At 42.1% G+C, this 144179-nt stretch overlaps 4 protein-coding genes across 8 annotated transcripts; 1 reads left to right on the forward strand and 3 right to left on the reverse strand.

Moving 5' to 3' along the window:
- Positions 1 to 14943: 14943 nt before the first annotated feature.
- CLBA1 (clathrin binding box of aftiphilin containing 1) lies at positions 14944 to 26048 on the forward strand. Its single transcript, XM_067295072.1, has 6 exons — positions 14944 to 15034; positions 16288 to 16969; positions 20420 to 20568; positions 22082 to 22211; positions 23486 to 23599; positions 25248 to 26048. Exons 2-6 carry the CDS (start codon positions 16511 to 16513, stop codon positions 25389 to 25391), a joined length of 996 nt encoding a protein of 331 aa, XP_067151173.1. The 5' UTR covers positions 14944 to 15034; positions 16288 to 16510; the 3' UTR covers positions 25392 to 26048.
- An 8363-nt stretch (positions 26049 to 34411) lies between these two features.
- Positions 34412 to 46453, reverse strand: LOC106483001 (SERTA domain-containing protein 2-like). 5 transcript variants are annotated; one of them, XM_067295074.1, is made up of 4 exons: positions 46336 to 46453; positions 43251 to 43369; positions 41704 to 41799; positions 34412 to 35577 (listed from the first exon to the last, which is right to left on the reverse strand). In XM_067295074.1, exon 4 carries the CDS (start codon positions 35571 to 35573, stop codon positions 34725 to 34727), a length of 849 nt encoding a protein of 282 aa, XP_067151175.1. In that variant the 5' UTR covers positions 35574 to 35577; positions 41704 to 41799; positions 43251 to 43369; positions 46336 to 46453; the 3' UTR covers positions 34412 to 34724. The 5 variants fall into 5 exon arrangements, with proteins under 5 accessions (XP_067151175.1, XP_067151176.1, XP_067151178.1 ...); XM_067295075.1 differs by lacking the exon at positions 41704 to 41799; XM_067295077.1 differs by lacking the exons at positions 41704 to 41799; positions 43251 to 43369; positions 46336 to 46453 and adding exons at positions 37537 to 37972; positions 39700 to 39968.
- A 7891-nt stretch (positions 46454 to 54344) lies between these two features.
- Positions 54345 to 62601, reverse strand: CDCA4 (cell division cycle associated 4). Its single transcript, XM_067295073.1, is given in 5 exon segments — positions 54345 to 56341; positions 56502 to 56628; positions 56630 to 56790; positions 58690 to 58770; positions 62450 to 62601. Coding segments are annotated over 4 exon segments (1083 nt in total). The 5' UTR covers positions 58729 to 58770; positions 62450 to 62601; the 3' UTR covers positions 54345 to 55585.
- Positions 62602 to 79718: 17117 nt separating this feature from the next.
- Positions 79719 to 85060, reverse strand: GPR132 (G protein-coupled receptor 132). The gene is made up of 4 exons (XM_013941021.2): positions 84955 to 85060; positions 82045 to 82070; positions 81192 to 81244; positions 79719 to 80895 (listed from the first exon to the last, which is right to left on the reverse strand). Exons 1-4 carry the CDS (start codon positions 85058 to 85060, stop codon positions 79758 to 79760), a joined length of 1323 nt encoding a protein of 440 aa, XP_013796475.2. The 3' UTR covers positions 79719 to 79757.
- Positions 85061 to 144179: the final 59119 nt, after the last annotated feature.

Below are 144179 nucleotides of genomic sequence, written 5' to 3' on the forward strand. Positions count from 1 at the left end.
GACCTCTCTCTTTCAGCGTCTTTTCATGAAGTCAGACCCATAGCTCCTGCTGCGCTTCCAGAAAAGCCTTTCTCTCTCTCTCTCCTGTGACTGTAGAAAGAGTCTAGGGAGACTACTCTTCCTTATGTTAGCATTACTGAATATCCCTCATAGTGTCTACACTGAGATTTACAACAGCTTAACTAAACAGATCACAGAACTGATTAAAGTAAACCCGTGGAATTCAGGACAAATGAATTTCCACAGTCACACCACATCTGTTAGTTTTAACTTCTCATATTTCTTGTCCACTTCTGCAACATTTCTAAAGCAGAATTGTAAGGTCCTGCAGATTACTGGTTCTTTAAGCTCTTTCTGCTATTTGAAGACAACTTGGAATGGGAATGTTTCAGTGGAGAGCAGTGGAACAGCTTTGAAAGAATATTAACATCCTTCAAAGTGGTATTATGTAGCTATGACAGCTATAACAGCTTGGACATTTCACCTCATTCCTCTCACAAGTCAAAGATAAGAACACAATCCCCCTGAGGCAAAATATTGTCATATTTCTTACTTAACACTCTGTATCCATGAAAAATGCCTTTGAAAATTACTCAAATGATGGGAAAATAAGCATTAAGTGTTCTTCATACACTCATTTCCTTAGAATGATTATTTTGCAACTTTATATATACACTGTGAATCATTTAATCTGAGTATTTAAACTGCTGCACATACACTGACTCTTTTAGCACTATGGATCAACCTCAGAAGTGTAAAATTCAGTTCAAATTAATTCAAAAGCTCAGGTTGCAAGTCTGTAAAAAGACCTGATTCATTTTTATATTAGCATATCAATATCTATTACAGAAAATAGTTGTCATTAATTCAAGAAAGCTGTTGGATCAATTGGAACAACTAAAGCTTGGCACAAATTTATCAAATCATACAGTTATTTCATATATGATGTTAGGGTAAATTATTATTTGACAAGAGAGGAATCTTCCTGTATGGACTTTGTAAATCTGTTCTTTCTTTAGCTTATTTATTACAATATTGTGATGAGGTTGGTAGAAAAGCTGGGCAAATGAAGGAACAGTTGTTAGTGAAATATGCAGACAGGTTTATTCCTCTCTACCAGCAGCTGAGGTCTGAGGAAGAGCTCGGTAGGTGCAAAAGTTATCCGGTATAAACACAGCCCTTGTGACTGGGATGGGCAGACCAACCTTGTTAACTCACAGTTATGGGAAAGGTGTGGACAAACAATCAAAAGCTATTAAGGTGTCACAGCCCTGGTAACAGTCTCTCATGTGTTTTCCATCTGCTTCACCTGAGGAACAAAATACATTTGCTTAAGTCAGTACAAAATTTGGCCAGCTACCATGGTTCAGCTGATGGGAGGCATCTCCGTAAGCTGTGAAGGTCCCCTTGCTCATGGAAGAGCTCTAGTAAAACTGATACTTTGCAGCATGATCCATTGATGGTTGAAACTGCTTTAAATTACAACAGCAGTGGCCAGTTACAGTTTGTGTGGTTTTATCCATAGTGGTTCCTAGAGTATGCAAAAGCTAGGGAGGTATCCGGTTACGGTGATTGCTTCCCAGAAAGGACAACTGTAGCTGTTAGGAAGAAAAGTTAGGAAATATATGTCCAGGTGCCCCCTTGTACAGAAGTGGCAGTTCCAGTTGGACTCATTGTTCTAAAGTTTCTTGCTGAGCCTTGTCTCTTAGAGTGTTGGGGATTTTAGGTGATCTCTAGAAAGCATTGTTGTAAAATCAAAGACTCAGCATTTTATTGAAAAAGTTTCTTCAGTTCCTGGGAAAAGTGTAGAGATGGAAAGAGGTACAGCGCTGGAACTAATCTGCACTTCTACACACATGTCAGTTCAGCTAGTTGTAATTGATTCAAGACTCTATCCATGCTATAGATCAGGCATTTGAAATCAGTAATTTTGTCTGGCTGATTGAATGTTGAAATCCTTGAAATAAACTAAGCCAAATTAGCTAAGGCTCTGCAGATTTTTGGGAGATGTAGCAAAAAAAAAAAGGGTAAAAGTAACAGCAAAACCAAGATCGAACAGGCACCTTTCTCACAAGAAGAGTGCTCTAAATTGCAGGCTGCTTGCATGGCTGTCTGGGGAATGAAGTGTAAATCTTCCCTTTAGTCCCTTGGCTGAACTGCCATCTCACAGCTGGCTAAGCTTGAGAAGGGGAGCAGGTGAAGGGTAATCTTTTTTTTTTTTTTTTTTCCCCTCAAGAACATGGGTGAAAAAGGGAAGAACTTTAACACTGCCACTCTCCATGCACCAACATGCGAGAGATACCAGGTATAGCCCAGGCACATGGTATCCTCACACAGAGCTAAATGAAACAGGCAGCAGATTGAAGCTGTCTAAACAAGGGGTGATCAACCAGCAGTTCCTGAGCCACATGTTGCCTCCAAGTAGATGAAGCATGACTCGGCATCAGGCTTATGGCTCATGCCTGGCCAAGGGTCTGTGCTGCCAGAGTACTGCTGGGTTAGCCAAATCCCCAGCTCAGGGGGGGAAATCCAGTATGTATCCTCAAACTGAACCAGCTAACCTGCTCTGGCACCAACCCAAGCCATGGCCTGAGTACCAGTAGGCTGGAGGGATGGCTGAGAAGTCACTGTCAGCTGCTGCCTGTGACATGAAATGCCCCCAGCGCTCTCCCTTCCCCCAGCTTTTTGGGTGCCTGTGACACAAGATTTGTGGCAGATTTTGGCACGTGGTTCACTGGGCAAGAGGGGAAGCCTCTCTCACCTGAACTGCCAGCTGAGCACGGATCTGAGCCTGCACTTAAGATCACACCTGACCACTGTCAACAACAGGCAAAGCAAATGTCACGTTCACCACCAGGTGTCCTGCAACTGGCTCTCCCCATGGACGTCCCTAGAGTAGATGGCTGGAGCCTGACCTCCAGCCAGCCGTTTGGGTGGAAAGTGTGGTGTCATGAGGGCCTGCTCCTCACCCCCACTGCAAGAACAGCACCTTGCAGCCTTGCCATCCACTTCCACAGCCATGAGACAAAGCACTCACAGCAAAGTCATAACGCAGCCCAAGGGCTGCTGGAGCAGAGCAATGTCTCAGCCAGTCAGATAGTTCCCACCACAGTTGTTCTCTGGCTAAGGTGACATTTCCCTTGCCAGCACTGTGTCTTAAGATCATTTTCAACCTGTGGAACCACTGCAGCTGCTTTTTCCTATATTATAGGCTCTACTTCGCTGCTTTTCTTTTTTCACTTAACTGACAGCCTTTCAAATACTCAACAGTCCTGAAATGAGATTTTCTGGGCATAATTTGCCTGACTGAGGGAGTATGGAAAACAAGGTAGTGTAACATGCACCCCAGTACACCAGCAGGCTCTACTGGGAGCCTAGGAAAATTACACTGCTCTCCTCCACAAGGGAAGATTTCTGTCTGGAAAACGGCAGCTTGGACCTGCCTGTGGCTTGGAAGGAGCCCTTGCAGCTAACACTGATGGGATGTGCTGATCCAGACGTCCTGACTGTGTGCATTTGCCATCTGATATCATTGACTTCTGACTCTCCATTTGGGACGCTCTGTAACAAGATGCTTTGTGTTGTTACAATTCTTCATAAAAATGTTGTCAAACACATTCATAGTCCTTACTGACCTAGTCGAGCTTGCATTAACCAGAATTAAATTTACACCAACAGTCCTGTTGGCCTGTGTTCAAAGATGCTGCATAGAAATTAAAAATAAATACTTTGAAAATTAAACAAGACAAAGATCTGGATAACTAAAGTTACCCCATTATATTCAATTCAGTCCTCCCTGTATCCGTTTTTTTGCTGGTCACCCTTTCCGTAAAAATCAATTTAAATATAGACGCCTCAATGTCGTTACTTCAAATGAGGGGACCCAATCTTTTTTCCAGCTATAGTTAATGGCCAAGTCCCACCAACTATAGGGAGAATAACATCCAGCTGTTAGCTATAAATGCAAGAATGTGTGGCTTCCAGAAGTTTTCAGGTCACATTATTCTGTAAAGTTCAACTTATAAGCAGCATATAAAGCATTAGTATTAGTAGAGTATTAGTAAAGGCACCTGATGAATAATTAGATGGGCTAATACATGCTGAAGTATATTATAAAATGTATAGTTCAGTAAATTTGCTTTTAAAGGCAGTTTTACTTAACAAAATGTCTTTCCCTGACATGCTCATACACATATAACTCATGTCTGTATTTAAGCTAATAATAAATCAATGCCTTTTATACAATACTCAGAAATGGAAACTTAATATAAAGTGTGACCAGACTTCTCAACAAGAGTTCTCTTTACAATAAGCTACTAAAGTGTCTGGCATCTAATTTTGCTACTTTGCTGTATTATTAATTCACATGAACTGCATGCTTTGAAGTTGCCTGCATTGAACATTTGCCTTTTACTGCAACTCTTTTATTTAATGTAAAATGTGTGTGGCATAATTCTCATTGCTAACTGCAACCTTATGATAATATTCTGTAGAGTACTACTAGCTTCATTTACAATAGTGTAAAAAGCCTAATCCAGCTGTCAACAGATGTGTGCTAAGCCTTTTCTGTTTTTTTTTTTTTTTTAACCATAAATAGAGATGAACACTATCTAAATCTCAAAATCCAAGTACTCAGGCATTTTGGGAAAGTTTGGATCTAGATCCAAACTTCAGACTTCCAGGCCAGACCCAATCGCAGCAGAGGTTCCCCGACGTTATGGCTGATTTGTTTTGCTCTCACAAATGTGACATCAGCAATGGAGCAAGCAAACCATTAAAGAAAACACATGCTGCCCTCTTCCAGGTCTAGCTGTGATAGCATTGTTAGCACTAGAAGAATTGGTTGTGTACTCTCTCCTGCCCTCTTTTGATCTTCTCTGTAAATTGTCTAATCTTGCATTTATAGTGTTACATACATCAGGCTGGAGAACGATTTCCTTTCCCTTCCGGTTTCTGACCATTAGCTTTAAGCTTGTAGGTTTAAACAGTTTTCTTTTTTCAAAAACTGTTATGTTGTTATATATTTACCTGTTTTCAGTTTATTGCTTGCAATATAGAAAAAAAAATGAGATTAACGACTGCTTTTTTATTAACAGCTATGCTGCAAAGAATATGTGGAAATATGACCCAAGGAGAGAGTTGAATTAGGCTTAAATGCAGTCCATATGCCATATGCACACTTCTAAAAAAAGCACTGTATTTGACTGAATGTGGTACACACTGTATTTTTAGCTGAGCTGGGAAGGGAGAGACAAGCTTACAGCACATGTGCAATGTTCACAGTGAACGTGGGAGTGATGGGCCTATTCCTGCAGAGCCTGCAGCTTGCGGTCTGCCCTGCCTCTTAGGGCTCACTCGCAGTCAAAGGCAAATCGAGTTACCGCAGCTTAACAAGCCGCCATCTGTCTCCTGAGCTGCCATAACTCTTTGGGTAATTAATCTCAGCTCACCCCCACTATGAGACGCATATCACTTACCTTAAAACTCAGTGAGAGGTTCTAGATAACATGTTCTTGCCTCCCAGGGGCAAAAGCAGGCACAACAAGAGTTTGACAGTTCAGTTGACAGTTTACTTCAGCTTAAAAAAATTGTCACTTATTTTATCCGATAGTTAAACCCTTGCTTGTTGTCTACACCATGGCCATACTGCCTTAGCAGACTGGTGGCACCATCTGGAATAAAGAGCAGATGACTGCCTTACGCACATACGCAAAACTCACACAAATTTTGCCTTTTTGCCATTGAATTCATGTTATTGTTTTCTTGCAATGACAGAATGCATTTTTCATTCATATTTCAGTGCTACTCTTTAGACAGTAAATTAGCATCTTTACTGCTAATTAATTTCACTTTGCAGAGTTTTGGGCATCCAGACATCCACCAGGGACTTAGTATCTTCTTTTTGGGGCAAATAACTTAAACTTTCTGTAATTCGGTTTCCCCCTGTGCAAAGTGGGATTAGCCATTAGCCATTATTCAGGTACCCCGGAGCCCTTGTGAAGCTCACTTGGGGAATGAAAAAGTGAGATCCCTGTAATTCGGGAGCTACGAAGATGCTAATTATTATGGTTCGGTGTTCTCTCAAATGCTGCTTGAAGTGGGGATTCAAGTTTTACAAATATTTTTGTGCTAATACTTTATTTGAATTTTTTCTTGGGGTTTGTTAAGTGTCAAGTGCTAAAGCTTAAAGTTGAAGCACAACACTTCTAATCGAGTGTTTGACCTTTCAACAATCTCTTTGAACAACACTGCTGAAATTTCCAGGCAAGCTAATTAATACACTGGTACAGCACCAGTTGGGTGTAACTCTAGCAGCTTAACTCTCAGCCAGGAGGATGAAATCCTCCTCCCCTCCCCACACTCACATCTCACTAACAATAATGGATTTGGGACCTAATCAGGTATTAAAACAGAGGATTAGTGAGCTGCAAACTGCGGAGATCTCAACTCAATTTACAGTGTATGCAGGAGACTGGCAAAAATTACAAGGCACACTTTCAGTAAACTAATACCTACATACCTGAAAAACCCATGTGAGCAGCAGAGACTGTTGGACTTGTGGGGCCACCAAATGCAATATATGACCATTTTGAAAGAGAGACACAGAACAGTGATTCAATGAGAAATTTAAATAGAGCAAGGAGCAGGTATAAGTGACTGTAAAGCATCTAGTACAACCTGACAGTGGTACCACACTCTACTGCCATACATTTAAAAAAAACCCTTTTGAAGATGTGGGATATGTAGTATCTTTGTATGAGCTCTAGCTGGTCCAGGGCACTTTCCACTTTTGCCTATGTTGAGAAGGGGAAGGTATGCTCCTGGAGAGCATAAGGAGAAGGTATGCTCCTGGTTTTTCTGCTTTAACCACACTGGGGACTAGCAAGAGGACACAGCCATAACAGCAGCAGGAGTTAAATGTTTTAGAGCTCAAAGGATATGTAATTATCTGCCTTAGGGATCCTTTTCTTTGCAGAAAAGATCTTGAGCAAGATGTACTTTGAACTTTAGAGACCCTTTGGCTGTGTTTACAGTAGCAAATAATTTGGTGCAATAGGACTGTTTCTTTGAGGACAGTACTCACAAATCAGTTGTCGGAAGATGCTGAAGTCCCTCCTCAGTGTTGGGCTGAACTCCCTCCTCGTCTGGCTCCTGCAGCGGGCTTGCCTGCGGGTGTGTGTTTGTAGAGTGGTTTGGTGGCTCTGGAGGGAGACACAGCTGTGGGCCATGCCACCCCTCCAGAGCCTTTTGCTTTTGAGTAGCCAGTTCAGCATTGAGAATTGCTGCAAGCCCTGCTAAATGTCTGGACAAGCCATTCAACCTTTGCCTTCATGGTCCAGCTCTCTCTTCTCTCCTCCCTCCAAAGTGCCACCCTGGCTCTGAGGTGGTGCAGCATCCTCTCCAGGGTGGCCTCCAGTGTTGTATCTGCCTTTTGCCTGCCACATGGGGAAAGCTGGGGTGATGTGGTCCTTTCTTCATCAGAGGCATCTGTGGAGGGGAGAAAAGCAAGTCCCTGAGCGTCTCTGAGGACGTGGTGTGTTATTCTGTTCCCTGCGGCTGTCTTCTGCAAACCCCTGGTTCTTGTGGACATAGTGGTTGTACAGGACTACTTTTTGGCCGTAACTCCTCTGAGGACGGTTGAAGTTGAGCCTTGAACAGGATGGCTCACTGGTAAATTGCCCGTATGCCATGGCCAACACTGTGATGTGGGAGACTGTTGATCTCTGCTGCAAGGGAAAGCAGAGCAGCCAGAGGTGCCAGGTGAATGGGGTGCAGAACCAGGGACTGGTGTTAGAGCAGTAAGAGCAGAACAGGGCCCTCTGGCGACAACAGTTCCTTATTTTTGTTTCATAGTCAGCACTGATCAGAGTGGATGGAGAAAATCCCGTCGCTTCAAGTGTTTCCAGGTACTGGATTATCTTCAGTGCAACAGAGGCAGCCTGTCACTGTTAGCCATGATTCTGCTGTGCATCTGGCAGAGGCCGATGTGGACTGAGAAGCAGCCTGGTTTACACGCTGTAGGATCTGCACAGGCATGCGGGCAGCTGACTACCTGGAATCCCTGCAGCTACGCAGGTTTGCCTACATCCCCACCTTGCACAGAGTAAAGGTATGATGTGCCATGGACTTGCTGATCCATTTAAGCAATGGCATGTCAATAAATACGATAGATACCCCTTTCTTTCCTCTCCCCTTGGGGGGTCATGCAGTGCATCACTGTTTATCCCTGCAGGCTTTCCATGGGAACCTGGAGTAACAGTGGGTCTGTGCCCTGGAGCCTGGGCTCTCCAGACTCCCAGGCCCCTCCCCAAAACAAGAGAGTATTCAATACCATATAAGGTCTCAGCAGAGAGACATGCATAGCCAGAAGTCATCTCGGGAGAAGGACTGCAAGTCAGTGGTCTCCCTTACTGTCTGACTAAGCACGGGTGATTGTGTGAGGTCCCATGCCTGCCAGAATACAGGGGATGGGGGAGAAAGCACTGCTGTGATTGACATCAGACGCTTACGACCTTGTCTTCCGACAGCCAGACACCCTTCAAGCTGTACTTGTTATACAAGCGGGACTTTGTAGGGGTACTAGTGTACTTGTTATACACATACAAAGCTTGTTGCACGGTTGTGAAGCAAAGCCAGGATGCACAGGGTTACTTACATGGTGCCATATCATGAGCTTGTAACCTGCCGTGCTGGGGGAAGAGAGGGGAATGGAGGTCTAAGGGGGCTGTGCTACCCTTGCGCGCTACATGCACAGCTCCCTTGGACTGAGCTAGTCACCCATACTGGGTCGGGACTGGGCAGGCAGTTTCTGATAGTTGCTGATAGTTTTACATAGTTGTTGCATGAGAGATTTCTCCTGCAGCTCATGGCCCCAGGGGAATTGTTTTGAAGGTGTGCCAGCCGTCCTGGGAGTCTGCTAATATTCACCACTTCTCTGAAGATCTGAGCCCAAAGCTCTAATTCCATCAGAAGTATCGTGTTCCCCCTGCCAAGTGACATGCATAGAAAAGCAATACACTTAACCTTGTGTTGGAAACTGGAGCATGTGTACAAGGGCTGCTGATGCCAATCATGGCAGGGAATGGGCAAAAGAGGTATCTTGCAATATGCCCTCAAAGGGATCTTCTGCAGGACCCAGGAATAGGAAACCCGGAGCAATGTCAAAGCACTCACATTTCTGCAGGTTCTCCAACGTGGTAACAAAGTCCATCTGAGCAGCTGGCTTCATGGTGTGCTTGCGTAGTGGGTGCATGTCTGCCATGCTCTCAGTGAAGTGTAATGGGACTTTAAGAGGATCACCTTTATTTTCCTGAAATACATGGGGGCTATGGCTTGCTAGTGCTCTCATACCAACATAGTCATGAGGTCAGCAACCCCCTGATTCTGCCACCAAACTATTCTCCTACCCAGGAAACTTTTGTCTCACTCTCAGCCCAGATTAACAAGCACTACTGCTTCCTTAGGGCCTCAAGTCACAATTCTCTGAGTTTAGGAAGCTAAAGGCAGAAGAGAGAACAGTTGGAAAACGGATAGTAAGAAAAAGGTCTGATAAAAGAAATGAGGGGTTCAGCAAGTGGGAATGACAAAAGAAGGGAAAGTAGCTGAAGAAAGTAAAGGATTTTAAACCAGAAGTGTCAGTGGATGATGGACGCATAGTGAAGAGTTGCAAGAATGAGTTGAAGGCTGGAAGATGCCAGCAAATAGGAAGGTCCCTGTGGCACTTGGCCCTTTATATATAGCACAAGAACCATTTCAGGGTGTTTCAGGAGCTCTGTATAGTTTGAGAGTCTTCTTTCAGCACATGTATTAGGTTACATGCTGGAGGATCTTAAGGTAGTGCAGCCCACATACTGGTTTGGAAGATGGTGTTTCCATGAAATGCTGGAGTGCTTCTGGAGCACTTCTGGAGGGGCACTTCGTTTCCTCCAAAAGGCATTTAGTTTATGCTCTTTGAAAACACTCTGAGAATGAGACCAGCAATAGAAACAAATGGGAGCAAACCACACTACTGGACTGGACAGAATTGCTAGTGTAGATGCAGCCATTGAACCCAGGGCACATACGTCTCTTCAACATCTAGCTTTTGTGAGAGATGGATTGTGGCTCCTTTATCTTTAACGTATGAGAGAAGAGAGGGACCTAAAGCATATCATATGTCTCCTGGCAGAGGATTTTGCCTTTTTTATAGGTACAGACAGGGTCTTTCTATACTGATCTTTTCTCTAGAGCCAATCAATGAAGGGGCCCTGTGAAATGGTTTTTCTGTGATCAGCACAAAAAACAGGTGGTGCCAGACTGTTACAAAAGACTGTAACAGAACTATGTCATTAAATCTCAGATCCATGGTCCATCCTGATGAAATCTCCACTGGTCTTGTCTGGGTCAAATCCGACAGCCTTTATTTGGTCCCACCTTTTTCATGTGGTGCATAAAGGGGATGGATTACTCCCCTGCTCACAAGAGGAGTTTGACAGGATCGTTGCGTGCATGCATGAGAGACAAGGGAGAGCTGCCATCTGCTGTTGAAAAGATTCTGGTTGATCTTTTAGCCTCGGGGATTGCTAACTGCTCTAAGTGTCTTATTAATGCCAGGTATTCCGTCCCACTGTTTTAGCACAAGGAGCGATATGTCACAGTGGGTCCAGGAAATCTGGACCCATCTTGCACTGGAGAGAAATGACGTTTGTCCTGAAGCACTTTTGTTCTCATTTCTCTCTCAGGAAAAAAAGCCAGAGGATTTTACTGATGTTTTGAAACATCCATGCTGGGACACCAACAGCAGTGCAAAGCTGGGAGGTATAGCAAAAAATGCTGCATCTCCAGGAGATAGTTTAATGGAATTATGGCCCATATATTCAAATTTAAAACATAATTGGTTGCTTAGATCATTGTTTAGAGCTGATCTCTGCAATGTTTTGCAAAAAAACCCTGAGCATTTCCTATTACTATTGAAATAAAAGAACTGCTAAAATCCTACACTTCTCAAAGTCAGGATATTTACGGTGAGAGAGAAAATTACTACTCATCTACTGAAAAGACAGCTCATCTACTGAAAAGTCAGTTTTGAGTCAATCAAAATTATTTATTGACTTCTGAAAACATGTTTACACTTACTTTCTAAACGACATTTTGAGCCAGACATAACATTCTTTTTACAAGAAGTCATCCAAATATTTCATCTGAATTAAAGAAAAATATTTCAGTCATTTAAATAGCAAGCTAATCTTGTTTAATGTTTCAATTAAAAAAAAAAAACACTGAAAATTTTGTTTACAAAGCTACAAAGCTTGTTTATACTTCTTTTGCAAGCAATAAAAAGAATGAAGAAAACAGTCATCCATATTATGCTAGTCATTTACTGGGGAACCACACAATTCAAAAATTTAGGACCAGATCATTCCACAAATGAGTGAAAATTCATATTACAGCAGTGTGGTGGTGTTTTGCTGTGAAAGTAAATACTTTCCAGCTATTCTATTGAGTTTCTTTGTTGCAAATTAGTATTTCCAAAGGACAAAATGAAAAAAAAAGAAAAAGATTATAGAGTATATGTACAAAACACAAACATTTTTCCAGTAAGAATGGAGGCAGGAGCAGCAATAGCAGCTTCAGATTAGTGTTCAGTTAATTCAGTTGTTTGTGTTGGTGAGTTTCAGATTAGTGAGGTTCTACTCTACTAGTTGTATAAATTTAAGCAACTAAATATAGGCTTTATAGTCCATGTTTGAAACTTTTGGCTTATTGAATCTTTAAATAAAGACTGGATTTTTTTTTTTTTAAAGAGAAGTGATAGTTCAGAAAGAAATTATGGATTTGATGAAGGAATAATGGGGTAAATCCCAAGGCCTGTTATATGTCAGACAAAATCATAAGACTTATCCACCAAACAGATAATGAGAGTTTTGTCCACGATTCAGCTCTCCTTCAGAGAGAAAAACTCTTAATCCAATCGTGGTATTGCTTTTGACTTAAATTGGTCAGTCCATGAGATGGTGTAATTTAAAACCCAAATGAGCAATCTTATGGTCGGCTATTGCACTAACTCTTACAGCATTGTGTCTTAGCTGGACTAAGTAAAGAGAAGTGAATTCAGATGACGGCAGGTGGAATTCACTTTGCAGGGCACCTACATCCCACATTGCTTCCCTCTGATTTTAAAGTCTACACAAAACACATCTGTGCAGATTTTGCTTGGGGTGATTCTCTGGGTTCTTAGCTGCGTTTAGTGGTGAGAGGAGGCAGCATTAGGTACGTCCAGCAGGTGGTGCAGCCGGCTCTGCAGCCAGGCTCCTGAACACCATTGCTTCCTCCGCAGGGACTCAGGGTGGGCAACTCATTTTTCGACAGTGGGTTACATGATGTCCTGGAGATAAATACAGAGCACCATCACCTGGCATGTCCTTAAGGAAGTTCCTGATGTTACTCTGGGAAGAAGGCACTACAGTTTTTATGCTCCTACCATAGGGGGCATAAGATCTGGGGTAACTTCTCATGCTTGCTGGCTTGCCCACTGCTCCACTCACACAAGTGCAAAAGCAGCTTGAACTCTGCAAGGCAGAGTCAGATTTGTAAAACCCACACCTCCCTTCACGTCTGGATGCAAAGCGTGGAATGCAGAAGAACCTTCACACAGCCTGCATGTAGCTTTTTGCTTTGAGACAATAAACATGAACATGTTAAGTGCTGCAAAACTATTGAAAAAGCTGAAAAAGCTGAGCTCCCTTCAAAACTCAAAAGGTCCCTTCAGAACAAATTTACTGTAGTGTAGGAAGACAATGCTGTCCTAACATGAGACACTTCGGGTCTTACTGAGCTGGTCAGATATCCTCAGAGCTGCAAGCTTCCATGGGATGGCCACAAAGAGTAGGAAATGGCTCCAAAGTAGGAAGAAAACAAAAAGATTCTTTCAGAGACCTGCCAATGAAGTTTCTTCGGCTCTGCATCTAGGCATTTCTCCCAAATTCAGCCTCTCAGCCTCAGATAAAGCAGTACAGCCTAAAATGAGAGTCAGATGTGTGGGATGGGAGTGTGTGTATCTGTGCCTCGGCTGGAAAACATATGTACTGTAATGCCTAGATAATGCTTTTTACTTTGGGCCTTGCTCCAGAAAACCTTTCTCCTTGCTTTTACAACTGTTCCCTGTTGCTTGGGCCTGCACAGATTTTAAACCCAGCCCTGAGGACAGGGAGCTGCTGCCAACATCCTGAGGAGAGGCTGAGAGAAATTTTCTTTGTGCACTTCTTTCTGTTGCACAGATGTGGGAGCAGCCAGCCAGCGAACAGCCTTGGGCACAGCACTTCCAGCCTGTGCTCCGGCTCCGTGTTTTGGTCACTCAGACACAAGAGAGAGGCAAGAAGGGACAGTTATGCCCAGCTGTGGGCCGACCTGTTCACACCTTCCACCTTTATCTCAATGAGTGAATCAAGCTTCCAGCCTCAGCAAAGAGAGGGACAAAGAGAGGAAAAGTGGGACAACCAAATATAGAAACCTCAAAGGGCAAAATGAGGGAGAGAGGGAACAAGGAGATCTTGCAAGATTGTAGTTGGCTTACTCCTAGCATTTAATCCTGAGATTATGTTACTGGGTGGGTTGATTGTTATTTTTTCAACTCTGTGTCATGGAATTTTGTAATTATGTGAGAATTTCAGATATTCTCAAATTAAAAACAAACATGAACCACCACCATCATGTATGTCCTTAGCCTGTCAGATTGCAGAGAGTCGGAATATGTGAATGCATTATTTTTAGTGTCATGATTTTGAAATCAGTTTCCTGATCCTCTCTGGAGGGTGGGAGTTGACTTCTGGTTGTAAAATATAAAATGGTTGGTGGTTCTAACCCAGCCAGACAAAGGTGAAGAAAATCAGAATGACAGAGGCCTAGGGGCACAGTCAGTGAATCAAAGAAGTAGGTGTTAATAACCAGAAAAATGGGAGAGAATGGGGACTCAGTCAGGGAAACAACCAGATCTGTCTGGTTGGAAAGGCCACAGGGAAGCTGAGGAAACAACTGACCACTCCTCTGCCCCTCAGGGCTCCTCTGGAAGATGTGGACAAGAAGCAAGTCAGACAGGAGAAGGAGCAGGTCAGACAGGAAAAGGAGAAGGTTAGGCAGGAGGAAGAGGAGGTCAGGCAGGAAAAAGAGAAGGCTAGGTAGGAGGAGAAGGAGGAGGACAGGCAGGAGGAGAAAGAGGAGGTCAGGCAAGAGAAGGAGGAGCAGGTCAGCCAGGAGGAAGAGGAGGTCAGACAGGAGGAGGAGGACGAGGAGGAGATCAGGCAGGAGAGGGAAGAGGTCTGACAGGAGGAGAGGGAGGAGGTCAGGCAGGAGGGGGAGGAGGAGGTCAGGCAGGAGAAGGAGGAGAAGGTCTGATAGGAGGAGGTCTGACAGGAGGAGGACCAGATCTGACAAGAGCAGGAGGACATAAGGCAGGAGAACAAGGATATCAGGCAGAAGAAGGAGGAGGTCAGGCAGCAGAAGAAGGAGGTCAGGCAGCAGGAGAGGGAGGAGGTCAGGCAGCAGAAGAAGGAGGTCAGGCAGCAGGAGGAGGAGGAGCAGGTCGGGCAGGGGATGGAGCAGGTCTGACAGGGGAAGGAGCAGGTCGGACAGGCCCGCCCTGCTTGCAGGGTGGGTGGTCAGGCCTGCAGTTATGCCTGAGCACTGAGAGCCTCTCCCCACGGGCACTGGGGAGAAGCCCAGGGGCCAGGAAGGCTCGGTGGGGCCGTCAGGGCCCCTCTGGCCCCCCCCGCGGCTCCCCAGTCCCTCAGAGCCGCTGGCGGCCGTCGGCCATGGCGGCCCCGCCCCGCGTGCCGGCCCCGCCCCCGAGCGCCATTGCCACGCCCCCAGGGGCGCGAGGCCCCGCCCCCGAGCCGTTAAAGCCCCCCCCCCCCGGCCGCCCGCGGCGAGGCCCCGCCCCTGCACACACACCTAGGCCCTGCCCCTGGCGACCTGCCGGCCGCGGCCCCGGGGCTGGGCCCGGCGTTCTGGCCTGCGCGGCAGCGGCGGCCGGGCGGGAGCGCGGCGCGGCGCGAGGCGGGTAAGGCTGTTTCCTCCCTCCCCCGCCGCTGCGGCCGGGAGCGGGGAGAAGGCGGCGGGGGGGGCGGGACCGAGGTGTCGGGGCTCGGAGTTGCCCCGCGGGGCGCGAGCGCCGGGCCCGCCCCAACGGCCGTAACGGTCAGCGCCGGCCTCGAGGCCCCCCCGAGGCAGAGCCGCGCCGGGCGCGGGGGAAGTCTCGCTCAGGCCCCGCGCCCGGCCCGTGCAGCGGGGGAAACTGAGGCAGAGCCGCGGCCCTCACCTCCCGGGGGGGTTTGGGGCAAAACGGCCGGACGTGCCTCCTCCCCAGGGCAGATACTCGAGCGCGGCGGGGACGCCGCCTCCCTCAGGTGCAGCCCCGGCGGCGGCGGCGACCGGCTCTCGCGGCGCTTCGCGCTGCCCTCCGGGGCTTCCCTCTGCCCCGCTCCCGTCCGGGGGAGCCGGGGGTCCCCTGAGAGGCTCCGGCTGGAGGCAGCTCCGCCTCGTGCCAAGTCCTCCCTGATCCCTTCAAGCCCCGCGCTAGCAGTGCTGCCATCAAAAATCCCCTTTTGCCTGCGCAGCAGAGAAGGCGTGAGCCACCTTTGGCTGTGGCTTAAGCCTTTCATGCTTTATGCCTGGCTACTCTTGCTTATCCGCTAGGTAAACTTGAAGATCAAGATTTGTTGCAGGTACTAAGTACAGAAAGTCTCTAACAGTGACCAGTCTCTTAGTCATTTTACTGTAGCTTCTACCCCCCCCTTCCCCAAAAGGCAACTCCACAAGCATTCTTCTGATTGAAGAGATGTGATTAGTCTCAAATTATAAATTCAGTCTTGCATATATAATTTAAATGAACTTACTAAATCTGCCTTAGTTACTTAAATAGTTGGAAGCACTACATCTTTCACAGAATTAAACAGCCACTTCCTGCGCTGCTGCAGACATATTCTCCTTTTCAGTGATCTTTCAGCTAGGGAAAGCCCATGCAAACAAAAAGAGTACTGACTGAGTATATAGGAGACAAGATGAATTAATGATAGAGAATACCTAGAACATTTGTTAAATATTTTCTGAGTACTGATACACCGAGTACTGTGATGTGGGCAGGTAGGCGAAATTATTTAAAATTTAGTCCTAACTCTTGCAATTTTCAGTTGTGTAATACTGGAATGTGTTTATTTTAACCAAGCATTCTTTCTCCTACCTTATCAGCTATCCTTTCTTATTCCTATATAGCTGTTATCACAGAAGTATTTATTTATAGTTCTTTCTTTGCAGGCTAATATTCTACACAGAAAGTCAGACTGAATAACATGCACATACTGATTACTGGAGGAGAGACTGAAGGACATCATGTTTTGGATTAGCATTGGGGTGAAATGAAGAATTGGATTATGTTTTGGAAATATTCAGATTTCTACCTCATCTAAACTTCACTGGCTCTTTCTGCAGGGCAGATTTTAACAAATGATTTCTGTTTTTTTTTTTTTTTTAAACAAAAATGCAGAACCTGTCACTAGTAGAAAGTCTTAGTAATACAGACATGTTACACTGGATGTCTCTGAAAGATCTAGTAGCTGATGTAAGTGATATGTCTCTCCATGAAAGCGCCTGTTACTCAAATGAAAGGAGAAATAATGAAGAAATGATTAATCTTGAAGTAATGCAGGAAAGCCTCCCTGTAGTGAATAGCAAAGGAAGAAGTTGTGAGGGAGTTTCTGAGAGCAGTCATAGTACATTAGAACCCAATGGTTCCTGGGGTGATTTTGAAGGCTTCAGGGAGTCCTTAGATAAATCAGAGATTTTCAGTCATAATCCTGAAGTTTTGGTGAAGTCAGCAAAAACTTCTAAAGGTGATACGGACTCATGCAGAGGACACTGTGGTGCTTCTTTTGGTCACTTTTGCTCTGAGCCATCTCTACACACTGGGAGACAGGAGGCTTCTAGCCCTGTAAATGAGGTATGTGCTAACAGTAAACCAAAGACTGAAAATGTTTGTACTACTGCTTCCTACATCCAAAGATTTGTATCTGAATGTCTCCTCTTTGGAGGATAATGCTATAGAGGGAGAGAAATTGCCAAGCTACGTTGCAGTTAAGTGGAACAAAAGCAACTTCTTTACAGTGTTTGACAAATACTTAAGTTTTCCTGCCGGAGAGTTTTAAAGAATGTAACGCGTTGTTTTGTTTCTAGACACTAGCGATATATAAGCCTTTAGAACCAATGAACCTTGCCCTGAAGCACGTGCAGTTTACAAGTTGTATAGAATGGGCATAGGAAGCAAATTTTGGGAAGGTGGGTAACAAAAACAAGGTGGACAAAAATCTTATGAGTTGTTTGCAAGCTTATTTAAATAAACCATTATTAAAATTAAGTCAGAAATTGGCAACTTTTGTATTTTATATACTGCCTGAATAATCTTAACGCTGGCATTTTAGATTAACTTCTACCTTCAATAAACCTGACACAAATAATAAAGAGCAATAACTTAATAAATATATTTCGTTTTTTAGCATAGGAAGTTACATTCTGTCATACAATGTTAGAACTAAAAATTTGATTAAATGCTAAGTTATATAATACATTCATATTGAACCCCCCAAAAATCAGTTTAGTGGCTATACCATGTTCCAATTAATATGTTTTAATGCTTATCAAAGTGAAGCAAACTAGCAAAAAGAAAATAAGAATGTCTGAATACAAAACAAAAATTCATACTACTCATTCATACTACTTTTATCCTAAAGTAAAACATTTCTTTAACAAAAAGAGCAATTGTCCAAAACTTTCGCAGAGTTAATCAGTAGCAATAATAATTTGCCACTTGTAGCCTGTTAGAGGTGAGTTTTTGATGTCTGTGGAAACTGAGGGCTTTCTGGAGACAGGTTCTCTTGTCCTCGATGGGGAGCTTTACCTATTGAGGAGGTCCTACTGGGGAAGGCATGAAGACACGTGTGGAGTAAGCTGTAGCAGTGATAGAACAGAGGTCAGAGCATACCTTGTGATGAGTTATTAGTATGCATAAACAGGAGCTAAACTGTTTGTACTGCTTAAGATTAGGACAAGAAGTCTCATGTTGAAAAAGGAGAGTATGTAATGACTGGAGCTGAAATAGAATACATCAGATTCCTTTTTGGAAGGAAATCCAGCAATACATCTTCATGTTACTGAAGCCTTTGTTTTATTTTTGCATTTTTTTTAAGGCAAAGGAAAACGTTCAGTATGAACTAAATAACTTAGCTCTGCCCTGAGTTTTGAGTTTTCTTTTTTCAGGATAGTGAAGCAGCAATAGGGCTGTCAGGTTTCTTCAGACGTATAATATACATGCATCCTTCATTTCTATGTTTTTTATTTTGTTTGTTTGAGATCATAAACTCTTCAGGTCAGGACTCTGTCTTCTGCATGGTCAATATAGAGAAGTTTAGTTTGGAAGGGTCCTGCAAAAATCATCTCATCCGACTTTCAATGTCAAGTGCTTCAATTAAATGATGATAGCTTGAGGCAGAGTCCTGTATTTTAAGACGAAAGCAATCACTGTTTTGCTTGCAGTAGCAGGATACTTCACATACATGACTGAAAAACTTTAAGGGTTTTCCATATCTTTAAATACAGACCATTTTGAGAGAAACTCATGGACTTGCTTAAACACTGGAATATTCTGATATAATTGGATATAGACAATTTACTTTAAAAGCACAGATCTGAAATTCATGCATTCATGTATTTATAATCACTACAAAGCTATAAGGTAAAGCAAAGTATACGTCGATTTTGTTTTAGAAATACCTACCTAAGTAGAAAATAATAAAGGTAAAATTAATACAAATATAATCTGTCACTTTTTCTGTATGCTGAACTCTTCATCTGGCTTGGCTAAACTGTAAGTCAGTGAATAATCATTTCAGTGGCCTGTATGCATGTCAGTGACATCAGACTCCAAGAAGATACTACAAACAAGACAGGCATGTGCTTCCCTCAATTCAAGCTTCTTAAAGACTCTATTTTTTTCCTCAAATGCCAAGAACAGCTGCCTGACTCTAGCTCTCTTCCCATTTGGAGTTTGGTAACTAGTTAGAGGTTTTTTCCTTGACCCTGACTCTCCCCATATGATTTAGTCAGTGTTCTTTCGTAGAATTCTGCTTTCCAAACTTTCATCCAGGACTCTGAATGTGCCAGCAGTCGCCTTTCAGGAAAGGTAATTTAGTTGGGCCTATGCTTTAGAAAGGAGCAATGTGAGGCACAAATTCCATTTCTTGGAGCATGCTCAGAAGTACAGAAGCCCAGCTCCATTGATTGTGCCTACTTTCCCATTAGATTAAGTCTGTACTCTCTCAAACTCCACTTCGTTTGTCTGAGTTTAGTATAATAAAACTATGGAAGTATCTCAATTTATTTCAGCTGTTTGAATTGCAATTAAATGAATACTATCAAAATATCAAGTATACCTTTATATTTGTTATGTTTTTCTAGTTTAAATTTGTGTGCTAGGCAATGAAAAAAACCTGACTAGTTGAATTTTCTAGTTTTCATGCAACATGGCTGCTCCTCAGTTGCAGTCCATCTACAGGATAGGATAATGAAGACAATTCATTGTTTTGATTTAAAAAAATGCAGTAATTCCTTTTTTGAATAAATGAAAGGACCAAAGCTTAAATCTGGACCAGATGGCATGAGGGCATCCCTGTAAGAAAAGATGTAATTCTGCACATTTTACTTGTATATGTATGTATTCATTACTCTTCAGGTAACTTTGTTGCTTCCATTTGGTTTGTTTGGCCTGTTTGTATGATTTAGGATCGCTCATGTGGCTATGTTCAGTCCTCCAAACCTTGTTCTTATCACTGCTGGAGGAGGAGGAGCAAGTATGTAAATGTGACAACATAGGTCAGACTAACATAGGTTGGAAAAAGTTTGGTGTAAGGAAGTAAGATTAACTCCAGCTTTTATGCAGACTTGCACAGTGATGATACTTACTGGTAAGTGTAACCTTTAGTAGTTACGTAACACTTGGTTAAATTGTGTGTGTTAGAAAATACCAAGTTAGCAAAACAAACTTTTGAATTGATGCATGTATCTGTTTTGACCTGGACTGGATTTCTTGAGCACTGGAAAGAATCTTGGCTGTTGGTAGGCAAACCAGTCTACAGCTTAGTAGTTAAGAGACTCGGTTCGGAAGTTAGACTCAAGTTTATCAGAAACTCTTGGACTTTTGTTTCTCCTTCCCTAATTCTAGGTAAATACTCGAAACACTGAACTACAGGGTCAGTCCCTCTGTTCCGTTAATATTCATACAAATATTAAATACAGATGATAATAAAATCAGTGGAAGCATTGTAATTCTTGGACCAGCTCTTTGTGAACTGCTGGGTTGGCCCGTATAATGTCTGTAATAAAACTCTGCTTTTTCTAGGCAAACCACAGCTATGAGGATATATTTAAGTTGAGCTTTCCAGAAGTCTCTGTACCACAGTCCAGAGAGAGCATAAGAAGCTTAGATCATGTATTTGATACAAATAATGAAGATACTGGGATTCCTGAACTTATGAAGAATCAACTTTGGTAATGAGTTTAAAGAAATAATTAAAAAAAAAAAAACTCAGCAATTACACTGCTTATTTAATAATTTAAAAATGGTAGTACTTGCAGAGTAACTTCAAACTGAAATTCTTTTCAATCACTATTCTCTTTAAGCATATGGATCTTACCAATTTTGTGTTGTGTTATTAAAGGAAATAGATTGTTTTTTAGCTGTTGGAAAACAAGGTAGGAAATATATCAAAAGTATAAATTCCTGCTTAGGGTTCTTTCTGCTGTTGGTATGCTTTCTTATGACTAAGTTTCTGGAATGCCAGAACACCAACAGGCAGCCTGTTCTTCCTGTTTGCTTGTTCTTTCTTTACAGTGCATCTGACTTGCTCTCTGTCATCTAAAGCAAGAGTGTTGCTGCTGCTTCTACTGACAACCTGCTCTTTCTTTTTCCCCTTCCCAATTTTCCCAGGTGGTAACTTCTTTTCATGTTAAACAAGATTTGCTTCTGAATCTGTGGTGCATCTGGCTTCTTTCCTGGGGTTATGTTAACAGCAATTAGTATCATTGACTTAGCTCTCTCAAGACAGCTGGAATGCTTTTAGACTTGTTACATGTTTTTGAAGGATCAACAGCTTCTGAAGAGTATTGTAGTTATTTTTGCATACATCTGAGGCTTTGTATCTAGAAAGTTGGGTCACTTATTCAGACCATACTTTGGAAATATCACAAGAATTGTAATAAAATACATTTAATGTGGGCATCCTTTCAGCAAGCTCCTCACATGTGCATTAAGCTTTAATTAGGTAACAGGTTTGAACTTGTGGAGGAAAAAAGAAAAATGGATATATGTCTTAAAAGGACTTCAATATTAGAAGAGTACCTACTAAAGACAGAAAAGCCCTGATATACTGCGCTGAATTAACTAAAGATAAATGACACTTGCATCATATACTAAACTAAAAGCGCTTGGATTTATCTAGCATGAATGCAGTATAAGATCCCAAAGTAGTATGCAGAAGGAGCTCTTTAATTCTCACTGCTTCAGTAGTATTGTGCCTCTGGCTTTGATTCCCTGTTTTGTAGTACGCGTATGTCTAGACCAGATATCAGAAGGTAACCTGTCTGAGTGTCAGGTTGCTATGTTGGAGAGACATGGCTGAAATAAAGGAGAAAGGTCTGAGAGACAGGATGTGAGGTTCAGAATTAGTAGGGCTGAACTGTTTACCTGCATTTCACAGAACTAATTGGATAATCCAAGTTGTGGGCATATAATGATCTCTGAAATATGCTTCTAATGCACTTCTTATCTGAGAACCTCAAACATACAATGATGTTGAGTTGCTGTTCCTGTTAATTTTTGTGCAACCTTATTAGTACAATGGGTTGATAGTTTGAACAAATGTAGGAATAGTTTTAAGGTAAGTTGCTTTTTAGCTCAAGGTAGGCTAGTGTGCAATTGTTTGTGATGAAAATAACTTTTAGTTATATATGCCTACTGGAAACCTTCTACATCTTACAGCCTTAAATTGTGTTCCTTTCCTAGCATTGATTGTGGAAACATATGGAGAATTCTTAAAGACTTTGATAATACCCCCAGCTTAAGACATCCCTGGAGTAAATCTCATTGCCAAGAAAACCTCTTGAGTGTTCTTGGAATAAATGCAAACCAAAAGGTAATTGAACAAAGGTTGGCTAGTATGCCAGCACAAACACTTGGTTATAAATCCTGATTTATGTGAGCTATACATGCAGATGCATGAGGAATGAACTATATGTGGATGAATCATAGGTTTCTTTAAAGAGGGCTTTTTAAAATGATAGTGTAGTGTTTACTCAGCATTGTGTCAGTTACTATGAAAGTTGTGCAGGGATCAAGTTTTGATTATCTTTACACTGAAGCCTCCATTATATAGTGCTTGTTGCATTAAATGGTACGTTCAGCTTTGAGTATGTTTATAGAGGTAGCTTTCAGATGTGTTCAGTAAGATGGCTTTATTTTTTTCTGCTCAATGTATGAGAAAATTGTTAGCCTCTATTATCTTTTCATTAAGTGAAAATTGGATTTGAATCTGTGAGGCTGTTAAGGCAATTACTGGATGTTTTAATGGTATACAAGTTGAAAGTGTGTTCCATTTCCCTTTTTCTCAGATTACTTTATCTGTTTTGGCAAGACTTGAGGGAGAGGAGTATGTTTTAAATAAACTCAAGAGAACAAACCAATAGTATTGAAAGATCCCCCAAAGAAATGTCACTGTTTAATCTCTTATTTTGAGAAGACAAAGGTATCAAAAATAGTTTAGTATTCAACCTGGCTCAAATTAATTAGTCATTTGTGCTTTTCAGAAGTAACTATTTTAATTAATAATTTGATTGCTGAAGTGTGTGTTTGGGAGGGAGGGGGTTGTGTGTAATTTTCCTATTATGGACATATTTCACTTCTCATGCAAGTTAGATGTAAACAGAATTACCAAGCTGAAGGTATAGGACCTATTCTGCACCCAAAAGCAACTCTTACAGAACTGTCATTTGACTTCTCCAACATAGTTAATCTCTTCTGTTCCTGTCCCTCCCGTAGATACAGATGCCTTAAACCAATGTACAGGCAACGTCAAATGGTATCATTACTTCTTTTCCCTTATTGGAAAATCATATTGCTTTTAACAGTGCTGCTGCTGATGTATTTCTCAGCTATTTTCTAGTGTAGAATAGCGATAATTTATTTGGAAATAGCATTTTTTTTTAAGTCACAATTTGATTTGTGTGTGTTGAGCTTGCTTTGTCATAGAACTATATTAATACAGGGGGAGCTGCTTGACAAATCAAAATACAGCTTCAGGAAATAAAATTTGGTGGTTATTGTTAATTGAGGGAAAACTTCTCTATAGGTTGCATATGTTGAGATCAGATAGATACTAGTTTAAAAAAAATGTAAATTATGCTTTATTAGGACTTTCCAGAGAGCCAGGATGACATTTTTGAAGAATCAAATGTTAAAGATGATGAGGACTTCAGATCTGATGGATTCAGTATTAATAACTGCAAAGCACTGATCCAGACCAAGGTAAGAATTTTTCTGAAGGTAAGTACTTAAGAGAACTATGCAGTGTATTTTACATGTTCCTCTGTGCTACAGTCTGGAATTTGTCTGCTAATTGTTCTGGTGCATCTGCTAATGTTCCTGTTTGTTTCTGATAAGGCTGTGTGGGTGTAGGGTTTTTTTCTGCTCCCTCTCTCTTTGAAACCTACCTGGCAACTTCAGAAAAGGTAAAATATAACATACTAAATGCAAAGTGACATGATATGGGGAATGTTGAAATGTGTGGTTATTTATGTAACTTGGACTGTAGCTCAAATTATAATAGGGAGAGGAAGGGGAGAGAGAGGCAAATATGTAAAGAGAGAGAAGCAAATATGTAAGATGTAGTCAAGATGCTCTGATGACAAAGGGAAATTAGTGTGTCTGTAGAAACATCAATGTGTTGATCACTGTGAGAATAGTGATTATGACTGCTGAAATATACAGTAAGGGAGAAATTAGAAGGCAAGTTGGTATAGAGAAGAAATTGCATTCAAACTTCCATTTCACATATTCAGAATGATTCAGATTTGGTTTGTTCACTCTAGAAGAAAATAGGAACTACTTAAAAAGGCTCAGTAGCTAACCAAATTAGAGGGAGGCAGAACTAATGTTATAATTACTGGGATTTGAGAACATTACTATTTTTAAGCTGTTTTATAGAATGTATAGAGAAATGAAATTGGAAATGCTTTGCCCTTAGTGCATGAATATCTTTGGCTAAGCAAAAGATACATGCCTAAATATGTATCCGTTTTCTGAGGTCAGTCTGTTTTACCTTACATCTGTTTCAAGTTAGCACTTTCTTAGTCAAGGCAGCCTTGATAAGCCCTGTTTCTTTCTTGCAATGTAAGTTGGAACAAAAATTCTGTCATTTCTCATTGCTTTAAATAAATCAATCACATTGTTAAAAACACAAAGTATTTTGGATAAATATTCCAACACAAGTTCTGAGCGGAGAATAATCTTGAGCATAAACCTGGGATGCGTAGTTTGAGGCATGCTTTCATTGCTATGCTTTGTTCTGTTTACGGAGTCGGATACTGAAATTGTACTGTTCTGGGAACTTTGTACATAAGAGATATTAGACTGGGAAATTCAGAAAGAAAACCAAAAGAGACCATCTACAGCCTGTTCATTCAGAATTCAGTTTTGCTTTCTTGCAGTAAGTACATAAGGGTGAGAGTTGGGATCACACTATCATCTGACACATACTTTGAATATTTGTAAAATACAGAGGCAGAGTTTAAGTGAAGGAGAAATGGCTCAAGGTGAATGAAGAAGTAATAAATTTAAGACAAATTCTGATACAGAATTATGGTAAATGGACAAAGGTATTCTGGTGTAGCCTCTGAAGGGAAAGAACAGGCCCTACAGCTTGGTATCTCAAACTAAAGCTAACTAGAAAATGTCTGAATGTCAGCCCTAATTTGGGAATAAAATAAGTTAAATCAACTAGTGGGATTTTTTGTATTTATCTTCCTGGTCCTATGTCCTTTTTTTATACCTTATTTTTTGCCTTAAGCTAGTTTTGATTTTATAAAGTCTGTATAAAATTTAGACTGAAATATGCTAAGTGATTAATTTACTATGGGATGGAAAAAAATTAACTTGGGTTTTCTTTTTCACTCAGCTTTCTGTATCACCAGATTCCAGACATGGTCATCTTTTTACTTGTAACCTTTTCTTGAAAAGAACATCATCAAGTGGAAATATGCAATATATAACAATCCCAAGAAAGAAGCAAATTTTCACTACACACAACCTAAAAATGTAATTTTTCAGTAGTGATGTTTGTTAAACCAAATGCACTTTTTATTTCTTTTTCCTTTTGAACTGAGTGTGGTTTACCTTTATTTTGTTACTGGCTTGATACTAGAGACTTGATATGTTCTTCAGGGAAGTGACATACTGCTATATATGAGGTTCCTAAAGCCACCTTATTAAAAGGTACTTACCCTATTTAGTTTTGAAGTCAAAGATACAATTTTGTCCTGGTAAGTTTGTTTTGGAGTCATGTCTCTTACAGTAAATGCAGCTGCAATCAAATCTTAAAGATACTCTGGTAAACTACTCTTTTTAACTACTGACCTTTCAGGCCTTAATATCTCTTTGATGAAAAACCTTGTTTTTCTGCCAAAATCTAAACACATCTTAGGTGTGTTGTGAAGTGTGCCTTGTCACTCTATCTTCTCATATTTAGTCCAGCTTGGATCAGCTGAGGTCTGGTACTTTACTACTGCTTAGCATAATGAAAAGAACCTTCTGCATCCTGTGGCTTTTACTGGGGTTTTAAAAAAATAAAGCTATTTAACTTCCGTGTCTGATAGAGCCTGCTCTGGTAATAGGGGTAGAGTCAGTGGTGTGATCAGATTCAAAACACTTTGTTCTGGCATTGATTTCTAATTGAAATAAATCGCATCTTTGAAGCTGACTGTAACGTGACTTCTTGGATTCATTCAGCTACCAAACATTTAAACCATGCATAATCATGCTAGTTAAAGCTTAACAACAGTGTAGTTCAGGACTTTCACTGGACAGTGCTATAAATTGCTACCCTAAGCCTTTTAAAATTTTACAGCAATTATCAACTCTATTGCCCACCTTTCCTGCATGCTTAGGTACCAGATGAGATGCACTTCAGTAACATTCATAAAATCCATGGTTCATCCTTGCCAGCTGCAGCAGCTTTATTTGTTGGTAATAATTATGCAAGGTACTAATCATTTACTGTTTTGACTGTTCTGAATATGAAAACTTTGTATGAGTGTTTTTTAAAGACATTGCCAAGTCTTTTGGCTTTTTGAAGAGAATGTCACAGCACAGGACAGACTTTTTTGTGTTAAAAGCATGGAACAAACTTGGATATTCCAAAATTAAATCAGTTACTTAATGATGTGCATAGTCTGTTCTTAAGAACTGTATAAAGCACTGGTGGAATCAAGCTCTTAATCTAGCAAACTGTTTAGCAGTGAAATTAAAATTGCGATTATTTACTAACTTTAGTAATGTTTATGATGCCTCAGTGCTATTAGTGCAAGATAAACTGTATACTGGTTACTCAGTAAATAGAAACAGACTATTTGAATAAGTGCTATTTGGAAGTGGCTCAGCAGTTTCCCTGTCTTAGGAGTTCTGCATGGCTAGACTGAAAACTCTATGTGGGTGTAAGAGCAGGGTTAACTTCACTTAACACTGGATTTCCTGTTTTCAGAAACTTTCCCCTAATAGTAATCTAAGAAGAGGTGTGATTTCTTGTTTTTCTTTTTGTTTTTTTTGTTTGTTTTTGGTGTTTTGGTTGGGTTTTTTTGAAAAATTGTTGCATAAAAACACCAACCCAGTGAGACAGTTAAGCTCTATGAGAAACTACCTCCTGTTTTCACATATTCAGTACTTCCTGAACTGGGGCTTAACTTTGTTTTCACTTTAAGCTAATGTTGATTAGAGTAGCAAAACTTTGCATTAGGCTGAGGCAGTTGCTGTGGATTTCCTGCTGTGAGGGAGGTGGAAATACTAATTGTTTTTAGGCAGGTAGCTGGATTTTTTTTTAATTGAATTTGCATATTCATTTTGAACTTCCAAGTTTTTCAGAGCATTTAAACATGTATTAAAGAGAGCATTAAACTCACAAAACAGTAAATTGCCAATGAATGATGAGTGGAAATTTGAAGTTGGAAATAAACATTACTGAAAATCAGCTACCAGAATAAAATCTCATTCTTAGGCTTTTCCATAAACAGGGCCCTGTAGAGGGGCTGGGAGGGAAGAGGTTTGTAGCATGTATAGCACTGAGGCACTGGACTCCAAGACCCTCCTTCTGGGCATTAAAGTTTGTCTTTCCTTTTGTTAACATTTGATAAATGGAGCAGATAATGTTTTGCACTATTACCCCAGGGGAGCAGTAAATATGTAGTGTCTCAGTCATAGTAGCAGGTCTTACAGCCATGTCCAGGATTCAGGAGAACTGGAAGAAAAAGTCTCAGCCCTTTATGATTCAGTGGGGAAAAACTACTTCTCGCTTCAACTAACAGGCAGCTTCCCTGCTGCCCCCCAATGCTTTGGGCTACCTGACCTCTTAATGACTTTAAACACTGGCTCCACAAGACAGTGCTGGTTGGGAGAACTTTGACAAGTTCATCTCTTTCAGATTGACTCTAACAGAACTGAAATTACAAAGTAATTCCACTCAGTTTAGAGTTTCTGGAGTCTTGGCAGCCCTCATCTGAATTTGGACACAGTCGGCATATTCGGGGGAAGCAATATTCACAAAGCTAAAATTAGGCTCTGCTTCCCTTAAGTGAACAAGAGAGCATGCTCAGGGAGACAAGCCTCTCCAAACTGAATTGCACTAGACCATTTTTAGGGCTAGTGTATAGTATAGAAGTAGCCTTGGCTTCCGTTGTTAAGGGGTGAGGGAGAGCCCTCGGATGTGTTTTCCACTAATACTGTGTTCATTTCCTTTTGTCATTTCCTTGTTGTGCTTCTTCCCTGGCATGAAGCCAGCTGTGCTATCAGCTACTTACTTACCAACTCCTGAAATACAACTTTGTTTTAATCTTAAAAAGTGGCAGGTGTTTATTCTGTGAAAATGGTGCATGGAAGAAAATTATACTGTGTATCTTAGTATGATTTAAGCTATGAATTTCACCATTTCTAATCTTAGTCATGAGCTCTTAGCTGCAAAATACTTAGTTTTGATGAACTGAACATGTTACTGTACTGTGTTGTATTTGTGGAAAAAAAGTAAATACCATAGATTTTTGACATTTACTTAGGATTTTGAAAAGGTGAAAACCAAAACAAGGCAAGAGTTTTAGCCAGCAGAGCTAGACAGAAATGCTTTTTTCCTTCAAAGTAAATTATAACATTAAGATTTTAGTTTCAGACTAGAGGGGAAAAATATACATAGACCAAAGTTCTAAAAAGTTCAAATCAGAAATGTAACTACTGAAATGTTCTCTTTATAGAAGGAACATTGTAAATAGAGTTGTGCAAGAAAAACCCCACCTACGTTACAGAAGACTGAAACATTGCTCCTATGAAAAGTGTGGTCAAAGCTAAAACACACGTAAAACTTTAGGGAAAAGCACATATTTCAACAAACAATCATTTAGAATTTAATAGAATAGACAGGCACAGTTTTAAGAAAGTTTTGTCTTAAAAACACTGTATTCCCAGTATTTGTGGACTTTATTTTTAAAAGTCCAAATAAAAATACTTAGAATTTGATTTTAAAAAAAAGCAAAACATTTTGGACCCCATTATGACTTCTAAGTATACCATAGGCCCAGCATTTGTTAGACATATGCAAAATACTTTAAATAAAAAAAAATCTTTTAAAAGTTTAAACTTTTAGAACACTGAACTTGATCATAATGGGTTTCATAGATCAAAAAAGAAAAGATTTGAAGTAAAAACAGTTTCAAAAGACTGTTTAAAAGGGAGTACATTAGTATCAGTTGGTTTTTGGCTTTTAAAAACATGTTTTTTGAAAACTGACAGGATTTGCTTGTTGGAAATATTTTCTGAGAGCAGTTCTTCATGAGCAACAGTTGCAGGGCCTCAACCACATTTGAACAACAGGTTCTTTGACCTGTCCTTTTTAGGAGATGAGACTGGAGAAATGTATTATTCACTTATAGTCTTAAGATCTGAGTGAAAAACTAGAATTTCACTCCTTTCACTACTCAATTATTCAGTGCTTATATACTTAAGTCATTTTTTCCCTCACAAAATTTTTTTTTCCTCATTTTTTGAATGACAGCTTACACCGGGGAGAATTAAACCTTAGTTTTGCTAAGCATTCAGCATGGATCAGTATCTTATTTTCTTAAAAAACAATGTATTTTAGCTCTTAATACAGGAATGACTAGAATGAGAAAAATTATCCCCTAAATAAATATAGAGATTTTCATGTTAGTAAAAATTCACTTAACAGTTGCAATGCTTTTAACTTGTTGGAATATAATGGATACTTGTACTAGCCTTACCATTTCATCTTTATGGCATGCAGACACCAATTCCTTATAAAAACAAAAAAAGTTTCCTTCAGTGCTTCAAATGAATTGTTTTCATCTACCTCAACTAAATGTACTTTGTCCATTTAGCTTAAATTCACCTGTGGACTTTTTACAATATTATGGGCAATATTCGTTCCAAGAGACAACATAAACTGCCCCACAATCAAATCTCCATATTGATTCAGCAACAAAGGGCAGTTTATCCAATACTCAGAGCTCAAGAGCTTTGCGCCCTGAGCTGTACCGTATTGAATTTGAACAGTGCATATGTTGCTGCAGTCTGTTTGGCACCATTTACTCATTTTTTCAGGCTTTCATGCATCATTGAGACGTGGCTCTTTTCTTTAATCTGACTTCTGAAACACTACATCTATTTTCAAAGTTTAGGGTAATTACAGAATTTATAAGCACCCCTGATCTTTTCAATAGTGAACATCTGAGAACTTCCTGGAGTACTCATATGTCAGGTAGGACTGCAGATGCAATTTGGCTAAAAATGAGCTGCATTCAAATTAATTGTTAAAATGCAAACTTCACTGTGGATCTGAGTTTAGCTTGCCAAATTCATTGTTGATTCAAAGAAAAAAAAATCAGCAAGCAGTTGTGACAGGCTTGCTTCAGTTGAGCCTAATAGAAGTTCTCAGTTCCTTCTACTGAAATATGAAACAGACCCTCAGAATTTGTCAGCCCAAAGCACAACTTGGGTACCAAAGCATAGCCAGTTTAGCATAGTGCTTTGCTTGCATAAATGGATCCTAATGAGGAAAAAATGTCTGGAATGAAGTTTGCAACTCCAAGGTTTTTTTTTTCTTTCTTCTTCTAATAAAGGCACGATGCCTGTAAATGTCGGTAAATACTTAAAAAGAATCTAGCTTCCCTGAATCTCTGCTTTAATAATGCATGCTTTTATAGCCACACCTCTACATCTTAATAGATTAATTTTTGAATTCTGCTAATACTATTTTAAGAGCTCAAAATTAAAGTTGGTTTTGCAACTAATTATAGCTCATTTTCCCCACAGGACTACTGCATATGTTGTTTTGTCATGGTATGTATTTTACTCTCACTTGAGCTGGAAAATTAGTCTTTTTAAGACTCGCTCCCACTACAGAGAGTATTGAGCCAGACAGAGCATTCTGAGTATTACAGTCAACACCTCAGCTAGCCACATCTTTCAAACTGCACTGGGCTGCTTAGCATGCTTCTGAAGTTCAAATCCTTCAGTGGGGCATTGGCTAAAATTGAGGCAAATGCAAGAAACCTTATAGCACTGTTAAAAAGTCTCAGTGTGATCTGAAAGCAATACTTGAGAAATATTTTCTTAAAAAGTTAAACTGCAGTATACCTCAATAAAGGCAGCTTTTTCTATTACCAGATTTCAGGACTGAGCAGAACAGGAGCAGCTCTCTTCTCTCCTGTACTGCAATGTCAGAAGTGTCCTGCTCCAGTAGAACAGACAGCAATAGGGCCAGTGCCATGACAGCAACCACCTCACACCCAAAAAGGAATTGCTTTTAGACCCATGATTTTCAAACTGTGGTCAGCAGGCTCCAGGGCAAAAGGTGGGAACCCCCGCTCTGTAAGAAGTAGCCAATAAAAACAATCTTAGCAATAACATTGCAGAAGGGTCAGCAGCTCAGTAGAAACATTTTAGAGGTCCACAACAGAAAAGCCGCTAAACCTGAAGTCGCTGGTGTAATCTGCATCAGCACAGTCAATTCACTGACTAGCAACCAACCTTCCACTAGCACGGGAGTTCAGCAGTATGCTCCTCCCAGACCAACAAGCAAAGAGTCTGTTGCCTCAACTGTATGTGTATACATGCATAAATAGATATATATCAAGACTTGTATTTGACACGATTTCAAGCACGGCAGCCTTAGAAGTAACACTAAGAACTGCATGGACAAAGAAGACTTAGCTACCTAGCGCAGACAAAAAACCAAGCATGGCTAAAGCATAATGAATGTATTTCACTGGTTCACAGTAAGGATTCTCCCACCCACCCCACCCCACCAGCTACAAAAAAATGCTGTGTGTGACAACCCTTGTTCTACAGAGATGGGAATCTTCATGCAAAAAGAAGATGCAAAACCTTGGATGTGGTATTTAATATTTCTAAGAAAAATAGCAAATTTATGAAAGCAACCATCTAGGGAAAAGTGTTACATCTTCATGAGTAGAAGGAATAAAGAAGGTTGTCAAGGTACTTTTTTTTTGTTGTTGTTAGAACATTCAAATACTGAAGGCTTCAAAATTTAAGTGGTTAAACTGCAAAACTGTGGCTTTTATTTCCAAACATACAATAAATAGGTCCACCACGACTAGCCTCTAGCTTCATTTTACATGGAAGGAGTTCAAAATTAGTTTGTGCATATTTAAAAATTTCCCTTTACACATAATTCCATAAATAAGCAAACTGCATTACATACCAGTTTATGGTCTTGGCACTGTGATGCAAGCAACCAATTAGAAATAGAGATTTGCGGCAAGCATGTTAACAAAAACTGCATTTTTAATTATTTGTTGATAAAATGTCTACCAACAATTTTGATCCATTTCTGAAGTGTACAAAAACACCTTTTGCATGTAAATGCTGAAATGTACATTTTCTTCTATCTTATGTTTCTGTAGGGCTGCAAGGTAAGTGGATTTGTTACATGTTCACTATTTGCTACATGATACAAGTTTCATACCAAAATATGATCTTTGCTGCATAGTAACATTCCATATTTTCAAATGTAAAAAAGAAATTAGATGCAGTCTTTTCATTTTACTCCCCATCACTGAATTTAAAGATGTTTTTAGCCACAACTCTGCTTCATCACAGTGCAGAAGGCCCTTAATATTTCAAGGATTTATTCAGGCATATCTTTAATACAAAAGTAGAGGCTGAGGAAAAGCCAGAGTAGTCTATACACAATGCACAATCTGTGTACATTCTGAAGCTGTACCTCTTCAAGAACTATTTATACACTCTTCAAACAAATCCCTTTATCCAGCAATTCAAAATACTTTAGATCAGAAGTTTTATATTAGAATCAATACATTATATGCATATAAATACATTTATACCCTTGGTTGCTAAACAACCCAAATGGCTGTGAGGATGTAACCTGAACTGGTTCTCCACTGGTTTGGACACCAAATTGTATTGGCAGCTGTTAACCAAAACAGTCACAGTAAAAAATAAAATAATTAAAAAAAGATCTTTGCACAAGGTAAGTGTGCTACAGCATCCGGTAAGACTAGAAATAGTAGGTGACATCCTGGCCCCTTCAACAGGCCCAGGATTCCAACTCTTATGAGATGCAACACACGGGGAACATTTTCTTCCTCTGCAGATGCCCATTCATGAAAAGTCTCAGCAGAACAAAAGCAAAAAAACCCAAAAAACAAAAACAAACCCACAAAGCAAAGCTTTTACAACTATAAGTTTTTCCATGAGACAGGTGCTGCAGCTTTCAAGAACAAAATAAAAGTTTTATAGTTTAAAATAAAAGTGTGCAAGTGTGTAGTTTAGAAGACAAAAGCAAGGGTCAATATAGACCTCAGTTCAAGCTGAAACACAGTATCCCAACTGTCATATGGAAAAATAGTTCTCACTGCAAATGTCATCTTCAGTTAATGAGTGTGCTTATAATATATTTATATACACACCCGCACATACACACAACCCCCCTCCTCCCCCAGTTCTTCAGTACTATCTGCAGCATAATCATCAGCAACCATCGCGATGCTTCCAAAATACACGTAGGCCCCAGTCCTAACGCCACGTCCGAGCGGTCAGACCCCTGAGCTCTCACAGATACAGCTGCACGATGGTACTTAGTCATCAGTACTGACTCACCACATATAAATGAGTATTTCAGGAGTATTCAAAACAGTAAGCACTGGTGCAGTAAGAGTGTTCTCAACTTTGTTTCTTAAAGGATACAGAAATGCTGACTCTTCAGATATCCTCCAAAGGTGCTAGAAGTTTTAAGTTCAAAGCGTTTCTTTCTATAATGCCAGGTATACAAGTGTGTATCTTTTTAAATAATATTGCACATAAAAATCATCTTAAATTTTGTAGTGAAAGCAGGGTTGAAAGACAGTGTTTTCCAAAATGGATTAAAAAGCTACCTGTACACAGTAAGTTTTAATTTAAAGAATGCCAAGATTACTCAAAATCTAAGCACATAATACTGACAGAAAAATGTTAAATTGCACAACCTACATATAAATTACATTTGTAAATACTTAGTTTTTAAACATTGAATACCTTTGATTTCACAAATCAGCTAGGTCACTGTCAAAGAATCAACTTAATGAGTTAGAAGTATTTTTCCCCAGAAAAAAAAAAATATAGAAACAAAAAGATTTGCAGTCTTAGACGAAGCACTGGAAAGAGTTAAAGCATTTCAGCTCAGAGGTAGTGCTAAACACATCCAACTAGAAGTCCATTATATTTGAACTATGATGAAATAACATAGTAAAATGTAGAAAGACTATAAAATTTACAAAAATAAATAGTTCTGAATGCTTTAGAAAATGCAAGAGACTTTGTTGACAAGTGTCTTGATCTGCTTTTCTGACCAAAAGAAAGCAAAATGTGTCTCATTTTTAAAATATACCCATCTCTAGTAATGTGGCTGGATCCATGCAATCCAACTATGCAACTTGACATATGCCAACTTGGCATAGACTCTGATATTAAAAATAAAGTGGAGGCTTTGTAAAAGACCATCTCATATGAATTTTGTTTTGCATGTAAATTCTTCTGACAAATTAAAAATTGCACATAAAAAAGTTTATTGAAAGAGGCATGAGGGGTGATACGGGTATGTGCCTATTGTTCCACATACACCCTGGAAGGAAAAAGATGATTGCACAGTTCTGATAAATAAATATTTCTTAAAAAAAAAAAAAAAGAAAAAAACCCTGCCACTTTTTGGTTTATAAGTTTTGGAAATATTTAGAAGATTCCCCTATAGACAAATTATTTTTAGGTTGTGTTTTAAGGAATTCTTTACAACTTTTCCAGTGGCTTTTATCCTTAAACCAACTGAAAGTGGCAGTCAGGAAAGTATCTTTGGGTAAAACAAGCATCAGGATCCAACAAGAATTTCCATGATGTGGTCCAATTCACTCAGATCTGTTCTACATATCTGAATGTTGCTTGCTGAAGAAGAATTACAAGATGGAAAGGTTTTCAATGGTTCTTCTGTAGCAACAGGTGGTGGTCTGGGTGGCATTAGTGGAGGGCAACAAAAGTCTGAATCATACATTGAAGTGTCAATATCTTCGAAAATGTCATCTATTGCCAAATCCTTCAAGTAACTCGTTGAATTTGAAATCTCAAAGGAACCAAACACACATTCAGCTCCCTTCAAATCCTGTCTATCATCTTCTAGTTTTAGACCGGTATTTTCTGGAAACTTTGGCTGGTCATCTCCAGTAGGAACCAGACAAGTAGGTGGGCTTATGTCTTCTACAAAGTCTAAATCCTTCAGAATAGATGAAATAGCAGATGACATATCATCATCTGAAACTATCAGCAGGCTATTTTCAATGGGGTCTTCTACAGACCGCAAGTCACAACAGTAAGACTCTTGCTGACTAATACCTGAAGGCAACTGAAGAGAAATTCCAGATGACTCCATCCCTGTGTAGCTGTGAGAACTAGGAGTAATGCCAGTGCAGACGTTAATTGGCTGACTACTCTCTTGTCTCATTTCCTCTTGAATTTGCCGTACTGTGTTGGCTATGAGGACAGAACGATGCAAGTTCGGTTCCACCAGCATTTTGTAAGTCTGTAACTTGGTGAGGCACATATTAAGCACCAACTGCCTCTTAAGTGGATACGGCAGATTTCGACTGGAATCAAAGGCACTAGAGAGACCAGCCACGTTCTCCTCATAGTCACTCAGCTTGCGTTTTAGACCTCTCCCCAACATGAACCTGAAAGAGAAAAATTCTAAATTAACTGTGGACAAGACTATCGCTTCTTTTGCGAATTCTCAATACACACTTTGGAAAGTAGGTAGCATACAATGCACTGGTTAATTTAAACAGGTTCTAATGCTATAAAACAGTAAAAAGGCAAAATGGCAAAATGAATCATACGCAAGATTTTGTTTTCATCAAGAAGATGCACTTTCTTGCCATATTATTTCACAGCAGAATTTTAGTGAGAAAACAAAATACAGTAACTAATTTTTAAAAGAAGCTTTATACTTCTAAGTTGATCTGTTTAAGGTCTACTTTTAACTCTACTAATAGAACATGAATTTAATTATTTAAAAACTATTAGGCTAGGTGTATTCTTTAGGCTCATTCTTTAAAATTAAATGGCTTGCAAGAAGTTTATTAAAGAGAAACATTTGTAAGTCCTATGTCCACATGAAATGAAAGTGTATATTATGATTAAAACAACTGCACAGAATATTTCATCATTTTTGTTTTAAAATTAATTTACCAGGTACAGTAATTAAAATTTTAAAACTAGTTTCAACACCTGTTTTCACCTCATTGAAGTTTTACTGTCTTGCTCAATTTCTCTTGTGCAGAGATTATCTCTCTCCTTCTCTGATGACTTAAAGAATTGTTTAGCTGCAGTTGAACTGTCCAGCTACAGTAAGACTTGTCTTGTTCACCACATGCCCTCTGTATCCCACATAATTAGAAGATGGACTTTGAGACTAAGTCAAGACAGCAGTAGCTTTTACTGAGTACACTATTTACACTAATAAAAAATAGATAAACTTGCAAGCAATAAAAAATGGCTATTTGTTCATACAAAAGAAGGTTGCCTTCAGTTAAAGCACTTACAAGCAGAGGTGCACTATTTACATGCTCATGAAGTACACATTACTAATGGTATATCAGTAAATGCAAGTCAGCCTTTGGACTGCATAAAATATACGTTCTTCACTATTAGCATTTACACTGTCATTTCAGAGATATAAATTCCTGAATGTTTACATTGACATAAGCAGACTAAAGAGTCAAAAAGCACACGCTGGGGTGGGGGGGGGAGGGTAGTCAAGTTAGTTGCTTACATTACAATCAATTTTAATTGCTGCCCAAATTTCATGCCTACAACAGGCATTGAACCCAACAGTGAAATATTGCAATTTACAGGTTTAAGAAAAACAAAAATAACACCTGTTTTTTCAGGAACATGAGCAGAATTACTCCCAACTTTCCCAACTCCCAGAAAACAAAAGACGAGAGTTATCTGATATAAAGACTTTCTATTAGTTCAGCCTAACCATTGTCCCTGAGAAGATTACAGAGCATATCCTCCAGAGAGCCATTTCCAAGCTCATGAAAAAAGGGGTGACTGGGAACAGTTAGCACAGATTTACCAAGGGCAAATCACGCCCGACCAACCTGACAACTTTCTATGTAGTTCTGTGAATGAAGGGGAGCAGTGAATACTTGTCTTGACTTCAGCATGGCCATAAACAGAGACTCGCATAGTATCCTTATATTCGGTCCATAGCATACTAGTTTACTTAAGCATACTATAAGGTGGGAGAAAATTTGGCTAGGCCACACGGCTCAAAGGATTATGATCACTGCTCATGGGCAGAGGTTCACAATCTGCTACTGACTTAACACTGAGGACATCCAGCTGCAAACTAGCAAATGGAGTTTTTAAGGTGACCTATTCTGGTACATGGAAAAAAGAAAGAATTTAGTTGCTTTCAGTCAACTTTTTTACTTTAGCATAGAAACAGGGATAGGTCTATAATACATGCTAATACAAAAGATTGTATGCACACCTAAAATACATGAGATCCAACCAAATACATGCTTGGATACTGAGCAATCACCCATTCAAATTTAAACTGTTTTATTAGGGACAACTTCAGAGAACAGACCAGCTAACACTAAATAATCACTCGTACATACACAAAAAAGGAGTTATACTGTCAGCAGGAAGCACTGGTAAGATCTTGATTATATGCAGCATCTTGATGTGTCCATAGAATACAGAGATATCCCTCCCAAACAAACAAACAAACAAAAAAAAGAAAGCAATCATAAATTAGACACCCAGTGGCAGATTAAGGGCAGATCCTTCATACACAATGATCCAGACCCCGCACACTGCAGAGGGCCTCCCAACTTCCTTTTCATGTGAGCACTGGATACTGCCAGCAATAGCTCAGCTGATTGTTGCAGCTGCCAGCTGCTAGCCTGTTGCTAGACTTTTGGGGACAAGGAGATGGCAGAAGGATAAAGCCTCTTTTACTTTTGGGATTTCTCCAGATTTGCAGGAGGCACTGCAGGGCTCCATGGCTACATTCATCTTCCTGGACTAGATTCTTAGAGAACTCCGACTTCTCTGAAGGAAAAGAAAGCAAGCGGCGCATACTTTTCAGTAAGACACACCAGAAAGACAGGAGACAAATTTAAGTTTAAGACATACCCAGCACTCAGTTTAGAACAGATAGAACCAGATAGTGTTGAGGACTCAACTGCAAACAAAGTCAGCAGAAATTATAATCGGGACATGAAGTTCAAGTACCATAAAAAATTACACAAAGTACCTGGTGGGGGGTGTGTGTGTGGGGGGGGAATGAAGTATCCCCAATCAAACTATCAACAATATTACCAAAAACTGATAATTTTAGCTACAGTCTAAGGAAAACTTGAATTATGCTGGCCTTTAGAATAAACATACTACTAAATATACCAACTACTAACTACTAAATATACCAATGTCATCTAAATAGTGTCTGCAAATCATAGAATTCACAATAAAATTATTGATTATCCTTTCTAAGCAGTGTTTAAATGTTGTGTACTACCTAAGGCATGACCCCATATGCTTACTATAAAAAATATACATCAAAACAGGTTCCCTAAGCACCATTCTTTCCACGCACTGCACACTATGATTCAGCCCCCCACTAACATAATTAAAGCAAATAATAATTAAATCAAAATTCATACTTACAAGGGAGCTAAATTAAGACCATACAGAGAACAACAATTCTCACACTGCATAAATTCAGAATGTTTGATTTTGCCACTTCATTACTTTTCAATATAACTTTTAAAAATACACTTACGCTTTGTTATACACACAGGAAATACCAGGCTTTTATCCATTTGAATATGAACAATGTCAATTGCTAGTATCTCAAAAGACGTGCTGGTATTTAAATTCTGTAAGCAAGCTTAAAGGGGAAAAAGGATGTGAGGACACATACTTTGACCAAAAAACCCCCACCACATTTAAAATTAGATGTTTAACTTTTAAATTCACATTGTAGTCCAATTAGACTAAATATTTCATGTTCATATACAGACATCCTCCCTTTTTCCCCCCAAACTTGCTTAATAAAAAAATTGTCCCAGAGCATTCTAGAAATATGTAACAAGGTTTCAGTGTGACACCTTTCTGAACTACAAAGTTTAAGAAACCTTATTTGCTCCAACTTCAAATGTTTCTACTTAACAGATTCCCCACGGTCTAATTTTTTTAAAACAAAACATTTGTTGGTATTTGAAGGATCCTGAATTCTGCCTGTTTAGTGTGATTTTTGCCTAATTGCAAGGATCCTTAAGTCTCCCAGTAGGAAACAATGATTTCAGACATTATAGAAAAAAATTTTGGAAAGAGATTTGGTACCAGAGTATCACTGCTACAGTGGATTTAAAAATGACTAGTGTCATGGTTGCTACAGGAGACATTAAATTTCAGTTCTGTGTCAAACACTCTCAGCTGCTGACCTACAAAAGATACAAAGCCCCTTTGTTACCAGCTAATCTACATTTTATCAGGCCTTTTGCTTTATTTTCTAGTGTAAGAATTTTTGACAGGGTCATATCCTTAACAAGCTACTCCATATTTCCCAAGTAACTTGCCCTTTGTGTGTATAAAAAAACCCCACCAAACCCAAAATTCACAGCCAATCAAATGCTCTTTTTTTGATCATGTTAATTTAGAATACAAGATACTGATCATACTGTTTAATTATGCAGTGTTTCCCACGCTTCAGTTTTTGGTACTAATGAAAACAAAAATCAAAACATACACACACACACAAATCCATATTTCCATACCGAAATAATTCTGTATTGCCACTGCTGTACAGTTGTCGGTCCATTCAGTCAGCTGACAGAACTGCACAACCAGCTCAGAGAAGCACAGTTGGACTTACTAAAATACAAGGAGTGTCTAGAAAGTGTACTCTTTTTGCTCCAGGCTAATTCCAGGAATTTGCCCAGATCTCAAAAAATTGGATCAGTAACAGGATTTTGGAATATGCCATTCTGATAACTCTGTAATTTGTAAATAAGTAAAATGAATAAAAATTAAAGTTTATGCCAACTTCAGATGCGTGGTATACATGTATCTCTTTAATAATAAAAAAAGGCAAGGTGCAAGCTACACTTCTCTTGAATTTAAACAAAAAGTTCAGTGACCAAATTAAAAAAAAAAAAAGCTCCTCTATTTAGAATCTTTTGTCATGAAAAAAAACAAGAACAATGAGGAACACCACATCTCAGTATTTTTTTCTGGCATTCTCTCATCTCCTCTTGTTGTATTAACACAAACCTAGTTACAGGCCATTTATGGTAGAAGTTTTTTTAATGCTTTATTATTTTTTGTATGTGGAAAAAGGGAAGCAAAGTGAACTCCTAACGTTTAGGAGTGTCAAACTCTCCATCCATGTCTCTGAAATATAAAGGAGCCTAAACTTAGAAATTCTGCCCTGACAGCATGCTTCGCAGTTCCTTTCAGTTCCATGGAGGACATTTCATAGCAACTTCTCCCTGCTAAGCTGGGAAGAAGCATCCATGCTCTGTAATCCTAGACTGTATCCAAGTTTGAAAAAACTTGGAGGGAAGAGGCATGTCACTGGTTGGAAAATCAGCACAGAATACCAAACAAACAGGCCTCGTCAGAGCTTGCAGCTACTCAGAAGCAACATTCCAGGCTACCAAGAAACATTCACATTGCGAAGTGTTGCGGACAATACAGGACTCGTGCCACCATTTCAGAGGAAAAACACAGCTCCATCTGTCACAGGGTCTGATACTGCAGCACAGCTGCCACTGACACATGGTTAGGAAGTGCAGCTGGAAATGGTCACAAAGAAGAAAGCAGCAAGTGAAAACCCGTAATTACTTCTATTTGGGCAAACTGCTTACTAATTTCCTCTTCCTCACCTTTTACAAAATGTTTCAAGAGCAGGACAAAATGCTTATAACTCAGAACTGCATAGAGCTTCATTTTCAGTATAGAAAAGTTTCAGAAACACAAGCATAGAAAGCATGACTGGCACAGTTAAGCAGTCTGAACATGTACTTTTCATGCACAAAACAAGCACCACAGCCAACTACACAAGAGTTATTCATCGACCATTAAAGACTACATTTAAATGGCAAGATCACCAATAAAGTACTTGGCCGCACTATGTACAGGAGGTCAAAATCATATGATCAATAGTGGTCTCTTCTGGCTTTACTTTTTAGGATATTATTAAATTCAGGCTTGCTTGACTCTTTTCATAAAGGCACAGTGTCTAAGACTGTCTCAGGTGATAAATATGACTGTTTATCATCAGACAGGATGCCAGATTTGAATAGATACAAGCATCTCGTGAGTGAAAGCTGCCTGTCCAGTTTTCAGTAATGCAACTGTATTAACATTGAAATCAGAGATACCTTGCTATCATAATTTGACTAATTTCCTTTCAGAGTCTCCTAGGGCTCATAACTGTATAAAGTACATAACAGATAAGACAGCTAGAAGTCTCTTTGGATTGTAGACTTGTGTTACTGACTGACAAGCTAATTCATAACTTGATTTCCTTAATGTATACTACATGGTATTTAATGATAATCTTTCCCCTCACCCTCAAAGGATCAGCACAGGCAACATATTGGGCAACAAGACTTCATTAATGATTTTAATTAAATGGTGGACTGAGTCTTGATTAGTACTCCAAGTATAAAAAGCTGCACAGGAAAAAGGTAAAGCTAAAGTTATGGGTAACAGACACAGTTATAAATCCTTTCTTCCCATCCGGACTTAACACTGATCACTTAAACATGACTTACGTAAACACAGTAAGCTGTCAACAGACTACACAGAACAGTGTATTTGATCTGGTGTCCTCAGCAAATGTTCGAGATTCCCATAACATCACATCTTGGCTGTTAGTAAAAATTAAAAGGAAGTGAGGGAAGGAGAATTAAACACATAAAAAGATACCAGAGTAAAAAGCAACCCAGATCTAAACACATTCTAAAATATAGAAAAATGGAATTAAATTTTTCTCCCCGCCTCCTGCCCCCAATTTAGCGAAGATGAGTAACTGTTTGAGAAGGCACATGTGGCTATAAGTGTGCATATAGGGAGGAGTTCAGTCCTATCAGCTTACTCCCACACCTAAGCTCCTCCATAACAACTTCTTTACAGGAGTCAGAAATGACCAGGAAATAGCTGCTCATTAATGTTAGCTTTTTGGTCACCAAATCCTGACATATAATGCACATAAGTGTCTCTCTTACTACTAACGCAACTGGAACACAGAAGCAAGACATGCTAATATTTAGATTAAAAAAACCCCCACCCAAACCAAAAACCCCACATACCTAAGGATAACATCCTTTCCCACATTCTGAAAGTAAAAATAAGCTGAAGAATACTCATTAATTAAGTAGAGGAAATGAATGAGGATAAAACTAACCTTAGCATAGAATAAAGTTTGGAATTCACAACCTTCCCACTGTCATTTCACTATTTGCGGAAACAGAGAACAAATACATACCCTACAGTAATACTTTAGGGCTGAATTGATGTTTACAAAGCACTTAAGAGCAAGTTTTACCTCCATTTAAAAGTTATGTGGGAAAATAATCGACTACTCTTACCATGTCTAATTGGATCTGGAAACATCCTGCACATAAGCCACTTTAGAAAACCCCCTACCCCCTTTTTATTTTATGAAGTATTGGTAATAACTTTGTTTTACAGACTACCGCAGTTGTGGTAAGTTTCAAAGCACAACATTTCACTCTGGACAAGAAGCCCCTCTGTTAGGAGGTCTACTTTCCACAGGCGAAAACAAGCTGCTCTGGGCCATTTACAACAGTAAATGAAGTATATTCTTACAGCTGATATCTGTCACTAGAAGCTTATATAGGAAAAGGTGCTGAGTAACACAGCCAAGAAAAAAAAAAAAGGATCCTTTAAAAAGCTCTGTCACTCCTCTCCTTCATCGCCCCCTCTACTTGGATATGGTTGACATTTGCAAAAAAAAGCCAACAGGTTATGTTTTTAATGCAAGTGTGTTTAGCAGATATTTTTCAGGAATTTGCAGTAGATGTCTTTAGCAGAAAGAAGGACCTGGAATCACTTAAACTACTTTTAAGGAAGAACAGCATTGAGCAAAAGCAAACACATGACCAAAAGTTACAAAGTCTAGAAACTCTTATAGTAAAACTGAACTGTAATTAAATTAGAACATAAAAAAAACGAACCCCAGAACAAGAATCCAACAACCATGGTTCCACCTAAGTAAAATCTCCTTGGAGTGACAGTGACTATCCAAACATGAATTACGTACATAAGATATGGTTTTATAAAGCATACAAGTAGTTACCCTTAAAATATGAGAAGGAGTCCAGGCAGGAAGATTCCAGATTTTGCATAAAGTGTGGTCATCCAAGACTCTTGAACTATTCAAGAGTCCAAGCCATCCACCGAGGTAGGATGAACAGACTTGGGGGAAAAAAATTAGAAGAATATTTCATTACTATGAGATTTCTTTAGGAACAGTATTCAGCACACAGCCCAATACAACTTACTAAATGATTAGTGCTAAATCCTATTAAAACAGTTATACTGAAATAAGAAAAACTGAAGTTCATAAATGCAATGAAATAAGATGATGTAATAATTCTACCTATGAACATGTGAAAGGTGGAAATTATTGTTCATGAACAAACACTAGAGAAGGGAACACTGATCCTCCAATTGTAAGCTTTAGCATAAGAATTTGCATCAATACTTCTTCCAGTTACTATACACCAATTTACACTTATAATCATCTCAGAAATTACGCATCAGGAGAGCCAATACCATAAACTGTAAAGAAACACATTTCAAAGTAATCCCCCAATAATTACAGAATGCAAAAGGAGTTCAACTTTTAGACTTGGACTTTTATGAAAAAATATTCCCAAGTGCTCCCTAACTTTCCTCATTTTCATCAACACACACAAAATCACTATGAAAAGATAGCAGGCATGATGCCTTATGATTGCATATAATATTCAATGTAGTATCACTTTCATCAGAACCCTGATAAAGCAACATCTGCAGTTTGCCAACAGCTACACAGATTAAATCATGGATTAGATCAAGGTGTTGGAAACCCAAGGATACCCAAAAAGGTTGAAATGACAGTAAACTGTAGGATCGGTTAGGAGATACAGAAAGAATTGTGATCCATACTCTTGAGGTCTCAGCTCCACCTGGAGAATGTATGTTTTTTAATTCCAAGAATTAAAGCCCTTAAACAGCCTAACAGCCTACCTTCTGGACTGTGTATTACATTTGTGTCTATACAATACACATACATGCACATACACACCCCTTGCTACTGCAGTCCTATTACCTTACCGATTCAACACAAGAGCAAAGATCAGTAGTACACAGATGCATTCCTTCATGATCAAGAATTAAGAATTTTTAAGTTATTTTTAAAATAACACACGATAAAAGCCAGTCTTATATTTAGAGAGATGGAGAAATAAATGAATACAGTTCATTTAACATAGTAACTCACAGCCTGATGCTAGCAAAAGGCTCCTCTGTTTATAGAATCTTGGAACAGAAGAGCAATAACGCAGCATTAAAATGCCCATGACCTAATAATGCCAAATCTAACCCACAGTAATATAACTACAGTAATATCTTCCTCCTCCTTCTAGAAGCTGGCTTCTTTCCTAGCATAAGAAGATCCATGCCATTTGTGATTTAAAAAAATAAAATAAAAATGACTAGACAAATGAAGATTTACAACCTTTTTTGTTTTAAAACACCAAGACTTTAAAAGTGCACTGTTGAGGCTTATTAAAGTGCACTTGTTAAGTTATGCTGGGAGGAGTACATCTATAGCATTTTCTATATAATATAAAAGAACAAATATTTGGAGTATGAAGTATACTTAGTATTAAAAAAATGCTAAAAAAGCTAACAAACACACTGAAACATTAAAAAGTTTTAGATTCCAGTACCGAGGGAAAAAAAAAAAAGCCAAAAGTCATAAAAAAAAAAATCCTGTATATTGTATTTTAAAAGTCTGAGCTCTTGCTAGAGAAAGTTGAAATTCAAGGAGTTTCTGAATTAGATTAGTTTATTATATACTTTAAGGGACTACTACAAAATTGCTGGGGTTATGCTTTTTTCCCTATGAGATTTCACACTGAGATGAGTGACAATAGGAAGTACAGAGGTGCAGTTACTAGGTTTCATTTTTATAATCAGCTTTTTTTAAAAAATTATACTAGACACATAGTTGCTGTGAATGAGGATGAATTACATGTGCAGCAGAAAAAAATATGGTTTTTTTCCCTTTCTTCTATTGTTTTCCCCTTGCAATTTTCTACTGTGTGTTTATGGGTCACTTTAGAAATCAGACACGGTATTCATTTCAACGTTCATGGTATTTTCTGTATTGCGGTTAACTTAAGAACTGCTTAAACTGAAGGACCTTGGCTGAATCAAAAAATAAAGAAGAAAACTACTGCACAGGGCTCCTACCTACGGTTTTGGAAATAAACTGCTCCAACACAGCTCGAAAAATTCCAGGCCTATCTAGGGCAGAAGTTATTACCTGCATCTATTAATGAGGTGAATTTAGGATACACATACAAAAGACTAGGCTTATGCTTCAGCCTTACCCGTTTACTAGTAATCCAGACAAACATACGCACTTACTGAGGCAAACAAGAACAGCAGTTATTAAAAACGTGAACTGCAGCAAACACACAAGACCACTCGCTATTAAGAGGCAGCAATCACGCGTAACAGAATTAAAAAGCAGCAATTCCGAGAAAGTCTCTCTTTCCTGCCACCCTGCCTACAGCTCCTATTCCGGGTGCACAAGTCCTACTAAAGCCCAAAGGAGCCTGCCACCATTTGGCCTTTGTGGAAGGAGACTAGTTGGTACTTCCTGCGAGCGGCTGCCTGCACCTCCCCCCGCAGCAATGGGCAGCAGTAACCAGAGACAACCTTGGGCTTCCTGAGCTGCGAAAAGTTACACTCCTCCCCCTTCCTCCTCCCCGGCTTACCAGAGACCCCGGCCAAGCTAATTATAACTGCGCTAACAACTTCCATCGCACTCCCTGCGCCTCACGCCCGGGCAGCTGGACTCCCCCTGCGCGGGCGGCCGCTGCCCCCGCACCCCCGCGGGCCCCCCGGCCCCCGCACCCCCCCAGCGGGGCGCCCTGCGGCGCTTGCTGCCCCCTCCCGGGGTTTCCGACCCCCCCCCTAGCCCTGCCCAACGGTCGCCCGGCGGCCGTTACGGGCCGCCCCCCCCGCGGCGCCGCGTGCCCCCCCCCGCCCCCCGGCGCGCCAGCCCCCGCCGCTGAGGCCGGGGGCTCCTTCCCGCCCCGGGTCCCCTCACGGCGCCTCCCTCGGCGCCGCCGCCCCGCCCGGCCCTGCCCTGCCCGGCGCCGCACCTGGGAGCGCAGGGACCCCCCGTTCCTTCGCCGCCTGCCGTGCCCTCCCAAGCCAGCCGGCCGGGCTCCCTTCGGCGGGGCTGGGACTCCGACCAGGAGGAGGCGGAGGCGAGCGCCACCCCCGCCGGGCCCCGGCAGCCTCCGCTCCTCCCTTCCCTCCGCCCGCGGCACCCACAGGAGCGGCGGGGGGCAGCGCTGCGTGCACCGCGCCCGCCAGCTGGCCGCCTTCCCATTGGCCAGCGGCCTTTTCAACCTGCCCAGCAACCATTTTCTCACTGGCCGACGAGCTCGTGGGTTGGGCTCCGGCCAGCCCCGCGACGCCGACCAATGAGAAAGCTGGGAGCGCTAGGGCGGGCGGGGCCGCCCGCCGGCTTCGCCCAATAGGAAGGCGGGCGCCGGCGAGTCCCCCGTCCCCCGCCGCGGCGCTCCAGGAGGCGGCCCCGCCCGCGCAGCGCGGTGCCCCTGGCGGGGGGGCGGAGCGCGCGGGCAGGCACGGGGCGGCACGCGGCGCCGCTACACGCGGGCAGGGCGCGCGCCCGGCGCGGCACTAAGTTGGGGCTGCACCCTCCCCCCGCGGAGCGCCCCAAGCCCAGCGCGCTCCCGTGGCTCAGCCCCAGCCCCCTCCACCACCCCGGTGCTCCGTTTCAAAACCTGAACATCACGACCCTCAGTCGAAGCTGACACTGCCCAATTTGAATGGAACTGCAGGGGCCTCCATAAAGAATTGTTTCTACAGCTCCCTTTTCCAGCAGCGTTGAGAAATAAGGCACCTACGTCTCTCAAGCAGCGATAAAGCTACATCAAACATTGCAAAATTCTTCCATAAATATTCACTTAAAGGTTTTTTTTTTTTTTGTCCATGCTCAAACCTCTTTTGTATTTGCTTTCTGTGTGCATTTGCGTAATCAAGTTATATTGGCACAAGTGTTTATGCAAGCCAGGTTTCAAAATCTGAAGTTCAAGTATTTGTAAAGATTGATTTCCAGTCTTTTGTCAATCAACAGCAGAGGTTACCCGATGATTTCCCCCCAAAACTGCTCAGATCTCTCAAAAAACAGGCTTAGGTTAATTCCTAACACAGTAAAAACACAAAAATCTCAACTTAAGTACACTTGGGCACACAGGGTTTTCCTCAGAAATGCACTGAGCAGTGAACACAGACCAACTTCAGAAGGATTACATAATGGCACACTCCAGGAAGATTCTCAGTTGTTACTGATGAAGCAAAACAGCAAATTTGATAAATATTAGTTGCTCTTTATGATTAGCAGATGGATGGATTTTTGCAGCCCTCCCAGGTGCAATAGATTTCAACCCTTATGTCTCACCATGGGTGTTTTGAAGGGTGGGAGCAGGCAGGGGCCATGACCCGAAAGAAGGGGCAAAGGGCAGAGAGGCACCAAAAACTGCAGCCAGAGCCTGCAGGACCCATCGGGGGCCGGCAGTGACTCCAGGGGAGGAGGGCACCAGGCTCCCCTCCCTTCCCAACCTCTGCTGGGGCTCAGGCGGGGGAATGAGCCAAGGTGACCACAGAGAAGGAACCCGAGTCAGGCAGGGACAGCAGGGAGTACGACACCAAGGCAGGCCTCTGCCACATGCTAGGGATTATCTCTGAGAAATAGAGACAGCATATGAGGTATGAAGGCAGTAGATGCACAAGGGACATTTTTGGAATGGTTATGCATAACAGCAGCATATAAAGGGGTGTTTTAACCCATATGAAACCAGCAGCACCACAAAAGTATTTTAACAACTTGAGCAAAAATGAGATTTTTCTAGACTTGGCTCCAGCTGGCCAAAACTATCCATCTTCCAGGCAATCCCTTAGCATTGGTTCATTCCTCTCCAGAGCTGTAGCAAGATAATACAGTACCCGCGTCACCCTACCGTTCTTGCAGCCCCTTCACCTTTACCTCCACACACTTTCCAACTCCTGCTGCCAGGAGCCTACATGGGTAAAGCCTATTTGCTCCCCCTCTGCAGGCCTTTCAGACAGACACCAACACTAGTAGCCCCGCTTCTCCCGCTTTGGCTTAAGCTATTAATCTAATGCAGTCAATTCCTTTGTAACTGATTTTTGTTCTGTTTAATAGAAAAGAGTGCATTCATCTTCTACAGCAGGAGGTTTCTAGAAAGGTCAGATCCGTTTCATACATGCTCTGAAAAGATCTATGAAAATAAGTGTTGTTTAAGTACATCAGAGCTTTGGTTTTATTTTTATGACCTACTGAGGTTAATAGAAATTAACATGGAAAACACATTTCACTGACTATTTGCAAAGGTTTTTGTCACTTTTTCACTTCTGTCAAACATCAACTAACAGTGGGATACATGCAGGAGAACTGAAATCCACTTTAACTTGTGTCTATGTTCTATCTTAAGATTTAAGTTGAATAGAAGAGCTGCATTTATTTCGCAGGCTTTGTTGAGAATTTTAATGCCTGAGCTCACATTTAGAGTTTTTCTTCATAAACCTTCCTTTAGATGCCCTTAGTTTCTCAAAAGATGCCTATGTTCTAGGAGTCCGTAATGCTCACCCATTTTGCCTTAAACTAACCTGGGGCAAACAGAAGCCTTAACGAGTGGGTTTTTTTGTTTTTTTTTTAATGATTAAAATTCAGCCTTTCGGTATGACTATATTCACCATAACTCACCATGGTCAGGATGTCATTTTCATGAGCAACGTTTTTGCTTTTGCAGCAAGTTTCACATGAACCAAAAAAAAAAAAAATCCTCCAAAACCAATCAGGATCTCCATGTAACTCATGAACGGATTACTGGAGGTTTGCTACTTCTGTTTACCATAGTACTAGGTATCTATTCAAACAACAGTTCTAAGAATACAGGAACTAATGAAGACTGTTTTCCTATGGATTTACATCTGTGATAATTGACTTCAGTGTCTAAAGTACAAGCTCTAATTGAAGCTGTTCTTATGCCTGGAAACTTATAAATGTCTCTCCCTTATGTGGATGTCAGTTCAGCAAGCAGTTTTCACCTTTCGTTTTTCTTTTACCTGCCTGCTTATTCTCAAAAATAATTTTCTGAAAGTGTAGCTACTACGAGATCTGTCAGATGCGGCTGAAGTTAACTAGCCGTTCTGAAGCTGAATGGCAGAATAGTCATGTATGCCGTACTTCCATAGGGAAGCTGGAAAGGATAATGCCTACTGCACCAAGCCTGGTTTGGAGTACCACCTACGTTCTTGCTGTTAGGCCTCTATGAAGCACTAACTACAGAATAACCTACAATTATTCAAGTTAAAAAGAATTCAAAATGGTAGCCAAAGGAATTCTAAGCAAAAACAATCACCATCAACACCAGTATTTGAAGTTAAGTGTTGTGATAGTCCTCTGCTTTCAGTCCAAGATCCTTTGTACTTCCACTAATTAAGGCTAGTAATATTACAGAGCTATTACAGAAACTAGGAATAATACTACTGCAATCAGAAAGTATCTTGGCTATGGCTAAGTTAGACTATAAACATATGCATCTTCTGCACAGCAATGGAAATAATTTTCATTGTTAACTATAGACAGAACAGCCTCTAACAAGAAGCTGCAGCAGCAACATTAACTGCCCATCCTTCCACTGGGCTCCAGGCCGAGGGGCTTGTGATAAACATGCTTTCATTTTATCCTGACAAGTGAATCAGCTAGTTTACAGAAAAGTTTGAATTACTTAGCTGAGATAACTTAACTGAATGAACTCCCTTTTTTTTTTTTTTTGGGGGGGGGGGGGAGAAATCACACCACACCATTGGCAAGTCAGTAATACTTAACTGAAAGACAAAAACTAACATAACTGGACACAGGAAAAACAGCTGGTCGCAGCCCTAGATAACAACATTTCTGTTATAATAAATCAGTGATAGCAGGATCCAGAATTTGCAAATACACACTTGTTTTTTCTCCAAAGTAATAAAAAAAATTTACTTCTGCAACTTCACCCATTTTATGTCTTCCCAGTAGCAAGTAACAGATTCAGTACTAAGTAATTTAAACTCCTTTGGTATTTTCTAAGAACATAACCTGCCAATCCTTAAAGAATCTTGTTTTGAAAGCTGGCACAGCCCCAAGTTTAAAATTACATTTCATTTTTTTGATCCCCAAAACTTGTTTGCCTGTAACTGGTATGTGAAAGATTATCGACTATCCCTCAATTTTAACACTTTGCTATTGCAGTACTTAGTCACTTCTAACATGCTCACAGGGGGCTTCCAAATACAACAGACATACAGATAGAATTTGTTTTTAATACTATTTTTGCAAGAAGTCATGTAATGCCATGTATCTTCCATTATTCCTCCCTAAAAAGATGACATTTGAAATTACTGAACACTTTCCCTGCAATAAAAAGCTACCTTTAACTTTGTATTTTCTTGTTAATAAGTTGGTCAGGCATCAACATTTATACCGGCTGCATACAAACATTAAGGTTTACACAGTAATTACTCAGGTCATAAATATTCATTTAAGAGGAATCTTGGTTAAGCAAGGAAGTACTTTAAGTAATAGAGCTACCAATGTAAACTAATGAAAATCACTTCAGATAATGAAATTGTCATATTTTTCACTGGTTTTAAAAGGAAAAGTCAGGTTACCATAGACAACTGAAGTATATCTTTTTCCTGACAGCTGGAATTATTTGGCAGGATTTCATTTATCTGAAATGTGGAACTTCCTGGAAAAGTAGTACATTTTTTTCATCTATCAATTTTGCAAGAGACACCAAAAGGATTTGAGACAATCCTTGTGAAATATTATAATTGAATGAACCAAACTGACTATTTTTTTTTTTGGAAGATATGCATTTCATTTCTTCTGCTATGGAGTCTTAAAGTTAGCTTGGTGTTTTTGTACTCTTAGTATAGTGTGAGGTCATACTCATTTAAGGGTAGATGAGCAATCAAAATCTGTCATGATCAGTCATAATTTTTGCATAGGGGACATACATCCCAAGTCTGAGACATAAACATACTTTCACTCTGAACAGTACTAACTTTTGAGAGAATTTTTGCCTTATGCTAGGTGTCAGCAAGTAAATGGTATTGTTTTTCATCCTGTCTTTTGACCAAGTCTGTTTGGTTATATGGGAATATGGAATAATGAAGTGGCAGAATTTTAAAGCAGCCATACACTCAGAACCACAATGCATCCACAGCAGCCTGATAATTACAAAACTATAATATCAGTCAACTTACAATAATGCTTTTTAAAATGCTTTCTGTAACATGAAAAACATTTGTTACAGTGAAGTTTATTTGACCTACATTTGCCAAACCAGTCCAGATATACTTGAGACTTCAAAAACAGCATAGGCACAGGCTGGAAAATAGGTAATTCCTCATAAGTGTGAGGACTCCCCATGCAAAACCCTAACCTGCCAGAGGATGAAAGCCACAGTTGTAACCCCCCCCTTTGCTGTACCTCAAAGGCAATGCGGAAAGGTGCTTTTCATCCCAAGAAAATTCCCTCGTTTCCTGACTTGTCCTTTATGCAAATATGGCTACAGTTGTAGAGATAGGCAACATCTTGATAGATCAACTCCAAGCTGGGGAAGAGAGAGAGGAGGAAAAAAGGGGGGGGGGGGGAGATAGAGAGACAAGCAAATAGACAAGCTTTCAGACACACAGCCATGTTCAACTCAGCCTGTATTCCCACTTTCGCCTTTGTTGAATGCCCAAACTCCAGAAGCTCCGTGTGTTCTGGGCTTTCTTGCGAGGGAGAAGAAATAGAACCACAGGCAGAAGGGGACATAAATTCAAGGTGACCTAAGAAGGAAGATTTGATGTTAGCTATTTGCTTGAAAATGTTTCCTTTTGTGCAAAAAAGAGGCTGAGTTCTATCATTCAGACCAACAGCCTAGTTTTAGAGTGTTGACTGCCGTGCAAGTTTCATGACTCTTTTCCCTGGGAACACACCAAAAGGGGAAAAAAAAAAAAAAAAAGCTGCTAGAAGTAGCCTCATAATTTAGCAGAGGTTCTTTTCTATTCATATATAGGAACTAAGAAAATCACCTTCAGGAAGTATCAGCTCTCCCCATTTTAATAACAGTTCACAAAATAATTAATTTACATTCCCTTCCAGGCACCCTATCATTTCTGATCTCTGTCTCAGAGAAATACCTAAAGGTTAATACAGTAAAAATACACATCACTGGCATGGAAATAAACTATGACCTCTTTGCACTAGCAAAGAAATAACATGAGCTAGAAAATAGAGTTCTTGTTTACAGATGAAGTGAAGCTACCCTGAATGAACAGCCTCATAGGGAGACAAGCTGATTTTACACTGACTGGATCCTTTCAAATTCAGTCCAGTTCTAAGTACACATTCGTAAAGTAACTGTGCAAGTTTCAGCAGCATGAATGCTTATACCTGCTGAAGACTTGAGCCAAGATATCAGGCATGTAATAGCACATATGAGAACATCTGGAGAAAGTTTAAGGGACATAAAACATTTCCTTTAATAAATAATAAAAGATTCCTTTTAAAATGCTTAGCTACATAAACACATACTTACCCAATACCTTTCCTGTTAAATCAAGTAGTCTCTGCACATTACTGTAACCAGGCATAGTTTCCCCAGTAAAATAGGGTACATGGCAAGATGCTTGATGCAGTAAGATATATGCATTGATTTATACTGCTTAAGAGTTATTATGAACAATTTATACTAAATCCTACCTAATAATATGAAAATTGAAACACACTGGTGGGGCAGGAGGGGGGGCCAAGAAGGGTTTTGTTTTGGAATATGTATACCTGCAACATCCCATTTAATGAAAATGGGGGAGGTGCCAGTGGGAAACACCCACAGCTGTTCAAAAGAGTTTAAATATCAAATCAGTCTCGGGAACTTTCCCAGGGGGACAGAAGACATTTTGTTATTCAACTTATCACTGTTGCTCCCTTCATAAGCCTTTGAAACTGCCTGGCCTTCTACTTTATCCTAAGACATCTGCTGTCCCATTCAGTGATCTATCCACACAAGGAAACACATCAAGCAAGTTTTCCTGAGGATTTATAACTTTGGAAGGAACCTCTGATGTTGCAACAAACACTGCCAAGTAAAACAGACTATTATTTCCACAGTTATTTTGAGATATGAAAACTCACACCAATATTTGTAACCTCATGAAGCAGGCTTTACTACTGCATCATCTTTTAAATTCTCATATTAGACAATTTCAAATATGAATGTGTCTATTAAGACATCTAGTACTGTTTTTGTTTCTTTGGTCCAGCTGTATTATATGGACTGAACTTGCAAGTGTCTATATGGTATTTCATACTTTAATGCAAAGTTATTATCAAGCTTTAATTAAGGAACTAATGTTTAACTACTACAGCAAATAAAAATCACCTCATGTTTAAGTTTTATACAAAAAGCATTTTAAAATTCATTAGAGACTCACACCAACTGCATGGTTTCACACAACTGAGTTAGCATGCATTCAACTACCAAGTTTGAACAATTTAGCAAAGCAATGTTATTTTTCCTCCCCAAAAAGGAGCTGTATTTAAAACACTTGTTGAAATCATAAGCTCAGTATTCTCCTTTTGTGGAAGTGATATTGGAGTGTACTTAACATCCTCCTCCCCCAATATTTCAGGGATTTGAGACTCTAGAAGAGATAGCACATAGTAGGTAAGGTCACTTGTGCAAAGACAGTCTAATAGACAGAGAAACATGCTCTCTGCATATTCACTGACCCACTGGACACAAGTCTATAAAAACTTCTGAGTTACTGGTGGATGTCTCCCCCTTCCAAAACCAGTGCTAAAACATTCCAGAAACCAATGAATCTTTCCCCCCTTTTCTACATCCCTGCCAGTTTAGAACTCTTCCCAGTACCAATTTGTGAAGATAAATGTTTGTCATTTTATAACAAAATCATATATGATACTTGATCCATCCTTTCCCCCAAAAGTCTCATAGGAATAAAATTAGTTATATGCCCTCTAAAACAAATGCATGACTACTTAAAGAAAGGAACAACATCCCACACTTATTATTCTTTGTTATTTAAAAAAAAGGCAAGAGGAAAACCTTGGTAAGATTGGAGCATACCAATTATGACAAGACAAAGACATACCAGTTGAGATTTAAAGGCCACTAGTAACACTTTTTGTAGTAATTAGTGCAAGATAGTTATTCCATATAAACAAACATTTGATGGCAGACTTCAGTGATAAACAATTCACTTGATGACATTTACATATAAATACACATAAATAAAAACCTACGTAATTTAGGTTTGCAGTTAACAAAAAAAATATGGTCTGAACTGATTTAAATGTAATTGTATCTAGCTGGATCAGAATTTTTCCTCTAATGACACTCAACTATATGTGGCATAAAAAGCATAATTGTACAATTCTCAATTTAGTAAAGTACTACTCTATAAAACAGAATTATGAAAACAGCTCTTACATTTTAATGTAAAGTATAAAATCATATATTTACATTTACAAACACTTTACTGAACTACATGGGGTAGCTCATGGTAAAAAAACATCCCTTTTTGAAAAATCTTTCAAAAAATACATCAACTGCAGATATGATCAAAAGTTACTAAGTTAGCAGCTGACACAACATCTGTAGTAAAAAAATATTTTAGGAAAATACCTGGAAAAAATCTAAACACCAATAAACACTTAAACTATTTTTAAAGAAAAAAATAGTAGCAAAACCCAGAATAAGCTAGCTAAGATAATGGGAACTATTGCATACTGCTCTTTAAGAGCCATGTAGCGACTTACAACAGAAGCAGCAGATATGGTAGGAGTTGTGGTGTAACAAAGTGTTGGCCTGGAAACCAGAGGAAAATAAAAAAAAACAGTTATCCAACTTCTATGCTTATTACTTTTTTTTTTTTAAACTGAGGGAAGGATAAGAAAAAGGAAAGATGAGAGAATCCCTCTTGCTGAACATATCCTCCAAAGGCTAAAACAAATTGGCAAAAGGAACCCAATTTTGAAAGCCTCAGATCCCAAACTTAAAATTTACCGTAGGGTACTTACAGTTCAATGGACAATAAACTGGAATTATTACACTACAAGTTGCAGGTTAACTTTAAGAGTTAACACTATTTTGCAATATGAAGTGCTTTTTTAATATATATATCTATATAATATATAGATATTTGTAAAATACACGTGCAGATTTGATAGAAAAAACTATGTTGAAATAGTTCAAGTCTTTCATTTCCATTAACAGATCTTTATCTCCTAGACAAGTAGTCTCAAGATTCAACAAGGATTTCCACAATATGATCAAGCTCATTAAGATCAGATTTACAATTAGAGTTAGAAGTTGTAGTTGTTGGAGAAGAAAATGTTTCAAGCCCATCACAGTGTCCCATTTTTGTGTTGCTCATCATTCCTGTTAACATTGTATCAAGATCATAGTAAGAATTGTCAACTTCTGAAAATAGATCTTCAACAGAATTAGGACTTTTATTCTCCAGTGTCTCAAATATTTGATCTAATGATTTTTGAAAGTTTCCTCTGTTTTCTTGTGGATTCTCCATTTCCCACACATTGCTTTGCAGGTTTCTTGGAGCTTGCACTGAAGAAGCTGTTGACATGGTTTCTGAACTGTCTTGTGTCTGGTCATCCTCAAAGTCTTTATTGAAATTACTATAACCTGGAACCTGCTTTCCCTCAGCTTGTTCCCTGGATGAACGGCAGAGGATATCCGTTGAAACAAGACGATCCAGGGATGTCTGCCCTGTACTCTGTGTATTTATCATCTGCCAAGTCCCATCCTGGGTCATTTCCTCTTGGATCTGTCGTACCGTGTTGGCTATAAGTACCGAACGACAAAGGTTAGGTTCAACCAGCATGTGACACAGCTGGAGTTTAACCAAGGACATATCTAAAAGTGACTGTCGCTGAAGATTATATGAAGGAATAGCCTTAATACCAGCCAGAGTTCCTTCAATATCTTCTTCACCATCAAAACATTTTCTCTTTAATCCTCGTACAAACATTGTGTCCTGTTAAAAAACAAAACCAAAAAAAAAAAAAATTGAACAATGTAAACAGCTCAAGAGGGGGAGAAAAAAAAAACTAGTAAAAACAAAACAAAACTTTTTATTCTAAAGTTTAAACAGCAAAAGTAATTCTTTGAGAATATAAATGTCAGAATTGTCATACCAGCTTATAGAATGGCCACTGTGGTACAACAGGGGTCAGGAACATATGGACTGGGTCCCAAAGACGGCACTCGGGAACCAGGGGTGAGCAGGTCCACAAGTCATGGCATCGGAGAGAGGCATCTGAGAGGCTGGGGCTTCCAGCTCCTGGCTCCCATTAAGCTCCATACTTGATGGAAGTCAGGAGCCGTTGCTTTGCACAGAAGCAAGCGCCTCAGTGGCTGTATTTCACCTACTGGAGAGGCAGTTTCTCCTTGTTCCTCCCGAGTTTCTACTTGCATGCTTAACCTCTAATTTTGGAAATAAAAATACAACCTGGCACACCATTTTTAAAAGATTTTTGTCCCTTGCAGAACATCAACACACCTAACAGAGTAAAATAAAATTTAAAAAAATATATCCCATGGGCAGCACACTTGAAAGGGTAAGTTTATTTCAGGCTACAGGGAGGGTCAGATCTAGATTTGTTCCATCTAACTTAAGGCATCCAACCGAAGTGCCTAAAAGCAGCCCACCCAGCTTCCCTCACTCTGGTGGGAAACTGAACTGTTCAGTTCAAATGTGAACTGTGCAAATCCAGTTAGGACAGGCACAGTCATCCCCTGTATGGGCCATTCTTTCTTACTTGACTATTAGGAAGCAGAACGCTGTATTCCTCATTTACACTCACCAGCTACTTGCCTAAAAATAAATGGGATGCATCCAGGCCTCTGATTATTTGCGTCTAAAAAAAGGTCACTTGCTGAATTAGTTAAGATATGAATTTCAACTGCTAACATCCAGATGACCTTCTAAATTGCACTAATTTTTATAGTAGTCCCCCACACAAGTTAAGTATTGCAGCTAACCTCTTGAAATAGACAGTAACTTTTTTAGTGGGATAGATGTCACTTCTTCTAGTCATATAAAAATTAGGCAGCAGATGAAAGCAATTACTTGATCTTTAAATTTATGCACTTTCATGATATCCTTTCTAAGTCTTCTGTCCTTTGAGTTCCTGCCTGCCTAATATTTTGGGAATTTTGTATGTAGTGACCTAAACTAAACAAGATTTTTCAACTAAAATCATAACACATTGTTGAACTGTCTTTTCTATTTTGTTTAACATTTCCTTTGGTAAGCCTTAACCTTTAACTTGCTTTTTTGTTTACTGTGCTGAATGCTATCATTTTCAATGAGAACTCTCCCATCTTTTTCAGAATCACTAAAAATCCAAAGTAACTATGCTGTTCCTTTCAACACTCATTACATATTTATCTACTCTGAAAACCTGAAGATAGGACAGTAGCTAGACAGAGCTAGACAGATGTTTCATCTGACCGTATGCAACAGTTCTTATACTGCTGGATATATCAACAGGGCAACTTTGTTTGTTTGGATTTGAGAACTCTTTATAAACATTTTTTCACTGAAGCTACAAAACTCTTTAGAAATTATAATATACAGAGATTGCAATAGCAAACACATGAACTTGGTGTTACAGCCATTTTTCACAGACTTCAAAGTTATCCATGAATTACTAATGTATCAAATTCTTTGGAAGTTCCTTGTAAAAAAATCTCTCCAGTAACCCAACATATTTGTTATTCCCCCCTAAAAAACCCCTAGTTCTTGCTTGATAGTACCTTTTCCAGATTTTTAGATATTCCTATAAACTTCACATCTGAGGATATCCCATTTAATTCATAGGAAGTATGCACAGTAGTTTCTAAACATATACTCCCTGTATGAAACTGCCATCCTCTAGAAACAGCTTTTGGGACTAATAACCACATACGATTATGTCATCAAACATTAAGCAGTACACACAGAGTTTGAAGCTTCTTTTCATTCTAACCTATGTTCATGTGAAGAATAATTAAATCCTCAATTAAATGTTAATCTGGTTTTCAGACAGCTATTATTTGTCATTTAAACTACTACTAAGGCACACCAATAGAGGACAGAACATGACAAAAAACTTGAAAATGTGTGTGTGTGTAAAAAAGACCATGCAGAGAGGAAAAAAAAGTTTATGAATCCTCAAAGATAAAGCTTGCATAGAATTTGCTGAAATTTTCCTTTTTCTATAATACTCATTTCAAATCAGTATCTTAAATCATAAAAACAGTGCTTTGTCACCCAGCATCCAAGACTGCACAAAATACTACAAGGTTACTATTTCAGTAACTTAAGAAAAAATTACATACCAGTAATTGTGTTTGATGTAGTCCTTCCTCTTCTCCCATGCTACTGAGCAAGAGTCCATACAGTAAAAGTTATGGCACCACCTACCAAGTACCAGGAAGCAAGATGTCAGGCAAGTACAGGAGATACACAGCAAAACAATTTCCCATTTCAGAAACTTCTGAAACACTTCTATTTTTCAATTGCTTCACTACATTTATCCTTGCAATACCCCTATAAACCGGAATAATACTATTAGACCCTATTTACAGATACAGCACAAAGGTGATTTGCCCAACAACACACAGAAAATCTGTGGCAGGAGAAGGAAACTGCCAGATCAAGTCCAAGTCCTAGGCTATTATCCTGACCTTCGGACTAGCCTCTCCCTTATCCCCGTGCCCTCACCATTTAAAGGGTAAACAAAATCTTTAGCTATCATCTGAAAAATTTTAAATGCGCACAGAAACGTACTGAAAGCAAATCTTCATTACTTCTGTCACACAAAATCACATATTTTTTCCCTTTTGTTGTACAAAACCATATATGACTATAGTATGTAGAGAGAAAGAGCAAGCATGAACAAATACAAAACTGAAAGGTAGCAAAAACAGGAACAATTTAGCAGCAGCACAGAAACTTTATGACTAAGGTTTATTTTGCAAGATGATAGTAATGAAAAGGAAATTGTTTAAACTATAAAAAATATGGTTTTGAAGCACATTTAAGGCAAAATAAGATTTGATATACCCAAAAAACAAAAGAATTCCTTTAATTACTGAAACAGAAAGAATGCTCAGCTTAGAAGACCTACAAAAGCTTAAATGATAAAATATAAAAGTCAAATACTTTTCCAGACATGTCTGTACTATACAAAATAGACTCCAACTAAAGTACATACGTGGTAAAGAAACAAGTAAAAAGGATGCATACGTGCATCCTCCCTTGTTTTCTATTGTGTTTGCTAAAGGAAAATTTTTGACAACAGCTTGCTCTTCAAAACTGGGGGGAGGGAGATGGTTGACAAAGGATTTTTTTTTTTTTCCTTCGGACAGAAAACATCTGCTTCACTCAAGATGCTTTATATTTGTCAAAAAAAAAAAAAAAAAAAAAGAGGGCCACCTTAAACACTCCCAAGCCAAAATTTTTTGACTGAATTCCAAAATGTTCAGACTGAAATGCTGTTATTTCATGGAAAATGTATTTCACCCAACTCATAGTGTTAATCTCTTACAGACTGGGCTCACAGTAACATTCAAGACAGGGTCATGAGGCACCTGAACTACAACTCCAGTAAGACACCATAACAGGAACTGAATTAGAACATTTCTTATTTCTGTCAAACAGCTTATGATGCTATAAAAATTCAGAAGCTTTTGCTCTCCAGTATACTTTCAACCCATTATATAAATCAAGGGCACTCTGACAGCCTGTATATAGCAACCATTTGCACCCCAAAACCCTGACCTGACCCACTTTTTTTTTAGACATCTACAGATAAAGATGATGCAGTCATGAGAACAATAAATAAGATTTTCTGGTGCTATTTTGGATATCTGACAGTTTTAGAGGAAAAGGCCTCTGTTTTTTTGCCTCCCAAAATAGCAGACTGATACAGTAGGGGACCACTGATGGGAACATACGGGCTTTAAATAAAAGAAATATTATCAGGTCCACAAACTAAATCAGAGAGGATGGCAGCAGACAAGTCCAATCTACTCTGTTAATATACTAAAGAAGGAAACAGTTATCCCAAGCAATACAATAATGTGTAAGACCTGCTGCATGTGATTCCAAGTTCTTCCCTAGAGCAATAAAGAAAGAATGTGCCACCTTTGTTGGCATGAATTTATTAAAGAGTAAGCTCATCATAGCAATTATTTCTTTAGTTTCTACTAACAGACAGATTCTATTACCTAAGCGTGCCTCAGTACCTAAATTTTCATTAAAAATACTAACTTCATAGCCATTGTCAAACATGAAGAAAGCCTTGCAAATAAACAACCTCCCCCAGGCTTTTCTGCACCACCTATAACAAGCAATCATCTCAATAGAATACTAACTTTAAAGCCTAATTAAAATGTAAGTATGTTTCTCTATTGATTTACATATTAATCTAATCAAAAAAGGTATTAGCTACACTGTAAAAACCTCCTGGCAGATAAGAGCAAGACTGCTGCTGTTCTAGAAGTAAGGTGTTCAAAAACCTCCCAGCAGTTACAAGCAGCATTTGCTTCTGTCCAGAACAGAAGACCAGCTGTATCTTCTCCCTTCTACTACTACCTATCAAGAGCCCAAACCACGCAAGTCTGTGTGCACCAAAAGTCCAATTGTTGCTTGAGATTGCTGTATCTTCTTGACAACTTCTATCATACAGATATGTGTAGGATACTACAGTTTAAAACACACACACACCCTTGTTCATAAAGGGTAGTACAGGGAACACAGTACTATGTAATTCATTAAAGGTTTGTTTCTTATTCTTGAGATTGTCACAAATTCCCAGTCTGCTTTACAAGTAAAGTGCTTGAAATTCGATCCAATCCTTACTAGAGTATCAGCTTACACATTCCAGATTCACACTCAATTCAGATTCCTCTAGCAATACGCTGCAGAAGACATATGCAGACGCTAAAGAACGAGGGCAGAAGTCACCACCGACGAGTTGGAGACAACAGAGAAGATAGGGAAAGAGATTCTAGCATTGTTCATCTTTAGGAGTGAGTGGCCAAGAACTACCTAAGCCAGTACTACAGTTTCACTTAAGGAGAGGTTTGGGGTTTTTTTGTACAGACATAAGCATAGCGATGATGGTTGGCAAGGGAAGGTTAGAAGGCATTTTACCCCCCCACCACCACTCTTTTCCTCCTGCTTCTCCTCCGCCCCCATCCAAAACTGTCCTTTGTAACAGCTGCGGAAAGAAATCAAAGCTCTGTGCAGTGGTGAAAAGGCGACGGAAAGCCCGTTGCTCCTCGTCAGGCACACAGAGGTGTGCACACGGCGATGTTCGGCGACAGCGTGAGCTGCAGGCGCAGCAGAGGGCTGGCGGGATCAGAAAGGACCACCGGCACCGCGACAAAGGCGCGTACAAAGCGCGCCGCGGGCAGGGGCCATCGCCGGCGCCTCGGGGCGGCCGGGCACACCCCTCCGCACGGGGGCTTCGGGCAGGGCGGCGGCAGACGGCCGAGGGCGGCGGGGCAGCGCGGAGAGGAGGCGGCCCGCCGCAGCCCGCGGGCAGAGGCGTGCCCGGCCGGGGCGGGCAGCAAGGCGCGGCGCACGCAGCCTCGACGGGGAGGCAGGGAGGGAGCGAGCGCGCAGGGGCCGCGGAGGGGTTGAGCCTCGGAGCGGGCGCCCGGGGGAGGTCCCGAGCCAGGCGCGGGAGCGACGCCACGGCGTGCGGCAGCCCCCGCCTAGAAGAGGCGGCGGGAGCACGGCGCCCGGGGGCGCGGGCGATGAGGGGGCGCGACCGGGGAAGGGGAGCGGGCCAAGGAGAGCGGGCGACGCAGGGGAAACGCGCCCCCGTGACCCGCCCGTCCCACTTCTCCCCCTCCCCCCCGGCCGGGGCGCGTGCGCGGCCGCCGCCAACGGCCCCGGCGGCGGTTACTCATCGTCCCGCGCTCCCGGCAAACGGCCCGCCGCCATTTTGAATCGGCTCCCTCCTCCGCGGGCTCCGCCGGCGCCGGCTCCCCGCCCGCACCGTCCGCACGCGGAGCCCCGGGAGGAGGCGGGCGGCCACCCGGCCCGCGCCGCGCCCGACCCAGCCCAGCCTTCCCCACTCACCACCTTGCTGCTGCTGTCGCTGCCGCCTCTCAGCACAGAAACCCCCGCTCCCGCCTCACCGACCGCTCCGCGCTTGGGAGAAGGGGTGGGGCTAACCGTACAGGCCAGCCCCGCCTCCTCCCCACCCGCCATCTTATTGTCGAAGCCCACAAAGGAAGCCGTTTCCCTCCCCCGCCTCCATCCCGCCACGGAGGGGCGGGCTTCCACTGCCCAGCCACGCCTGCAGGGAAGATGCAGCTGCTATTGGCTGTCCCGAACGCACGCAGAGCCGGCTCGCTGTTGCTATTGGCTGTGAGGTTACCATAGCGCTCAGCCTCGCCCGCCCGCCCCGCCCCCAGGCGGCTGAGGGGTTGCCATGGCGCCCGGGCCCTTCCCCTCGGCGGTGAGAGGCTGACGGGAGGCAGAGGCGGGGGCGAGGTGGAGTCCCGATTTCAAACGGCCGCCAAGGCCTCGCCGGCGTGTCTGGGCTCCTGGCCATGGGCTCCGGCGGGAACAGGTTGAGACCTGGCCCCGGGGCAGCCCGCGGGGGGCTCGGGGAGCCTCAGGGGCCGGAGCAGGGGCAGCAACAGCCAGGCCGCGGCTGTGAGGCGCCGCCTCCCCCCCGCGGCCGCTGGAGCCGGCCGCTCGCAGCCCCTGGGAGCTGCTTCCCTCCGGGCTGGGGAGCCCGCGGCCCCTGCCGGAGCGGCCTCCCCGCGGGAGTGCCAAGCCGCCTGCTCCACGAGCAAGGCGTGTGGCGCTCCCTGTGTCGGCCGGGCCCCCGGCCCCAGGTCTCGGAGTCAGGATCGGGAAGCCCCTTCCCTTTGCGGGGGGGCGTGAACGCGGAGCCGTGAGGTTTCGTCCCCATCGGGAGTGTGGCGAAAGCCGGAATCCTAAAAGCTCCAACCTTCGCGATGAGAAGAAAAACAAAAACAAAAAAAAGAAAAACGAAAACTTTGAGGACTTGTATTAATTCTAGCTTGCATTTGCACATCTGCAAACACTTAGGTCGTCCAAGCACTTAGCTATTGCTTAGTTGCTTTCCCGGTCTTGCTGCTACGTGCCGGCAGGCTGAATCAGCGCGGAGGAGGCGGGCAGCCAGGTCTGCGCCGGCTCCAGCTGCCGCTGCAGCCTGCGGCTCGGGCGGGAGGAGGCTCTGCTGCCCCCGGAGGCACGGTGGGGCGGGGAATGGAAGAAAGGAAGAAAATGGAGAGAGAGTAGGCTAGACAGCAGGACTCGAAGATTAGGTTCAAGACTGTAAAGCACCAGAGAGCTGTAGCGTGGTATGCGAGAGGAGGATAAAAAAAGATTTGCATAACAAAGCAAAATCAGGCAGCTATTGGGACAAGATGGATAGCTTGCAAAGTGCAGTGTTTCCCGTTGTTTTTACTTTCTTGCACTGCGCTTATGACATCATGGTGCAAAAATACAAGAAAAGAGCAATACCGCAAAGAGAAATGTTTGCATGTGCTATTCAGCTTGACAGCATTTTTTTCTTAGATTAGCTGTGGATAATTCAAATAGGTAGTCCCACACTAGATCCTTCAAGAACCTTCCTGCCTCCTTGGAGTTCACTTGCTAAGTAGTGTGGATGCATTTACCTGCAGGATTGGGGCTAGAAAAGTGCAGTGGTTTTGCTCTTTCTTGTTATAGTGTTAAATCGCATCATCTGTATAAAAAGGTCCATAAGTCTCCTTATCTTTTTTTTTCCTTCAAATACAATGAGAGGATCTTGAAATTTTTGTTTTTTCAAGAAAATCTCCAGCAAAACAAATGAATGGCCAGTGGAACGAGAGCATGTCTGATGGCTTAAAAACGCTACATCATTTAAGTTTCTGATGAAGCCACTGAAAGAAAAACTGTGAAAGATTTTCAACACCCTCTCTTCTTTGAAGGGTTGAGAAAACTTCTGCATGTCTCTGGTCAAGGTATGACAAGATTTGATTATTCTTAGGAGAAAACAACTCTCACATATATGAGAAACAAAACTTGACAAGTCAAAATGGAAAAATCTGGACAGAACTATGCAAAAGAAAGCAGCCCAAACTATTTACTAGAAAGCAAACAATCTCTAATAGGAGTGAAATTGTGTTATAAGGAAAATAATTGAATTGTAACCACAATGGAATAAAGAGAATGATCAAAATGTAACCACACACTAAAGTTTTCCATCCACCTACCTGTTTCAATGAATGAAATTTTAACACCAGAGTTAAAAAGAACAGGTCAAAAGCTGATGATTTCCTAAACAGAATTTTTTTACTGACAAAGCTATCCCAGCACCTGAAACTTTCATAGCTAAAGTAATCTACAAGCAAAAGCAGAACTGATGCCTAAGTTAAAAGTTGGAGTTCTAGATCCACAGCACAGAGCAAAATCAGAAAGAAATGTCTGCGAGGCAACCTGATAGGGGAAACTGAAATTAGGACAATTCCTGCATACCAAAAAAAAAAAAAAAAACTGAAAAAGAATTTTACTGGTCAGAAATGGAAAGAAGGCTTTTAAATGGAAAGTTATTCGAATGTGTGCTCATAGCTCCTAGAGAAATGAGAGGCACAGCAGTTGGTGAGACGCTGCACAGCAACCTGCTTGCTGACGAAATGACTAACACTGATGAAGGGCTACATGGAGAAAATGATGCAAAGAGTTCAGGCCGTCTGTCTGAGGAAGACGGGTCACCACTGGCGCCCAGCAGAAACTCCAGGGTGAGTCATAGTTTGGAGGGGATTTAAAAGTACCGGCAGATTTTATAAAAGTGTGTCCACCAAAGAAGAAATCACTGAACTGGATGCCACCTCTGTGTACAAGCAGCAGGTACTGGGGTGGTTTAACAGGAGCAGACATCAGCTTGACCCCTCTGAGATGGGCCAAGACGCAGATCCATCCTTAGCACATGGTGGGGCTTGTTCAGTCAGAGCTCCTGCCCTAGGGCTGACTCAAGGGGAACTAGCTCACTACCCTGACCCCCTTTCCTCGGCCAGGCAGTGGTGAGCCAGGGGTGCCCTGCCTGCTCTCCCGCTCGCCGGCGGGGATGGGGGACGGAGCCAGCTTCGATCTGCTGCTCAGATCCCCGGCTGCGTGCGAGCTGCATGTGCAGCCTGGCTCCGGCTGCGGCGCCTCCCCCGTTGCTGAGCTGTACCGGGCTGCGAGAGCCACGCTGGAGCCTGGCTCCGGCTCTCCCCACCCGCAGGCTGCCAGCTCCGGCGGAGAGCTGGCTCTCCTAGGAGCTGCTGCCTCTGCCTCTGGGGCTAGCTGGTGCTGGGTGGTGTGACCGGCGTGCCGTGCTCGCTGCAAAGCAGCCCCTACTCCCTCCCTCCCAGCCCCCTTCCTTACCTTCTGGAGCAAGCCTGTGCTGGGCTGTGCCTGATGCCTCAGGAGCTTTGCTGTTCCCTTCCCAGAGTCGCTCAGCCCCTGCTGAGCTGGCCAGACTTTCGCACATCAGCAGTGACGGGAAGGCTGGTCTGGAGTTGGACAGTGTTTATAAAACCACACAAATTAATAGGACCTCAACGGCTGGGAGAGGGGCTGAAATTGCTCTTTTAAGTGACAAAAAAAAAAAAAGACTGGATTTCCAGTTTATTTGTGTAATTTCTAGCTGTACAAAGGGTCTCAGTCCATGACATTTCCATGTTACAAATGTTTATAAAAATAGAGTTTTTTAATAGTTTCAAAGGGCTGATGCAGTTAATCCTTACGTAGATGAGTAAGAAGCAGAAACACATGTGGAGTGAAGTTCCTCACTGCCACTGGGTCACGGCGCTGATATTGTTTCTGGCCCATGGAAAGCTCTCCCTGAGGGAGCCTTTCTTCTGCTCTGGTAGGCACTGTCTCTTACTAGGTGTTTGTATGTGGCTTAACAGAGTGCTTCTCAACCAGTGGGTTGCAAGCTTTCAAATACAGAGGTTAGGAAAATTAGTCAGGAGGTTGCTTAAGCTTTAAACAAATAGGTTCAGAAAGATATGACTGAGTCCTGTCTCAATACCAGTACTGAGTTGACAATGAAGTGTTTTCCACTAGGCACTCTGTGCGGCTGCAGTGTTTTCAGTCTTCGGTTTGAGGGTGCTGGGGTCAGTGGAGCAGGGCTAATAGTTTAGAGTGTGTCTGTGTAGTCAGAGGCAGGAAAATGTGGGCTTGCGCTGCCAGCGCTTGGAGCCAACCAGACATGAGTCAGCCCAGAACTGGAAGCTATGTAGCTGTCGTCAGTGCGGTGCTGTGCTCGGGCTAGTGCAGTCCTATTGAGAGACAAGGTGTGTTAGCTCACTCTGTGCTGTACCAGCACGACTGCATAAGTTTTGGAAGAGTTTTGGCTGTGACCCAGCTGGTTCAGAACAAGGACAGAGCTTGCTTGCCTCTGCCTGCTAAAAACAATGTGGACATGCTTGGAGTCTGTATTGTTTCTCTTATAATTAGTGTTTGATTAAAGCATTTAAGATATGCTCATCTTTTTAATTTGGCTCAGGAGTACACTTATAATGTGTTGTTTCCTTTAAGCCTAACCTGGCAAATTCTAATTGCCTTTGAAATAGGCAATGTTACAGAGCAATTTTGAGTGCTTTTGCAGACTAGCACGTTCCTGCAACAGAGCTCAGCCTGAAGAATCCAGGAGCAGATGGAGAGTAAGGAGGGTAATTAAGTATGGCTGTTCCCTAAGAAGTACGTCTGTTGTAGCAGCTCACCTGGGCCCTGTAGGCCAGATACAGGATGCAACTTCATTCTATGCAGTCACAACACACCAAATTTAACAGAGAGTGTTTTTGTATCATTATAGAGTGTTAATGTGTGGACCACCAAAGGTAGTTCAGCTCAGCCTTCAGTGAGGGTAAGTTTCTACTTCACTGCTCTGAGCCTGGAAAGGCTGTTTGCTCTATCCATAGATGGGGTTTGGCATCTGCTGCCTGTAAAATGAACCAGAGTTCGTAGTGAGTGAGTGAGGAGAAAGAGGAGAATATTTCTGAGCCCTGCATTGATGGGACTAAATGTAGTTTGATGTTGGATGATAGTGACAATGGTATCAAGTGTTTGTTGTTTTTACAAGATGAGAATAGTGTAAGCAAAGCACTCATCGCACCACCAGCTAATACATGTCTGAATACAGCCACAGTTGGCTATATTGGTTCAGCACTTTTTGTGATGGGAAGCAACTGAAGAGCTGTAGTAGATGGGTGGTGGGTGAAGGGTATGTGGCTCTCATTACTAACAGTGCCAAAGCAAATCAGTTCTTATGCAGAAATTTGTCTGCCTCAGGCCACCAGCCTCAGGCCTTGGTTTTATGGATAAGAGTATCTCATCTATCTAGTAGGAGGCCAGGGAGATTAGGGATGAAAGGAGCTAAGAATGAGCAAAGAATGAGCTAAAGAACATGTTCAGACTAAGAAGCCTTATGCATTAAAAGCAGCAACACTGTGTGTATCCAGGTCAGCTAGTAACTTTATGGAACTGATAATAAATTGGTAAGAAGAGGTATAAATTTGCTGACTGTTTTAACATGCCTGGCTCAAGTGCCTGTGTTGGAGGTAAGGACTCTACCCAGACCGCTGTAGAAATTACAAACGTTAGTTTCCTCTGATGGTGGAAAGGACCTGAAAGAAAGAGTGCCCTCATCTTACAGTGTTTGTCCATGCTCCTCAACAACCAGGATGTGACAAAGTAAAAATAAAAGAAGTGTTTTCAGCAAGATTTGCAGCTGTCAGCCGATTCAGAGGAAGTGTTCTCTGTGGTGGGTGGTATGCAAAACTGCAAAAGCTGAAGGGGCGAGGAGCTGTGCTTGAGAAATTCCAGCCATGAAACCACAAATAATGCGCACGTGCACTGGCAGGCAGAGGACAATAACCACTATGTGGCTCCGTGTTGGTTATGGATGTCTGTGGTGGGAACAAAGCCCAGATGATAAAAAGTTGAATTATGACTTTCAAACCAATACCTAGCAAGATAGTAATATTGCAATAGAAACATTTTGTGGCAAAGCTCTATGCACTGTATCAAACAGCAGAAGTATCCAAATTATTCAGTAGTAGTCAGCAAAGTTGGATTTTAAAATGCTGGATGGTGTTTGGACTTTTAAGACTTCTAAGCCCTCTTCTGGATCATTATGGTAGTTCTGTTTTGTTTGTAATGGACGAGATTGTTTTGTTGTTGAAAAAGTATTGCATTAGAAAGGTTTTCTAATAAGTGGAGGAACACACCAGCTAGCTTCATTACAGGAATATTCTTTTAAACGTACATTTTGGACACTTGAATGCCATGTTGTCTGGTGCTGCTTAAAATATGCATTCCATATCTAAGTATAAATACCATAGGGTATGACAGTTGCTATAGCAACTAAGCATCTACTATTAAATAGCACCCACAAGCTCATAAAACATGTGCAGCCTGTCAGTACACAAGGTATTGCTGTCTTTCCAGCAAGCTAAGTACCATATTTTCTTCTCAGGAGTTACTCTGCTTCTAATGAATGTGCTTGTGCCGTACATATGAAGATCTTTTGTTCTTCACCAGCTCTACCTTCCTTTGAAAATTGCAAATCCTGTAAGAACAAAATAGCCTGAAGCAATCGCAAGCTGAAGAAGTTAATGAATAATTCCTTTTTTATATATCCGTTAACATATGTTAGAGTATGGCTTTTAGATCTTTTAGGCCAGATTTGAGGCTTACACCTTTGTTGTTCTGCATCTTCTGATATAGTGTTTTGCTCTGGAAATGAGTGTTTTGGAAGTCACTGTGCCATTTCTAGAAGTTATGTCCCTGAAAGTTGCAATACCAGTGGGAAAACAATTTCTGCAGCATTAGCAAACTGGAGAGTTGTAAATCAGAAGCTTGGTTAAAAAGAATGAGGGTTTTTAAAATACGCTGGTCATTTGTTTGTTTTTAAATTTGCCTTAATGAGCATTTGGACTAGGAGTAAAAAGGTAGAAAAAAGAAAGAACATGGAATTATGCAGTCACTTAATTCTGGCAGCTGAGACTTTTAATAACAAACTAGTAATTATTTTACATTTTCCAAAACAGAAACAGGGTTTTCGTTAGACCTACCATTTGTAACCAGGATAATAGAATTTGGCATAGGTAAGAGAACTGTGGATAAGCTGATACAGAAGTAACTTTTTATCTACAAGTTAAATAGACCTTGTGTGCTCCTTGGAAGAGTAAATGAAGGCTATAAGGGCTTGTTGGAGTGCTTGGATTGTTTGCAAATTTTGTTTTAGAGTCTGGTGAATTGATAGGTTAAACTGTAAAACATACTGTATCCACAAATTATTGCTGATGTAGATTTGATGGTGACTTACCTGAATTACACAGTCAATCTGTAAAAAAAAAATATATATATATCCTATATTATAGCAGTAACATAGCAATTATAGTTTAGGGAGGGTATAGGAAAATGAGCACAAAAACTAGGCAAACTAGGGGATAAAAAGACATATTAAACAGGTAGTTTTTGCTCTGTTTTTTCCTAAGGGAATGATTGTTAATGTCTGACTGCCTTATCTGGTTAAAGGGTTAACCTGGTTAGAAGCACGACTATGAACACAGATAACAGGCTGTGAGCTTGTCCTGTTCTCTGCTCTGGGTTCTGTGCCTAGATGGGAATGACAGCTTTGACTTTTGGGGCAATAAAGGAATGTTAAGTCATGTCTGCTGGTGCTCTGTCGGTAACCTGTGGTTTCCCAGCAATCATTTCAAAATGACTAGGTTAACAGAATAATAAATGCTTAATTGGCCTTACCTGATCTGACTAACAAATAGCACCGAATGCTATGAAACTTGTGACAGAGTCACAGGAGCTGCAGTGAGCAATGATGCAGGAATATATAGAGAGTGGTTTGCCTGGACAGGGAGGCAGAGTGGGGCTCCTGAAAGAGTTGTTTAGAATTTACTTGGTGTTTAGATACCACAGTGGCTGGCTCAACTAAGTGCCTTAGATGGTGTGTTTGCCTTTTGCCACTTATATCCTCTCCAGGAAGTTATGGGCAGATCCTGGCAAGTTCCATTATCCTCCATTTATTTTATTGTATGATACAAGGGAATTGTCTCCCCCCGCCCCCATTTTTTTCTGTGTTTGTTTTCAGTCTGGTTTTTTTTTCCTTCTTGTTTTTTCTGTTTGTTCATAGCCACCATTTGGAAAAGGTTGTGCATTTCTGCCATAGCTGGATAAACATTATAACCTAGCCTTGTGTGTGCCTCAGCAGTTACCTGCATAGTAAGCGTGAGTACACAAACACACACACTCATGTATACACACTTTTTTACATAGCAGCATGTAGTCTGACAAATATGTGATTATGGACAGCAAACTTAAGAGAAGAGATGCTCGTTTTTTTCTTCCACTGTGAAGGCCACCATGGCCAGCAGGAGTAATAGACTGGAGTCTGGTGCCCTCTTGTGACTACATTAAGCTCCTTGAAATGCAACATCTTGTGCCTTAAATTGCAGCAAAAGTATTAGATTTTTTTATTTTCCTTTTTTTCCCCCACTTATATGGAAGGCAAACTTACACTTTTTTAAATATCCAAGTAGGCAATTTCAAAACACTTGGGAAAATATTTCTGGCAAGTAGCTTTTGGTGGCTTCATGAGTCAAAATATTTATACCTCTCTGAACCAGGAGTATTAGTTGAAAATTACAATGTAGGGATCAGAGCTTAAATTACACTAGAAAAAGAAGAGAAAATTATCCAGAACACAAGCTGGGAATATAGAAAAGGGGACTTAAGCTTTCAATATTATTTCTGAAATCCAGTGCTTCTGTTACATGGCCCAGAAGTATGGAAAGAGGCAGTAGACTCACTACCCTTAGTTGACTGATGTGTTAAATAGTTGAATGAAAAGTTGCTTTCATAAAAGCTTTTCTCTATGTTAGTCAATTTTCTCCAGATTCTGGAGGTTTAAATTCATTATAGTCAGGAGAGCAAACTTTGGCCTCTTCAGGGACCTACTTGGAGGAATCCCATGGGTGAGGGCCCTAGAAGGAAGGAGTGTTCAAGAGAGCTGGTTAATATTCAAACATCACTTCCTCCAGGCTCAAGAGCGGTGCATCCCTATGAGTAGGAAGTCAAGCAAAGGAGGCAGGAGACCTGCATGGATGAGCAAGGAGCTCCTGGCAAAACTCAACCAGAAGAAGGAAGTATACAGAAAGTGGAAAGGGGGACAGGCCACTTTGGAGGAATATAGGAATGTTGTCAGAGTATGCAGGGATGCGACGAGGAAGGCTAAGGCCCGTTTGGAATTAAATCTGGCTAGAGATGTCAAGGACAGCAAGAAGGGCTTCTTCAAATACATCAGCAGTAAGAGGAAGACTAGGGAAAATGTGGGCCCTTTGCTGAATGGGGTGGGTGCCCTGGTGACGAAGGATGCAGAGAAGGCAGAGTTACTGAATGCCTTCTTTGCTTCAGTCTTTACTGCTCAGGCCAGCCCTCAGGAACCCCAGATCCTGGAGGCAAGAGAGAAAGTCTGGAGAGAGGAAGACTTTCCCTTGGTGGAGGAGGAGTGGGTTAGAGATCATTTAAGCAAACTTGACACCCACAAATCCATGGGCCCTGATGGGATGCACCCACGAGTGCTGAGGGAGCTGGCGGACATTATTGCTAAGCCACTCTCCATCATCTTTGAAAGGTCATGGAGAACAGGAGAGGTGCCCGAGGACTGGAAGAAAGCCAATGTCACCCCAGTCTTCAAAAAGGGCAAGAAGGAGGACCCAGGGAACTACAGGCCAGTCAGCCTCACCTCCATCCCTGGAAAGGTGATGGAGCAGCTCATCCTGGAAGCCATCTCCACGCATGTGGAGGAAAAGAAGGTGATCAGGAGTAGTCAGCATGGCTTCACCAAGGGGAAATCATGCCTAACCAATCTGATAGCCTTCTATGATGGAATGACTGGCTGGGTAGATGAGGGGAGAGCAGTGGATGTTGTCTACCTAGACTTCAGCAAGGCTTTTGACACTGTCTCCCATAGCATCCTCATAGACAAGCTCAGGAAGTGTGGGTTAGATGAGTGGACAGTGAGGTGGATTGAGAACTGGCTGAATGGCAGAGCTCAGAGGGTTGTGATCAGTGGCACAGAGTCTAGTTGGAGGCCTGTAGCTAGCGGTGTCCCCCAGGGGTCAGTCCTGGGTCCAGTCTTGTTCAACTTCTTCATCAATGACCTGGATGAAGGCACAGAGTGCACTCTCAGCAAGTTTGCTGACGATACAAAACTGGGAGGAGTGGCCAATATGCCAGAGGGCTGTGCTGCCATTCAAAGAGACTTGGACAGGCTGGAGAGGTGGGCAGAGAGGAACCTCATGAAGTTCAACAAAGGGAAGTGCAGGGTCCTGCACCTGGGGAGGAATAACCCCATGCACCAGTACAGGTTGGGGGTTGACCTGCTGGAAAGCAGCTCTGCGGAGAAGGACCTGGGAGTGCTGGTGGACACCAAGTTAAGCCTGAGGCAGCAATGTGCCCTTGTGGCCAAGAAGGCCAATGGTATCCTGGGGTGCATCAGGAAGAGTGTTGCCAGCAGGTCGAGGGAGGTGATTCTCCCCCTCTACTCAGTCCTGGTGAGGCCACATCTGGAGTACTGCGTCCAGTTCTGGGCTCCCCAGTACAAGAGGGATGTGGCACTACTGGAGCAAGTCCAGCAAAGGGCCACAAAGATGATTAGGGGACTGGAGCATCTCTCTTATGAGGAAAGGCTGAGAGAGCTGGGCCTGTTTAGCTTGGAGAAGAGAAGGCTGAGAGGAGATCTTATCAATGTGTACAAGTATCTGAAGGGAGGGTGTCGAGAGGATGGGACCAGACTCTTTTCAGTGGTGCCAAGCGACAGGACGCGAGGCAATGGGCACAAACTGAAACACAGACAGTTCCATCTGAACATGAGGAAAAACTTTTTCACTGTGAGGGTGACAGAGCACTGGAACAGGTTGCCCCGAGAGGTGGTGGAGTCTCCTTCTCTGGAGATATTCAAAACACGCCTGGATGCAATCCTGTGCAATGTGCTCTAGGTGACCCTGCTTGAGCAGGGGGGTTGGACTAGATGATCTCCAGAGGTCCCTTCCAACCTCAGCGATTCTGTGATTCTGTGATAGTCTGAAGCTATAAGCCAACAAAAAAGTTCAGATTCAGTATTATTTCTCATCTTGGTATTTGACTAAGAAGTCAAATAGAAGCGGTTTGAGTATCTGTAACTGAAGGATGAGACAACAAAAAGACAAAGATTTAATGTAATTTCCAGCTTCTTTTTCCTTCTCATGAGAGGGGAACATTTCTGGTCAGAAAGAGTGACTCGTCCTTGAATAAAACAAGCAGGGCCCACTCAGCCTCTCATCAGGGAAAACCCCTTGCTGAGCTGTAAGATCACACATGCCTTTTGAATTCTGCTTTTGAGGAGTACTGAAGGTACCTGCTGACCTTTTGTTTCCCCCAAATCTTTTCTATTATTAAAATCTTTCTGTGTCTCTTTCATACACCAGTGTACAAAAACTTCCCCATCCGCACCCCTTTTTCATGTTTCCGACAGAAACTTCAGAGTCATACTTGGCCCATCTAGAATCTCTTACCTTTTGTTGGTTGGCCATTCCCAGAGTAACAGTCAAGAAAGGAAGAAGCCAGTCATACTCCTGAATTTCCTGGTTTATTTAATGTTCAGTTTTCTTCCCTTTTGCACATTACTGCCTTCAGTCCTGAGTTTAGTTTCAGGCTTGTGTGTTTGCTACCTTTAGGACACACCAACCCATCAGGAGCTATGAACTATAAATTTTCATAAGCCTTATTTTGTCTAGGAAAGATTTGAACAAAAGAATTAATTTCTTAAAAGAACATTAAGAATTAATGGAAAATGGCAGGACGATTTTTAATACCCTATAAAATGTCCTTTATCCAACATATTGTCAAGTTTCCTATGAGTGTCTAACATAAGATAATAAAAACCACCTGTAGTGGGTAGTATGAGTCCAGTCTTCTCCTCAGCTATACTGTAGAAAGGCAAAAAACAACCCTCAATCAATCAAACCAGTAAGTCATAATGCCTGTTGCCTCAAGCAACAACAAGCATTATGACTGTTGCAGTCAGGCTTAGACTGTCAGAGACCCATTCCAGAAATCTGGTGCTAAGGAAGTGCTTCCCAACCTACCAAAATTGTGCCAGGAAGGAAAGAAAGAATCTGAGAGGCAATCCACATGGATAGTTCTCAGAGCACTAAAGATTTTAAAGATTATTACCACCAGCCTGTTCTGTGTGCAGAAGTTGCAATAGTAAATGCTATTAGTCTTACTGATTGCCAGGTGCCTTGTGAGCCCTTGGCCCTGAGGGTTTCCAGTCTGGAAGTCAGCTTTGTGGAACAGCATTATTAATTTGTTCTTATCTTCTGGAAGAAACAAAATACTCCCAAACTCCAAAATATCCCAGTGAAGTCCCCAAAGGTCTAGTACCCATGTTACCAGAGGGAGGCCCAAAGTTGAAAGAAAGTCCCAAAACATTTTTTTGAGAGTTTCAGAATAAATGGGAGATGCTTTGCATCTGACTCTGAAAACACTGACTCATTTGAATTTGTGTATTAGTGGCTTATGTTTCCCTCCATGCAGTTCACTGCCCCATTGCAGTAAGCACTGCATATGCATATGACACACAAACTTGCTTACTCTTTCTAGTATCTCTTGTAAGGATTCATATTTTAAACTGAGAAGTCAGACAATGCTCATGGGAAGAAGCGTTCCATTTTAGAGATGGGGAACTGTGATACAGACTGATGAATTTCTAAGTAACTTTCAGAACACGTAGGTATTTGCATACTTGTTCAGAACATCTGCGACTTAAGGTTTACAAGGCTACTCAGAGTGCTGTATATGGTACAGCACCCTTTTCCCATAGTACTTCTCTTTGATTCTTTATCTCAAGAAAATATTTCAAGGAATACCTTTGAATACACAGCAGACGCTTTGTCATCATGGGCTGAAATATATGGCCCCTTTTACAGACTGAGGCTGCCAAACGAGATGGATCATTTCACATTGTACTAAAAAAAATTCTTATTCTGTGGTTGCTTGTGTATATGATATTCATATGACGTTCTGTGAAAGTTCTGTGAAAGACCACATATCGTGTCGTCTCTCTTCAGCAGACTTTCCATCTGTCTGCAAGACTTGTTTTTGCCTTGTTATCTCTGAGCATTTCTTACAGGACAGAGAAAGAGAATAAAATCCCAGAAGTTATCAGTGATCTGAATTACGATGATGAGACGTAATGAGTTTAGAGTCCTACTTTTTCATACCCATTGCTTATGATGGCAGCAGCTAAAATCTATTGCCAGGATATTACTGTTAGTCTAATCTGAGGTGGCAATTTTCTCTCTTCATGGTTCACATTAGTTTCACTTGAAGATTGTGTGTCACAGGTCCATACTGAATCCCAGGTATAAATGGAGTATATGGAGCTCCCCTCTCCTATGCAAAGATCAGTTGTGCAGGAGAAAGCATGGGAGAGCACCAGGATGCAAATCACACCAAAAGGGACTGGAAGAGATGGGAAGGACTCGCAGCTTTGACATTCTCACCTCTAGACACTAGTTGTAGAGGACATGCTGGGAGATCCAACTTTGAGAATGCTGCTACCTGTATGCATACCCTGCACACCAAGAGGTTCAAAAAAATGATTGCATCCCTCTCAGAGACCCCCTCACCCTTAGCACAATGTGGCTTTGCTGCCCTGGGTTTTGTGCTAGTTTGGAAATAGGACAAGTATTCCAGTCTATTAGGCAACTATGTCTTCATTTCACTATGTAAAGGATGTGTCCTAAAAGACCTATCCCATAGTGTGACCTGTAGGAAGACAGGAAAGGCAACATGGTCATGAAGAAAAGCGACTGGATTGTGGACATTTTTGAAAGCTTTGTTCTGCATTAGGTTTCATCATTCAGTACTGAACAGAAATTCAACATTGGTTTGTATGTATTACCAGGCACCAAGCGAGAACCGTTACAAGATCACCAACTGCAGATGAAACTTTGTCACTCTCAGAGAGTCTGAGCTCATTCATGTCAGCATTTACCTGTTTTGTAGAGGAAAAATAACTACCGCCTAAATGCAAAATTTAATATTGAATATGAAAACATTTCTTAGACAGGAATGGAGGTTCATAAGGGAGTTACCACAAACAGTGAATTTAAAAATGTTTAGAAATAACTTAAAATTGATGAATAAACAAACAAATAAAGTATATTGTTTGCAAAAACTAGTTTGGCCAGCTCTAGGTGATAGCCAGAAATGATTCACTTTATGTTTCACTGACAAATGCAAAATAATCAGCAACCCACTTATCTCCCATGTACATTAGGAATGTCTGAGCTACATGTAAAAATAAAATCATATTTTATTTATTAAATAGCCCAGTCTTCATTAAACCAACTTTTAGGAATTATACCTGAGTAAATGCTGAGAAAAAACAGAGTGAGATTTCAGAATCTGGCCCCTGTCACACTGGTGAGCTACTTACCCACTTTGAACCTTATGTGTAGAGACCTGGTGATCAAATTAGCAAGCACTGCCTAAGTTTGGTCCTGTACTCTCTCCAGGACATCTTATAGCTTAAGCTGAGTTGAGAAAGCTGGAAGTTTACAAGGGACAGATCCAGATAGCTGGGTTGAGAACTGAAGACTTGATGTAGTAGATGAATCTTTACAAGCTGAAACAGTCCTTGCAGGCTTGTAGATAATTTCCTTGCAGTAGGAAATGATGGAAAGATCTACACAGTCAATCCATCTTTCAGATCTGCTCTGACCTGAGCAGTGTCCTTGCTGTGTCTGCAGAAAGTGTCCCAATGTTGAGCTCCTTCCTTTGTCTGTATGGCATAGTCAGATACTTGACAAGCAGTGAGATCACATGCTTCAATTTATCGCATGAGAAACAGCTGGCTTATCTGATGGGATATTTTAACAATGTGGAAATAGCATTTCTTGGTGTCCTCACTCAAATGTAAAACACTGCTCTTCTGTTTATTCAATGAAGTCAGGATTTGCAATTTCCCCATGAGGATACCTTGCATGGTATATGGCCCCTGTAATCCCTTCAGTATTTTGTCACAGAATAATTTAAGTTGGAAGGGACCTCTGGAAATCATCTAGGTCACTTTCAAAGTTAGACCAGGTTGCACAGGGTTTTGTCATCTCTAAGGATTTTATTTCAGAGTGTGCCTGAATGAAGAAGCTCCAAGGATTTTCCTTAAGAGAAGATGCAAAACTATATAGTAATGTGAAATGGCAAGTAAATTAGGCAAGGCAAAAGAATTACACGTGTTGTATCAGACCCTGCTAATCCCTGTCCCCTACATTTATGACACTAGGCTCCAGTGTCAGTTGCTATAAATACACTAACTTTTCATCAGAGGAAAAACAGAGAGAGGTTTCTACATTCATCAAGGTGAGTATCCAATTTGCATCCATTTAAATCAGTTTAGAAGTTGGTGTCTCCTTGGTTTCTTCTAATTTCCCTGCTATTATTCATCAAAGCCTTACATTTAGACTATGAATATCCTGAGGTTGGGGCAGTTTGCATATGTGTCTTCAGAGATTACTCAACAGTGCCCTGGCTGACTGGGGTTGTTCTATGCAATGCAAATGCAAAATGTTTTTTAGTAATGGAAAGTTTGATTTTCAGCAGAAGTTACAGGCATTCAGCACTTTACAGGTTTCTCCTTAATATTTTAGAGGATTTGATCTCTGGGACACATATGAAAATAGGAAAAACATGGTTTGTTAATTAGCATCACAACAGAATTTCACATTTCTCCAAGAAACAATCTCCTATTCCATTCAGTATTGTGTTAACTACATTACTCTTGTGTTTTAAGGACACAAGAATTTCATGAGTAGATGCCAGAGAACATATTAAATAATATAAAAATTAGATATGTCATAAATAAAATAACTTGAGGAAAAGCCATTCTGGCACAATGCCTTTTTTCCAAAAGTATAAAAGAATCAAGCATAATGTACATAAATATCTATAACAATTGTAAAATATTAACAAATATTTACATTAATGTTAGCTAATGTTGGTTCAGTTCAGAAATGTGGACATTAATAACAATTTTAAAAAATCACTAAAATACAACATTACACATAAAGCAGAGATATGAACGCTTTAGAAACTCATATTCAAATAAACATCCAGTTTGTTCATGTGCTTTGTCTGCTTTATTTTGGTCATACAAAAATATGAAGAAGGTGTTTAGATAAATTTTGGCAGGAGGCAGATTTGTATGATTCTTATTTTTTTAATTACTGCTTTGAAGGCCCAGGGTATTATCATCATTAATTTATTCACAGCTACAGTGGAGGCAGCAACAGTGAAATCTGCCCAGCATAGTCTCATTTATGCAACACCAGCATGTCCCAAGGAGCTCCCATCTCTGAGGAGAAGGTAGTGTATTCTCCATGCTGCCTCCCTTCCTTGTCAATAAGGCACTGAGCTCTTGTATAGTACTCCTATACACTAAAATCTGGATTGATACCAACACTGAAGAATTATCTTAATCAGAAGTGAAACACAAGTTCAACAGACATTTGGAGATGACATAAAAACAGTCCCTGATTCCACTTGGAAATTTATAAATATTCTGTGTACTCCAGTGCATTCCAGATTTAACTGCAGAACAAGTAAAATCTACCAATTGTAAAATATCAAGCATTAGAAACATACATTTTCAAGAATTTCAGAACTATACAAGATCTTGGATAACACAGTAGAAGTACTATTTGTACGTGCTTATCTGGCCACTGTTTTGCTCTCTACCTGCCGCTGAATGTGCAAGGTGGATTAAACTGTGTACTGAAATATTAAGAACATTTTCAAGGCTCTTGTTGAAAGACTTCTTCATTTTTAATATTTTCCACTGTTTAACCACAAATGCAACAACAGAGTGCATGTATGAGGATCTGAAAATGTACCTCCTAATTAATTAATGATTTAAACGAGAAGAATAGGCCCTACGTTGTTCTCCTCAGTAGAGATCTTTTTTGCCACCTCAGAAGATAAAACTGGTTCTGAATTTGTGTGAGGAAAAGGGCTGATCCAAAAAATAAGCTTTTAAGACTTCAATTTGGCTCAAAGTAAATGACAGTTTTTTGAACATGTCCTTAGCAAAGTAAAGTTTTTACTGATGATACTGGTGGGCAAATTTTCTAATAGGAGACAAACAGAAATCTCTTCTAGTGAAAACATATTAGAAGTATCCCTTCTGTAGAGTCCTCAAGGAGTTGCTGGCTCCTGCACTGTGATAAAAGTCCCAAAGCATGTCACCATGTGAATAGCATGTTGCATTGTGCAGCCTGCAGCTGATCTTGGGAACTTCTTATTTGTTGCCAGCAGACTGCTAGCTACCATCTGCTTGGTCTTTGCCACTATTGCAGGTCTTCTGAATGTGGGATGATTTTGGTACTTCTTTGTTTTCTTCTCTCAGTACTCCTTCCTGTGATTCTTTTTCCATTTTCAATTTGCCACTCTCAGTCCGCTGATTAGTGGATGAATTCAGCTTGGATGAGTTCAATCTCCATCTTCTCAGATTCCTGTAAAAATCTTTTCTGACATTTTCACTAACCAGCACATAGAGGATTGGATCAGCAATGCTGTTTGCAGTGGATAAACACAGAAATACTGTAAAAACTGAATATATATCTCTTTCAAATGGACATGAACAACTTTGATGAAACATAAAGTAGATGGATCTTATTACGAGGACCACATGGTAGGGAGCAAAGCAGATCAGGAAAATGACAATAATGGCGATAGCCAGATACTTCACTTTGGCTTTTTGGCGACAGCTCAAGCTGGTGCTTGTTTTTGTACTTTGGAAAATTTTGTAGTTTGTGAAAATGAGGATTGTGAAAGGTATGGCAAATCCAAATAGGAATCTGGCAAAGTTGAAAGAAGCCAATTTTGTGTCAAGGGGGAAAGTTTCAAAGCAGGTCATGTTTTTCAGATCCGGTGGATTATCTTCCATAGAAAATACTGGACTGTGGATTATTGCAACCATAGCAAAGAGAAAACATACTATTAGGATTGCTTTTCTCTGTCCCCTTTTCCCCCTTGATTCCAAAGCATATGCCAATGCCACATAACGATCCATAGAAATGCAGCACAAAAGCAGAATGCTGATGTATATGTTGCAGAAAAAGATAAATCCTGTAACTCTGCAAGCATTTAGACCCATTTTCCAGTGATGCTCATCTTGGACATAGATAATCCAGAGAGGCAAGGTACTCAAATACATCAGTTCACACAATGATAAACTGAAAATGTAGATGGCTACTACTTTATTCCTTTGGATTTGTACAAACGTAAGCAGGGAAGTTAAGCAATTTGCTGGAAGTCCTATGGCAAAAACAATGCTGTAAACAGCAACCAGAAGCGTCTTGCTGTCTTTGTAGGGCATTTCTGGGCAAATGGAGATATTCTTCATGACGATGCCACAGGCCGCAGAGTCTCCCATGATTTTTTCCAGCTGGTGTTTCCTGAGTATCAGAAGACAAGATAGGAAGTTAACATTTACATCACTTAAAAATGTGTCAGTAAAGATTATGGTCCCACAGGTGGCAACAGGGCATGGCAGGCGAACAAATGGGATGCCTGTCTTGGAGAATCATCTAAGACAGGCAACTTTTCCAAGACCTGCTGGTCTCTTGTCATGTTCCTAGGAGCCAGTTCTGATTTGCTTCCAGGAAGGAGTGCCTTTCTTTGCAATTTGCAAGGGATTTATTGACTACAGCATGCCTGTTCACTAAGACAGGGTGTTGGGGGCTGTCCTTACCAGGCTGCCTTATAAATAAGACAGAGCTGCTGATCAATTACTAAAGTCACTTTCTGGAGGAATCTGAGGGCAACATCATTAAAAAAAAAAGAAGTAGCAAAAAATGCAAACAGTGGAGATTTCAGAAGCAGACTTCTGAAAGAAGCTATCATTTATGGTCAGACGGAGGAACCATCTGAAGTGGGTGGAGGCGATTATGGTATCATAGACTACACTACCCCCGCGTACGGGAATCAGAATCTGGCCACTGACATGTACTTTTACACTATAATACAACGCAGTGGTTCAGACCTAGATAGTTCACTCCCCCCCAAGTAACTGCAGCTGAAGAATATAAACTTGTAGTGCTATATAACACTCAATGTAGTAAGTCAGCCAAACTGCCTATATCACATTTGTTTGATACCTCTGGGAGACAACAGGAAATAAGGGTAGTGAGAGGAAGTAAACAAGACTGAAGAGAAGAATATAAGAATTTAAGAATAAGAATGTAAGAATGTAAGAAATTTAAGAAATGGAGGTGAAGAAAATTAAAGCTCTTTTAACGGGAGTGATTACAAAGAACTCCACCTTTCCAAGACTACTCTACACAAGAGCAGACATGGCATTTGGTTAGTGTTAAGTAGTATTAGGAGAAGAATTTCTAGCAAAGGCACATAATCATTTCCACACAGAAATCTCTTCCATGTGAGGAGAGGAATCTGGAGATGGGTGGGCCATAACAGTGGTGTGTGCCCTTAATAATTCTACTTTGCTGTATTTATGAGGTGAAGGTGTCCTCTGTGTAAAGCCCTTAACAAAAAGAGGCCTTGTCTAGCCTAATCTTTTGGGCTTTCTGCTGTAAGGTGGATACCTGCTCCAGGGAGTAGTCAGATAACTCTGCAAGGAGGAATTGTGTTGAGAGAGTTTGAGTCCCTTCAGACAGAGGAGGGGCGTGAGCCTGGCTAGTCCATGTTGTAGATGAGCAATTTCTTTAACACTGAGTTCAGGCAGGGCGAAGGTAGCTTTTGGCATCTTCTGAACATTTATTTGTTGTTTGTTGGGGCCAGTCCTAAGCAGACCAAGGTGAAGCAGACTGATCCCAGTGCAGCAGGGACCTGGATTCTCTCCCATCTCTCCGGGAGGGTGGACAAGCTAGTTGGGCCGTTCCTTCCCCTCTGTGTCTGCAAGAGCTGCATAAGCAGTTTCACCCTGAACGCCACACAAGGCACCTGCTGTGCAAGATCCCTATAGCTTGAAAGGCAATCAGGTGCTCTGACCCAGCTTAGTTACTATGTAATGAGAACAATATGAGAATGTAGACACAGACTTAGGCGATGAGACCCTCACAGCAGCAAAGTGCTAGCCGCAGCCATAAATAGCAAGACGTGTTTTCCTGGAGCTTGACGAGACACGCTTGTTTACAGCAAGCAGCCCAACACAGTCAGAGTCTGCTCAATGACAGCAGCTTCTGAGCATAGATAAGTTTCCAGTCCTGACAAGTGAGCAGATGAAGCACAGGCAGACCAAGAGGTCATCCTGTGCGTTACCTGCTGTCCTTGGCACCAGCAGCAGAGTTAGATGTTCCTCAGGATGAAGACTTGGAATGGGGCCTCTGTAGACAGAGGAACTGAAAAAGTTCTGCTTGTGTGGAAGAAGCACACCGGAGGGTACAACCGTGCTCTGTGACAACCTTCCACTTCCCTCTGCGGCAAACCATGCTTCACTCACGTGCTGACACGTTGACGATGTTTAGCAGGCAGTGGTCGCTGCTTTACTCAGGCCAAAGTATCCTGTTCCTGCCAAGTGCTAAAGGGCCACATCTTCCCTTGTCTGCGAATAGGACGGTCTAGTGTTGAATGTATTTGTTCAGAACCTCTCAAGAGGGATTTGAAGTTTCCTTTAGTTTTAAATGTCCCATCTTAAAAATAACTGTACAAGAGGATCCTCTCTGCTATGTGTGGGGAAGACTGCACAGTATGAAACAGATCTTGTGTAAGGTTTTTTGCATGAGAAGATGTAAAGTTACTTCCCTTCTTTCCTCCCAATGCAAGCATACTCCTAGCTGGTGTTAACTTCAAAAAATGATGTTTGCAATAAGGGATGGTAGCAATATTAGTTTCTGCTGCCTCTGGGAGTCTGCCACACTTGGTGAAGGAGGTGAGGCCTGCTCCCGGCCAGCTACCAAACAGGTGTGGAGAGGGGATAAAAAACACTGTTTAATTTCTGCATCAGCAGAGATTCTGTGGCCAGATCCCTCATCTGGAACATGACATGGTCTTGTCCTCAACTCAGATGTGTTCGACAGACTTGAAAGTCATTGTACACCTGCATAATAGAAAGCTGTCTTGGAGACCTCCATTTCTAAGAAGAGGCACAGCAAGTGAATAATAAGCAAGGGAGACAGCGACAGCCGAGACGGGGCCGCTGCGCAGTTGCAAGCCATCTCAGTTACTCAGCGACTGTCTGTGCTAAGCGCCTTAGCACAAAAAATCTTTAAGAGTGGTTGAACGTCTGTTCTCCTCCCCTCCCCCAGGCTTTGCATAGGTTTCTTGACCCGATGTTTGTTTGAGTATTCTCCTTGTTTTACTGCCTACGTCTGTTGTTTGCTGCTCGTTGTGCGAAGGCATACTTCCCCCAGAGGTACCTGTAACACCAGCAAGCAATCGGCAATGGTGCAGAGCAGGAAGGAAGTGGTAGACAAGTTATTCTGTAGACACATGGTTCCCAATGTTTCTTTCTCTTGCCTCCTACCTTTGCCTCCTCTCATCCCACTCTGCTCCTCACTTTCTCCAGGCCCCTCTTTCTAGACTTGTTGGGTCTTTGGCCTCCTCCTGTTTTCCCCATGACAGTGTGTGGTTTGTGTGTGTGTGCGTGAAGGGAGGGAAAGGGAGAGAAGGAGAAGTGTGGAGCCTAATTCACCTGGCAGCACTGCCTCTCTCCCGTTTCTGTGCCTCCTCCCCCATGCACAGCCACAGCACTGAGCCTGCTCCTTCCTCTCTGCACCGCACGGTTCATGAGGAAAGTCTGAGGGCACTGGCAGGGGGGCTAGGAGGAGGCTGGGAGCCCAGTCCCGCCACTTGCTCACTCTCTCTCACTCTCGCCAAGCCCTCATGGCTTTGCTCTGTTGCTTCTCATCTCAGGGGGAGCCCTAGGGGGATAGCAACGGGTATCGCAAGGGCCAGGGATGTTGCGACTGCCTCTTAACCTTTCCTGCTGGCATGTCACTTGATGGTGTGGACTACATGTGGTGCCAAAGGTGATGCTGACATTCAGCAGGAAGGAACAGTGTGGACAAGGGACACCAAGGCAACCTGGAGAAAAGGGGAGGGCAGGGCTGCCCCAAATCACCATTCCTCACTGGTCGCAGAAGCAGCTTGTCTTGCAGGAGGAATAGCCTCCTCATCAGCCAAATAATAAGGGAGAGGCAAGGCCCTGCTTCCAGATCATATCTCCTTCCTGTGTTTAGCACCTGTCAGTGAGCCTCAGGAAGGAGCCATGTGTGATCTTTTATCTAAGCTGCCTGCATAGGCCATGATTTTTTTTTTTTTTTTTTCTGTCTGCATATTGCCTAAGCCATAGGGCTGAGACTAAGCTGACAAGACCTTCACTCTTAAATGACTGTGAGCTGCCAAGCAGAAAGCCTCAACTGACAAGGAGATGTCATAGGCATGAAATTACACTTGTAAAGAAAAAAACGTGTGCTAAATGCCTCTCCTAGAGGTCTGACCTGTCAGTTCAGGAGCCTGGGTCCTTCCTCACAGTAACACCTTATTATCTCAGCCCTGTATCAGGAAGGAAGGGGAGGTCATCCATCTGATTTCCTCCATCCCTTTCTCCTGGCTCTCTGCCTTGTGCAGAGCAGAGTCTTCTCGCCCTGACCAGGGCATCTAGCCTCAGTTCTGAGCCTCATTAGTCTCTGCTCTGCTCTCCAAGCCTGGAGAGAGTTTTTTTCTTGTTTCTCAAAGTTAAGATCAGAGGAGCAGCATCCAATAGGCAGTCTCTGAAAATTCAGCCTCTAATACTGCCTCTCTGCAATTGAATACACATTTTTATCCTCTTGTCAGCCCTTTAGAGTTTGCTATTTTGATACCTCTGCTCAGCTCAGAAGCTTCCCAGTCCTTTCTTCTGTGGTGGCTGGGCTGTGATGGCTGTATCCCCACATCTCTCCAGTGCAGCACTCATAACTGTACCGCTATATCTAAAGAGGCAGCTGATTAGTTGTGAGTGTCTTGTCACTGTCCCACACTTGTGTATGAGTGGAGCAGCTAACCTACATCTCAGATATTCATTTAAATAAAAAATAACACAAACAAGAAAATATACACTGTTTTGGGGTTCACTTTCTGCTATTATTTGTAATGAGCAATTTTTCTGATAGAAATATTAGTGGGAACAGCAGAATGTAGGAGATTTATCAAATCCAGCAATTTTCAATCAGGGTCAAATTTAGCTGTGATGCCAAGATAGTACAAGGATGAGAGATATCTAAGAATGCCCTCATAAGAGACTAGCTGTTTCAGTGTATTACATTTCTTAGCTACCCTGTGTCTTCCAGTTGAACAGAGCTACTCTGAAGTAGCTGTTTTCACTTTTCTATGGCAGATCCTGTTCTGCCAGGGATCACCAACTGTTATTAGGTGTTACATCAGATCCTGTCTGTGTTTTGCTTCAATAGCTCGACTTGTACTAAGGAGCGCTCTGGGGCTTCTTGTTCCCTGAAACTCACTGAGCGTGACTCAGACAACTTCATCACGTGCATGTTTCTCACCTTCCTTTAAGACTCATAAAATACCTCATCTTCATAGTATGTTGACAGGACAAAGACACCACTTCTGGCTCGGGAAGCGCCTGAGCACAAATGACTGAAAGATGGGATAATCCACCAAGGAAGATTTGCTGCATGCCTGCTCTGTACTTACATTCTTTCCTAGGTACCTGCTCTTGGCCAAGGTTATACCCATGATAGTGGACTAGGTAGACCTCTGGTAGCCTCTCTGATGATGTTATATTCACAGTTTTGGATAGATGTGAAATCCCACAATCTCGAGGTGTGGTGAGAAAGCAGCAGAAGGGTCTTGCTGCAGACCCATAAAGCGAAGCCATGAAGCCAGCTTGAGAAAGCCTGCCCTTTCCTCGCTTTCTCTTTGATTCAATACACCTTACATTCCCTGTGGCAGGTTGCCCAGATTTAGCAGGAGGTATGGAAAGTTGCTCTTGCTCAGGCTTTCCTAAAAAGCAGAAGATTTGAGTTCAAACACCAAACAGGTGTTCTCCAGATTTCCCATCGCATGGGCAGGGGCCAAAGCATTGCTCTGTTGTGCAGGAGAGCCTATGTGATGGTCATCTGTCCTCTCCTCTTTTCAGCATGAGGGAGCATCTCTGAAGGTGCCCTACACAACCTGTGAGAGATGAGGGATGCTCTGAGGATGTGGTTTCACAGCGCAGCCACACCAGTCTAAGTGGCCGCCACCTTGTTTCCCTCTGCCTCGTCCCTGGTCAGTGCCTTGCCTGACCCTGCAGTGAACAGAAACAGGGCAGTAGGCTAGCAGAAAACTTGTCCCTTTTTTTAAATCTGTGTTAGTTTTCTTCACATTCACATTTCTGAGTTGGCTTGCTAGGGTCAAAGCAGCACCCAAGCTGGCACAAGGCAATTAGTAGCACATGGCCAAAGGTAGAGCAACCAGAGTCAGATGCAGGGAGGGACTGTGCTGACAGCAGCTTAGCCATAATGTGAACTGCACCCTCCATCACTCTTCAGAGGCACCCCAATCTCTATTAGCTAATTAGGGGCCTCTGCACCAGAGTTACTCTGCTGGGACCAGGAGCCTTCTTTGTGTACACTGTAAATCCGAAGCAAAGCACGACGGGTAAACGGTGCTTCTGGCTGCTTGAGTTATGTGGCAGATGGACAGCAAATCTAACCACATCGCTCTTTGCTGTTATCTTGAAAACTTAACTTCTGAGCCTGAAATGTGGGCCTTTTTGAGCCTGTCATCTTAGAGCTTAATGCTTCAGCTTTAAAGATCTTCACTGGAGCCTAGAATGAAGCAGAACAGGGTCTTGGGAGGTGCAGACTTGACTGGCTTCATGGAGGCCTGATGCTGCTCATTCAGGCCAGTTGTGCATTTGACGTTTGTATAGGTATATTTGATCTTTTTTCAGAGTCTGAAGTGGTTTTGCTAACGCAGAGGTGTAAAGAGGGAAGTGAAAACAAGGGGGAAAGCAGAAGGCTTTATTTTCTGTTGTCTGTTGTCTATTAGCTACTCATATAAAACTGTTTCAATTCCCAAAAGAGAAGTTTGGAGTGATAAAACAACTCCTGCTAGGAAAGGTAAAAAAGAAAATTGCAGATGTAGTTGCAGGGAAGAGAGAGAGAGATAGAAAAAAGGACAACAGTGAAACAAAACATCATTTGAGAATCTTTGGATTAATTCACCTGAGATACAGAAGGCAGAAGAGAAAAAGAACAAAATGAAATCCATAGTATGAGTACAATTAGATCAGCAGAGCACCTTATGATTTTCGTTATTTTTCATTTCTAAGCATCCTTCTGTGCCAAGGATTATTGTTACAGCTGAGAATTGGGGTGCTTATGTGGATATTAAGAATAATTTAAAAAAAACAGCCACACTGATAACGATTAAGATAAAAGCAAACAAACAACTCTCCTTACTTTCCTCCCACCCACAATATTTGGAAAGGATATCAACCTGCATACGTTAAAGCTTAAGCCAACCTTTAACAAAGGAGCGCCTGAGTTTCTCCTCTGGGGTTTCGTGTGCTTCCCTCAGTAGCATCCGGTACTGTAACTATTTGAGACAAGATTACTGACATGATGTCTGCCTGACCACTCAAATCTAGTATCATTAGTCATCAATTCCTAAATATGACAGATGTGCTACCCATGATACTCATCACCAGCAATATCAATCTCATTCTAAACCTGGGCTTCTCTTTCTCATGCAGAACCTACATTACCTATCTGTAAACTTTTCAGCCACTTGCTTTTGTTTTTTCCATTATTTTAATATAAAGTAAGAAATTGCTGTGGATTATTTGCTCTACTGTTCTTGAAAATAAGAATCGTGTTTGTGGTATCTCTGTGCATGAAAACAGAATAATGACTTGTTAGCCCAGAGTGTCAGTGAACTGGTTTTGTTTTTTTCCATTAGCAAAAAAGAAATTAGTAGATAAAGTCATACCTACCAGCAAGTCTCATCATGTAAAGGGAAAGCAGCAATGACTGCACTCAGACACCCAACAGACTGACCATTTTTACTCACATACACAAGGTGGTGGGATTTGAAACTGTATAGGTCAAACATCCTGTAGAGAAAAAAGTGTGTCTTAAAGCTACAGGACTATACTGGGAATCCAGCCTGAACACAAACCCATCTTAAAAAGTCTGTCTCCATCCTAGCTTGATCAGGAGGAAAACACTGATGGGATTTGAATCCAGAGTCAAAAAAAAACTTTGTATGAAGCATATTTAATGCCTAGTCAGCAAAGAAACTTCAAATAATTCCTGAAGGATGAAACTGGCAGGTTTTGTTAATTTTCTAGATTCCTATATGAGTTTTATCCTTTTTTGAGTACTACCTGGCTATTGTGACCATGAAGAGGACTCTTAAGAAAGAAGAAAGCCCACTAAGCAGCCTACTGCTCTACCAAGCATGGCATATGCTACGTTTTGATCATGAAGTGTAGTCATCTGAAGTTCAAGTAGGTTTTTTGATAGAAGTAAGCACTCATCCTTCAGTGCTTACACTAATCTTCAACTGTGAGACACCAGACAGAGAGCACTGTGGTGAAAGCAGATAATCTCTCTGTTGACTAATGCTGGATAAAAGAAGCTGTGGAGCATCTGTAGGCCACTGCCAGGAACAGCAAATAACTGCTGTGAAGAAGCAGTGGGAACATGGGATTAGTTATATGGCCTTACTGTATAACTCTATACTGCCAATATAAGCAATGGTAAAAAACATATTTGTCAGAAGAGAGAAAATATTCATCATCTGCCATCATTCCTGATGAGAGGAAGGTGTTTGATTTATCTGGTGATACCCCACTGTTCATAGATGTGAACTCTCAGCAAATAGAGATTTTGAATACATGTGTGTAGGTGTTAAAAATCATCACACATCCACCCTCCTCCTAGTACACCACTAAACTTACTATTTTGCTAAAATAAGCAGCTGTGGTGGCAATGAGGTGAAATGTCACATAATTCAAATATGACTAAGGACTTGGTTTAAAATGATGATCCTTCTATAAATTGGGCATGTGAGTGTCATGTTATACTAAGTTTGGTGAGGGACTGCAGTGGACTAAAAAAGAATTTCCAGGCAGATAAGAGAGAAATGTGTGAAGTAGCTTTTTTTTTTTTTTTTTTTGAAGTGAAATGTAGCTTTTGCTACAGAGTCTAAACCCACCTTATTCAACACATGTAAAAGTAGACAAAACTAAATATCTGTCATATAGGGTGGCAGCTGAGTAGATAGGGGAAGTTCACAGAAGAAAAACAGACCCCAAAATCCCTCATACCAGTGGACTTTTTTTCCCATTCTCATGATTCTGAGTCCATGACTCATGATTTTGGGGCTTTTGGAACTGGCAACATTTCACAGTCCTTCTCGAGCTGTGAGCGCATCAGAGAACTACTGTTGCAAAGCAGATTTACTTCCTGGCATCTACGAGGTTGTCTAGAAAATGTACCACAGTCAGAGGAATTATTTCTGAACTATAAGGCCTGTCACGTCAAAAGGTTGAGAAATGAATAGGTTTTGGAGCAGACGTAGTGAAAGTGAACAGCTGAGGAATGGCCCCAAGACTGGCAAGTTTCGTGCTACTCGTTCACGCCCTCTTCTCCCCCAGACATGAAACCAGTGGGCATTCATGCTTGATGCCTCCTTAAAGTTGTCACAGCTCTAATTTATAGCCCTTGGCAGTGGAAGGGATTTAAATAAGGCTCCTGTTACTTGAATGGCATCATTTAAAAATCCCTTTTACTCAGGGATCAAGGCCCTGAGTAAAAGACCCTTAAGTCTGTGAATGAGAAAACAAAGGACAACCACAGCTATCCTGCAGCCAAGAGACAGACTTGTCCCTGCCATGAAGGATTGCATCACGTCCAGAGATGTGAACATTCAGCCCCTTCATATCACAGTCAGGCAGGAAGATCAGCATGGGAATGGCATAGTCATGCATATAGCCCTTACTTGGTACCCCATAACTCTTTACTCCTGGATCCACAGAGGCCATGGGACTCTGAAGGAGGAGGTGTATCGATTGCTACCACACAGAGCAATGTTGTTGTAACACAGGCAGGTAGAGGGTATGTTTTTAGTGGCTGTCTATTTATCCTACCTTGTGGTAAGTTTCTTTCTTTGCTTGTAAGATAGCTGTGGATTGTGGCTGGCCAATGGCTATGTTCGTTTACCTGTGTTGGTTTGTTTTTATTAATGGCCAAGCGTTGCTTCCAACCACAGTTTGGTCCTATCTGCTGGTCTGTTGGTCTGTCACCACTTAGCCCTGCTCTGTTCTCCGTTAATGACCTTGGTGGCATCCTGCCAGCCTGTCATTGCCTGTCCCCATTTCCCCATATGTAGTCTGTGCATTGCCACTGTTTGTTCTTGCCTTTCACAGTCCCACTGCTGCTTTTCCTGTCTTTGCCCCAAGTTAGTTAGTGGCTTTCAATCCAGTACTGTCCTAGGAGATCTATAAATGGTAACTAGCACCTCTTTTGTTGCTCAGGTTCCCACAGAAGCCAGAGGATGCTGGCTCAGGGGACAAAAGCATCCAGTACCACCAGGCAGTTACACTTGCAGAGAATATTTATTCATAACCAAACACATCTGTTGATCAAATTCACAAATTCATAAGCTTCCCCCCTTTCTGCACTGACGCTTCCATTGCAATAGTGACAGTCACAGGGATTTTAGGCTTTTCCTACATCTCTAGAATATGGTTGTCCCTTTCATCCTCCTGAAATCCCCCAGTTAGAGTATGGCATAGCAATACTCAGAAGGATGAACATGGACAGGATGACTGCTCTCAGCCAGTGATAAGAATATGCAAAGACAGTGTGGAGTTTTGACCTTGTGACCCTAGATTAGCAATCTGCCTTGGGGTACTTACGGATCTTGGCACCGCTGCAGTGCATCTGCGTGGGAACCACTCTGACGTGGGTGCTTCACTGATGGACATTCTGCTGCTCATAGTGTCATCAGTGCTGAAGGTGTTGAAGGGAAAAAACAGAGCAAAAAGGCCCCCAAAATGATCTCATGGCCTACCAGACTTGGGCACATTGACATATTTCTTGTCATTGAGAATTCTAGCTAATTTCCCCCCAAATTTTTCTCTTTTAACCTGAAGTGAATGTGGCTGAGCAGGTGGGATCTGCAAAGTGCTGTGGAAACCACAGCTTCTTCTATTCTTGAAACAATGCTATTTTTAACGGAGCAGTTAAAGATGGTAGTTATGTGTGCTCTGAACTCAGACATCAATATTTCCTCCTTTTCCATTTACCCTGAAACCCATTTTCTTTGTTCCTTCTTTGCTGTGATTCACTCGCAACTAATTGAAGAACTAGTGTTTTTCTTTTATGCCAACTGGGTCACTTCCTATAGAGTCAGCTCACATACCAGCAACAGGTTTTTTTCCTTGAAGACTTTGGTTATACCAGCAAAAACTGTGGCACTCAAAGATTCCTCTTTGCAGCTACATGCCCCTTTGACATGTCTGAGCCCACTCCCCTGTCTGCTAAATCTCCTTCTGTTGTGCCTTCTGCAAACCCTCACTTGCAAGCTCTTCCAGCTGTTCATTTGTACAACATCTACCACAATGAGCATCTCATTCTTGACAAGGACCCTTTGACTCTACAGTGAAGGATTTTAATGCAAAATCCCAGCTACCAGATATTCTCTGACGTGTCCTTCTTTAGGGATATCAAAATCATACATTGTTTCAGATAGAACCTGCTCTGAATTTCCCACTTTTCTTGGACCTTTCTCCTCCGGTAAGACCCTGCTCACCTGTGCAATGAAATAACCTACTTCACTTTCCAGTTCTGAGAATCAACGCTGAACCCTTAATGTTTACTGGCTTCATTCCTGGGGAACGAAATCATGTCACACGCCCTGCTCCACCAACAGCAGTAGACAGATCTGAACCTTAGATGTGTTTGCTAGTATGTTTCTGTGCTAAACACTGTGGTTTAAAAACAGCCTTAACTCATGAAGGCAGAAGAGATCAAAGTAAGGATAGTGTAAGAGCCAGATTCTGTCAAGCCTGACACCTCTTTACAGAAAGCAGCTATAAAGATGGTGGGATTTCTGCAAGTGTGACGGGATCCTTGGCTACCTCCTCCTCCAGTGCTCTGGAATAATCCCAGCATATGAGGCAAGACAAAGGGAAAATAGTATTCCCCGTATATGCTGGCCCTGAAAGGGTTCAGTTTAAAGCTGTGTTTTTCACACATTGAGGCACACCCCACTGAGGAGACAAAACACATGGCAGAGGGACAGGAGAAGGTGTCCCACCTGGTCAACCCTGCTAGACGTGCGCTGGCTCCATGTGTGAGACGTGCACAGCTCCCCTGGAGCTGGGAGCAGTGTGGAGATATCAAAGTGCTTGTGGACAGTTAGCTGAGACAGTGCAGGGAGAGAAAAGGGCTAAAAGGAGATAAAAATAACCTCACGTGGAAACGGGGATATTTATTAGTTTCGGCACTGAACTGCTCATTGCTTTAGCTAATTACACCCCATGCACACTGAGAACACAACAGGATTGTATTAAGTAACAAGAAAAGGCAGATAAATCCCAAACCAGTGCTAAGCTCATGCCAAATGTACAGGCATTAAGTCACAGAGAGCAGCCATAGAAACCTGCCGTTACGTTGTCTGGCACAGCAGTTACCGCGACCATCACTCCAGCCATGTTCCTGTTGCATTAGGATCCCAACTGCTCATATAAGCAGTGGCATCCCTGTCAGGCATGACCTTCTCTGTAGCTGCAGCAATACTGCTCTCCCTTCCCCAGCTCTTTCTGGTTTGAGAACCACTGACGTGCACACACTTTTTTAGCCCTTCCTATACAAAAATAAAGGAACTTTGCTGGGAGGGCAAAATTATTCTGAACAAGGCTGTGAAATTTCCATTTCAGCTCAGAAGTGGTACTCAGTTTTGCCAGGGCAGGCAGAGGTAGTTGAAACACTGCCCTCAACACTGCTGCTTTAACATCAGTGCTAGCTGCGTAATCATGATGAGGCTCTAAAGTCGATGTCTCACTGAGAGGCATGGGAAATGCTGAACCTGAAAGAGCTGTCTGGAGTTTCAGGCAGAAATTTCTACAAGGGTGGGGGAGTGCTCAGTTCATACTGTGAGTACTTGTTTGAATGTTAGTGTCCTATGTATGGAAAAATCCTCGGAGGAAAATCATCTTTGCCTTACTGCTAAGGAGCAGAATAGGTGGGATTTTTTTTTCAAATGAGGTTACTAGAAGCTGAGGACCTGCTGGTTAACATGCAGCATCTCGTCTAAATGGGATCACGGGAAAGGCGGATTAAAACTGAGCCCAGATACACCTTGGTCTTTGACAGAACCATAAACTTTGTTTTAAAATTTCAAGAGATGTCAGTAGCTATAATCCGTAGCACCTTGTACTGCAGTATACACAAACAAATGGGGGAGGTAACAAGGGAGAAGCAGGAAAACAGCCAAGAAGAGCCCATGAGAAACTAAATCCAGGAAACAGAATTCAGTTTGATCTAGTCAATAGGACAGCCCGGCTCAGCACGAGTGAGGAGGTAGGACGATTACCCTTTGTTAAATCTTATTTGGCATAGCAAAGATCTGCTCTGATCCCAGAATCTCTCAAAGCAAAACTAGGTTTCTTAAAACTATCAAAGGAAGGAGTACAAACTGATTCATTCTGCCCATTCACCAGTGTGGTGTGATTGCTGTTACCAACCTGTGACTTTATCACAAGACTTGTGGTCTCCTTAAAGATGCAGCTACTATGCTAAACAACTGCTACGCTAAATGCAAAGAACCATCAACTTTAATGTAAAAGCAAAGTCTCGTGCTTGCCAAGATCAGCATTAAGCATAGTACCAGCATTTTTTGACATCCCAGACAAATAAGGCAACTCCCAAAATATTTGGTGAAACTGAAAAAAATCTTAACTCAGTCTCAACGTTTCTGAGTGCCAGAGGTCAGTGCCAGAGGCTGTACTTTGTGAATAAAAGATAGAGAAAAAGAAGAATATTTGTGTATCCAGTCAGTCACTATAGACCAGTAGGTAAACGTCACAATAAAATGCCCCTTGTGCTTTTCCAGCACAGTAAGGACAAGAGGAAAGGCTGGATGTGAATTTTCTTTATGGTCTGTCGAAGGAAGCCCATCAATGCTGACTGGTGGAATTGGCATTTCTGTATCTAACATAGTTCCTTATTCATGCCTCACGCTTTGCAGCGATGGTTAAATCTCACCTCACTGCCAACCTGAATCCTGCCAAAATCTTTCAGGCGTAATTATCATCCATCCCTGACTGGAACTACAATTGCTTTTTAAGAAATAAAGTATTTTGTATAGGAGAGGGAGGAAGAAAGACAGGTAGCAACGACTCCATTAACTGCAATGAACTCATTAAGACAGACCTAGCAACACTGTATGTCTGTTGTATCAGTCAAAAGGAGTTTTAGACTACAGTGAAACATCAGCAGAGTCTACATTTCTGCAGCACAAATGTACAGCATGGAGAAACAGTAAGCAGAACAAAGCAAAATACTTCTGCTAAATAGAATGAGTGACTTGAATTTCAGAGTCAGAAATCACTTACTTCTTTTTTCTCTGGCTTTTGCAGAGGAGACGCTAAGGTGCCCCGACTTCTGCTGTGCTCGCAGACTGCTGTGTAGGAACTTCAGGAAGTTGCTAACTATACAGCGTACAGTCATAAGTGTCGCGAGTTAAAAGAAAGTAGATCGCTGATGACTTCATCAGGTTCCCAAAGTCTGTCATTTTTAGTTAGATGCCCAGCTGTAGATAGGAGTCTGACTGGAATACCCCAGTCTTGAAAATCTTAGTCATATAGTTACTTGAGAAGTCATTGTATAAAGACAGCTTAAGCAAGGAATATCCATATTAACCACACTGGGAAGGTCTGCTTCTGAAAATATACCAAAAGAGCGAGGAGAGGCAGAAGAAACTATTCACCTGTTAGTTGAAGTAGAGAATAATCAGAAAGGGGGGAAAAAATGGTCATGACAGGAAAATGTGGATTTGGTAGGAAGATACAAGAAATAAAGAGCATTATGCTGGTGGGTCTGTGTGTAAATGCAGCCCAGGAACTGAGGATTACAACTTTTCTATTGAACAGAGCACACAGGATATCAGAGTTACCATTGTGGTCAGAAGTGTAGCTGAAAGAAAAGAAAGCCTTAACAATGGAAATAATTGTTTTCAAATTCAGCCACCTGTCTAGGAGTGAGGAGTAGTGGGTTCATCTCTTGTATCTGCCAGACTCCACTTCTAATCATGAGTTTCATCTCTGGACTCCTGTCCTAGGTGCGTACATTGGTCATTGTGCTAACATGCCATGGAGGGACAAGAGACTGACAAGCAACCCATAACCTTACTGTCTTCAGTTACCAGGCTCTGGTTCCCTACACGGAACATGATGCCTGCGATAGGCACCTGTAGTCAGTGACCTATTTCTCATTTGTACAGTGGAGATAATGCCCACCCTGCGTGTTACACATACATTCACTTGCATATGTGTGAAATGATTAGGCATTTAGATGGATGAGGAGCAAATATTAAAGCCCAACAGAAGGGGATGTTGATATGAGGGAAAGACCATTCTGATGCCAAAGGTGCTAGTAAAGGTTGCAAATACTTGAGAATATGAGATGGTGGTATGAGTAGCTTAGAGAAGCAGGGTAGGTTTGCAGGTGTTGTTTAATGCCAAAGAGCATTGATAGGAAAAAGAGCTTCTGCATCCATTCTGTTGGTTTGGGCTGGGAAGGGGTACATGACCTTTAGCGAGTGCCCTAACTCAGGCTGTAAGTGTCAGAGGAAGATGGGCTCCACATTACAGTGCCAGCCTAGACCTTGTTGGAAGACCTGTTCCATGCATCCCTTCAGATGCCCTGTGTAACCCTGAGAAAGTCAGTTATGACCAGATTTATTAAGTCTGCAGGCGACTTCCTGATCAACTTCCATTGATTCCAGCTGTGTTGACATGCTTACAGCACTCCATGAGGGTCTGTCAGTATTTTCAGACAGCTGGGTGCTAAGGTGGGACAGGAAGGAGGAGCTAGGTTACCACCTAAGGCAGGCAGATAACTGAGTTTTCTTTTTATAGCTGTATTGAAAATTAAACATTTCCTTTGAAAAATAAAAGAAATGCTTGGCATCTTCCTCCATTCTAGGGCAAAGAAGTTAATCTGGTTTAGTTCTTCTGAGCACATCATTCTCAAGGTCCAGAAGGTCATGGGGAACAAAAGGCTTAAGGCAACTTGGTAGCCTTCAACTGCATAGAGGATCAGATGAAATTTGTGTCTCCATCAGCTCAGCCTATCTGGGCATAGCACTGTTCCCAACCTGTTTGTTGCTCCAAACCCATGATTTCATTCTTGTCCACCTCTGTGTAGATACCAAACCAGACCATGGAAAAGGCTGGGACTGATGTTTCCGAGATGGTTAAAACTGATTTCTCTACATAGAAGACGGCCATTCTTCATTCAGAGATATGGGACAGAGAAGAGGAGAATACTCTCTGTCATGAAGAACTGGAGATTTGTGGAGACCAGTGGGCTCCTCTCTGGTATTTGTGATGTGCTCGGTCACAGTTCCCATTTGGGTTTTCAAATGTGCAATCAAATACCTGCCTGATTATGCTCCTCATGATGCTTACTTGCACATGCTGACATACGGGTTAAGATTTTATGATGACGCAATGAAAATTATGTGGTCCTCCAGAGAGAAATGGAAGAGAACAGCCCTCTATGCTCTTGAATCTTCCAGATGAACCTGCAAATGTAACTATTTAGAGTCTCTACTGCTTCATGTTTCTGTTAGTAATATGCCCCACATCAACAACACCATAGTCATTGCCCTAGCAAATTGTGGTCAAATGCAAGATTTCACACTGCAAGATGCTTTCAAAAGCTTTGACAAGATCTTCTGTGACTGGAGATGAAAACAGAGCTAACACTTCTATGGGCAGCAAAAACAAAGCAAACATTTCAAGTAAATTTAGTCTGTATTCAATAAAGGTAATACAAGCACCACAGCAATATATATTTTAGCCTGAGCTGCATTGTACTGGTGTTGTATCCAGGCTGAAAAAAGATCAGATAAGGAGCCATTTACAGCAGAAGGCAGAAAGCCTCAGGCCTCTGTCTAAATCCAATTGAAGTAAATGGAAACATTCCATTGGGCCTTGGTGAGTTTAGATCGGGAGTTATGAGCATATTTCTTTTAATGTTCTCTGGGTGCTATTTAGGTAGTCGCCTTTAAAATACTGGACTTAAGGAAGTTAAACTACATACCAGATGCCTTCTGTGTACTCTTTATCATCTTTCTCTTGGAGCACAGTGATTATCCAAAAAATAAGAGAGAAAAGAGTCCTGCTTTGTTTTAGTTCGCAGCTGCATAACCCAGACCTCTCTTGGGATTTTTGCAGCACAGTGAAAGAAAAAATGCTTGTGCACCATTGACAGGAAAACAGAAATAACTTTGGAAGGCTAGAGGGGTACAATGTCTGAAAGACTTTCAGGCTGAGTTACTCGTATCCCTTTTTCATTTAGAAACTACCAAGAAAGGTTGGAAGGATATTTGTCCTTTCTCTATTCTGCTGCAGATGAAAGTGCTCTGTTAGTGTTATCTTCCCCTGGTTGTGACCAAAATCGAAAAGAACAAGAACCTATGAATGGTGGAAACCTTATCTGCCTCTGCTAACTCCACAGTGCAAATGAACATGCACAGACTTGCACTCACATAACAGCTCCATAAAAGATTACCCAAAGAAGACAATTTTTTGTACAGTTGTGCTTCATTTTTGTAAGCAACTAAGGCTCATATTTCTTAGAAACCAATGGAACAGGGCTTTTAATTTTGCAGTGAGGAAAATGAGGAGCTGAGAACAGTTCTTTAAAGTATGGATCTCGGTAGGAAAAAGCCAAATGTCCAAGTCCCCTCTTATTATCAGGCAGCACACTGTATGGGGTCTGAGCTGCAGACCAGTCTGGGGAAAGCAGCATGTACATCATGGCAAGAAGGACTTTCTTAAGGATGAAAGCAGTGTAGAAAAAGACTCAGGCAGATTGTCAACAGCGTCCTGCCTTTTCTTCAGCTCCCTGTGAAACTTTCCAGCACAGCAATGGCCAAAGCAGGGCTAAGAAGCATCGAGGGCTGAAGTCTGCTCAGCCCTGCATTTCTCTGATCAAGGATGGGGGGCTATCTCTATACAAGTCCCCCTGGCACAGGTATGATCTACAACTGTGCTTAATGACAGGCTCAGTAGCTTGTGGTCCCAACCTGGTTTAGCTGTCATAGCAGCTGTGACGCCATTGATCTGGGACTGGGACAGTGAAAAAGCAGCAGTGGAGGAGTTGTTATCAGGATCGACTGCAGGATATATTCCTCAAGCTAGATACTGTGGGATGAGCAGTGTGGCAAAACCACAACTCAGCTGCCTCCCAGCAACTGTCTATGTGCAAAGTCTTCCCCTTATACATGCAATGTAGCTCCACTCCACCTTGGAAATCAGGCCAACTAATTGGAAAAAAACAATGAGCCTGGGTCTAGCACACAGCTAACATGGATTTCTGGCTTCCAGTTCATGTCTAGTTTATAGCACGCAATCTGCAGGGTAATACAGAGCCTTCCTGTTATGCTTCTGGAAATGAAACACAGAAATGTCAGCTGCAGAGATTTTTGATGCACTATTTTTTTTAAGCATCATGTGTCCATGCTATCATAGGACAGAATTAAACAGTCAGATTGCTTCTGGTTTGTCAGTGTGCATAAAGATTGCCTGCATCTCACGTCTGCACTTCAAAGTTCTACTGCTTTTGATTTGCCTTTTTTTGTGAATGACGTAGAAATGTGGTCTTCCTAAGTTTTCACTTATGCAATGATGTACTGTGTGCCTCAGGGGTGGAAATCCGTAAGTCAAATACTTGACTGATGATGTCCGCATCAAGCAAGCCTCTCTCCCCAAAGAAAAAAAGCCAGATTAGGTTTGACAGTCCTATCCCTTGCTGTACTGGGATTAATACAAAACCCAGCAAGAACTCCCTGGTATAGTACAGTTGATTGTCATATAGTGCACATTAGAGATCTTTAACTTTACTGAGACTATGAATTATCTGTGGCAATGATCAATTTGTGTTCTATATGGTAACAGTCAAGAGGCGTCAGTCTGTACTTAGTGGGCTTTGGGACTAGGTGGAGTACATAGGTGTATTTTTTTTTAACAACCTCTTTGGCTGAAAGGTGCTACTGCCAGTTACTCACCCATAGCATAAGCTGCAGCGAGTATGTTGAGGCAAGAATGAATTTGGCTCCACATTTCAAATTTGAAATAATTTCTGAATGCATACGTCCCCAGACATTCCAACAGGTCAACTTTATTATTTTGTACAGCTTGAATTGCCAGAATAAAACGCAACTGAAAACTAAAAATAGAATCTGATAGCACACGTAGATCACAGCCCAGCAGCCTAGAATGCCCAGCTGCACACCGAGATCCGCTCTGCCGCTGCGCACAGCCTCTGCAGCCTGGGTCATAGCCTTTGGCGGATATGTCTGGCTTTTTTTTAAAAAAACACCTCCCCATACCAGGAAACTATAGTACCCTGGGGCTGAAAAGGTTACAGTTGTTAGAGTGCAGAGGAGGAAGAGGGTGTGGTTCAAAGAACATGCATTTCTGATTTTTTAGAAAGACAAACTCAAAGTAGCAGCAGTCGTGGGCCAACACCTGAAGCCTTAGCAAACTCTGAGGGAAGAACCTATTGTGCCTCTATGGCATGGTCTAAACTCCTGAGCAACCACATTCATCCTGTGGTATAAATATACGGAAATTCAAGCTGGTTTTGCACTTTCTACACACAGTGCTATAATTTCTAGCCTCACTTTGTTTTTTCCTCGGAAGGCTTCTGTGAAAGAGCCAAAGCTGGTCATACTTCTGTATTCAGTACTTATCAAGGGGAGGATTTACTGCGGAGGTATAACTTTTTTTTGTGGCTACCCAAAGCTCCATGTTACTGTGGGTTTCTTTTGTTTTTGGTTATTATGTCTCAGGTTAATACAAAAACTGTGTCAACCACAGAAACAAAGTCATAAAAGTTTTCCTCTCATTTTAAAATCCCCAATAAGGTGAATGGTTCAAGGATAGGGAATGGACATATGCAGAATAAGTGCCTTGGACAAACCCAGGATTCAGATTAGCCAAATCCCACTCAAACACTTCAGCCATCTATCCAAGAGCTTTTCTACTCCAGTGGTTTGTTTGCAGCTTAGCCTCCACCTGTTTGCTCTGCCGCTAGGCTTGACCAAGCCTCTGTAGCAGAGATTCAAAGGACCCTGGTGTTTATAGTGCATCAGCTCCTCTCAGTATGGTCAGGGAGCCTTGCTGCCAGCTCTCTACAGCAAACTGGCAGGCAGTCTGCCTTGAAGAGCTGCAGTAAGCACTCTGTGCTCTGGGGGTGTGTGGCTTTAGGAAGCTTGTGCCTCACCAGGGAAAACTGCCACCAAACTGACTGATGGTTGTGGGTTACCCTCTGCACATCTGGGCTAGGACTTCATTACTGAGGGGCACCTTAGAAAATGCTGCAGGCAGGAAAGCAGGAAACCTTTTGCAGAACAGAGATAAAGTTGTAAAGAATAGTCTGTAAATGGTTTGATTTACTGATTTGCATGTACAAGAGCAGCCATGTAAGTATCACAGGAAAAGGAAACAGGACGGAGGAAGAGGAGTAGGAGGAAAAAGGCACCAGGACAACAAAACAGATTGGCAGCTTTCATTAGGGGACAAGACTTCATGTCCTGAGTTTTCTCCTGAGCATGGTGCTTTGTGGAGCTTTGTGATCACACGTGGACACTGAGGATGTGAGTCATTTGATTCAAAAGGAAATGTCTGAATTTACTTCCCAAGATGGGCACTTGTATCATCTTGGGATTCTCCTGCTCCAGGAATTCCCTCATTCATACAACTGGAGACACACTGGATGTTTTAGCCCTCATCTAGAGCAAATCGGTTCTTGAGCAACTAATCCAAACTTCAGCACCCCTGTACAATGAAGAGATTGGTTGCAGAGCAGACACAAACAGTAGAGTCATGCCCTCCCCTTATGGTCCATTTCTCAGGCTTTCTCAGAAGCCCCTTTTGCAGAGTTTTCATGACCTCAGAGGTCTGCATGGCCTCCCTGCCAGGCAACCCCCTGACATCACAGGAGCCCAAGCTAGCAATAGGAGAGACACCTCCTGCCAGATAGCATGTATCTCTGTAATAGTGTTGAGGAGAACCTGCGACAACTGAAACCCTCATGAGAGCTGGGCCCATCCATGGAGCTCACAGTAATAAACAGATATGTATGAGACAAGGAGATGGTTGGGGAGGGTCCAGCCATCCCAGAAGCCTGGTAGAAGCAAGAAGAAGGAATCACAACATTGTTTTCCCCTCTGTGCAACCGATTTTTTTTGAGCCTTTGGCACACATTGCATAAGCTACCCAACTGCATACGAGTTAGGGAGCTCATGGGGTTTGCATAAGCTCTACTTTACAGGCTCTATTCATGTGGGGAATACAAACCCCACGTGTTGGGTTGTGGGGCTTATATTTGGATGATGATACCACCCTGCACTGGCTGAGCCCATGAGACCACATCCTACACAGTCAGACAGTTAACTATGGTGCCTCTCTTGAGATACCTTCTCTGAATCTTGAGGGATGCTTGCAAATGCGAGTGGCCCCTTCCTGTCTCTGCTCCCAGATTATCACAACTTAACATTTTGGAGAAAGGAAGTGCCTGATGAAGAACTGACATTCAGCAGTCAATTAAGTAAGATTTGGTGAAGCAAATATCTGGAGGTAATTTTTTCACCTTTTCTCAAAAAAATTCCACGATGCAGTTGTGGGGACTTCCTTGAGATTTCTAGCTATGTATACAGGATGAGGAGAAAAAAAATCCAAGCTCTTTTCCTCCTTTCCCACCACTTTTTCAGATCCTCTTATTCCATCATGAAGGAACTACAGACAACAAAAAAATCCCCTGGAAATCACCCTTTAAAATGCTGATGTTTGAGCTCTGGCAGTTTTCTCACAGTATAAGCAGACTTTCCTATAAATTGGCCTTCCTATAGACACTTCGAATTTTGGCTTGTGCTCAAGAGTTTCCATTCACTTAAACAGTGATTTTACAGCCTCATTTTCCAAATGCTATTTCTATGCTCTACTTGATACTGAGAGTGTATTTTTGAAAATGTATCTGTAAAGCAACCACATTAATTAGAAAGATTTTTTAACAGTAAAACATGGCTCTACCATTGCCTATTCTCCTAACACTATAGCAGCTTCAGCCGCTTTAAAAATAAAGCAACCCAGAGAAAGATAAATGGTGTGACTTCACCTAACACTGATGATACAAGCACATTTTAACACATGAGACTGAGACGGGAAGTCTGTCTACCCTGCAGTATGCGGTGCATGGGAGCAATACCTGAGTTAGATCTTACAAAGTGAGTTTGCAGAGTAGAAGCAGCTGAACCTTGATGCCACAAAACAGTGTGTGATCCAGGTTACCCAGATGTGGGGGATTTAATGTTTAGTGTTTATTGCAAACATTAAACTTCAGTGCAGGCAAACCTGTAAGGTCTCATCATCTTGAGAAATGCAAATATGTGATGATGGCCTACCATCTTTGGTAGAGTATGTGACCAAATCATGAGAAGGAAACAGATGCAAGTCAGCAGTGCTACACTGATCTTGTGGGCTCTTTTCATTAATCACATCTCTGTCTGCATCTCCATTTTCCCTCCTTAAAAAGACAGCTGTGATGCCCACTTCCTTTGTAGATATTTTGAAATGCAGTAGTGAAAGAGCACTGTATAAGATTCAGGTATTATTATCAATTAAAAAGCATATAGCTATATATCTGTAATGAACATGGGTGAAATTCGTGCTTCTGCAGAAATTACTGTCAAGACTTCTGCTGACCTGACTGGGGCAAAGTATCACAGTGTTTTGCCAATGTCAATGCTCAGATCCCAAGCAAACAGAACCTCCCCCAACAGAATGGAGGGTTACGGACATCCCTGAGCCAGTCCAACTGCATCCTGGAGTTGCAGCTTATGGAATATATACAGTAGATATATGGGTCAAAATAAAGTGCATCTTTCTTAGGCTTTCAAGTGCCAGATATCAAGAAAGCACTACTAGAAGTACACACACAAATTCTGACTTTGCTTTTGCTACAAGGCCCTCTCTTGGTCTGCCACCTTGCATGACATCCCAGCACTTTTGGGGGCAAGAGGAGAGTGCTGTGAGGTCAAAGGAGGAAAGTAGATAGTCCAGAAAGAACATAGATTCTTTGCCTTGTTTGGTTTCAAGGTGCTTGAGTTACCTAGATGTCTCTGAGTGCTCTGGGCAGTGATACACATGTTAATTCCTTGTGTGGACAGAGGAATGTGGATATCTGCAGATAGGTGTAGGAACAGCCACTCATATCCGAGGGAGGTTTTCAGGTACCCTGGAGAAATCTGACATTGCCTTATGCAGCCAGGCAGTGCCTTTGCTCAGGATTTTCAAGACCATGCAAACAAGAGCCAAAGCAGAAGTGTTAACCATCAGCCTCCTGTTGCCCACCTCGGGTTTTCCTGTGTCATAAATCTTGTTTTGCATGAAAACAGCCACTTGTGCTTTCAGTCTGCCCCCCAGCAGACCTCCTGAAATAGCCAGATACAGTTAGGCCTGTGGTTCCTGTTGAGTCCAATTTGCAATATTTTTATTTGTACTGTTGCAGTTTAGACCCTGCCACATGGACCAGGATCCCTTTGCTCTAGGCACTGTGCAAAACCAGCCTAAAGGGAAACCAGAATGCTGTAGGCTGCAATTTAACATAACACCTAAATAATTGATTGAGGGCACAGCTCCAGGAGGCAGGATGAGCCAACATCACAGTCTGCCTCTATCCAAAGGGGAAGGTCCTGCTCCTCTTGAAAAATAAACAATAGGATAGTTTTCTGCCATTTTATTGAGAAGAATTGGCCCAGCCAAGGATCTGACAAATGCCAGAGATGGTAGAGGCAGTTGGCAACAAATTGTCATGTTAGCTCAGCTGCCTGTGGAACTGCAGCTTAAATCTGAAGCATGTTCTTAAAATGCTTTTTCAGTTGAGGTCTTATTACTAGACCTTAGCTGTGGAGTTAGAACTGAGTTGCTATAGTAAGTAGATCTCTATTAGAACAAAATCAGGATTCCCAATGGTTGTTCCTATGAGCACATGGCAGCACAGCTTAAAAAAGGCTTGTTTTGTATCTGCTGGTTGATGGAATGTCAGCCAGGGAAGTTTCAGCTAATTCTGTTGCTTTGAAAGTTTAATACACAGTGAATACTAGGCCTATTTCCCTAGAAAGCTGCTTAGCAATCTGAAGTGATAAACACTGGGGGAGGGAAAAAAAGGCCAGCATATCATTTATAAAAATGACATGGGCATCTTTTGGTGTTTTCCGTGATTGTTCTGTGTTTTTCCTGTACTGTTTTGCTGTAACAAATTCTGAGTGTGTCACGGTGATCTACAAATTGCACACCCAGTCCTAGCAACAATGTCTTCTGTTAGGATACCATCTTCTGTCTCCCTGTTAGAGGAGGTCTTACTACAAGCATCAGTGGTAGGACAACAAAACAGTAAATATACATCTTATGATGCCAAAATACTTTTGAAAAAATGCTGGCAGCATAGTGGTATTTACACTTCAAAGTCTGATCCATTATTTGGGAGTGAAGAGGGACAGCCTCTTGTAGTTAAAAACCATATCAAACTCAATCACAAAGTCAAATGAAAAGCTGTATTCAAATGCAACATACTTTATAAGGTTAATTATTACTGCATTGAATAAGTAATTTAAAAGAGTCTAAAATGAAAACTCAGATCCTATCTGTTCTTCGTCTTTTTTTGGTAACCACTAGATTACAAATAGTCCCTCATTACTCAGTGGAGGGCTGTTCAATATCTGGTACTGAATTTCAGTTCACTTTATTTTAGCATTTTTGGGGGGAGTTTGTTTATAGTATACTATAACTAAGGGGAATTTCCAGATGGGAAAGGAGGAGTTAGTAGTTACAAAGCTGGGCTCTGAGATTTTCTTCTAAGCTTTTTTTTTCTGAGAAGGAAAAAGCAAAACAACAACAGTTCCCTTCTACTGGTGCTTTTTCATCTGTCTGTGTAGGTTGTATGTTGAAATAACAGTTTGATGGAGATTAAAGGAAGTGAGAGTGCTATGCGTCTTCTATCACCAGGGGAATCCCAGCCCTTTAAAGAGCATATGCAACTAGACATGAGTAGTGTTATTATAGGGTTCAAAAGAAAAAAACAGCCCAAGCAATCCCCTTCTCCTCAAACCTACCCAAAATTTCCAGTCTGCATAAAAGTGGGCCAGGTCCTTGGCTGGGGAGGTTTCTGCTAGCGCTGACTTGTGGTCACTGCGTATGAGCTCTGAGTATCACAGGCTGTTTGTTTCATTGTGTTGCTCTGCTTTGAGTCTAGTGAGATCAGGTTGGGCTAAAGCATCTCTTGGGGAGAGACGCACAGTTTTGCCCCGGAGACACAAAGAATGGAGGCTCCACCAGCTCCCAGGCGTGTTTGGTCATTTTCCTGGATATTTTGTCCAAATTATCAAAGAACATCCCTGAAATGTATCTCCTTTTATTCCAGTTTCAGCACGTCTGGACTCAGTGGAAGCCAGCACATTCATTTATGTATAAGGAATACACCTACTTTATACATAAGGAACACACCTATTTCACCCTTCTCACCTAAGTAAAGAAGTTTTCAGTTCTTGGTATTTTCCTTCCATGTAAGTTTAGGGTACAAAAAAAAGGGCACAGCTCCTGGAAGCCATTCTTAATAGGAACACAGACACCTAATGCAACTCCCCTCCTTCTGTTTAGCCACCATCTAACCTACCATCTGTTTTCTCTCCTTAGAAATCATATTTTTAAGCTTCCGAGATGCGTAAATACCTTCAGCTGAGTCTCCAATGTGCCTAGCGCTAAGCAATTAGGCACCTAATCCTGCTAGACGTTCAAAAACATGGTGAAACTGTGGTCCCTCTCCCCTGACGGTCTCAGTACAGCAGACCTGCTTTGGGAACATCTAACTCACACCAACAGATCCTTCCAGAAAATGCTGCTGCAGCCACAACTTTCTTTTAAAATCCCAGTGTCATCTTCTTCTTTAATATATAACAGCAGTTCTAGTTCTTAGCTTCTCAGGCCACGGTGGGTACTTAGTCTATGAGGCTCTAGGCTGTTCTGGAGAACGGATGTAATGAAGAGAGGGGAGGTGGAAGAAGGTGACCTCTGTACCCTTTCTACTGAAAGCAAGTCAAATATATGGAAAATACAGTTACAGTTCAGAAGGAAAATGACTGGGGAAGTAGCCTGGCAAATGGGGAACTCGGCTCTTAGAAGGAAGTTCCAATCCCTATTGCTGGGCTATTTGTGTCTTTTAACAGACAACTGTTTTGGATAAAACAGAGCAACAGTCCTGTCAGCTGAGCCCAAAACCCAATTGCTGTCCATGTGCCCTGCCAAAGGTCATGCTAACAGACAGACTTGTGCTGGCGAGGCTAAAGGGCTGCTGTGGTAACTAGGAACGGAGGCAGCAAGTGCTTTTTGGATAAATATTTGTGCAATTAGTCCGCAGACAGTCACAGTAGGCTGAGAGGTAATTTCATGATGAATAAGGACAAAACCAATAAAAGACTGAAGAGCAGAGTGAGTCCTCAAACAGGCAGGTATTTGCTCTGGTCTGGGGGTGGTTGTAGGTAGTTTATGGTTTCCCTTTTTCCAATTTCATTGAAGAATGTGCATATCAGAAGTGGGCAGTGAACACAAGACAATAAGAGTGGCTTTACTGGGATGGACCAAAGCTCCGTCTAGCTCGAGATGCGATCTCCAGCAGTGGCTAAAAGCAGTGCCTAGCAAAAAGTACTATAATGGAGGAAACACACAGCATCCTTTTCCCAAAGCCTGTCCCTGACTTCAGGAGTTCACAGGTGTGGGACTATTTCAGCATTGGTCTTACTATGCACAAACACGCAAAGGTAAAAACATTTCCCTGCGCCTCTGCCTACATGTGACACTATCTGTATACACTCACAGTTGCATTAATTCCTTATGCTATAGTGCTGTACTGGGAGCACATGCTATGGTCATTCATTTCTATTTGAAATCTATCAGTTCTCCAGCTCTCGTGTAAATTACAGGATATCCTTTAGTGTTTGACAGGGCACTGTTTTAATCAGTGTTTCATGGTACAACATCCAGTGCCTTTGAAAGGTCTGAATCCATTACATCTGGGCCAGGACCATAAAGGCTGGTACTCAGTTTGGTAGATAAATGTTCTTGTTCTTTGAAAGATGCATTTGTCCCATCTTTAACTCACAATTGTTTGCATCTCTCACTTCTATTTGATTGTAGTTACCCAGTTCATTCTCTTTGCCCTTTTGGAGTATTGATACAACACTAGCACTTTTTCAAACTGAAGCAGGAGACAGATCATGTCATCTCTCATCTCTTTTAGAAATGCTAGTTACCAGACTGCTTATTTAGATATGTTTTTGTCAGCCTCCTGAGATACTACTGAGCTAAAAAGTCCATCATTAACCCCATGTTATACATGTATATGATCTAGTGTATTTCTGAACATAGACAACAAATATTTAAGCACTCTACCTTTTTTACATTGCTATTAATTCTCTGTCTCTCCATAGTGATATTACTGTACTATTGTTAAGCTACTTTTGCTCTAAAGAGATATTAGAACCCTATCTTTCTTTGCTCTGTCTGTTCTGAATTGTTCCCAGATGGTTTTAACTTCACTTACTCATTTCTCACACTTACTTACTTCTAGTTTATATTTATTGGCAACCATTTACCCCTTTTACATTTGTGATAGATTGCTTTTCTATTTCACATTGCTTCCTTCACTTTGTCACTGAACCAGGATGAAATTTTTAGCCTGGTCTAATTGCACTCTTGACTGGGAAATCCTGACTTTTTGACCATCTCATAAATTCTTCATAAAGAACTTTTGGTTAGATTTTTTTGCACATATTTTTCTTACCAATACATCTGGTTAATAATTTTCTCTGAGTTAGAGAATTTACGCCTCTCATGCTGGCTATATGTGTGGGTAGGGCAGCCAGTGCTACAGACAATCAGGTCACGATCACGATAGCTGCTCCTTAGACGGCAGCAAACTTTCACATGTATCATTTAAATGATATTTTTCTATTGGCTGCCTATGTTTTTAGCATATGTTCCCCACACGGAAGTCTCCTGTGCATACAGAACTTCTCTTTCCACAAATTAGTTGAGTGTTTAATAGATAATGGGTTCAAGGAATAACTCATCCTGGTTTCTGACTTTCTGACTGTGTTTGATGATCTGTAGCAGGTCATTTTCCAGATATTCTTCCTCTTTCGCTCAGTATTTTGTAGATCTGACTTAGCAGTGACTCTCAAGCTGAAAGTGATGGTATAGAGAACCACTAACTTGTCACCCAGTCTGCCTTTCCTAACCAACAGTTTTATTATTCTAATCAGGAATGTCATCTCACCAGGTTTCAGAGGCATCAATTACATCAAATTCTTTCACATGTAATATAACTTCCTGTTATTTATTTGTTACTGAGCTTCCTAGCACTGAGATATAAATGACTAACTGTTCTCATTTTTTCTCATTCTGTCTTGCTGAATTGCTTTCTGCATGGTGAGTTGCACGGCACTCACTTTCTCAGCCCTGTCCTTGGTGTTATGGGTCTAAGCTCTTCTGTATTGGCTTCCCCTGAAAACAGATAGTACCTACATGTGACAGTAATCTTTGTTCCACTCCTGAAGTCACTTCTCCTTCTCAAGAACAAGACGCAAGCAAAAACAAACCTGGCTGCCTCATATCTGTTGCACTGAACACCTACAGGTTATTCCCAAGTTGTTCTGCTTTGCCTTGATACATCAGAATAACAACTAGCATGCAAAAACTACATCTTTCTTTTGGGTTTGGACTGTTATTTCATGTCAGCTCTAGCCAGATGAAAGCAAGAAAGACTTGAACCCTCATGGGAAAATATCCAATTTTAGGAGGCTTCAAGATCAATTTTGTTGTTTTTTTTGTTGATCAATTTTGTTGAATTTTGTTTCAAGATCAGTTTTGTTGATCTGCAGATATTCACATAAATATCTGTAGATATTCACATGAATATTCACATGAGACTGACTGTAAACCACTTGTGCGTCACATCACTTACAGTACTAAAAATGAAACATCATCTATAATATCTGGGTCAAGGTAAGGTGCTTGTGAGACAATTTCTGGTGGTGGGAGTGTCTTTTAAGATGGAGAAAGGGAAGAGAGTGAGACAGTAACAGCGAGTATATTTGTATTTGAGAAAGGGAAAAAACTCTTGAGGCAGACAGCCTCGCACTTTGGGACCTGCTGCAGTACTTGGGCAGGTCCGTGCAGTGCCCTGCAGCATGAAGGGAGGGAGCTGTCAGGAGCTCTGAGCCAGCTGGTGTGTGCAGGAAGAGCTCCCTGCTCTTAAGAGGGATACAGCTCTTAAGAGATAAGTGTGGTGAATGGTTTGAAGGCATGGCAATACCATGAGGATCATAAAAATCTTGGGCCAGATGCAGACATCTGGATAAAGGTAGAGGGCTACCCAGGCAGGTGGCTGCTACTGCATAACCTGATCCAGAGTACCGGTGCTGCACAGAGTAGTATGAAGAAAGGAGGATGGACCTTCTTGGGAGCAGTAAGGGATGTCAGGACGGAAAGAGTCATCATTATGTCAGGTCTTGAAAGTCAGGGCAAGACTTGAAAGTATTATAGTTTGAGAAGGCAAAAAAGAAAAAGACAGGAAGAGTGGGCTGGTGCAGTGAGGGTAAGGAGATTTCTTTAGCAGTGGCATTTTGGATAGGCAGTCAGGGAGAAGAATTTGTGATACTGTACGTGGGGGAAAGTGAAGAAGGTGTGGGCAGGAGATTTAACTGTGAGCACAATGAGAAATGCCCCAGAGTTGGATGATGCAATAAGAAAAGGCAGAAATTACTGAAGCTGGCTGCAGAAACAGAATAAGAAGGAGGGAGAGGAAAAGGAGAGTGGATTCATCAGGGAGGTGAAGCTGGAATGGGAATGGATCAAAAAGTAAGATTTGTTGTGGGAAGGATAGTATTTGAGACAGTGGTGGGACATGTAGGAACTCACAGCTGCAGAGATGTCAGGCTAACAATACAGATTAAAATATCCTTCTCACAAAACAGATTACTGTAATAAGGAATAAGGACAAGTTTGCCAGGGAAGGGACTGGCAAATGGTGATGCTGCCTTCGTGGGTAAGACCTGCAGACATGACTTGTGGAATAGAAAGCAAGTGAATAATGTCCAGCTCCAGGAGCAGACCAGGCTGAAGATTCACCAGAGACGAGTCAGCTGGACCCACAACCAGATTTGTTAGCTTGTTCTCAGAGATGAAAGGGACAAGGAGAAGGAGGCAGAGGCTCAGGAGTAGAAGGTGGGCAGATGAGCAGGCAGTATCAGTTGTCCTGAGAGGTGACGCATGAAACCACCTGTTTTCTGAATAATACCTGGCTACAAGAGAGCTGAGAAGGACAGCCCAAAAGAGCTCAAACAGATGGGGAAAGTGACTGGTTAGTTACTCTGAAGCTACTCTGAACTCTTAAGGGCTAAGGAAGAAAACCAGGAGACAAGAGATTTGCAGAAGCTGTCAGAGCAGAGAATGGTCAACTCACCTGAGGACAGGGGACACTGCAAGGAGAATAAAAAGGGAAGTTTGCAGACTATGTAGAAGGCCCTTTTTCGCCCAGGGGAGGCAAGAAGCTTTGGGGGGGAATGGAGAGAGCAGAGCTCTTAGAGAAGAGGTCCTTGGAGAAAATGTTTATAGCTATGCCAAGTCAAGAGCCCAGGGAGTTTAGAGATTTAGGGGCTGTACTTAGAGAGGTGTTTGGCCCCAGGCAAAATCCTTCATACAAAGTCTCTGTTGCCCGTGTGTGTAAGCTAACTCAGTGGGAAGAGCTGAAGAATTGCTGTTTCACCTATGGATCCTACAGTTTAGGGCTGTGCAGAGACTCTGGATCTAAGAATAAACATTCTTGAAGAGAACACACTTCTACCCACTTTTCTTAACGAACTTAGGAGTATTACATAGACCTCTCTCACTAGAAATGGAAAATCTCTTGAGTCACCACTTTCTCTCTGAGTGGTGTCTTCAGCCTGGAGCAAGCTAGGAGGGCATCTAGTGATGGTTGGGAGTATTACGGGGTTTTCCATCAGTCACTGGGGGTTGGTGTCGCTGTGGTGCATTCCCATCGACGGAGAAATTTTCCTGAAACCGTGATGTAAATCATCTCTCTGTATACATCAAAAGTACTTTTTTTTTAAAAAAAACACTCAGACTACAAATAATTCATGCAACATCTGAAGGGTTTCAAAATGAAAACAATGCTTTCTAGGTCTTCTCTGACTGTTTGTATGACTGGGAAAGAGAGTTAATCACTGAGAAAGCACATGCCAGAGGGGAACTGGGTTGCCTGTCTGTCTGCCTGTCTCTCTCCAGGCAAGACCTCCTGGCTGGTTGGACAGCCTGCTAGATGTACCCCACAGTAGGCATGGTAACTGCTACAGGCAGGGCTGTCACAACCTGGCCATCTAGCCAAGGTCACTAAGCCAAGGTTGAAAAGGCCACACAAAAGGTGGCCTGAATGCAGCCCATTGACTGTTTCTGACAGGAAAGATAATTTTCACTTCTTAACCTAGGGCTCATGGATAAGCATTCCAGCCTCTCTCTTGGATGCAGGCCTTTTCTTTCCTCATGGGCACGTATTTGGTTTCACTCGTTTGAAGTATAGAGCCTGAAAACCAAAAGCTAGAGGAGCATGACTCTGCCTGGAAAGCCACAGGGGAAGAAGCCTCATGCTGAGCCAGAAGCAACTCGACAGAGCTACCTGCTGCTGATAGCAGGCTGCTTTTAGTTTTGTACTTGGCTATTTATTAAAGAGACCCTGCAGCTGTGGTGAGGAGCCCAAGCACGCTCTCTGTGTGTGAGCATTTAGACGGCGCTCATTTACATTTTGCCTATGTTATGCTAGGCTGGCTGCCTTGATAAATATCTTCAAATGCTTGTTACCCATGCAGAGCTCTTCTTGTTCTTCCGTGACTGAAGGGAACTTATACCTTTTCACGCAGAGGAATCAGAGGTGGTACAGAAAGGCCGTCACAATTTAGTGATCTGAAAGGAACCTTTCAAAGCCTATGCAATCAGGGAGAGCTTCTATTTTTTTCTGGGTCACTCTTGTAAAACTATTCCAGTTACTCAGGGGTAGAGAAAATTATCAAAGAGTTTAAAAGAGGCAAATTCAGACATGCCTCGGCTATTGCAGGCTGTGCATCCAGCCTCTTTGCTCTTAGAAGGAATTTAGCTGTTTCCACATTGAAAAAATAACATGACTAAAATGGAGTGAATTTGAATAATAAGAGAAGCAGTCTTGGCCCCACTGAGTCTTACAAGCAAGACTCAGCTTGTAACATGTGGCTTCAAAGTATCTTGTACCTCTGATAGATGATTTTTGGTCCAAACCCCTCAAACCAGAGGAATATGCCAGGCTGATGCTACATAATGCTGGTCCTGCAGAAGTGGCATCATCCTCAAGACGTCCTCTGAGTCAGCTGACAGGCACTGGACAAACCTTCTGCCATGGTATGTCCAGAAGAAGCCACCAAGGTAGGACAGGAGGCAAACTCTCCCATCCACTGCTGGCCAAGGGAGCAGTGAACTGCGTACTCACAGTGAAGTGACCCTTAGATCTCTACAGAACGTGAAGTCCCCACTAGACACTGTGGACACTTCCTAGCATGGTCTGAGTGCTATAGCTATGAGAAGGAATAACAAGAATTCCTCTATAAAATGGACTGTGAAAGGTTGCAGATATTTTTGTTACCATCTTAGGTGGCCTGTGAATTAACCAGACCCAGGCACAACTCTCCATTCTCACAGAGGCTTCAATCTCCCCTCTGCTCCACTCTCCAGAGTAAGGACTGTTCTCTTGGCTATACGCAGCTGAATGACCCTGATGCTGGAAACTGCTCAGTCCTGGTAAAGAAAATGTCAGACACACCTTGGGTAGGATAGATAAAACCAGGGAGTCCCACGTGAGCATGAGACTGCAGAAATGGGACGTGGTGAAATGTTTCATTTGGCCCCATTGTTACTTCTGAGTCAATGATGAGAAGAAAGTTTGGAAGAGCACTGCCAGCATTTAGACTTTGAGGCTCTCTGTTTTCTCCTCTGGTACTTTGAAAATGATAGATAACACTCAGATTCACTGCTTGGGCTGCTCACTTTTTTTTGGAGAATTTTGGAGAACACTTAAAAATAATGAATGCAATCTTAAAAAAGCAAAGCTGTCCATCCTAGAAGGTCACTTTAAGCTGCCATTAGAAGACTTCTGGACAGATGTTCAGTACTCCCTGGAGAACAGTAGCTCCATCCGAGTGATTGATACTGGTTGTATTAAAAATGTAGGCTGATAGGGACTCTATTGCCACGTTTGGAGATCGTTTCCATGGCCGAGGGACAAGCATCAAAACCATCCATCACCTTCCTATGATCTGTCCAAGAATTTCCTGCACAGAGCTGGCAGGTGCTCTCATTCCATCCAAGATTTTATAGAGACTTTGTTTTCCCCTATTCAATTGATAGATTATCCCCAAAACACCAGCATTCCCACCACCAAAAAACTTATCTCCTGCATCCCAAATGCAAAGCTATTATTCAAGGTGCTTCCTGGGTATAAAATCTCTGGAGCAGTGACATTTAGGAGGCTGCGGATCAGCTACTTTGCAATGTCATGAAAATTTCATGCTCACTTGGCCAGGAAGTTGGTGAGTCAGGCAAATGAGCTCTTATGCTATCTCCCTGACCTGGATGCAAACATACACAGTTTCAGATTACTGCTGTGGTTGTTCAGCTCGGAGAGAGAGACATCCCACTGTCTTTAGGCCTTCAACATCCAAGGAGACTGAGCTTTCAGATGCCTAGCACCCTTAGGCATTTTTGAAAATCTCAGCCTTGGTGCCCTTAAAATATACCAGCCTTACAAATGAATTTTGGTTTCTAAATGCAAAGGTACAAGTCATTCACAGAGCATCCACCAGAAAGTAACTTTATTGCTCAGTTGGGGGGACTAACTCCTGTCCCTGGCTGTTTATGCTACAGCTAGTATTACTGCGGGTTTTGTCTGGTTTGCAAAGTGTGGCTGGAGGGTGATAGACAAATACAAAGAAAGAAAATGTGTTAGCTAGTGGCTAAAGTTTTAAGGTACAAAAGAAGCCAAGAGTGGGTAAAGTCAGGGAAAAGAAAGAAGAAAAAAGTCAGTAGACTTGATGAATAAATTTAGTCATAGCAGAACCAATTCATACAGCGTGAAAATCCAGGCTTTTGAATTGCTTACAATTTTGTTACCCAGTTTGTTATACTTGGCCACTTTGTTCACTGCAGTCCCTGCCTATGATCCAGAGTGTCCCACTCCCACCCTTGTCTGAAAGGCATCCATACGAGTTCATTTACCTCATAAATCTTTTCTGCTTCTCTGATCTGCTCCTGCCAGCCCAGGGGGGTTGCAGCCTTGAGCTGAAGGACTCATACCGGGTTTCACCAGACGATGTCATGCTAATCCTGTGGATGCCCCGCAGCCGGGAGCTTATCTCCCAGCCACAAACACTGCAGCATAGGATGCCTTTTGCCTTGCTGCATTAATGGTTTGTCAAGCTCTCATTTTTGTACCAATCACGCAGTACAGAAGGTACCATTAAGGCTTTAAAATTTAATGAGCTCTAATAAAATCTCTCCTTGTGATATGCAACCTAAGCAAAGGCTATGCTGCAGGAAAGTTACATTTCTGGTAGCATTTGTATATGCTTTTACATCTTTCCCCCCTCTCTGTTCTAACTGAATATTCCCAGATGCTTAAATAGCATTTCTGCAGCTTTATGCAGTTACTGCAGACTAACTCCACAAAGGCAGGTAGGTATCTAATTGCCACTTTGAACTGACAACTAACAGCTGGGTATTTGCCCCACTAAGCTGTAGTGCTTACATTTCTGACATGCTAATATATGCAAAACAACCTAAATCTTGGCTTGGCTGAGATCATTATGCCTAAATCCTGCTCAATTCTCAGATAACTTTCTGGTCTATGGAAACAAATGGGAAGCCCATCCTCTCTGCCGACATGGCTAAGGTTTCACACTCTAAATTTACATGGCACGTGAAGCCATATAAATGACCCTGTCCCATAAGCTTTCTCAGAGCATAAGTAATGTGCACAGAAAACGTATGCCACTGGTTTCAGACCTCTCCTGGGATGCAGGGAATCCGGGTTTGCATCTCCATTTCCCATGCTTTATGCAGAGCCTCCCATGTTCTGAAGGAGTTCTGTGAGCATCCAACTGTGAGAGCCTCTGGGATTCAGTCTCAAATTCTCTTGCTGAAGCAGTTCCATGTTCTATAAATAATTGAACATTCACTGGACCAGAGAGAAGAAGTGGAAGATGGACTCTCTATCCCCGTGGTTAGAGCATTCACGTATGTGATGTGGGAAAGTCAGATTAGAAGTTCCTGCTCCAGTAATCAGCTAACTGGCAGCACAAACTGGAAAAGCTGTAATAAGAGAGGCTGAGAGTCCCCTTCCTGAAACCATCTAGAGCCTGCTAGTTTAGGCATTTCCCTGAAAGAGGGGAAAAAGAAATCAAGAGCTATCCGCAAAACCTGTGAGCATCTTAACTACTGATATAAGGCTGAGATGTCTCTATGGGAAGAAGCTGAGCTGCCTCACATAACACCTAAAACAAAAGAGCTGGATTGGAAGGTCCTTGTAGCTCAGTGTCCTGTCTCTGGCCTTGGCTGAAGGCAGATGCTGGTGAAAGAGTGGAAGCACAGGGTAAATATTTAATGATACCTTTTGAGGACACACACCCAGCCACTAGAAGTGGTGACTTTTCCAAGTGGACAGAAACACCTAATCACTTCTCCTTGCATTCTCCATTGGGTGCCTTACCCAGTTACCTCATTTCTTAGGGTCTTAAGTCCCTTATTTTTCTTATATCCTACAGAGGAAGCCTGGATGTCTGACTCTGAGCTGGGAGAGCCACTGTGTGGCTGTTTTCCTCAGATTTGGGCATAGTGACTTGTGTGTAGATTTACTGTCGTACAGCACGAAGCACTGTGCATGTCTGAAACCCACAGGCTTTACTGTAACGCAAATGTGATTGCTGGTGTTGTGTTGCACCAGCATAAGTGACATCAGCCTCTATTCTTTTTCACCTGATGCTTTTCTTTAATGATACTGTTGTGCAGTACAGTCTAGGATGATTTTTACAGTCTCAGCTCGTGTTTGCTTATTTTGCAGAAGGAAAGAAGAGAAGAAAAAGTATTTTTATAAAAATAGCCTCTGAACATTTAGCAGTTAATTTCCATGCACCATCAAAGGATCTCTTAATTCCCCAATTTTAAAGTGGAGGCAAGGTGAGGAAAGAGAGGCAATATCTTTTATTAGTCCTCCCTGGAATATTTACAAAGAAAGGCAAGGATCCAGGCCTTGACTGGTCTGAAAGAGAAAACTCTAAGCTAAGTTTGGCAGCTTCTGTTTCAGATCTAAAGAATCATGGGAGTATCTGAATTTGTCCAGATCAGTTGAGCTAATGAAAAATTTTCCTCTGCAGACCTTTCCCATAGGATATCCTTAGATCAGCTTGGCAAGTAGTGAGACTCAACTGAAGTAATAGGAGTCCTAGTGATGTTAAAACTCAATAATACAGAGAAGACCAAGGCTTTCATATAGGCCCCTCATTAGAAAGGTTTTTAAGGACCTTTAAACACATTTGCTGTTCCACATGTCCAACACATTAAAAGGTAAAATGGCTTAGTTTTGGAAGCCCTGGAGACTTCAGGGAGAAGTTATTTGACCTCCTTGTGTCTCAATCCATCCAGAAAATGAGAGTGAAAAACAAACAGCACCTCATTAAGAGAGAAATAGATAGTGTGACTGACCTGTGCTTGCCTTGGTAAATAAATTACAAAGCCATAAAACTGCTTGAGAAGCTGCTTTGTCCGTTTGAAACAACACCCACTTTAGACACTCTCTAAACATATCATGCTGGGGGTGACACAGAGTAATTGCCAGGGAGCTGTTATCATTATCTACCTGTCAAGCACCCATACATTCTCCCTGGGCTTGTGTCTGAACCGAGGAGAAAGTACGCACCAGTGATGAGAGGTCCCAATAAGCACCAAGAGGGATGGATTTTCCCATGAGCTTTCCCAGCTGTTCTTTCCACACAAAAGCGGCACAGGCCTAAATTTTTTTCTGCATCCTTCTCAGTACCCAAAGGGCTTGCCTTGACAGTTTGGCTACCCTAGGCATGTAGATGCTGCTGCCATCAATGCTGCTTTCCAGGATGCCAGGTATTTCTTTGGTATGTACAGGGGTTTTTAGGGCCTGGCTTGAGTCAGGAGCAAAACAGGCAAGGACTGCTGAAAGATGTGTCAGAGGGGTGATCTGGGATCCCAAACATTAAAACGACCAGCCAACCAAGCAAAGTTTGGTGCTAATATAAGTCCCTGAAAGCAAGTCAGTGTGCCTCTACTTCTGCACTAAATCTAAATGCAGAGTGGAAAATTCCCATGGATACAAAAGGAAAATGTGTCTCTAGAGATGTATTTGTAGGGAGTTTCAGGGAAAGTTAGAAGTATCTCTAGCACATATGCATGACATCCTGGCTCTTGATAGAAATGGGAAGATCCTTCCATGGATTTCTGCAAGGCCAAGAATTCCACATAGGCTTTTGCAGTAGATTTTGCTGTATCACCTCAGTTATTTTATCCCTGTTCAGTTCTATGGGATGTTGCCGTAAGACACCTGTCTGACACTGATATAATTTCACAGAAGATATCAGATGATGATTTATACCAATATAACAGGATTCAAAGTGCAGAAAGACTCCATATATCATGTGGCTAGATGGCCCCTACCATGATGCTACTTCAGAAGCAAACCAAATGCACAACGTGATCCAGTCAAATATAACAAGATTCAGCCCCCTTCCCAGTCCTGCACAGATTACCTGCCCATGATCTGAAACTCTCACCCTGCCCATTCCCTCACACCTCGATAGCCTCCTCTGTCTTTGGGAACATAACCTGCCAATTAGTAACCCAGCCATGGGTCACATGAATGTCTGATTAGTGGCCTAAACAATGTAAGCTGCATTAACAAGTGTATCTATCTGTGCTGTGTTTCACAGACACATAGGATAGAAATAGCATGTTTCTTCCTGCATGTAAACAGAAGCCTTCCCAGGAGATCATGGTCCCTTTGAGGAGAGGATGAAAACCTGATTTTCAGGGGTTGCAGAAGCAGTGCTTAACTAAACATGGAACTGGCAAAGAGTGATACTGCTTCTTGGCACAGCCTTTCAATACTGGTGCACCTTTAAGATCTTGCTTAATTAAAAAGAAGCAAGGAAAAACCCCCAAACCACAACAAGCACCACATTTTATCGCTCCCCCTATGTTTAACCAAGTCCTAAAGATCTGAAAACTGTAGAGACAATCCCTAAGCACAGCAGATCAGAGCTTATGGGCTGTATTCAGTGTGCTGTAGGCACTGAACATTGGCAATTGCTGTAGCATAGGATTTTAAGAGATCTGTAAGTGATTCAGGTCACTTATTATCCAGGACTGAAAGGCTTTGGTACAGTTAGTGGAGAAAAACATCTGTGGCACTTAAGTTAGGTACACAAGTGCCTTTTGTCTCAAGCAGGAGGTGCGATTTTGTGTGTCTTGTCAGCTCTTTCCCCTTCTGCTTAGCTTTGTGAAAAGCACCATCATCACCAGACACTGTAGGATGAGGATGGAGTTTTGTCTGTGTTTTAAAATAGCTAAGCAGCTGTATTGTGTCTCCAAGTGAGGTGCGTTTAAACAGCAGCTGAATTAGTAATCTCTGCTAGGTGGGATCCTTTAAGAAGAATCACATTTATTATTAGATTTTACTGTTTAGCATTGCGTAATGTTGTTCATCCTGAGGCAGAGATTTATTGAGAGAGGTGCAGTAAAAGCACAGCACTCCAGAGTGGGTCAATTGTATTTACATGATATAAATATTCTATTACCTACAATGCAGAGAAAGGAGCTGTTTGCTCAGGATGAGCTAAAACATTTCACTGGTTTCCTGTCATGGAAATTCTTCCCAGACCAGACCTCATGAGCTCTTGTTCAGCAGGGTGTCTTGATGCTATCAGCAACAGCAACATACCTGCAAACATCTTAGAGATATAAACTTCCTTGGCTAAGCCACCCCAGGAGCCCTTGGAGTTACCCAGCCTAACACACACAGTTTTGCAGCTGGAGTTTTTTGAGCAATCTGAATGACTTTATGGGCAGATTTCCTCAGATTTATACACTCTGAACTGTATTTAACTAATGGGATGTCTTGGAGAGTAAGAGGCCATTCAGTGTGAGTAAAGATTCCAGAACTGATGGTAACTTGGAAATGTTGCATACAGTTAAGATCTACACACTCCAGTGATATAGTTAATGCAGTTAAAATCAATGGGCTGTGCTAATTTACCCCAGCTGAAGCCCTCTGTGTCCACATTTCACATGGCTTTTCAGAGCTTCCTTTGAACTGCATTAATTCTAACATTTAATTGCAAACAAACTGACGGATGGATCAGTTAAAGAAAAATCAACCGTAAATGGTCAAGGATTTAACTTATCCTATCTCTATTACTCCTGCTCATATCCTTCAGACCAGTTATTTGCATATGTTAAAATCTAATTTGAGTTGTTCATCACATAGAACTAGGTAAGCTTTTTTTTTTTTTTTTTTAATGAGAGATGTAACTTCAGGGCACTATTAAATTCTAATTAAAAATCAGTCAAAAGCACCCTTCTCTTAGCGTTTATGCCTGCAGCAACACTTCCACTGTGGTATCAAAAGCTCAGTTCATTACTTCTTAATTAATTTTGCCTTGAGAAGCTGTAAGTTCTCGGAGGACTTGTTGGATTTTCAGAGCCTTGTCTACATAGTGTTGGCTTGTATGCAGCAACCACAGCCAAATGACATTCAAATCAGGAATTCTTACCCATGTAATCCAATTTGATACAATGGCTGCCTCCAGCCAACTTTCTGGAATCTGAAAGACCCTTGAAGATCACAACACAGGGGATATCCTGCCTGCAGCTACTGATCTTGTAGGGATTTTCCCATCTTCCTATTCCCGGTGTGTATTTTTTGGAGTTGAAAAGTTTGGTATATAGGTTGTTTGGGGGTTTTTTGGGGTGAAGAAGATTGTGATGAATAAGAAACTAGACTTGTTCTTTACTCCCAGGAAAGCCTTGTTTTCAAGTCCTTGAGCTGGCCAAGATTTCTTGCCCTGCCAGACTCTGTGTAGCTGCTGAAGATGTGCGTGTTCACTGTCAAGATAATAGTCCTGCATTCGTGATCTCTCATTACAAATGATTCATTTCCTCACTTGGCCTGGTTGTATGTGCACGTGTGTGAGGGTGGTGAGCCAGGGTCTGACCAGTGCAGTGAAACAAAGAAAGGAAGAGAAGGGAAAGGGGTGGAGAAGAATAATTTACCCCATCCCAAGGGAACATTTTTAATTGGTCTAGGGCATTTTTCCTTCAATAGTTTTTGGGATGAACACAAAGGGACCAATGGTGACTTGAACATCCAAATGCTCCCCAAGCCTGCCAAGATGGATTTGACAGGAGAGCATGAACCAAACTTTCAAATATCTGTCTGAGCTGGGTTGAGACGAAAGTCTGTAGCTGGTCTCCAAGCCAGAAGGGACCTGGATGGTTTAAATTTCATTACAGACCTTTGAGTTAGGTCTGGTTTGCATAAGCAGACCCTCTTAACTATCAAAGGCAACAGTTCAAGTCTACGTTCACTGTATATCCAAGTCTTCTTGCTGCAAGGTGCAGAGTTGTGTTGCTGAGGGAACCATGAATGAAAAGAGTAGAAACAGGGAAGGAGGGAGGCTTAAAATGAGGTTTTCATGCAATGTCAGCTTTATGATTTCCTCTTGGAGAAAGTGTACAGAGGAAGAGAAAAAATTAACAATAGAAGGAAAAGAAACCTTGGCCAATGGGTAGGAGCAAGGCATTTTGGACCCTGGGGAGAGGTGGTATGTCCTTCCACTTTATGGTCCCCCCTCTTTTCCCCAGAGTATCCTGTTCTGTTCTTCAGCAACACTTAGATAAAACTTGCCTCTCCTTTTCTCAGATTCTGATTTGGAGGCAGAACAGTGGCTGGATTTTTTTTCCTCCTCCTCTCTGCTGAGGATAGAGAGGGTGCTATGCAAGAGAACAGACTGGGCATCTAAGGGGGACCAGATATGAATTACATGCTCAGTTCTCTGTTCTTGGAACTCTTCCACAGTGTGGTGCCAACAGAAGCAGATCTCAGGACTTGGCCAGCTCCTGATTCACATGCAAGCTACTTGCTTGTTCTCAGAGCCGCTTGTACAGCAGGCTCTAACGATGGATTGCTGTCTTCACAAGGCTCAGCTGGTCTCATTTACATTTTGCTGAGGCTGGGAGAGGTTGAAAATCAGTCCCAAGTCTGGTCCATATGCTCTAGGACTTGGTGTGCCTGCTATGTCAGACGGCTTCCTCACCCACTAGCTACTGGTTGAGCTGAGCATCCTTTCAGAGACAAGAGAGATGCAGCCCAGTCTGGGCCAGGGAGAACAGGTTTTATTTCTTGCTGTCCTCAGCTGCAAAGAGTCAAACCCTCAACCTGATTGATGCTGTAGTTGTAGACATGCGCTAAGGCAGTCGGTACCCTTAGATTCTGGCAGGTGGTATGCCAACATAATCATATTGAAAAGAGGTTGAAAGTTCCTTCATTCTTGATTTCAAGGTTCATTTGATTTTGTCAACTTTATATTACTGAAGAGCAGCATACCTGACCCTAATGTGCCCCAGGTATGCCTTCATTCAAATACCATGGACCACAGGGACTGTGGAGCTTGGACGGGAAAATACAAAGGGGAAGGATCATGGGTTCTTACCTGAGATGTAGGAACAAAGCTGATCTGGCAGAAGCTTGCTGAAGGGCCTCTAAAATATTAGCCCCTACACCACTCCACATAGTCCCCCATCTCCTCTGTGACAGCAGAGCTGGATGAACTGTGGTCGTACCCAGGATTTGGCCCATGCCCCACATGCTAAGGATGATAGGCACTCTCACTGGGCTAGGAGGTCAAAGACCAGTCTCTGTCAGTCCAGTTGGAAGTGACAGCACGGTGAGAGATGACATGCAGGCAAAAGCATAGCACAAGACTCTGCCGAGGGCATAGTGGTACAGAGACAGTATCTTGCAGGGGAAGCAGGGATGCCCCTTCCTACTCCAAGGAGCAGGGAGGAACCTATTTCCTGGTGCACTCTGGGATTTTACAGCTGCCAGTAATAAGATTGTAAGGGGGTGCATGGAAAAGGATGGGGCAGAGAGTGAAGGGCCCATGGGCTGTGTAGCAAGATGAACCACAGGGCTATTGCGCAGGCACTAAGGAAAGGGAATCTGACTTACACTTGTTACGCACAAATAGGCTGACTTACCATCCTTGTGCCTTCCCAAACTGATTGTTTCCCTTCTGCACTTAGTGCTCATGAAAGAGGAAGTATTGTCTGCTCAGGGAACCTTGGAAGTTATTTAGATCTTGCCAGAATTTTGGGTGGGGAGAAGAGCAAGGCTGAAGGCTAATTTTAGCAGGAATCCCCTATATTTTTGAACCTTCTCCCTTTTCTTTTTCTGTTGAGAACACCTGGCTACAGGGTTCTAGCTGCAAACTGTGTAAGACCTCCTGGCAGGGAAAGCAAGTCACTTGTGAAAGACTTCCTAAGGGAAATGCTTACATCTAGTGAGTTTTAGCAAACATCAAGGCACTGGAAAATGTACAAAAAGGAAAAATTCTTCTTCTGTTGGACAAAGGATGGCTTGGATAAGATAAGCGATCTTGTCTGGCTCTCAGAGTTTGTCTATTTACTTACACTACATTGCACTTAGCAAGGGTACATTGGCTTCCTTCCAGCCTGCAGCCTCCTCGCTTGGATTTAGACAGAAATCCATCAAAGAGACTGAGCCCAGCTGCAGAGCAGAGAGTGCAAGTGGTCCTTCTCCCTCATCTCCTGGTCTCCTTCCACCCCCTCTTCTTCTTCTCTCCCCTCCCTACCACCCTACCACCCCTTCCTCCAGCTGGCATCAAGCAGAGCATGACCCTTGGAGTACGTGCCTGTGACCACCCTGCCTTGAAGCCGTTTGAATGCTGTGCACTCTGTGCTCCGGGATTACTGGGAGTAAGTTTCCAAGGAATTCATTTGTCATTGCATGCAAAATAAATGGAGGCTGATAAGGATCTACATTCTGCTTCCATAAAAACCTATAGATGCTGTATCTGGTGTCTAAATAGTTTCTCACAAGAACGCATAAGTCACTCATTCTTCTCCATAAAAGCCGGAAAAGGCTGCCTGGATCAGCTGTTGTAGTTAATGTTTGGGAGGGAGGCCTTAGCGCTTTCATTATCAGCAGTCACCATGAAGTGTTGGACAGGGAGGGCTCAGCAGCACAGCAGGAAAAGGGTTTCATATCTGGAAATAATCTTGCAGAAGTCTCTCCTAAGGCTGGAATTCTTGGCAGGAGCCTTTCATCCGAATCCCCTGAGAGAGCAAGGCAACAGACTCTCATCTTTTGGTAAACCCTGGCAGTTTTTACACATTTTACTGTACTTTTTTAAAAAAGCATTTCCAATGTTTATTAAACTCCAATGACGGGAACCATAAAAATAATAAATACATCTAGACCTTCTTTATGATGAACATAAAGCAGCATATTCCACAAGTGGCATCTTGGATATTCTTCCTAGGGACAGATCTGGCTTACATCACCATGGTACCTGAAGATCAGAGCTTTAGATTCCCAGTTTCCGCTCAAGTCAGTGTGGTTTAGTTAGCCACTTAAATATCTTTTCAAATCAAGCCTGTGCTGCCTGGATATGTTAAAACATTTATCCTCACAAAATCTCTATGAAGCAGGGCTGTATTTCAAGGGTTGGAGAGCAGGGAAAGAATAACAGAAGGCCACATTTTCTGAAGAGCTTGGAGTGAATCTCAGCCCCTGCAATTTGTCCAAACTTCTAGAGAGGGTCTGGGGTTAAAACTCTCATCTCCACCCTCGCAGCCTTGACTTCACAGGGCCAGGCAGGCATCAGCTAGAGCTTGTTAGTTCCAGGGGTCTTTTATTTTTCTATTATTACATGTATTTTTTTCTATTATAAAATTGTCAGGCATTGGGGAGGGTTGGGTGGAGAAGACTTGCGTGCTTCAAACAGGGCTTCACAAAAGGGCTAAAAAAATCCCACAGAACACCCAAGATAACATTGTCATCCATAATATTAGTAACATGCCCAAAATGGAACGCATTCTTGCTGAGAACCTCTCCGGTTGCTGTTTTGTTTGCTCTTTAATAAGAGTTAATAAACAAAACTGTTTGGGTTAATTTTATCATGTGTACTGTGAGTTGCTAAGTAACATGGCTCCACTCTGCCTGAAGTCTGTGTAGTGAGACAACTGAGAGGGACATTAAAGTGCTATAAAATAAATGGGATAGATCACATTATAGTGTACTAGAACCTGGTTTGATATTTGGAGCATGGATTTTTTTTTTCTTTCTTTGTCTTAAGTGGAGAAAAAGTAAAGATACAGAGTCCATTTGGCTTATGAAGGGTGAAGACAAGGCTTTGCTTTTCCCAGGTGGGGAGGTTGTGTGGCTCTTGCTGGGAGAAGATGCCTGCAGATTTCTGCCCTTGGCTGAAGTCAGTGCTGGGCTTGGGGTGATGTGCAGCAGGACAGCAAACACCAAAGGGACCAAGGAGCAAAGTGGGGAAATTGACTCCACTGTCACAAGATCAGGGAGATTTATGCCTGAGATTTATGATCAGAAACATGCCAACGGCTAGATGTCTCTGAAAGGGCCTACATGGTGGCCCATCATACCAGGGAGACCGTGTGTGTGTGGTGCTACTGGGGGCTACAACCCTGTTAGATGTCCCTGCTGCTTTCTCAAGAATATCCACCCTCGGGCAGGTAGGAAGGGAGTCATTAGCAAGGCTGACAGACAGCAAGCCAGGTTGGACAAGGCTTTAGGAGCAGGGCTGGGAGAAGGGAAAAGCTGTATTAAATGGTGACACCATGTGACACTCAGAGAAGGAACTGTTGATCTTTGAGGGATGGGGGAAAGGCAGTGATTTTGGCACAACTATCAAATACATGATCTTCTCTTTAAAATGACAAGTATCACTTTCATATGAATGTAAATTGAGGATTATTTCCTGCAGACAGCTACGAAAAGAGGTACTGTGCATAAGGTCTAATTTCATACCAAGCGCAACTAGCAGAGAACAAGACACCTATTTGAATGCTATAGAGATGGAACATGCGTCTGGGCTGGGAATTACAAGAGAACACTCTCTTAAAGGTTTTATCAGGTCTTTTTTGTTTCACTTAAGAACTTTGTTCAGTCTTTGAAGAAATCCTGATTTGGAGATGAGGATTTCTATTTTTCAAAGGGGCGTTAATCAGCAGTGGAGTTTGTCTCTGCCTCGGTCTCTTTCTAAGATGGGCTGCCTCAAGAAAGAGACATTTGTTTTCTGGCTGAGGATCCTAAAGGAAGGATCACATACATGCTGCTTAGGACCATTTCTGTTCAAGGACTGGAGGTGCAGTCTGAATAACGCAAATCATTCTAGGAAAGTCTTACACTGGTCCATTAGGATGGTGAGCCATAAACTTTCAGGGTCTGTCACAGTTTGGGGAGTTATTATTTTGGTGCAAGGACTAGTGATTTCAGGATGCAGTTTTTCAAATGTGAAATTTTCTCTTGAATTCTGTGACTTTAAATAGCAGCAATTGTGCACAAAATCAAGCAGGGGTTGGGGGAAAGGGGAGAGAAACAAAATCCAGGAATATCAATCAGTCAAAGCAGATGCTGGAGGAATGTGAACATTGCAAGTATCAAACTTTTGGGGCTTCACAGATTTCTCAGAGCTAAACTAATACTTGTTGATGTGGTAACAAAAAACCCCCCAAAAACAAGGCACTCCAAAACTGTCTGGTCTTTGATGAAGTGTGGGCAGTAACTGCTGGGGATAGCAATCACATGAGCTCTTCCAGGACATAACTAAAGCTATTTCCTTACAATAACCAGCCAGACTCCAAACCCCTGCAGACAAGCAGAGAGCTCTCAGAACTGGCTGGGGTTCTGGTTAAAAGCACCAGGTTGGCAATTCCCAAGATCCTAAAAACAATGTTTTAAAGGATAAATGGAGTTCATTTATGACTTCTTCAAGCAAAAGGAGGGTAGGAGGCATTTCATACAGCTTACGTGTAGAACACATACAGATCATGCATATGCAATCTATTTTATTTTGCCTGCAGTGCCTGACATAGTACTGTCTGACAATGAATCATGCAGATTCAAACAGTTCACAATGTGCTGCAGATTTAAACAAGTAAGTGCCATTTCCTATTGTCCCCAGTCCAAGGGGATGGTGGAACATCATGTTAAATAATAGGGCTGCTATTAATAAAGCCTGCAGAGTCTGTATTTAGCACCATTACATGACAAAACACATCAGTGATGCAGAGGTTCTCATCTGCTGATACAGTGTTGAACAGAAAGCTAAATTCAGGAATGCCTGAGCTACTAACATGATTCTCAGACTTACTGGAAGCTTGTGGAAATACAGAGACAAATAAGACAAGACAGAACAGTGCAACTAATGTGAACCAGGAACTGACAATGCTTCTTAGCAATGCTGTTGTGTGTGTTTCTATTGCTGGAAAGCAGTCTAAATCACTGGCAGTATGTCAGCCGGTCACCTTAACTTGTATGAAGTTGTTATACCAAATGGATGCCTGCTCTAGGGAATACATGGACACCTTCTTCAAATCCCAGAAGGAGGGGAGGTGGGGGACACTCTGATAGTAATTTTGAACAGGAGTGTCTCAGAAAAGTATCAGCCACAGCAGGTTGAGACAGTGTGGTGTCAGGGCATGGACAGCTGACCTGTCACTTCCTGACAGAAGTAGGAAGTGTAAGTGACAAAATACAGCTCACAAAAATGATTATTTGAACGTTGTTAGTCAAATGAAGGTGTGAGGTGGATTATAGATATTTGTAATTGCATGTTGTATGAATGCTTTAAAACTAATTATATTCTGACCTGCAAAGGAAGATTTGGTGTCATGGATTGTGTCTGCCAGGGCTGAACTTCCCTGAGAGGCTCTAGCTATGTGACTGTCAAGCACTTGCTGGTACCAGAAAAAACACCTTGGTGAGAACCTGGGGCCCAGATTCATTTCCCCCATTTATAAGCTAACTTAGGCACTTAAGTGCCTAATCACCAGAGCTTCCTCCAAAGAGAAGTTTTCAGAGACATTTAATACCATCTGAATCGTGCTTTGGAGAGGTCTGTCTCCTTCTGGACTGACCTAAGGTGCTTAGCATAGGGTGGAATGAATCCAGGCCTTAGTAACCTCTGAGCCTATCATCAGAAAAGATCCTCTCTTCCTCTGGGGAATGAAGTCTCTTCCTTAGAAGTCTTCCTCTGCTACTTTTCTACTCATCTCTATTTTCACTGCATCCTAACCCTGCTGTTTGCTGGAACTCCTTAGCACCCAATCTCCCTCTCAAAATGCAGACTCAGGAATACTAACACCAAACGTTTGAAACTCTGACATTTTGAAATTAGTTTTTCCATCCACGCCCGCCACAGAGGAAGAATCAGCAGCTGTCATAGCCCTCTGATTATTCACTTCCCAAGAAAGATAAGCAATCTGCTAGCATTGTTGATCTGCTTGTCCACTCTGTCTTCATCTGTGCTTCTCACTGCAGGTGGTCCCACCCTTCTGGTGCAGATAGGTCACATAGGCACAAGCCCTCTTAAATTAGGGCTTGAACGGTACTTTAAGTGACATGTAAGCCTCTCAAGGGCCCTTCTGAGCCAAACTGAATTTCAATTCATTGAGAGAAAAGTTTCTTTCTGAGAAAACAAGAGAGAATTGAATGGGGCTGTGCTCTGCTACAAGGCACTTAGGTTGATATGGCAACAAAGGTTCTAAAAACGATGAAACGCAAATGATATTCTCCAGCTATAAAAATAGCTATGTCAAGTTGTTATGGAAACTGTCAAGTAAACTGGGTTAAGAAGGGCTACTTTTTCTCCTCTCTCTTGTCAAGGGATTCTGACACAGTCTGTACCAGCACAGTACAAGAGTGAGGAGCTATGAAAACTGGATGATGCATTGATTAGATAGCCTCTAAGTATTAAGTGCAGTAGTGTTACAGCCTCCTGAAAGGTCAGAACTTCAAAAGAAGTGCTGTACCTGCTCCATTCCCACAATATAACTGCAGAAGTCATAGTGTGATCTCATAATCATCCCCTCCTCGCGGCCCAGGGCATAGTGCTTTGTGGAGACACTCTTGATTCAAGACAGGGGTGGGTAGACATCTTTCTGAAGGCCCAGAGCAAACACCCGGGTAGGCAAATGCCAGGTGGAATTGCAGTCACAGCTGGGCATGTTGCAAAGAGCTTTTGGGGCAGACTGGTGGAAGAAGCTTCTATCATGATTGAAAGTGTAATTCTGTAGGCTTTGAAACCAACATGCCGGCTGTGAATTGAAGGGGGAAACATGTATCCTTTGATGGGTATATGAACAAGGTGAATATCAAAGCAAAAATGTTGAATTACACCTTGGGCACCGATCTTCTGTCTTAAAGATCTTCCAAGAGTAGATAGACCGAAAACATCCAAATCCTCTGTGAAGGATTCTGCTATTCTTCAGCTGACAGAAAATGCTTTGACATCCTGTTTTCAATCCCAGTACCTTTCGTGAGATGCACAAAGGCGTCACTTAAATTAACCTCTCCTTGTGAGATGCCCACTGTGTTGTATTGTCAGACAGGCAATTTTGAGATAAATGTGCTTTTTCTTGATTCATTTCATATCCTTAGGAATTTTGCAGTAATGAAATGCAACTTGATCTTTTTGAAAGATACCAGGCAGGTAAATTAACCACTCACCCTATAATTGCTGTCCTGTTATTGTCACTACCTCTGTCCAAGAACATAAGTCAGGCAATATAACTGTTTATGGTATGCACAGCTTTCTTATCGTTGTTTCCACTGATACAGTTATCTGGCACCTTATCCTTCTCAATACAATCAAGATTAGAGTCAGACGGAATGAGGTTGTTGAAAGGTTTTCCTTTCATATTTCCAAAGACATGATAGCAAAAAGAATTTTAAAAGGGTATTACTGTGTTGATGTACAGTGGGTATTCAATCCCTATAAAAAGCTCTCTGTCACATATTTGATTCACCTTTCTAGGGCTTAGCAGTCTGCATGCAGAGTTATGCCACAAGGGGTTAGTGGAATGTGCTTTTGTTCCTGTGTATAAATAGATACCTTTTAATAACGAGCATTCCAAAGTATGCAGAAGTGAACAGGATGTTAAGACTGAGAGACCTTTTCCTCTGGAGCTGAGCAAAAAAAAAAGTTTCAGGGGTACAGAGGAAAGAAAGTAAAAATCACCAGTTTGGCTTGGTGCCAACATTGCAAAAAAGGGGCAAAAGAGGATGGGAAAAGTGCCTCTTTCTCTCTTTTTTTTGCCTTTATCCCTTCAGCCAAGAAAAATTGCCATTTGCTTTGCAAAAGAATAGCGTGTATGCACAATGGGGAAAGGTTGTGACCCAGGGGTCAAACAGTAAAAACTGTGTCCTGCAAATCATTTCTGAAGGCTGAATAAGTTCCACTGTGCTCATGCTGGGATGCAGCTCCCGTGGAGAAGGAGCTGACTCCTGTGCCATGCCAGGAGGACAGTGCTGAGGTCAGGGTAGGGAAAAGACTCCTCTGCCTTCTTGGTGCTTGCTTATCAAGTGAGAGATATTGTTAATGTCACACTCCCCTACATTCTGGCAGGCAGGGGAAACCACAGTCAAGGGTAAGCAGGACAATCCTGTGGTCCAGATGAGGGGTACAGGTATGGTGTTCAGTCTCTCTGCAACCCAGATCTCCATCTATCTTGGTTATTTCGACAGTAAACTCCTCAGAGGATGGGCCATCTCTCCCTGTGGGCCTGGCGCAATCACAATACCTTTGTGGTTGGGATCTCTGAGCCCTATATAATATAGATACATAAATGAGTAGTAAAAAGAAAAAGTGATAAGGAAGAGGATCAGATGCTGTGGTGACAGGCAGCAGTAAAATGAGCTGAGACGATAGATTAGTAATGCAAATATTTCTACTGAGTGGTACATGCCTCAGAAGCAAGGAGGAGAGGATAAAACAGGAAAACCAATCAAGCATCAGAAATGGGAGAAGGAAGGACTCCTGGTAAATGGCTCCCAGCTAAGAAAATGTTAGGGCAAAGAAAGGCAGAGAATGGTGTGCAGTCACAGGTGGAGCAGTGCAAGGTGTTTTGAGGTGGCTTTTATATGACAGAATTTGGGGCCTAAAGAAATCAACAGAAGAATTATCAGTCTTTCCATTCTTTGGAGAATGCAGTGTCTGACCTCTTCAGATGACTATGGCCCTAGCAGGGAGCAGGGGGATTAATGCTTCTCACTGCACCAAGCCTGAAAGGTTTATGGTCACCCCACTATGGATTTCCAAGGCTGGTGGCTGTTCCCTGGAGGTAGGGTCTGGTGCCCCTCCGCTGCGCTTGTGCACAACAGGCTTGCGGCACAGGGCAAGGAGACGAGGATCGCAGGAGCAGAACTGCAGCAAAGGACCACATTCAATAGTGTATCAGTTTATTCTGTATTCCTTCTGATTTGGTTAATGGTCTAGGACAATGATTTTGGATCCAACCCTTTCTGAAGCTACTGTATGACTTCATAATCTGCCTTACTTTTCTGGGCTGCGCTCCATGTGGAATTGTGGATGCAAGTGACACACAGCATGAGAAAAGCTGGTTTCTTAGCATCTTAGCTGCAATTCTTAGCATTCTTAGCATTAGCTGGTTTTAGAGTGGGACCTGGCAGAAAGGAGCTGGGTGATCTTATGCTTCTGAGACCTGATGAACTAGGACGAGCTTCGGACTGGGGATCTGCTTTCAGGAGTAAATCATGCTGATCGTAGGAAGTACCTGCAGGATTACGTCCAAAAGATAGGCACTCAGAAGCTCTGTATACCAAGGTTACAATTGCTTTCCATTTTGAAGGAGTCTCACAGTTTGAGAGCTATTCCTGACTATCAAAATGTGAAAGACTGTTAGAATTCGTGACATATATGCAAATGGAGTAACCTTACTAAGTGCAAAGCAAAGGCAGAACTACTGAATCAAACTGAACGTTCATGTTCCATGTGTTTTTCAGTTTGCTTTAAGGGATACCTCAATGGAAGAAGAACTCAGTGACAGTTCCTTGGATTTCATTTAGCTCTTAAGCAACTCCCGGGAAAAGAAACAAACAAATCCCCCCTGCATCTTAGGACATGTGCAGTGATTTTCCAGTCCTTTCCGATTGCTTCACATTGCGTGGGCTGAGCAGTGATTGGAAGCTCTTACTTTTTGATGCCAAGTTTCAGAAAGATCTTTCTCGATGTCTGCTGCACCTTTGTTTCCTCCTCTCGTTGTGGTTTGGGTCCACCCAGACTCAGAAGCCAAAGAAAAGTGGATGGGCTGATTCACTAGACTTTGCACTTGAACGGCTTCAGACATTTTTCATTCATTCCAGTCCTCCTTGGAGTCATTTGTAATATTTTTGCTATTTTTTTCCACAGCTTTACAGCACCAGATTTCCACTATCAGATAGGGTTATAATAAGCATTAAAGGAGTGTGCTTGTTCCCTTCTTCTAGGTGATGTAAGACAGAAGTGTAGCCCTCAGCTCACTTCTCTATAGCACAGCAGCTGCTCAGTGACTGCCCATGGCAACATGTCTCTCCTGTTCCCTAGGCTCTGCCCATTTCTTAATTTCATGTTCTTTCTGGTACCATTATTTCTGCTTGAGATCCAGACACACGTCTCAGTTTCCTGCCACTTTTATTCCCACTCAGCCTGTCTCATTTTACCATTTTATTTCTGGACTGAAACCGTTATTGGGTATGTTCTCAGTGTCATCCCTGAAAATGTGGTGTCCTCTCCCATAAACCTAGGGAAAGTTGGCCTTAGAGAGCAGATCCATAATTCTTGCTGTATTCTTGCCTGGTGGGAGCTAAAACTCCTAGTAAAATCCTCCCAGGAGATACAATACCTTTCAGTTTCTCCTCCCCTTTTTCTTTTACCCAACATTGGAAATGCTTTACATAGTTTGCAGATGTGTAAGGCTGTTACGTAAAACATCACGAAGCACATCTTGCAAATAATAAAACTGCAGGCTAGTTGAAACCGGCCCCCTTATTTCATTTTCCTTAACGAAATGTAAATCTACACCCACACAAACTATGTGTGCTTGGAGCAAAACAGTATTCCACATTCTGCAGCAGAGGGGGAGCCAACCTCGCTGAGGGGCAACTGCCTTGCCACGCACTTTCTCCATTGAAACACACTTTCCCGTGCCTCATTTCCATATGAGATTCAATCAGCTTGGGCATTGGTACAGGTGCTAGCAGAGGCACTGAGGTGAGGAAGTGGCTTGCCGGTCCATAACTCAGGACAGCCTTCCTTGAGGATCTGGTTGCCTTGGCATCCCCATGAGCCTTGCAGACACAGGCTGGAAAGCTTTTGGTGTTTTTTCCCTCAAGCACTCTCTCCTGTGTCCAGGCAAACTTCCTGCTGGATGAATGAACGCTGACATAGGTGTGAGTGCAAGGTATAAGAGAAGAGCCTTCGTCCAGCTGACATTCAGCTGGACTGCCTCCATTTCAGCAGCCCAGGCCTTGTGCCCTCCCTATTAGTACTCACTGGAGTTGTCCCACTTTCATGCTAGGTTGCTTTTCCACTACCCCTGGGCCTGGTTTAAATATGGAATAATGATAGTAATCCCCCCCTCACTTCAAATAAGGCCTAGCAATCTAGAAGAAATACCTCAGTGGACATCTCAAAATCACTGCCAAAGTAGTAACAGAGTAACAGGGCAACCTGCAGTATGAGACATTTTTCAATATGATATCCTAAGAAACTGTTTAATATGACTGGCTTCAATCAAATTAATTGTCTATTATTCAATTAAAAATAAGGAAGTAATGAGAAAAAGCCTTATTTAATTTCTTTCTGTCATCAGCCTATGTAATCTGCAGTATAATGAACCTGATGGGCTGTCTTCACATGAATAAAGAATTTTTCCTCAGGCCACCTACTCCAGTCATCACTGGGGGATGGGGAAATCTCAACCCCATTAACAAAGAAGTCCAAAGGTGCTGCTCTGCAGATGGGACAGAACAATTCCCCATTGCTATTAAAGTGTCTTAACTGGAAAAAGCACATTTGGGCTTGCAGAGGGATGAAATACCCCATTTCCTAAGAGCGATAACTTCCTTTTCTTACATATCTTTTATAACAGTTCATTTCCCCTCCTCTTCCCAAAGGTGACCTCTTTTTTACGCAGTCATTTCATAACTCACTGCTAAGTCTCAGGAATTGCAATGTGGACAAGGACATGTACTAGTGAAGAAATCCTTCCACTGAGCACCGAGGCATTGGCTCAAACCCGGTGTCAAGGAAAAGTTTGCACAGGAAACATGGGCTGAGTCCCTGAGCTTCCTACTCTGCAGAGAGCCTGGAAGAGGAGTGCGGGCTGCCTGCAAGCCACTGTTCTGTTTCTCCCATCTCCAGGTGCTAACTCAAGTCCAAACTTAGTTTGCTTGAAGTTGTTTTGCTTGAAGCAATCTTAGAGAGCCTCATCTGCCTGGTTTTGCCCTGTATAATCTCTATGCAGCTCCCTATCCCCAGCAAAGTTAAGGAACATAATATAAATAGCTTCCCCACATTTCCTGCATCTAAGCACAGTGTTTCTCTCCAGTCTGAGAAGTTGAAGTTCAATAAATGGTCAGTTAAATTGGACATGGAAAGGTATAGCCAGTGGGAACAGGAAGGATAACAAAAGGCTTTTTAGTGGACATGGTACAACAGGGAATTTCAGATAATTAATGCTGCTGTAATGCAGCATATAAATAGGAGACCAAGGGTCCCTAGTCCCAAGAGTCTCTGTCTCTAACCTCTACTTCTGTATGTTCAGTAATTTGCTTACCTGAACTCACACATGCCCATTTGGTTGCATACTCAGTTTGCCCATCATTTGCCTGCGCTTGTAACCCCTGTCAGTCACACGGACCATCGTGCTGCAGAGGCTCTGGTTTGTGGAGGCTGCTGGGCCTAAAATGTGATCCCAAACCCTTCAAGATGCCAAAGAGAAGTTGCAGCATTAACAGACTCCAGTGCTCCTAGGCCTGACAGCCACAGCCTTTGTGGGGATCTGTTCTCTCTTATACCTTCGTTAGCCTTATATAATGTTACCATTCAGCTGCAGTTAATGTGACACTGGGTTCTTTGTACAATTGTAAGACTTTTGCGCGTCAGCCAAAATGCAATGCTAAACCAATCAGGATAATAAGCGGCCAACTGTTAATATGCAGTTTCCAAAAGGGGGGTTGTATAATATTTCATAAGTTATTGAAAGTGTCTGTTTGTGGCTAGGGTAAGTTAGAGGCAAGGTGGGCTCATCTTGGAGCCAGATGTCCTGTTCAATGGATGCACAGCAGTGGACATACAGCGCTGCGAGGAGTCAGTGGAGAATTCCCACTTGCCAGCAGGCAGCTTTATACTGGTGGATGGTGGGAACTGGTTCCTATAGCATTTCTGCCTCCTATGCCTTTACCGTCCCCTGTACCAACCCTGCCTGGCTTGATCAGTGAGAACCAGCATTTTTAGTGGGATATTGTGTAAAGGGGAAGCAGGAGCTGTGGTGATTCAGAGACTTGCTTTTCCCAGGCAAGATGTTCAGGTGGGATTTAAAAGCTCTTTTCCCTTGGCAGAAGTCTCCTCTGCCACTGTGGCTCCCAGAAGGGTGGATCCCTTTTCTGCTGGAGCCTGGGAAGCACTTCCGCTTGAACCTTCAGGATGAGCCTGGCCTGACGCATTTAGGGTGGTAGAAGGGAGCAGGCTTTTCATGTCCCTGACTCAAAAAATAAAACAGAAATAAGACAAAACAAAAAAAAAGGAGGCGAGGGAGGGTTGCTAGTGAGGCCAAGCTCTGTATCCTAGGAGAGAGGTCAGAAGATTCCCTGTGAAGCAACCAGAAATTGAGGTAGCAGATGATAAATTGGCCAGTGTTCCTTTAAATCAATGTCCAGCTTCACCCGGCCTCCCAGCCAGCTCTCCGGCATTTGAAGCACTGTGCAAATAAAGATAATGTAACATGACATCCTGTTAGGAAACTCTCTAATTGGTCAAGGAGCAATCAGAATGAAAAACTGCAAGTGAATTTTTTCATTGGAAATACGATCAGTGAAGGCAGTCAGCACTGCAGGTACAGGGTGTCTCAACCTTAGCTTCACTCACCAAAGATTCAGGTTTTATAGTGCCTGCTGTTGGGATAGGCAAGTCCTGACTTGCAACTGGGCCTTCCTGGAGTATTTGTTGTGTGGCCGAGAGGGAGGCACAGACAAGCCACAGGGAGCACTGGGGTCCAGGGCTGCTGCAGGAGCAGCCGGTGGCTGCTGGGCCGGCGGCCGCCTGGCCACGGAGGCTAAGAGGCACATTTCAGTGCAGAACAGCCCCCATTTCAGAGACTTCCTGCTATCCAAGAACAAAACACATTCCCCACAGCCTCTTGCTGTGGATGGTGGCAGCAGTGGTTAGGGTTGCAGACTCCTCTGCGCGTCTGCTGTCATGTACAACATCTCTTTTCCAACACAGTAGAGACCCGATTCAGAAACTAGTCTATTTTTAAAGAAAATAGGTATTTAGTCAGAAGCCCAGTTCTCTCAATCGTTTCTGGCAGCTACACCGAGATGTAACTGGTGGGTTCCTCTGTGTGGTGGTGAACGGAATTTTTTAAGGCACCTATCTGAGAAAATCCTTCCCCCATCTTTCAACCAAAAGGGAAAGCTGGTATAAAACTGTAAGTTAAGAACTGCAGCTCCAAACATCTTGCACTCTGGGAGAGTTCAGTTATTATACCTGACTCCAGTGTCAGTCCTCAGCCAAACCTAAACCCCATATTGCAGCACCCTGAGCAGTAGAGTTGAACCAGATATAGGCTGTGCAATGTCAGATTATTTCTACTTGTTTCCAATATGTGGTATGTGTGACTGTGACTACCTACTCTAGCAACCATCTGACTACTGTACTTTTGATCTCTAGCATATGACTCCAATTATCTTCTCTGAATTAAGGTGATTGTTGTAAAATTCAACATTTTTCTGCATGGGCTAGAAAAAAATATTCTTGATTAGGTATGATTTGACATTGTCTGGATAGAAAGACTACTTGTCTCTTAGTTTGCCCAGTAAGAAATGTACGTTACCAGTAAGCCAGAATGACATGTCAAATTATGTTCCATGAGTGGAGCATATTAAAATGCTATTTTTACACCCTAAATTATATTTCATTATGCAGTCAGTTTCAATTTTGACAGTAGCAGTGCACAGAATACATTTCATATGCTAACTAAAATAGAATTTTTTTTGCTAATTTGCTGCAAAAATATTTTGGTGTATCCAGGACATAGTGTTTCTTGGAGTGAAAAGAACTACAGTATCAAGAATGTAGTCTGTGATCTTTGTTTTGGGCACTAATAGTAATCATACACTACTCTAAAGATGATTTGACAGACATTTCACCCAGTATTCACCACCAGTATTGCTAAAGAACCTCCCATTTTGTGAAATTTTGTCTAATTTCAAGAATTTACACACAACTCAACAAAAATATTTGCTTATCTAGCTTTCACTATAAAAGCAATTTACTAATTTAATAGATTTTCTCCCAGAAGGTGACACATTTTTTCCATATGGCTGTTAAAATTCCTAAAAATTTCTTTCAAGAAAGATAAGAAAAGGTGAAACTAGCGTTATAGACTACTCTCAATAGTATAAAAATGCTTTCTGTCTGTAGAGATGGATGTAGGGCTTAGAACAGAGCCATAGCAGAAACCATTTCTCTTAGTGAGCATTGGCGGATATGAAACATTGCATTAACTTTATTGTTCTTGAGCTGGACTCATGGCCTATGTTGTTTACTTACTCAGGGAAGAAGGGGTACACTGCTTGGGATGGGCAGCTGTACGACAAGCTGTGGCAGCCGGGAAGCGACGTGTAATTGCCACTTAGTTTATGATGCTGCATTTGCAGTGTGCCACCCAGCTCTGCTGCAAGCAGAAATAACCTGAATCCAGATCCAGCACATAGCTGCTTCCCACCATCATAAGTGACAAATATCTGGAGTCAGGTTGTGCTTCAGATGCATCCCAGACTCTTGTTTCCGATACCATGGTCAAACTGCTGTCTAGACTTTCCAGTTAACCAGTTCTGCCTCAGCTCTCCCAGAAATGGCTTCCTTGTGCCATCTTAGTGGCCACTGGTCCATAGACTGGCCTGAAGACCCTCCAGCATGAGCTGGCGTGTCTGTTTTGGGTATACATCAAGCAGCAAATTCCTTGTGCTATTACCTCTCCCAGTGACCTTCTGCTCCTGTTTTTTCAGCAATGTTTGGTCACCTATCAGTAGTGCTGAGTGTCATGAGGCATGGATCAAATCCAGACTTAGTCTGTTTAAAAGGCAGTGGTATATTAATATTTGCCTGACAGGGATGATGTGTAGTGTGTAGGGTGTGTAATGTGTATGCTGAGGCCCAGAGGACACCAAAAACCCCAATCCTATCTGTCCAAGCTCTGCAGAGGGGCACAGACATCTCTTCTTGTGTATCAGTCCAGCACCTATCAGCAGTGCTGCATTCATTTTGGCTCGTGTTAGGTCAGCAAAACATGGTAAGAGATAATTAGTTATTAAATTGCAACATTTTATCCTGGTAAACAACAGTTACTTCCTTGTATGCTACCTGTGTTGACAATGAGCATTCAGGACAATTTGAACAAAAGTGTTTGCTTTGTTCGTGAACAAAAATCTGGGCGAAGCTTCCCAGTCCTTAGCTGAGGCAGGATGGGAGATTCCAGCAGCCCTTCAGTTCAGCAGCCCCTGGAAATCTCCCCGGTGAGAAGTTTTGCAGGAAATGGATGCACGCCCTGATTATCTGCCTTAATCAGGACTGCGCATCAGCAGAGGGCAGTAGTTTAACATGATGCTTCCCCTACTGCAGGCAACTGCTTTTCCTCTCACGGCAGCTTTTCCTACAGGTTTTTGCAGCCTCTGGGTAGTTGTGCATGCTATTAACGTCAATCATACATTTTTTAAATAAATCCAAATGTCCTCTGCAGGAGAGGAGTGCTTGCTCTTACCCCCATCCTCTTGTGAGGCGCCCACAGACAGTGGGGAGCTCTGGGTCCATTCAGCTGACTCACTGCCACAGGTGGTTTACTGCCTCCCCTATCAGTGAGAGAGGTGGAGGTGGCACAGGGGGATTTAAGGCATGGTGTGAGATGTGTAGGGTGGAGTGAGCATCCTGGGAACTGAGTCTAAAGAGTCAGACTGGCTGTTGTTGCTCATTAGATGCTTTTCTGCAATGAATTTTAATCCCATGTGAGAGGCCAAAACAGGCTGTCTACACAATGCAAAGAAGGCTTTCAGCAGAACTTATGTGATGGCCATATGTCCTTGGCCAGTGCTGGCTTCTGCAGAGTCCTGGATGTCAGTCTTTGGAATAAAACCAAGTGGCTATTTAAAGGAAGTTTCTGACATAGTACACAGCACCCAGACCTTATCTCAGCAGTGTAAGAAAACACATTTATAATCCTCTTCCTTGTGGATACTAAAGAATGACCCTAAAGCCAAAGACACTTAGGAAATATCCTCAACTAGAAAATTATGTAAAGAAACAAAAATATGATTCCCTCTGCCAGTATCAAAAGCATCCTCAGAGGCTTCGGAAACCCCAGCAAAGAGAAGGGAAATAAATCATGGAAACCTACTATGAACCCCACCCTGAAAATACCAGCATATACACTGTTGGGGCAGAGAGTAATAAAACCAGTGCACATGCAGCAACATGGCAAGCGGGAGCTCATAGCCACGTTTTGCACAATCTGGTGCAGGTATGCGAGCTATTGCCTAGTGCCCTCCTTCCTCTCCAAAATATATTCAAAGAGCTGCACAAACACGTTGAGGGAGCTGCAGGTTATATCTTTACCTGCTTTGGCAAGCTCAGCTCATCCATTTGCTAGGTGAAAGCTCTGCCCCACAGCTGGTCCCGGGAGCTACAGCTGTCCCAGGCAGAGCCTGGTTTGTGTATACTGGCACATAGACTGTTTCCTAACACAGTGCTGTAGGCTGTAGCTCACCCCTACTGCTCCTTGATCTCTGCTGGTGCAAAGCCATGGTACATGGATGCTGAGGACTGCACCGTTATGTAGGAGAGAGAGTCATGAAGAGGGTTGGGAGTCTCCAGCACAGAGCAAATCTGCACACTGTTCTCAGTAATTTGTTCCCCTTAAACTCTGCAGTGTCTGGTTGCTCTCCAGAGGCAGCCAGACCGTTGGTAGGGCTGGCACTTCTTCCTGTTAAGTCTCCCCTTTGCCTTGGGGTTGGAGAAATCATGGACTGTTTGTTGCAACCTCCCAAGAGTCTTGTTTTTCCGTGTCTACAAATGTCTTTACTGTGGTGCCCTGCCACATGTCTGCATACTGAACCTATAACCTTCCACCAGACCTTGGTCTTTCCTGCCCACTGCCATCCAAGGGAGCAAACATAACAGGAAGGAGAAGGCCATCGTGCTGGAGTGCTTCCTTCTTGCTCCCTCAGGGAAAGCCCTGTTAACAGCCTTATCCCAGTGACAAACTATCCTGCGCTACAATTCCCTCTGCAGGCCAGTTCATACAGTTTGCATCCAGATTTTCCATCTTCAGTCGCTTGCACCACATACAGAAATGCAGCAATTATTTTTAACCTAAAGGGAGTCACTGAGGATAGTGTTTCATACAGAGACCCTCAGAGCATTCAGGCTGGATCAGATTTTTAAAGATGTTAGCACATTATAAATCAATACATTCCCAGTCTGCTTTGTTCAGTTCTGTTAAAAGAGAAGGTCCGTCTAGCACTTGAGGTTCCAGACACAGTTTAAATACCATCAGGATTTGTTAAAGGAAAGTTTTTGCAGCGTCTACAACACAAGAAGTAAATGGGTTCCTGTCAGTCTGATTGTCTCAAGGGATTTCTTCTCCACCTATTGGGCCCTAGGCCTGCAATCAGGCACAGGTACATCATTGTGTGCCTGCCTACTGAAACAGATGATAGAAAGATTTTGGATCACCCCAGACCCTTTACAGGAGAATGGCACAGCTCAGCCTTGTCTCAGAAGGCCACTGAAGTGAAGCAACATGACCAAGAGCATGCAGCAGCTTAGTGGCAGAGACTCCTGGTCCCACGTGCCATGCTGGGAGCACTGATCCATAGAAAAATGTCCCCAAATAGGTCACTGCTGACACCACAGGAGTAATTCAGAATCTAATGTGGCTGAAAGAGAGAGCAGACGAAGCAGGACCATTGTCCAGGTCCAGAGACTGAAAGGGCTATAGTCTGTGTCTAGAGGATCCTTTCTGTGCCATTGGTAAAGCAGAGAACAAGCAATCGTTCTCACTAATTTGGTAAGCGAAGGTGAAGATAGACACTGAAGTGGTATTGTAACAACAGCAATGGTGACCCTGGAATAGACAGGATTCTGACATTTTCCCCACTGTGTCCCACAACCCTTCAACTAAGTCAAAAAACAGAGAATCCCCATACCATGACTATGCTATTGCTTTATAACTGCTCCCGTAGGCCTGGTACATATCTAAGGCAGAAAATTTCACACAGACAACTGGTGTAGGTGAAGGTGAAGAATCAAAGTATGAAGTGAGAGTGAGGAAGGAAGAGATTTGCTTGCTGGATGACCCAGAACCTCCTAGTGGTGAGACCTTGCTCTTGATCTCTGATCGGAAGGCTGGAGATTTGAATCTCCCTTGTACTGAAGCACTGTGACATGGACCTCCAGCAAAGCCAGCCCTACAGTGATGACTTCAAGGACAGACTTGGGAGAGAAAACCAGCAGTCCCAACTGCCACCAATGTTTATCTATCGAGCTGGAGAAGGTACTGATCACAAGAATTTAAAGAGGAGGATATGGAATTAACTGGCTGTTAATAATACCCAGGCATTACCTGTTGCTTGCTCTGTAGATGGCAGCACAAGGAAACCAACTGACTTGGTGAACTCAGTGCAAGGCAAGTGCGTAGATCTGTCATTAACAGGGTCAGTGGAGGGAATTATTTTACCTGAGACAACAACTGCTTTCATTTTTTAAAAGCAAGGGTTAGAAAAACAAGCCAGAACTCAGGGCTGAAAACAAGTAGCAGAAGTACCTTGCAAAGAAAGAGAGGTCCTATGTCATGCAGTGATAGTTTTCAGCTCATAAAGAAACCGCAATCATTACCACATAAGTACAGATCAAGAGAAGAAAGCGACCTGAATAGATTTATTAAGAGACTACAATATTTTGGGCACAAAACTAGCATTTATTCTGCATTTAGATAGTGCCTAGCAAATAGGGACTTGTAGTTCAATCCCCAAACATTTCTGCAAAAAAGGCTGGTATGGCAAAATTTATCAAAACACAACATGTTCTAAAGTGCTTGGAATTTCCACTTGAAAAATGTGGGTAGTTAATAGCTCTCGATCATCTCCTCTGTGTATCTACCCTGAAATCATTTGATTGCCTTGTGATAAAGCTTGGCTGTGCAATTTAAAACCATAAATACGTTCTCATGTAAAAAACAAAACAAAACAAAAACCCAGCTCTTTTGTTTTCACTTCCATGGGGCACATTTGAGATGGAGCCTAGAGGGACCTTCATCTCTTGAACTCCCAGGGCTGCTATTTCTGAGCACCGATTTCCGACTTGGAATGTAGATCTTGACCTCCATGCCCCCAGCCTACTGGTTTGCATAAACAAAAGAGCATCGCAAAGAAGTCAAAGCCGGATGTACCTACAGCAAATAAATCTCTTCCTTTCTGACAAACAGAGAATGAATTGACCTCTTGCACGTCATGTCTGGTTGTCTGACCAAAACTGTCAGTCACAACTTTCCCTCTGGAAGCTTTGTATGAGACAAGGGATAAAAGGCACATAAAAGTGACATCAGTAAGACTAAAACAATGAATGACAGGATTTCCTCTACCATCTCCATTACTTGACTCCTACAAGTTTTTCAACTGCTGCTGGTCGTATCCCAGACAGTATCTGTGAGCATTTGATTAAATCAAAATGAACCAAGAAACCATTGCATGTCACTCCCTCTCTGTGTCCCAGCTCCATTTTTGCATTCACTTTCTGGAAAGAGTCCAGCAAAAAGTTCACCAGTGTGAACATTTGGGTTGGAGTGAATTTTAAAGCGAACATCAGGAATTTCTGCAAAAAGGAAATCCACCACACTTCTAGGCTGGAAATATTTGTAGCTGAAAACCAGATGCTTTTTATGCTCAGGCCATGAGATCCCTGGAAGATACCCTGTGAGCCACACATCCAATCAAACCTTTGCAGTTCTCCTCAAATTTCAAATGGTGAATCCTAGAAGCACAACACATAGGAGTCATACCTCGAATTACGACAGAAATTATTATATCATGAGTCATGGGAAATTAATCTGTCAGTACTGGACATTGCTCCTGGATAATTTGGCTATGTCTAGACTATGGGGCAGATGAACTCCATGGCAGCGCTAGTCTCCTTTCTGGCCTTGTGGAGGCGGCTTTCCCCAGGGAGCTTGGCCGGGGAGAAGGGAAAGGGGAATCATTCATGGCCAGCCTTGTCCCAGCAGATTTGGGGCTCAGAAGGAGAGCGCTTCTTGGTCCCGTGCTGACTTTGTGAGCAAAATGTGGCTATGTTCATTGACTGGATTATTTAGTGCAAGTTATTTGCTCAAATTTACTGGCAGAGAGACATACTGCAAAACGTGACAGACAATTCCTTCCCAGGAAGATTTTCAGCCTTAGTCACACAGAGCCGTATTTTCTGACTTACACCAGCTGACCCTATTGGACCTGCATATATTTTTGCCACCTAAGATTCTGACCCAGTAATCTCAGTAAGCTATGTATATAATATCAATCCTATATTTGCTAGAAAGATTTTCAGTTTATAGGGTCAATATACAGGGCAGCCTGTAATGAGAAGCACTGTCACATGGGTCATGAAATCATTGTGTGTGAAGAATTAGAAGCTGCCTGTTATCCTGAATACAAGTGCTGTGCTTTGGATATTGGCCAACCTAGGCAGTGAGAGCAAGGGCGAATAGCCCCTCTCCCAGCATTGCCAGTAGTCTTTGAGATGTGAAAATACAGGACAACCTCCTCCACACAGACAAACCACAGGACTAGCCTCTCCCTGCCAAAGCCTTCTCCGGCCGTCACTGCTTGGGCCAGAGAAGAGGGTGGGGGGAGGCAGATGTCAGATTGGCTTGGAAAACTAATATTGCATGTGCTTTTAATAAGGGACACCGTTTTGAGAGCATAACATAGGAAAGTCCTAAGTATACAAGACCTCGGTCAAC

This window comes from Apteryx mantelli, chromosome 4 (assembly GCF_036417845.1).
Source record: "Apteryx mantelli isolate bAptMan1 chromosome 4, bAptMan1.hap1, whole genome shotgun sequence".
Lineage (NCBI taxonomy): Eukaryota > Metazoa > Chordata > Aves > Apterygiformes > Apterygidae > Apteryx > Apteryx mantelli.

What these genes read in the sequence shown, in the direction of transcription:
- CLBA1 (XM_067295072.1), top strand. Translation starts at nt 16,511, where the DNA reads ATGCAGAACCTGTCACTAGTAGAAAGTCTTAGTAATACAGACATGTTA. An exon ending in CTTCTAGCCCTGTAAATGAG is followed by an intron (nt 16,970 to 20,419) that starts GTATGTGCTAAC and finishes TGCTTTTTCTAG; the next exon opens with GCAAACCACAGCTATGAGGA. An exon ending in CTTATGAAGAATCAACTTTG is followed by an intron (nt 20,569 to 22,081) that starts GTAATGAGTTTA and finishes TTCCTTTCCTAG; the next exon opens with CATTGATTGTGGAAACATAT.
- GPR132 (XM_013941021.2), bottom strand. Translation starts at nt 85,060, where the DNA reads ATGCCCTGGTCAGGGCGAGAAGACTCTGCTCTGCACAAGGCAGAGAGC. An exon ending in CCCTTCCTTCCTGATACAGG is followed by an intron (nt 82,071 to 84,954) that starts GCTGAGATAATA and finishes TCCTCCTTGCAG; the next exon opens with AGTTATCTGACTACTCCCTG. An exon ending in CTTATTTATAAGGCAGCCTG is followed by an intron (nt 80,896 to 81,191) that starts GTAAGGACAGCC and finishes TCTGATACTCAG; the next exon opens with GAAACACCAGCTGGAAAAAA.
- LOC106483001 (XM_067295075.1), bottom strand. Translation starts at nt 35,573, where the DNA reads ATGTTGGGGAGAGGTCTAAAACGCAAGCTGAGTGACTATGAGGAGAAC.